This window comes from Macaca thibetana, chromosome 5 (assembly GCF_024542745.1).
Source record: "Macaca thibetana thibetana isolate TM-01 chromosome 5, ASM2454274v1, whole genome shotgun sequence".
Lineage (NCBI taxonomy): Eukaryota > Metazoa > Chordata > Mammalia > Primates > Cercopithecidae > Macaca > Macaca thibetana.
In genome coordinates, this window is record NC_065582.1 from 115,373,047 (window position 1) to 115,517,225 (window position 144,179).

The window sequence follows — 144,179 nt, forward strand, 5'->3', positions numbered from 1 at the left end:
CAGACAGCTCCAGGCACCATCACAGGTGCTGACTGCTGTTGGACCAAGCATACCACAAGGGGATTCTACTGCAGGTGCCAGCATCTGGACAAGAGGAACATGGTGGCACCCGAAACCTTGAAGATGCCAGCAACTGCAGAGCCCCAAAGGGTGGGGGTGGGAGGTGTGTTACAGCTGTCTCCTTCCCACCACCCACAGTGCAGCAAATATGTCAGGGACTGTTTCAGCCCCTTTGTGTTACAGTTCATTCAGTCCTTTAGCCCCACTTGTGGGCTGGCCTGGCCCTACCGTTGCTTCCTGTCATGTGCAGCAGCCGCCTAACTCTGTTTGAGGGCATGAGGGCTATCGCGTTAAAGCTCTGGCTTGGGGAATCTCAAGGTCTGGGCCCCCAAAAGGGCCATGGCTCTTCCTTTCCATAGTTCAGTGAATGGAAGCATGTCACTGTTCACAGCTAGGCAAACCAGCCAGAAATGTATTACAGTCCTTTTCATGCTCATGGTTGGGTGGGTCTTGAGTTCTTGTCCTGCATCCAGGAAAAATGATGTTACATGGACACCTGGAGGATAAGCAAGATGAAGAAGAGTTTTATTAGGTGGCAGAACAGCTATCAGTGGAGAGGAGACACAAAGTGGGTAGGTCCTAGCTGCCGACAGATAGTCCCAACCTGTGTCTGAGTCCAGCTGAGTCTAAGGTTTTTATGAGCTCAGAATGGAGGAAGTGCAAACTGATTGGTCTATGGGAGGGCCCAGAAAAAGCACTTCCCAACTGACCAAAAGGAATCAAGGAAGTTCCCATTCTAGTGGTGGACTGCACCCAGAACTGGCAGCCCTGCCCCCAGGCTTCAGACCATCCTTGACTTGAAAGTTGGCCCTTACCAGGTGCCTGCCTCTTCCCACCTAGGAATCTGTCTGCCTCCTACCACCATAATATGGATGAGTTTTAAGAGTACTGTGAGTATTGGGGTATTGTGAGTATTAAGAGTAGTATTAAGAGTATTATTTATGGCCAGGTGCGGTGGCTTACACCTGTAATCCTAGTACCTTGGGAGGCCAAAGACGGCAGATCACAAGGTCAGGAGTTTAAGAACAGCTTGGCTAACATAATGAAACCCTGTCTCTACTAAAAATAAAAAAAAAAAAAAATAGCCTGGCATGGTGGCACACACCTGTAGTCCCAGCTACTTGGCAGGCTGAGGCAGGAGAATCACTTGAACCCGGGAGATGGACGTTGCAGTGAGCTGAGATTGCACCACTGCACTCCAACCTGGGTGACAGAGTGAGACTCTGTCTCAAAAACAAAAAAGGGTATTATTTATATTACTACTATTTCTGTAATTACTGTATTACTAATACAGTATTCTATTATTACAGATAACACCTTCATTGGTGACTTTGCATTAAGTATATGTGGTTGTATTTGTGTGCGTGTGTGAGTGTATTGGCAGAATGTATTACCACAGTTAGTTTCTAGAAAAGAGATCAGTGTTTCAAAGGATAAATGTATATATAGTTTTAAAAAATATGCTAGATCTCATTTTACAGTATATATTTTCTGCCCTCTTGATAATAGCATATTAGTTTACTTCTCATAGAGTGGTTTACTTCTGTCCTGTAGAGGAAGAAAATTAAGATTCATTCATACCCAATTAAAAGTGAACAAAGGATCTGAATAGATATTTCACCGAAGAAGATAAAGAAATGTCAAATAAACATATGGATATATATTGAACATTATTAATCTTTATCAAAATTTGAATTAAAAACACAAAAACGTTTGACTTCATCCATATTAAAATGTTTAAAAAGTTACTATCAAGTGCCCGTGAGAATGAAGAACAATGTGAATTATCATAAAATGGAACAACAACTTTGGAAAATAGTTTTACACTTTTTCACAGAGATAAACATCCATCTACCACAGACTCATAGATTTTACACCTATGTAATTAAATAATTACACATATTTAATACCACAGCTATTAGATGAAAAATTAATAGCTTTACAAAGAAGTGTACACAAATATCAAGCAACTTTATTCATAACAGCCTAACTGATCATTAATTAATAAAACATTTTTTTAAAATGTGATTTGCTGGGAGTAAGAGAGAGGTTATCTGTAAAAGGATATAATGAAAAGATCATTGGATGTGATGGAACTGTAAGAAACTGTGGTGGTAGCTACACAATTCAATGTATTCTTTATGACCCATAGAAAAGTACGTCACAAAAAACCTGGATTTTACTCAATGTACATGTCTAAAAATATCAGCTGTGTATAAGGGAAGAGAAGGAATGCAGATTGTTACAAATGAATCTGTGTTTCAAGTAAAAAGGAAGAGAAACATAAGAGCTGACCTACATTACTTTGTAAAAATGCATTTTAATTGAATATTGTAGAATTACAGACAAAAATAATTTTTCATATACATTGCAACCTAGTTTATTGTCAATTTGTTTTTACAGAGCATAAGTTAGAAATTAACTCATCATATTATAGAGTTGAATAAATAATAAATCCTACATTATAGATAATGAAAGCCAGATTTCTCACTGTTGAAGAATGAAGGTGAGTTATAAAGAAAAGAGATAACTAGAATGAAAAGTATGATGTTGGAAGATAGTTGCAGAAATCAATATCAAAATTCCCCAGTATAAAAAAGCCAGACTCCTTGGATAACTTGTTGAGTGATGGACTGAAACAGGGGAATTAAAAGATGAACTTGGGGTATCTTTAGTGCCCGAAAGTAACAGAGAGCACACAATAAAAATAAAAAATAAATAAAGGGAGCATATCAAAGGGCACATAATCCACCTGAACATGCCCCCAACAGCCAAAATTAGAACAACTTGAACCAATTAAATAAATATAATATTGGATTACAACCCCCACAAAAAATAAATAACCCTTGGTCCATATGTTTACACATGAGTGAATACATAGGTTAAAGGAGAAAATGCCAACTTTTTCTTACAGAAAAACAGTTAATACATATAGAAGAATTAAGGGAAATGGAATTTCACCACTAAGTTAAAATAATAATTTTCACAAGCAAAATTCTTCTACGATCCTAAGATTACTGGGAAAAAGTTTAAACAGAAATAGGAAATTTACATATATCAAAGACTTCTCTTCCCCCAAATATTTGATATTTACAAATGACAAAGTGATAATTTTGTCTTGTGTAATACAGGCAGACTCACATTAGCCAGGTGATAAAGGTGAACATAACCAGGCATGTTGAGGTAATGTGCCACTCAGTATAATGCACTGAGAAGGGCACATCATCTAAGTGATATCCTTCCTCATAAGGAATAACTTAGTCCAGTCATAAGAAAACATTAGACAAATCCAAATAAAAAGCATTCTATAAAATAACTCAACAGTACTCTTTAAAATTGTCAAAGTTGTAAAGGACAAGAAGATATTGGGGAATTGTCACAGATTGGAAGAAAATTAAACTCAGTGGGAACTCTGGGAAGAGAGTGAGAGAGAAAAGCATTAGTGTAAAAACTTGGAAATTCAAATACCTTTTGAAAACTTGTTAAAAATATCAGAGTAAGGTTAATTTCTTAGGTTTAATGCATATGCTACAGTTATGTAAGATGCTGATTTAAAGAAAACCATGTTATGTGCAAGTTCTGTGCTTTTACTGTTTTGAGCAGCTTTATTGAGATACAATTCATATGCCATACAATTCACTGATTTAAAGTATTAATTCAATGTATTGTAGTATGTCTGCAAGTTCTGAAAATGATAGCACAATCTGATTTGACATAATTTCGTGCTCTCTAAAAGGAAACTTACATCTGTTATATTCCCACCCCTCAAAATTCCCTATTCCTATCTTTAAGCCACCACTTATTAACTTTGTGTTTCTAAAAATCTACCTGTTCTGGACATTTCATATAAATGAAATGGAATCATACAATATGTGGTGTTTTGTGACTAGCTTCTTTCACTTAGTGTAATTTTTTCAAAGTTTATGTATTATTATTTAGCTATTCTAGTGGGTGTGAAGATTACCCACCATAATTTGTATTTAGGTTTTTTAATTGACTAATATTGCTCAGAATTCTTTCAAGGGTTGTTGATCATTTGTTTACCTTCTTTGGATGAATGGCTGTTCATATAATTTGTCAATGTTTTTCTTATTTTTATTACTGAATCATGAGTATTTTATATTCTGAATACAAGTCCCGTATCAAATACAGGATTTGCAAATATTCTCTCCCATTCTGTTGGTTGCTTTTTCACTTTTGTGATGGTATTGTTTACAGCACAAAATTTGTTATTATTATATCAACTAATTCATTTTACATATTTCATTCTCTCTTTTGTCTCTTGTGCTTCTGGTGTCTTATTTAAGAATTCAGTGTCTAACTCAAGGTCACAAAAAATTATTGTAACTTTTCTTCTAAGAGTGTTATAATTTAATTAATCTCTTATATTTGGATCTGTGATATAGTTTGAGTAATGTGTATGTATTGTGTAAGGTAAAAGTCAAACTATTCCTTTGCATGTATCTGTTTGCCTCAGCACCATATGTTAAAAAGACGATTTTTTTCCTATTGAATTGTCTTGACATGCTTATTGACAATCAATTAACCATAAATGTAAGCGCTTAATTCTGAACTCCGAATTATGTCTTATTGATCTGTATATCTATTCTTATGTCAGTACTACATTGTCTTGAATATTTAGTTTTATACTAGGGTTTGAAATGAGGAGCTGTGATTTCTCCAATTTTATATCTCTTTTTTAAGATTCTTTGGCTATTCTGAGTCCCCTGCATTTCCACATACATTTAGTATGCAATTGTCAATTTCTGCAAAAAGCCATCTGGAATATTGATAGAAATGTCTTGAATCTGTAGATCAATCTGGAGAGTACTGCTATCTTAACAATAGTAAGTTAGAGTTATGTTGTCATTTAGTGTGAGATGGAAATAATTTCTACAAAAGTAAGCCATGGAGCTGTATTCTTTTAAACATTTTTTTTTTCTCTGGATATTCTCTAAACCTACACTGTCTTACCTGGTAGTTACTAACCATGTAACCATATGACTAGCTCTAAGTGTGGCTGGAACAGTGGCAAAATTGAATTTGCAATTTTATTTATTTTAATTAATTTAAACTTAAGTTTTTATATCTATTTTATCCAGTAATTTGAAAATATTTAAGTGTGTTTGAAATAACCTGGATATGTGAATCTACTTTATCAAGTGGAACTATAATAGCTAATTACTGTCAAATGGTGATATAATAACTAATAATAGTCATTTTAATAATATTTAACTTAATCTTAGGTATTAACTGTACTAAATGTGTTGTTTGACTATCATACCTATCACACTTTATTATATTTATACTTTATAAACTCAATTATTAAATGCTAGTGATTTTTAATATGTGTCAACTTCCAGAAATGAACATGACTGTTTCATACTTCCACCTCATGTCTGTTACTTTTCCCTTCCAGGAGAGCTGTCTGAGGCTTGTCTTTCTTTTTTTTTCTTCTTTCTTTTTGAGACGGAGTCTCACTCTGTCACCCAGGCTGGAGTGCAGTGGCACCATTTTGGCTCACTGCAACTTCTGCCTCCTGTGTTCAAGCAATTCTCCTGCTTCAGCCTCCTGAGTAGATGGGATTACAGGCGCATGATGTCACCACCCCTTACTAATTTTTCTATTTTTAGTAGAGATGGGTTTTCACCATGTTGGCCAGGCTGGTCTTGAACTTCTGACCTCGTGATTCGCCAGTGTACACCTGGCAAAGTGCCGAGATTACAGGTGTGAGTCACCACACCCGGCCGCCTGTCTTTCTTTACTTGCCTACAACTCCTGTAGATTCTTGAAGGGCAGGAGCTTGGAACTGAACTGTATGTTTTTTGACAGTTATATTTAGCAAATACTATAAAAGTGACATTTATATATAAAGATAAATTCATGAATCAGTAAATATTCTGTGTTTCATAATTGAAATACTAGTTTTTCACCAATATGTGACTCTAATATGCTGGAAAAGAGCTTTTCTTAAATATCAGGCACATTTCTAAGAAGTGGATACAATATTATTTCCTTCAAGGATAAGTTGTGAAACAATATCAGGAATCTCGTGAACACTAAAATTCATGCTTCTGTATATGTAAACATGTGTCTTTACTTCCTAAGGAAAATACTATCAGCTTAAAATGTCTACAGATTCCCAATTAAAAAGATATTTCCCAAATATACAATATTAAATAAAACCAACTGCTTAGTATCCTCGTGTGATTTTGATTACTGTTAAGAGTAATTCAATGAATAAAAAGTGTTGTATTTAACAAAGAAGTTTGAGGAAAAGTTTAATAAAGCAAGAGTTAGTTAATCATAGGCATACTTACTGTAAGTGTGCATATGTTTAAAAGCTAGTATAATGTACAGATATTTTTTCAGATTAAACGCAATGCCTTAAAATTCAGTAATGATTAATTGTTATCAAAGTATTCAACAGTTTTTTAAAATATCTCCTGCTTCTAGATTTTTAAACACTACAAAACTATGCAAAACATAAATTGCTTGATAAGGCGTTGTAGAAATAACAATAAGCACATTTTGACAAATTGCAAAAAGTTCTTCAGAAAAACTGTAGTCTTTTGTGTTTTAAAATATCATAGTATTGCTTTTCAAAATAACATTCTTCTTCAGAAATTACTGTATATTTTTCAAATATCTGACTGTTGTTATCTACTAAGAATAAACCTCTTCACTTTAAATGACAAAAGTGAAATGTTATAAGCCCAGTATGGATTCAAAGTCACTGAAGTTACCCACTGTTTCTATATCAATTACACTAGAAAATAATTTTTAATCAATGACATTGGAATACATAAAAAGTACAATAATTTTGGTATAACTGTGAACTTACATAAGATTCATAATTATTTTATCACTTGCTTAAGATAACAATTAATTACCTATAAATATGCAAGCTTCTTCAATTATTGCAGTGAAAATAACATAGAAAAACATATTTCAATCTTCATTAATATGTACTCATACAATTTTGGAAAATATTTTATATCAAAATTAAATTTTTTATAATTATTTTTATATAGCCTGGTTGAAGGATTTTATCTATATTATGGGGTAATGCTCTATGAGCAAATAAATTTAAAGTATAAAATCACAAATAAAATATAATATACATTTTTCCTGAAGAAAAAATATCTATTTTCTTGTGTTCCATGGTCTCTAGTTTCTTGAGGAAAGCAAAAGGGTCTGAAAGAAACTTCTTTATATTAAATGTCTTCATTCACAATTTTAGAGCAAGAAAACAAAGGGAATGAAGAAATAACAAAAAGAGGAAAGGATGAACGGATGGAAAGAGGAAATGAAGAAAATAGGCAAGAGAGGAAGGAATGAAAGGAAGAAGAAGAAAAGAAGGGAGGAAGGAAAGGAAGCAGGAAGGAAGGAAGGAAGGAAGGAAAGAAGGAAGGAAAGAAGGAAGGAAGGGAGGGAGGGAAAGAGAAAGAAAAAGGAAGAAAGGAATGGAGGAAGAAAGAAAGGGAAGGAATGGAGGAAGGAAGGAAGGGAGGAAGGAAGGAAGGGAGGAAGGAAGGAAGGAAGGCAGGAAGGAAAGAAGGAAGGAAGGAAGGAAGACAGGAAAGAAGGAAGGAAGGAAGACAAGAAAGAAGGAAGGAAGAAAGGAAGTCAGGCAGGAAGACAGGAAAGGAGGAAGGAAGGAAGGAGGGAGGGGAAGGAAGGAAGGAGGGAGGGAGGGAGGGAAGGAGGGAAGGAAGGAAGAAAAAGAAAAAAGACCCTTCCCAGTTCTTCACACTTTACAGAGGGGCAAGAGCCCAGCATTTTTTATTTTTTTCCTTTTACTCCCTGATAGGAAATAAAGATATTGTGAGAATAATTCTATTATCTTTTGCTTTTCAAAAATTTCTTTGGAGTATAGAGATTTTTCACTTAAAGTAAATTTAGTTACCTATACATTAAAAACTCTATAGATAGATTTACTTAAAATAATAAAATGTCAATTTTCAAAGAAGATATATACCAAATAAGACTTACACCAATTAAAAATGGAAAAGTTATCCAAATCCCCCTCATCCAAATTTCTCAATAGGATGCTCTAGGATCTTAGAGTTTTAGTGCGAGGTTGATATATTTGGAACGGATAATTTATATCCCGAACTGAAATCTTTATTGCTTCAACTGCTGAGTGCCACTGGTCCACAGTCTTCAGCTTTCAGCATTTCAGTTATTGCTTCAGGTTCAAGAGCTGAGTCACCCAAGGTCGTTCTCCTTCCTTGAAAAGAACATACCACGCAGTCACTAATAAAAAACAAAGTAAGTGGAGTGAACATATTAATATCAAAACAGATTCTTAGGCAATATGTATTACTAAATGTCAAAAGAAAAATTTATAATGCAAAAAGGACTATTCCAATAGAAATTTTAAACTTGTATGACATAGTTTTAATTTATACACACAAAAAAAGCAGAACTAAAATTAAAAGCAAATCCAAGACTTAAAGATTTTGACAGACAACAAGCAAATCCCCCACCACCAAAAAAAAATGGTATGTATATAAAGAGTGCAGTAACCATATCAACTAAATTATCCTGACATTTCATAATCCTATACCTTAAAAATGCAAAATTATCCAAAAAAGCGCTATTTACTATAGTCAGTCATATGTTAGCCATAAAACAAGTTTAAATAAACAATAAATAGCCAGATTATGTTTGAAATAAACTAAATGTTAACAACATAAATATAATTTTTGAATCCACAAATATTTAAATATTAATATTGTTGTAAATCATTCAGGAAGAAAAATAAAAATAATAATAGCAATTAGAAAAGCAAACATTGAAATGAATAAAAATTAAAGTATGACCTAAAAATCTAGCAGAATGAAACTAAAGTAGTGCTTACATAAAATGCATTTTTTTTTTTTTTTTTTTAGGTGGAGTCTCCCTCTGTCGCCAAGGCTGGAGTGCAGTGGAGTTGTCTCGGCTCACTGCAACCTCCACCTCCCGAGTTTACACCATTCTCCTGCCTCAGCCTCCCAAGTAGCTGGGACTACAGGTGCCCGCCACCTGGCCCGGCTAGTATTTTGTATTTTTAGTGGAGAAGGGGTTTCACCATGTTAGCCAGGATGGTCTCGATCTCCTGACCTTGTGATCCACCTGCCTTGGCCTCCCAAAGTGCTGGGATTACAGGCATGAGCCACCGCGCCCAGCTCCAAAAAATGCATATTTTTAATGAATACATTAGAGAAATAAAAATTTTTAACATATAAAAATCAAATACCTAAACTTTTCAAAAATCTTCAACATATAGCCAGTGGAAGCCAAAGAAAGTAGAAAACAGGAAAAAATGAAAATAAGAACTGAAAATAGTAAAATAGAAAGCAAGTTTAGGTCAACAAAATAAAATTTTAGTTGTTTTTAGAAGAATAAATAAAACTAACAAACGCTAACACTGATCAAGAAAATAAGGGAAAACCCCCATAAATACTTGTATAAAAATGGACTTTAGTAACAAACTAAAAAGTAACAAATAAACTCATTATATAATCATAAAGGGTTGCATATATCAAGAGGATATAACATTTTAAATATATATACATCCAACACTGGAGCAACCAACTATATACAGCAAATCTTAATAGGCCTGAAGAGCGAGATAGACTGCAATACAATAAGAGGAGATTTAAATACTCCACTTTCAACAATAGGCAAATTATCTAGACAGATAATTAATAAGACATTGGACTTGAACTACACTTCAGTACAAATGGACTTGGCAGACATTTACAAAGCATTTAATCAAACAGCAGCATAATGCACATTCTTAAGTGCACAGGAAACATTCTTTAGGATAAATTATATATTAGACCACAAAACAAATCTCAACAAATATAAGAAGGTTGAAATCATATAAAATATCTTTTTTAATCACAATGGAATAAATCTGAACATCAATAGCAGGAAGAATTTTGGAAAAATCACAAATGTTTTAAAGTAATGTGCTGCTGAGCAGCTAATAAGTCGAATAAAAAATTAAAAGGAAGATTGAAAAATATCTGGAGATAAATGAAAATAAAAACACAGCATGTCAAAACTTAAGGGATATAGCAAAAGTAGCTCTAAGAGCTAGGTTTATAGCAATAAATGCCTATATAAAAAAAATTCCAATAACCTAACACTACACTCCAAGAAACTAGAAAAAGAACAAACCAAATTGAATTTCAGCAGAAGGAAAGAAATAATAATAAAAAAAGGATAAACAGAATTAAATAGAATAAATACTAGAAAGGCAATATAACAGATCAAAAGAAAAATAGTTCATTGTTTGAAAATATAATCGAAATCAACAAATCTTTAACCAGACTGAAAAAAGAGAGAGAGAAAGAAGATTCAAGTAAAATAGGAAATGAAAGAGGAGCTATTGCAATTGATGCTACAGAAGTATAAAGAATCATAAAAGACAACAATGTACACAAACAAATTGGATAACCTGAAAGAAATGGATAAATTTCTAAAAACTTACCTACTAAAATGAAATCATGAAGAAATAGAGAATCTAAACAGACCATTATTAAGGAGATTAAATTAATAATTAAAAATCGCCTATCAAAGAAAAGCCCAGGAACTGATGGCTTCACAGCAGAATTGTAGCAAAGATTTAGAGAACTAATATCAATCATCCTCAAACTCTTCTAAAAAATTGAGGAAGAGAAAATACTTCCAAACAAGTTTTACGATGCAAGAGTTACCAAGATACAAAAGTCAGAAAAGCCCTCTAAAAAAAGAAAATCTGGCCAATATTCCTAATAAACATAGATACAAAAATGCTTAATAAAATACTAGCAAATTAAATTTAACAGCGCACTGAAAATATAATTTACCATGATCAACGGGGATTTAGCCCTGGAATGCAAGAAAGATTCCACATATATAAACCAAAAAATGTGATAAACCACATTAAGAGAATGAAAAACAAAAAACAGATGATCTTCTCAAAAGATGTAGAAAAATACTTTAACAAACTTTAATCTCTTTTCATGAAAAAAACGACTAAACACATTAGGCTTAGGAGAAACGTACCTCAACACAATGAAGGACGTATATTTAAAAACCCACAACTAACATCATACTCAAAGGTGAAAACTTGAAAGCTTTTCCTCTATGATTAGGAACAAAACAAGGTTGCTCACTCTTAACTATTTCCAACACAAAGTCAACACCCAAAAATCAGTAGTGTTACTTTACACTGAGAATAAACTCTCAGAAAAAAATTGAGAAATTAATCCCATTTATAATAGCATTAAAGTACTTAAAAATAAATTTAATCAAGGAGCTGAAAGACTTTTATACTGAAAACTATACAATATTGATAAAAAATGAAGAACATGTAAACAAGTGTAATGATATCCTGTCTTCACATACTGGAAGAATTAATACTGTTAAAACTTCCATAAAACCCAAAGTGACCTACAAAGTCAATGTAACCACTACAAAAATCCCAATGTAATTTTTCAAAAAATAGAAAATATGCTCCTAAAATTCATATAGATCCACAAAACACCCTGAAGAGCCAAAGAAATAATGAACAAAAAGAATAAAGCTGAAGGCATCACACTATCTGATTTCAAAATCTATTACAAATCTATAGTGAAAGAAACAGCATGATGCTGGCATAAAAATAAGACACATTAACCAGCAACCGAACATTAACCAATGGAATGCTTATCTCAAAGCATGTGCAAAAATCTACTCAAAATGCATTAAGAATTAGCATAGGACCTCAAAATATAAAATTACTACAAGAAAACACAGGGGAAAGCTCTTTGAATAGCCAAATAAATAATGAACAGAAAGAATAAAGCTGAAGGCGTCCACACTACCTGATTTCAAAATCTATTACAAAGCGATAGTAAAAGAAACAACATGATGCTGGCATAAAAATAGGAGGACACATTAACCAATGGAACATTAACCAATGGAACTCTTATCTCAAAGCATATACAAAAATCCACTCACAATGTATTAAGAATTAGTATACGACCTCAGAATATAAAATTACTACAAGAAAACCCAGGGTAAAGCTCCACAACACTGGTCTGGGAAAGTATTTCTTTAATATGATCCTGAAATTATAGAAAACAAAAGCAAAAAAAAACCAAATAGGATTACAGCAAACTAAAAAACCTTTAGCACAGCAAAGGAAACAATAATAGAGTGAAGAGAAAACTCAGGAATTGGGAGACAATATTCGCAAATCATATATATGACCAGGGGCTAATTTCCAAAATACATAATCAACTCAATTCTATAGAAGTAAAACAACCTAATAAAACATAGGCAAAGATATTCAACAGACTTTTCTCAAAAGAAGACATGCAAATGTGCAACAGATACCTGAAAAGATGTTCAAAACCAGTAATCATTAGGAAAATGTAAATTAAAACATTTAAATTAATTTATATTAAAACAATATCACCTCACACATGTTAGAATTGCTTTTATTTTAAAAAATGATAAATGTTGGCAAAGATGCGGAGAAAGGGGATCCCTTGTACACCGTTGATGAGAATGCTAATTAGTACATCAATTATGGAAAATAGTATAAACGTTTCTCAAACAATTAAAAATAGAGCTACCATATGATCTAGGAATCCCACTTTGGGATATAGAGTCAAAGGATTTGATATCAGTATGTTAAAATGATAGCTGCACTTCCATGTACATTGCAGAACTATTTACAATAGCCAAGATGTGGCATCAACCTATCAACATACACACACACACACACACACGTGCGCGCTCGCACACACACACACATACACACACACACTGAGCTATACAATTCAGCTTTGAAAGAAAACGAAATTCTGTCATTTGCAACATGGATGAACTTGGAGGACATTATATAACATGAAATAAGCCAGGCAAAGAAACAGATACTGCATGATCTTACTTATATGGGGAATCTAAAACAGTTGAACTCATAAAAGTGGAGACTAGAATTGTGGTTACCCGAGACTGAGGGAGAAGGGTGAATGGGAAAGTGAGAGATTTAGATCAAGGGGTAAGAAATTTCAGCTAGACAGGAAGATTAAGTTTTAGTGATTTATTGCACAGAATATTGACTATAATTAATAATAATCCACAGTATACCTCAAAATTGCTGAAAGATTAAGTTTTAAATGTTCTCATCACAAAGATAGATTAAGTATGGGAGGTGCTGGATATGTTAATCTGATTGATATAATTATTCAGTGATATAAACATACACAGAACATAGCATTCTATCCCATAAATCTATAAAATTATTTTTTCAATTAAAAATAAAAATAAGAAAGAAATATCTTTATCCTGGTAGTTTTACTAGTACATTTTATCCAATATTAAACAAAAAATCAAATCTGTCAAACACTAGAAAATAGTATCTGACTCATTTTACGAGGTCAGCGTAAGCACAGCACCACTGGACCAAGTCATAAGAAGGGAATAATAGATACAAAAATTCTAAACAAACATGTACAAAGTAAATCTAGAAATTTAAATAAATTAGTAACATTGTGGGTTTTATTTTGACAATGCAAGTTTGCATTAATGTTTGAAAATCACTTAATGTAATTTTGTTCATTAACATTTAAATAAGGTAAACTATATGATTATCTTAATTGATACCGCAAGAAAACATTTGATAACATCCAATACCCTTTTCTCATAAAAAATAAAATGTTCAGTTAATTAGAAATAGAGGAGAGAATCTGAAATTTCTTAAAGCGTATCTTAGAAAATCTTTCAGTTAATATCATATTTAATATATTCGGAAGTAGAAAAGATTATAATATTAGCACTTTTTTTTTTTTTTTTGAGACGTAGTCTCGCTCTGTCGCCCAGGCTGGAGCGCAGTGGCCGGATCTCAGCTCACTGCAAGCTCCGCCTCCCGGGTTTACGCCATTCTCCTGCCTCAGCCTCCCGAGTAGCTGGGACTACAGACGCCGGCCACTTCGCCCGGCTAGTTTTTTGTATTTTTGGTAGAGACGGGGTTTCACCGTGTTAGCCAGGATGGTCTCGATTTCCTGACCTCATGATCCGCCTGTCTCGGCCTCCCAAAGTGAATATTAGCACTTTTAAGTGTTTTACTTGATGTCCTAGACAAGTAAAATGCATACACAAGGATAAACAGAGAGACCACTGAAACATAATACATAGTCTGGAAACAGACTCACAGTTCTATGGGTCACATGATTAATTTTAAAAAGTATTTTTATCTCAATGGGAAAATTTTGATTTTTTTTAAAATAATGAAGCTAGTTCAAATAATTATCTAATGGAAAAAGAATGAATCATAAGCTCCATGCTAAAACCTCAAATTCGATCAAAAAGCTTCATAGCCCAACATTCAAAAGATAATAAATTCCTAGAAGAAAAAAGAAAATATTAGGATATAAATTATGTTTTCAATTAACTATAAAAATTGAATTATTGAATGAAATTGTTTTACAAAAAAACAGTAAGAATGATAAATCAAGATATACACTGAAAACACATATTTGCCAAATATATTAATATACAGATGTATGTATTTGTCATATATATATGTATGTAGATATATTTATGTGTATATATTTTCTGTCTACATCAACAAATGAATTCTATTCAGAATACGTAAAGAGTATCTATTGATCGATAAGACAGAAAAAATTGGAAAAAATCTCAAATCACTTCAGAGTAACATTTTTACAAATAGCCAATAAGCCTACAAAAGGTGTTCAACATTGAGTTATTATAGTGTGTAAATAAAACCACAATAAGGTACCAATCATTGAATTTAATCACTGAAATTAATAAAATATGCAAAAATAATATCGTTAGATATATCAAAACACTGGTAAAAGTGCAAAGCAATCAGAACTCTCTTATAAATGGGCAATTTTGGAAAAGTGTGTCGTGTTATCCACTAAAGTCAAACCTATCCCTATTCTGTCATTTAGCAATTCTACTCCTAGATATGAATTCCACAAAATGAGTGACTTTCAAGTCACCAACACATATGTTAAAGAATGATCATAGCATCCTTACTTATACTAGTCCTGAACTGGAAAAAACTCAAATGTTCATTTACAATGGAACAGATAAATTAATTGTCGCATATTTATTGGAAGAATATATTGCAATGAAAACTAAAAACTACACAAAACATTGGTAGACTTTATATGCCTAATATTGGGCAAATGAAACAAAATGCAAAAGGGGCATGTGACACGTAATTCTATTTATATAGATTTTAAGAACAGGGAATATTTACCTATGGTGATAGAAGTCAGTGCTGTGGTTACTTCCGGGAGTGCTGGACAACAAGGATACGACTAATGAAATCCCTTTGGGTGGCTATCCATATTCTATATATTGACCAAATGACAGCTTTATTCTTAATATTTGTGCAACATAGAGTGTTATATCTCAATATAACCTCATAAAATTTAATTATTGATGCTAAATGGAAATTGGGTTATAGAGAAACAAAACTCGGAAACTCTAGCAGCAATCTAGCTAACAGATGATAGTAGCTTTTACTGAAGAATCAATAGAAATGGAGCAACAAATGGTGATGCAGAGGATACTTTTGAGAATTGTCAGGGCCTGTTCTTGGGAATAGCTTTTGACAGCAGGTGAAATAAAATGCTCCTTTAATTGGGAAGGATAAGGAAAGAGTGGAGTCAATAGACATTCTTACACAGAACCGTAAACATTAAATAGCAAGTCCTTAAATTCTCTGTAAGTAGTTATTTTCCAGAATGAGCACTTGCCATGAAATAGAACAAAAGGAAAAAGGACAAAACAATTTCTAATTCTAAGTTTTACAACATATGGATTCTGATATATTCTGCTACTTAACTTATATTCATTCACAATGTAATTAAATTTCTTGTTTGCCTAGTTATGTGTTTAGTATGTTTCTATCTGTTGTGATAAATTATCAAACACTCTGCACAGCCGGCCAATTTTCTTTTAAAAGAAAACCTTGGAAAACCAACTTACTTTTACTTTCTTTGTACATGTAGTGCAAAATCTGAATTCACGCAGTTGTGTATTAGGTGCAGACAGTGTGCCTCATTGATCTTGACATACAATAGATACATTTTAGAAATGGGCTGTGGAGAACGATAATTTTTGCTCATTGCTATTTACATATTTTATAATTAGAATGTCTATCTTGTTCAGAACAAGTATTTTTCAAACACTTTTTCATAATGTGTGTAAACCCTGATGAATTTAAATATTTTGTTTTTTTTCAATTTATATGTTTCTCATCTCTTAATATTTTGCTTTAGAATGACCATATTATGAGCTATGAAGTTTACAATTACTTTTTCTGCTGATAATTAAAGGTAGCTCGATATACTTTTCTCAGCAGAATATTATTATATGTATAAAAATATTTTCATAATTCTTCCAAAATACAGTGTACCACTCTTTAATATATATTCCATTTTTTTGTAGCCTATTGTCAAAACATCATTAATCAGTTATTTTTCTCATTGAAAATACCTTTAATTATTTCGGCATTCAGTTTAGTTTTCTACTATAGGTATCATTCAACAAAAATGATTATTTAAACACTACTGAGACTTTTCATTTTACAGTAAAAGAATCAATCAAGCAGGCATGGTTCCTTACACCTGTAATCCCAGCAGTTTGGGAGGTCAAGGTGGGCAGATCACCTGAGGTCAGAAGTTCAAGGCCAGCCTGGACAACATGGTGAAACCCAATCTCTACTAAAATTACAAAAATTAGCCAGTCATAGTGGCGCCCAACTGTAATCCCAGCTACCCGCTGGGCTGAGGCAAGAGAACTGCCTCAACACTGGAGGTGGAGACCACAGGGAGTCAAGGTCATGCCACTGCACTCCAGCCTGGATGACAGAGTGACACTCCATCTAAAAAAAAAAAAAAAAAAGAATTAATCAATCATTTTTTTTGACAGTTCCTTGATTCTAGATTCCAAAGTATTCATTATATTGTGGCTATAAATGCCTGTCATAATTTAGTAATGTAAAGTTGATCTAGAAATCCAATATTCTTATGAAATTATTAGAACTTAGTGTCTCCATTTTATTAGTGAAATATATGAAAGAAATCTATGAAATTGTATCCATCATTTTGACTCTTAAAAAAATTGCAAGTCTTTCATTCTCACTAAATGATCTGAAAGTCTCATGGTTTTTTCAATGGTTTTACTTTATTGATCAGTCCTGACATATTTTCCTTCTTATGTCTAATGTTAAGTCAAAATAGGACTATAGACACACAAATTCTCTATGCCTTCTTCATTTCTGAGTTTTAATAATTATATTACATAAAATTTGTGAGGTTATTGATTGTCTAAACTACTGAAATAGCCTTTTAAATGCCCTCACTATATTAACAATTTTCTACTCAGTCGTTTTCACATTAGGTCCAAAATGATCTTTTAGAAATGATTATGTCATTTTTCTCCTAGAAGTCTTTTAATGTCTTTCTGCGTCTTTAAGATAAAAACACCAGAGTACTTAACAAGGGCTCTCAATAAGATTAGCCTGAGTAGTATAATCTTCCACATCTCAGCATGTGCCTGTCACTCCAGCCCCATTCCAGTTCACTCCATGCCTCTCTCTGTGGAACACTCTATGTTCCATTAATAATGTAATAAGAACAATATTTGAACTTTTTAAATGTCAACACTTATTCCAAATCTTAGGCTTTCCAAGTGCTGTCTCCAGTACCTGAAACGGTGTCCATCTCCCTCAATTTTTTCATGTAATTAGTTTCTAATTTGCCTTCATATTTTAAAACATTTGTGTCATTCACAATTCATTCCATATGCTGCAATTTAAGGCAAGATGCCGATTAATGTATTTGTAGTACTTTGTGAGCTTCCTCATTGCATTTATTGTTATTTAGATTTCTCTCATTATGGATTATTTAATTAATATCTATCATTCTTGTAAACTGCAAACTTCATGAGAGGACTTTTGTTTTATGCTTTTTATTTTATCTTATACAACTAGCATAGTATCTCCAATATTTTAAGTCTTTAGTTAGTACATTTTAAATAAATTGAATTACCATGTCATCTAAATATTGATTTCCCTATTTTTAATAATATAGTTACAGCATGATATCAAACATAAGAAAAAGTACCTATTATTAAACTAAAAAATATATATAATGAATCATAATATAAAATTTATCCATACCAATTTTGTTTGGAGATACTTAATAAGATAACAGAAATATATAAAAATGACAATTCACATTTTTAACTAATCCAATATAAGACCAGAATATATAGCATATAGAACAATGCCTCCAGCAAGCACTCAATAAATAAATTTAAAATGGCACTAAATTATACTTCCTTTACTGTTGATTTTTTAAAAGATATAGTTATGATTCAAAATAGGGAATGTTATGTTTAAAAAGTATTTTATTAGGTCATTAATACTACAGACCTGTTGATAGTTTGGGGCATGCTTTTTATTTCCCTAAAGCACTCCTTAACAAAGTGGTCCTTTTTTGGAAATGCAGGTAATGTTTTCTCTGCTCCAATGCTGTAGCACTGAATCCTGCAGTGCTTCAGATCTATCTGTTCATTGATGAATGAGGATCACAGAGGTTACAGGGAATATACAGCTTATCAGAGGAGAGAAAAGTTGAATGTTTTTCCACAACCTCAGCTCTTCAGACAAAACACTGCATGTAAGGTGAACACCAAGGGTGCATGCTGTGTGCAAACAGAAAGTGTAGTATCAAAAGCAAACAGTATATAAAACTAGGAGTTAGGAAATAATGAATAATCTAACAGTAGCACTATATATAAATGCTAGAAAGCATGTTATTCATATTTCTATTTTTATTCTATCTAAAATAAGTTCCATATATTATCACACTTTATGAATATGACCATTGGGTTACTGTCCTGAATATAAATGGCACCAGTTTTAGGGTAACTTCTAATCATTACGATGGAGTTGTAATGTGTATCTCTGATATCTGTTTGATGTTGGAGTAGACATTTACAATTTGTACTTATTTTCTTATTCATCTAAGAAATACAAACTGAGTAGTGACTGTGTGTCAAGTTTCATTCTAGGAACTGGAGATATAATAATAAGCAGAAGAGATAAACTTCCCATTTTCTTGATATTGGTGTTCCACTGGACAAGAAAGGCAACTAAGAAAAACTACAAAAGGTAGGTATATTGACAAACTTAGCTATGTAAATGAGGCAGGAACATGTACTGTTAATGAAATAAAACAAAGCCAAAGAAAAACTATAGTGAGGGGCTGGAAAATGACAAGGAGTCTGCTTAATGTTGTTTTCTCAGAAGAAATAATATTAGAACAAAGACCACGATTGAATAAGGGAAATAGTCATGTAGCTATCCCAGTGAAAATGACTTTGGCAAAAAGAAAAACCTTTAACGTTCTCCACTCCCAAGCAATATGCTTGTGTGTTCAAGGCAAAGAAGCCAGTTTGAAAGCTGGAGGAAGATCCTAGGAGGTGACTTTGGATATGTAGGCAGAAACCAGATTATATGCGACACACGAAGCCTGCTAAGAATGAGAAGGTTGTCATAAATCAGATTTACATTTAAAATGTTCATTTTGGCTAATTTTGGATAATAGTCTGTAGTGATAACTGTTTTAGCAGGTGTTGGGGTCCCCATGTTTCCTAAACAAAGGAATGAACACACAAGACAACACAAGACAAGACAAACATGGCGGCCACCTCGAATGGTGCGCTCTGCTTTATTTTATACAGTCGTTTGTGGAATGTTGCCAAGTCATAAGACACATTGTTGTTTTTCTGACCTTTCCCTGACTTTCTGGATTTTCAAGATATTTACACATAAACAAGCCCCCAGGGTCTGCTGTTTGCAGCTGGCTCCTTTTTCCTCCCTGTTTACAGGGAAGGAACGCCCTGCTTCGTTTGCAAGAGCAGGACTTATCGGAACGTCTCGTTTGCGAGCACGTAGTCCTCTACAAGCAGGACATAGTTGGAATGATCAAGGTGAGAGATGATGATGGGAGAGTATCAGATTTAGGATAGATTTTGAAGATAATAATGGAGATCAGGATATTTTGCCCCAGAATATACTTCCTTGGCATATTTTGATATGGGAATTTAGAGGGGCTGCAGACCACAAGAACAGCTCTGAAAAGCTTTCATTTGTAAGGAACATATGCATCTGTGGAGAAAATTTACATTAGTAAGGTAAATAGCAGATACAATAGGCTTTGTCTGAGTTTCCCACATCTGCCTTATGTGGATCTGGGAAAGATTAACTCACAGCAAACAAAGACTGAAAGTCTGACACTTTTAAAGGTATGACAAAGAAAGTTTTACTACCGGCTACCATCTTTTTTTTTTTTTTTCCCCCCTCAGGGCATCTTGAAGATTACCTGGGAGATTTTATCCACATAACAAGGCAGCATTTTCTCACCCCTCCTTTCTTCATCTCCCCTGTCCCTAGCCTGTCTTCATCTTCCACACCTCTCTTCTCTTCTGTACAATATAAACCCTTCAATCATCTGACTTTCCTTTGAATTTCATATTTATGGGACTATCATGTTCATGTACACATTAATAAATTTATATATCTTTTTTTCCACTTAATTTGTCTTTTTGCAATTCATTTCAACAGACTTACACTCAACCTTCAGAGAAAATGTTTTAACTTTCCTACGACAGGCACAACAGACTTTTCTGATTAGCTATACAGAGTGAAAGAAAAGGTTATTCAATGTTAATTTCAAAGATTTTAGCTCAATAAAATGGGAATTTTTATGATAATTTTTGTCTAAAAATACTTGAGAAATTATTTATAAAAATTCACACAAACATATATACATATATAATAAAAACACATATTAAAAGCAACACACCTCACATTATTTTTTTACCTAAATCATATCTTGTCTTTCTTGAAACCTGATAATTGTTTCTTACAGATATAGTTCTAGATTCTTCTGTAGAAACCAATAAGTATTGTTAAATCAAGTTTAGCCTAAAGCTGTGGACTCACATATTTTACATTTGGCCTAAAGTTTTCTCTGTACATCATGAACTATATCCTAAATGGAGTTCTATACAGACTATAGTCTATTCTTGGGCCAATCACCAAGGTTTGGGCAATCAAAGGTGGCCAACTGTTCAAACCTTGTTCAAATAAGGCATACACTAAGCTATAACCAATCCAGCTGTTTCTGTGCCTCATTGCCACTTTCTGTTTGACACTTTCATTTTTCTGTCCATAAATCTTCCACCATGTGACTGAACTGAAGTCTCTGAGACAACTCTAGCTCAATATTAATGAATGTATGAATTATTATTTGCTCAACTAAACTCATTTAAATTTAATTTGTCGCTTTTTTTTAAAAAAGATGACATTAGAAATGAGATCTGAAGTAGAGCTTCCAGCGACCCCCAGGAGCGCTGAGGGAACAAGTCAGGTACCTCCTGGACCCACGGTGCCCATTGCTCTCTAGGAGCAGCTAGGGACTGTGATAAGTTCTCCCTAGGATTCTGAAGCTCCACAGATTTGGGTTTTGAGCTCTCTGAACATTTCTTATCCAAATTGGGTTTGGAAGTCATGACCAAAACTGGAATAGGTACAGGATTGGATTGGATCTGATAATTTACTGACTTGGAAAAAATTAGAGACCTATTACATCTGACTAGGTCAGAAAGAACCAGTAATAAATAGAATATTGCAAAGGATGTAAAATTTGGTTTTCGGGAATTTGCAAGAATTTTTGTATTCTACCCCCTTTGTTTTATTTTTCTTGCAGACTTAGGTATAGAAAACAAATCATTGGCTAAATTGATCAAGGGAACTTAAGAGCTAAAGCCAACATTGAAGTAAAATGGGATCCTTAATTTGTGAAGAACTGAGCTCCTTCTGGCTTATACATGCCTAAATATTAGGCCCTGGAAGCACCAAAGACATACAGAAATTGCAACATCTTACTAAAGATTAGAGTTAGAGTAGAACATTCTAAATTAACAACACTGAAGAAGCTTCTAAAAATATTTCAATATTTTTATTTGCAGACTATGTAAGGCAGGTAAAAAGCTTAAGTGACTAACTGATTAAAAGAAAATTAAATCTGCTAACCTTTTGGCTTAGTTACTATCCCACCCAAAAAGTAGAAAGCTATCTTAGATAAGGTGTTTATAAAAGATAGGCTCTCAGGTAAAAGAACTTTGCTTGTTTTTCAGATCTATCCATGCTGAGTCTTGGCATACAACGCTTTCTTGCCCATTCCTTAATGGGCTCCACCCATTACCCTGAATTTAGCAATTTTAGCCTAGAAACAGTAGCTAAGTTAAAAAGAACACTCTTGAACTAAAATGCACCTTTCTGAAATTAAATTGTCTATATAGACCATCTTTTGTAAAAAAAAAAAGGATCACATGTAAAGGGAATCTCCATTTTTAAGGATATCCACCTATGTATATTAGAAATGCTTATTGTTCTTTTAAATTTACATAATAAATCATATTTCTTGTTTAAGGTGCTTCTCTGGCCATCTTGTCTTAAGTAAACTGTTATTTCAGCAGTTTTTTTCCCCCTTGGTTTGAGTAAATGATGATAGAATAAGGATATAGTATTTAGATCAAGTATTTTAGTTCTGTGCTCATGAAATATATATATTTTTTGTTCTATCTAAGAGTTGTTCCTTTAGGAAATGCAAATTGCCTAGTTAACAATTGCTTAGGGCAATGAAACCGGTAATTGGAAGATTGGTAGACTGAAGGGAAAAGAGAAACTATTTAAAAGGCAGCAGATGAAAATCCTTTATGGGAGCTGTCAGATCTGCTTCTATATGTTTGTTTGTCTATATGTGTGTATGTGATATTTGGTAAATGAAGCTAGATTAGAAATTGTTTCAAATAGAAATGGTTTCAAAATTATCAGTTAAATATAATTAGACATATGCTTGATTTGACTGAGATTATATCTTTTGTTTAGAGTATCCGGATTCAAGGTTCTAGATCGGTGACCATGATGAGGTCTGGAGACATGTTCTTAGTGCCTAAACCAAAGACTACCGGCCAGAATCAAGCTCAAGATGGCCTCTTCTTCCTCCACCTTCTCTGTTTTGCCTCCTGGCTATTTTGGGAGCAGTTGGGTCCTCCAGGTAGAGTCTTCAAAGCTCTGTCTTCTGCCCTCATTAACTGAGAAAGATCCTGAGCTTCACAGTCCTCCTGGGTGCTGCGTGACTATTTGTGACCTAGGATTACTGGGAAAAGATATTAAGAAAGCTATGTGTGTCATGGTTTCAAAATTATTTTCAGCAATTCAAAATCTTAGAGTCATGTTATGTTAAATAAAGTAATAAATAATCATGAAATGCCTAAGTCATCTCTATGTTAAGATACTAAAATATTAATTATTAAACATGAGTTTAAGTCTATATATCTCGACATGTTATTTTTATATGGTATAGAAAAGCTAAATATATTTAGATCTGTTAACAAATAATTTAAAAGACTACTTTTCTAAAAATTATAACATGGTTTTGTCTACAAATACTGACATACACACTTCAAAAGTAACTTTCTAGACTTTTCACTAGAAATGAGGGTTAATAAGAGTTGAAAACTACTGAAGTTGAGAGAAGCAATTCTGTATACGGGGTGTATAAAATTGCTAACCTGAGCAGAACAAAAATTAATTGAATACTAAGAAGATACTTTTCCAGATTTTCATGCTAAATCAGCCAATATTGAAATTTTTCAGATTTACAATTTAAATGAACTCTATGGTCTATGTCAAACTACCTATCATAACCCATCAGCTATCAATGCTATGCCTCTAAATTGGAGAAACAACAGGTATTCAAGAGGACATTAATCTAACATTAAGCAGGGATTCATGGAGAACCAGGAACTTCCTGAGTCCTTAACGCATTTGCTATTAAAAGTTATCCAAATTAAGTATGTATATTTTCTTATGGTGCTTCTAAATTGCTAAAATAGTTTATGGCTAATGTTTGCTTTGTCAAACCCATATTCCTGTGAAGACAATAAGAACTTCAGGTAAATTCCACTAGCTGATGGGCCATTTAAACATTTATAGAGGGATTTCATTCAATTATCATTTTAAATGAATGTTTTCTGGTTTTATAAAAGCTTCGCCATGCGAGAGGACTGATATTATTAAAGTAGTTCATTAGGCCATAGTGTATTTTCACCAGGTAAAGAAAGCTTTTCATTATTTACTTACTGAGGACAATCAGCTGCTTCACAGTCCAGAACTGGAAGATTGGATCTTCCAAGAACATCAGAGAAAGTCTGCCTTGCCTTCCACACTGCAACAACAAAACTTCAAGTTTGAACTTTGGGTTCATAATCTCACAAATAAGAAGGGTCCCTCTATACTCTTGGAACTGTACAACCATAAGGAAACTTAAGATAAAGCTAGCCGGGGAACTTTATCCCCAAAACGAGATGGCATCCTTGATGTGGGCAGCATTTTTATCCAAAATCACAGATCAAAACTTTTCTACTATAAGGAGACTCTTTTCTTTGATTTTTTTACCTTGTTTATGCCTCTATGAACAATAGAAGTGAAAAAGTCATCTGCTGTGTGCACTCATGGAATATACTTTTATTTTTAAAAGGTTTTGAAGCCAGCCTTCTACATGGATGAGGATGCCTGATAGATGGAAGATGATAGATGCCTTGATAGATGGAAGATAAAGGCCCAACATAGGTGAGAAATTTTAATGGTATATGTGTTGCCTCATAATCAGTCAGAAACAGAACATTGGTTCACTCCTCTTAACATACATTATGGGTTAAAAAGAATATTGCCAGAAGATCTAAACTCTTCTAGAAGGAAATCATGTGTTAGGTCCTTTTTCTCATTGTTTGGAGTACGTAAAGCAATAATTAGAAATTTATCCCTCATAATAGACTGTGTTGCAGATTCTACTATAAAGACTATTGTTACACAAAAGACTTTAAATTTCTTGTGGAAGTTAGGTGAAATAATATAATTGCTCTACATTACTTACTGACTAAACAGAGAAGTATCTGTGCAGCAGCTGGTACTTGCTGCCCATGGAGAAATACATCACATCAGGTATTATAGATATTCAGTTGTAGGAATTAACAAAGAGACTTCTTTAAGTGAGTAGACTGTCATCTAGTTCGTTCTTTGATCTATTTTATTTTAGTTGGTTTGGTTTGTGGGGACATGGCTAAGCAGCATACTCCAAACTCTTGGTATTATCTTCCTGATATTCTTTTAAAAGTTTTAAATGTTGGCATGCAGCCATCTACAGAATTGTCCAATGGTCTCTGGTCTCTTTTCAACTGGAATGGGAAGAGGTGAAAGAAATGTATGACCATGAGGACGCTGTAACCTATGAATGGCGTGCTGAGGTTGGAAACCCAAAATAATGGTAACTGAGAATGGCGCTAAAGCCCTAAGCTTTGGTCATGCTTTCACCTAAGTGAGAGCCTGGCCAAAACGGGGAAATTTTTAAACAAAGTTATGAGAGGTCATTGTTTTTGGACTGAACTCATGCACTAGGCCCCGACAAACCAGACCAAACTAAATTTAAGTCACGTGTGCTGAATGTGACATAATCAAACTAAGACATTAAGGAAACACATAGATCCTAGACCAGACCAGATTTGTTTTTTCTCCTGTAAGCAGGACATTCCTGCATAAGGAAGTACTCTTTGCTCTAACCCCTATGAAAAGAAACAATAACAATAACCTGAAGTAATTGTTCCCACATTACAAAAAAAAATTGTTCTGCTACTTCCCAATGGATTTCAAGACCAAACGAGTGCATTTACGATGGTGATAGTGACATCAATGACTAAAGTTTTGGTCCATCTCTCAAAATTGAGAGGATGACCAAACTGGGGGAATTGTTAAATCAAGTTTAGCCTAAAGCTGCCTCCTCACATATTGTAACGTTAGCCTAAAGGTTTTTCTTTACATAGTGAAATAAAATCTGAACAGACTTCTATATAGACTGTAGTCTACTTTTGTGCCAATCACCAAGTTTTGGCCAATCAAAGGTGTCCAACTTTTCAAACCATGGTCACATAAGGCAAACAGCAAGCACACCAAGCTATAACCAATCTGGCTGTTTGTGTACCTCACTTCCATTTTCTGTATAGCATTTTCCTTTTTTTTTTTGTTCATAAATCTTCTTTGAGCATCTGTTCATGTGCTTTGCCTACTTTTCTTTTTTTTTTTTTTTTTTTTTTTTTTTTTTTTTTTTTTTTTGAGACGGAGTCTTGCTCTGTCGCCCAGGCTGGAGTGCAGTGGCCGGATCTCGGCTCACTGCAAGCTCCGCCTCCTGGGTTTACACCATTCTCCTGCCTCAGCCTCCCGAGTAGCTGGGACTACAGGCGCCCGCCACCTCGCCCGGCTAGTTTTTTGTATTTTTTTAGTAGAGACGGGGTTTCACCGTGTTAGCCAGGATGGTCTCGATCTCCTGACCTCGTGATCCGCCCGTCTCGGCCTCCCAAAGTGCTGGGATTACAGGCTTGAGCCACCGCGCCCGGCCTGCCTACTTTTCAATGGAGTTTTTTTTTTTCTTGTGCATTTGTTTAAGTTCCTTATAGATGCTGAATATTAGACCTTTGTAAGCTGTGTAGTTTGCAAAATTTTTCTCCGATTCTGTAGGTTTTCTGTTTCCTCTGTTGATTATTTTACTATGCAGAAGCTCTTTAGTTTAGATCCCACTGCATTTAATAAAATTCAATATCCCTTCTTGGTAAAAACTTCAAAAAATAGAGGATAGAAGGAACATACCTCAATACAACAAAAGCCATATACGATAGACCCACAGTGGAAAATAACTGAAAACCTTTCCTCTGAAATCCAAAACAAGACAAGAATCCAAAACACTTTTACCACTACTATTTAACTTAGTACTAGAAGTTCTAGTTAGAGCAATTAGAAAAGATAAGCAAATAAAAGGAATCCAAATTGGAAATGAATAAATAAAATCATCCTTGCTTGCAGATGATATAATATTACATTTGGAAAACCTAAAATCTCCACCAAAAAACTAATAGAATTGATAAATTCAGTAAGGTTGCAGGATACAAATCTACATACAAAAATTAGTAACAATTTTATATGTCAGCAGGGAGCAATCTGAAAAAGAACTCAAGGAAGTAATCCCATTTTAAATAGCTACAAGTGAAATGAAATATCTGGGAATATACTTAACCAATAAAGTGAAAGATTTCTGTGAAATATATAAACAATGAAAACTATAAAATATGGAATCAAGAAATTGAAGAGGACACAAGAAAATAAGATATATTTTATATTTATTTATTGGAAGAATCTATATTGTTAAAATGTCCATAGCCATCTGCAGACTCAATGCCATTTCTATCAAAATGCCAATGATATTTTTTCACAGAAATAGAAAAAAACAATTTTAAAATTTGTATGGAACCACCAAAGACCCTGAATAGCCAAAGCTATCCTAAACAAAAGGAACAAAACTGGAGGAATCTTATTACTTAACTTCAAATTATTCTACAGAGCTATAGTAGCCAAAACAGCATGCCGCTGGCATAAAAACAGACACATAGAACAGTAGCAGCATAGAAAATTCAAAAGTAAATCCATATGTCTATAGTAGACTCGTTTTTGACTAAGGTGCCTAGCACTTACACTGGGGAAAGGACAGTCTATAAATTGTACTGTTCAGTAAATTGCACTGGGAAAACTGAATATTCATATGTGGAATAATGAAACTAGATTATATTCCTCATCATAAACAAAGATCATACCAAATAGAATAAAAAATTAAATGTAAAACCTCTAACTATATAACTACTATAGGAAATTATTTGGGAAACTCTGTAGAACATTGATCTGAGTAAATATTTCTTGAGTAATACACCATAAGCACAGGCAACTAAGGCAAAAAATGGACAGATGGGATCACATCAATCTAAATGGCTTCTGCACAGCAAAGGAAATGACCAACAAAGTGAAGAGACAACACACAGAATGAGAGAAGTATTTGCAAACTATCCATCTGACAATGGATTGACAACCAGCATATATAAAACTCTCAAGTCAGTAGGAAAAACATCTAATGATCCAAATAAAAATGGGCAAAAGATCTGAATAGAAATTTCTGAAAAGAAGACATACAAATGGCAATCAAGTATATGAAAAGGTGTTCAGCATAATTTATCATCAATGAAATTCAAGTCAAAAATACAATGACATGTCATCTCACTCCAATTAAAATGGCTTATATCCAAAAGACAGGCAATGACAAATTCTGGTGACAATGTGAATAAAAAGGAACCTATGTACACTGTTAGTGGGCATATAAATTAATACAATCACTATGGAGAACTGTTTCCAAACAGTTCTCAAAAACCTCAAAATAGAGTTACCATATGATCTAGCAATCCTATTGATACATTCAAGGTTGCAGTGAGATATGATCATACCTCTTGCACTATAACCTGGGAGACAGAGCAACACTCTGTCTCTAAATAAATAAAATAATAAAAATGATACATATATACCCAAAAGAAAGGTAATCAGTATTTCAGATAGATGTCTGCACTCCCATGTTTATTGCAGCACAATGCACATAGCTAAGATTTGAAAGCAACCTAAGTGTCCATCACAGATTAATGGATAAAGAAAATGTGGTACATATGCATGATGAACTACTGTTCAGCCATAAAAAGGAATGAAATCTAGTCATTTGCAACAGCATGGAAAAAACTGGTTATCATTATGTTAAGTAAAATGTGTCAGGCACAGAAAGACAAGCTTCACATGTTCTCACTCATTTGTGGGAACTAAAAATTAAAGCAATTGAACTCATCAAGATAGAGAGGTGTCTGCCATAAAATCTTTATCTAATGTTGCGCCTGCCACAGAGTAAATGTTTAATAAATATCTGTGAATTAATGGATAGGTACATTCATTAATTAAACAATAGTATGAGACATCATATTTACGTCAGTAATGAGGTGAGTTTTTGTTCATTTTTATATCTCTTAAGGGACAGAGAACTCACATCTAAAACTAGTATTCTAAAACCCAAACTCCAATATATTTTATTCTAAATATGATGCTTCATCATCCCTAATCTCATAGATATGGCAAGATATTGTCAAAGGTGACCATATAATTTAGTTAAAGGTAATAACAGCAGCAATTTTTCAGTCTCACCATGTGTCAGTTATTCAAATTGCCTTGCATGGATAACTAATTTGAAAATGATGTCAAGTTCAATCTAACTGTTACACTGAATTAAAGGTAGAAAGGATCATATGGAACACTTGTTCATCTAACCAGGGTAGTCAACATAGAAATTCATAAAATATGGTAAGTTTTGAATAACAGATGGTAGTGTTTATGAAAAAGATACCCTCCCAAAGCAAAATAAAATAATTTTCTCTTCTGATTATCTTAAAAGAGCCCATCTACAAAACCCATAATCAAAGCATTTGGATAGTCAGTAATTGACAGAACATAGTAGAGGAATTGGTCAAATTAGAAGCGTTGACTCTAGCATTTGACTCTAGCTGGTTTTCTAGGAGCAAGCACTCAGAGATAAAAGTCACCCTTCAGCCCAGAGGAGTAGCAGGACTCAAAACAGGAGGAGACACAACAAGCCCATTCTATGAGGTAATGCAGAAATAGAAAACTTCAAGCAAAAAAAAAAACAAAACACCTTTGTACATACTAGCAGACAATTAACAATTTTAAAAATTAAGAAGCAGACAAGAAATGAAAGACATTTGTTATGAAATTTACAAATACCCAATGTAAATAACTAAAAGTCCACACAAATTGGCACCCAATAGAAGAAATCTCCACGTCTACAGACCTGGAAATACGACTAGGTGAATATATAAAAGAATTTTCAGCTTTAATGATAATCAGCTATCAATGAGAAAGTAAAAGAGACTTATACACCATTTTAAGCACGTTGAATGAGAAAATATTTAAATAAGCAGTATAACTCAATGTTACAATGTTCATGGTGATCAATGGTTTTCATAGCCTCAGTATTATTACAATCTTTCAGAAAAGTGCCATGGCAAGAAGATATCAAGAATTGTGAGATTCTGCCCAGTAATTATACAAATGAAAATGTAGTTTATGTAAGTAATTCTAGAAATGGATGATAATTTACATTCAATGATTTAATTTGAATCCAATTAAGCTGTCAGATTTTTGTGTTTCAAGCTTCCAGAAATTTACATATTTAAAATCTAGATAGATAGATAGATAGATAGATAGATAGATAGATAGATAGATAGAGGAGAGAGAGAGAGAGAGAAGAAATGAGGAGGTAGATCACAGAAATTCAACACCAACACTGAAAGTTAGCATCTTAATATCAAAGTTTTAAACAATCTAAATGAAAGTGATTTTCAACCTAGAAGCCCCAATTAAGCCAGAGTATCAATCAAGTATGAAGGTAAATAAAGGAATTTTAAAGATATTCTAAATCTAAACATACTTGCTCCCAGACACACATTTGCAAAATGAAAGTACAAAAGAGAAATAATCAAAATAATTTTTCCCTAGAATGTAGTGAAAAGAGTTCTAGAAATGTGGCTTTACAACATGATTAAAGTACATTCCAGATTGGATCAGAGATACGGATGCTCTAAAAGGGAGCTAAATATAGAACAGATCTTTTGCCCTCCTGTGTTTTACTGTATCGAGAACTGTTTTAGAAACCATTGGAAAATTGTATACTAAATTATTGAGTGCATAGAAAGTTAAAAGGAAATATATAAAGCAATATTATCTTCAGAGAAATTAAAGTTGTATAATAAAATTAATTTAATAATATCTCTATAATGGGTTGAATATTGTCCCTTAAAAATGTATGTCCACTCAGAAACTCAGAAAATGTATTTGGAAATAAACTCTTTGCAGATGTAATTAAGGATTAAGATGAGATCACACTGGACCAGACTGAGCCCTAATTCCAATGGAAATGTCTTTATAGGAGACAAAGGGACGCACAGAGAGGCACAGAGAAGTGTGTGATGTGAAGATGAAGGCAGAAATTGGAGAGTTATATCTACAAGCCAAGTAATGCCAAGGATTGCCGGCAGTCTCTAGAAGTTGGTTGAGTCATGGAGTCATTCTTCCTCAAAGCCTCCAGAAGAAAGCAACCCTACTGACATCTTGAACTCAGAATACTGACTCCCTGAACAGAGACAGAGTACATTTTCTGTAGTTTTCAGCCAACAAATGCATGGTAGTTTATTATGGCAGACCTGGGAGACAAATACACATCCTTATTTATTCCATTTGTAAATATCACTTATAACTATGATGTAATCACTGACATTATTTTGTTACAAGAGATACTGGAAAATGTGGGTGACTGACGCCTGTGTGCATATATGCAGAGACTGATAAAAGTGCTCAGTCTTTTCAAATGTGGTTGGCAGAAGCTGGCTAGATCTTCAAGAATTCACTCTCTGGGAAATAGCTAAACTACAGTTGTATAGTATTTTTATACCTATAAGTGGGTCATTTGATTATTTCTGTATATTGGAGCATGGCCTGGGGTGATAGATAACATATGTCAACCTTGTCCCTGCAAATACTACAAGCTTTAAGGCCCTTTCTCTCACTTCCCTTCCCTCATTAGCAAGCCTTTATAGACAATCTAGCAACAGATTATAAGCTTTTGCTTAAGATCATATCACAGTAGAGAACCAACCTTGAGACCTATTCAACTAGGATTTTATGACTGGATTATGCACAAGTATGATTATGTGTGTCTGCAGGTGATATGCTGCAAGATTTTGGATATTATGGGTTAAAGAGTACATTTTTGTTTATTTTTGGTGGTGATGAATATATATCAAGCAACGGTCAACAAGAAGAGATGTGAGTTCTCCAACCTATATCATTTTACAAAGAGGTGTGCTAGAACTGAAGATGCCTCTCAGAAATAGAATGGTTTGGAAACCTGAATGATGTTTGGTAAGTGAAGGGTCTTTGCCTGTTCCCTCACTTTTTTCATTTTGTTTGTTTGTTTGTTTGTTTTTGCTCTAGCTTCTTTTTGAAAAAGTATAGGAGCACAGCAGTCATTTAGGGGTACAAATAGACCATGTGAACCCAAGCTGTCTGGGTTAGCATACCAGCTGCTATTGGGAGTTGACAGCTGTTATCCAGCTGCTTCGTTTTTGGAAGACTTGGAGGTCTGTGGATTTTGCAGCTTGTTCTACCATGGAAAATTAGCCAGTGTTCCCATAAGAAGTTGAATACAAGAAGAGTAGAGCCTCAAATCCCAGTTGGTTCTTTGTCTAACCAATCAACACTGAGCTCCAAGGATCATTTTTGGAAAATCCTGCTTAGCACAACACGGCAAATAATCTTTAAAATATTGTTAAGATAGCGAGATTTTGAGATTGCTCATAACAAGTTGTATTTTCTTGAATAAAATTAGAAGTATTTAGATGATTTATCAAGATGAAAGATCAAAAGGGAGCAGTGTCATTATGTTGTTTAAACTTACACTTAAAAAGAAAACAAGGAAGAAAGGCAGTAAAAAGATTTGGGACAGGTTAATTCAGTAGAATGGGACAAAAGTGCAGGCAGGTGAGACTGTGGATTGCTGTTTTTACATAATAGGTCTTACACAATTATTTGATCTTGAAAACCTTTTTTAACTTTTGCTTTAATATTAAGCATTGCATATTAATGGTAATAAAATGTATTTATCACATTTTTTATAAAATGTAAAACTTGCACTCAACCTTCTAAGCACAGAATGACAACTTCTGAATATCCAAATAATGGAATATTACACAACTAAAAATGATAATAATGTCCAATTTATATAATAATAGGAAAAGTAATCAAATTATAAAGTAAAATTATGAATTAGTATATGGAGAGCTTTACCAATTTTATAAAAATATGGACTTTATTAATAGAATATATCCTGTGAAATTATACCAAAATGTGATTTGAGGTCTTAGATTTATAATCTGATTATAAATTTTTTCTCTTTATAAATTTATTTTGTAACTTTAAAAAGGGCTGCAATACTATAACCTATTTATATGTGTGTGTGTATGTGTGTGTGATGTAAAAAAACAGGGCTAATCTAAATCTTCTTCATAGAAGATTATTGGGTCAAAGTTTTAATGTATAGTTATTAATGTTATTGAAACTATATATTTATATATATCCCCAAACATTTTTTAAAACTTTATTTGAAAGTATTTTCCTTAATGTCTAATTTTCCTATATGTATTCCTTCATAATTCCCCATTTGTCTGCAATTCACAGAATAATCTTCTTTATTTTATATTCCTAACATGTTCCTTGGTGTTGATAAGACATCAATCCTGAATATTCTCTCCTTTTAATTCCATACATTCTCCTTAGCCACTTCCAAGAAATCAGTATATATCTACATGTTGATAATTCTCCAATATATATAAAAGCACAGAGTTATTTCCAACTGATTTATCCACAGACATATCAAACTCAACACTTAACCTCCCTCGAAGTTATTTCACCCCCTCAATATTCCCTTTAAGTGAAAGGCACCATTATTCATACAGTTTCCCAAGCCAGAAAGATATCTATTGTATTCAAGCTTTCCGTGTCTGAAACAGTTTGCTGAGGATGTCCTAACAAAGTAGCATGAACTGGGTGGCATAAACAAAAGTATTTATTGTCTCACAGCTCTAGAGACTGGAAGTCCAGAACGAAAGTAACAACAGATTTAGTTCCTTCTAGGAACTGTGAAGAAGAATCTTTTCAGTGTCTCTTTCTGTTTCTGGTGGTTTGCTGGCAATCTTTGGCACTACTTGGCTTGTAGAAGCATCACCCCTTATCTATGATGTCACATGGTGTTCCCCCTATGTGCAGATATCTTTGTCCAAATATTCTCTTTTTATGAGGACAGCAATTATACTGCATTAAGGCCCATGGTAATAACTTTGCCTTAACTAACTATATCTGCAATATCCCTGTAGCCAAACCAGGTTACATCCTGAGGTGTTGGTGGTTGGGATTTCAACATGTGAACTTTAGGGGACTGCAATTAAATCCATAACAGTCTACTTCATTATTTTACCCAATTTATATCCAATTATTCACCAAGTCCTCCAAATACTTTGAATTCACTTACTTCTCTTCATCTCCAATGGCCCTACCTTAATTCAGAGGACTGTTGTCTAAATTATAATGGCACCCTAACTCATCTCTCTTCCTCTTTTAACTCTAGGCCATTATAAAAATAAAGTGGTACTTCAAATTTACTTCAAATTGTCTTCATGATGGATTTCAAAGTGCTTGCTGTAATTTTAAAGACTCTCCTACTTCCAAGCTCTTTAGATAAATTCCAACACCCAAACCCTATGTTCCAAATATGTGGAACTTATTTGTATTCATCACATGTACTATGTTATGCTGTCTCTCTACCCTGAAATGTGTTATTTCTTTTCCTGTATATATTTATTTTCCTGTCACTTTTTACCTATGTAATGCTGACTTATTTTTCAGCTCTCAATTTAGATGTCACTTTCAGAAAGTTTCTCAAGCTCTTTATGTTTTGATTAGATGCAACTTTTGGGAGTTGCCCTAGACCCATGAATTTGCTCTGCCTTAGCATGCATCAGAATTTATAGAAATTTAAGTCTTTTTCACTCTTTCAAAAATCAGACTGTAAGTGCAATGAGAGTAAGGGCCTTCTATTATTTTTCCTCGTTGTGTGAAGTTTATAGAGTATTTTCTCTGTAACTACATACAAAACAATCTTATTTTTCCTTAGCTGACCTTCAAACATATTCTCTTGGGAGTTCCTTTCCTCACCTTTGTGGCTGTTTTGGGGGTAGATATGATGATGATGATGATGATGATCTGCTCCAGTCATGATCAAGTGTAAGAATAAGCCCTGTTTTGTAATTATATCCTTAGGGATTAAAATATCTCATCCAAATAAAACCAATATCCAATCAATATTCAAACAAAAAGAAGGCAGAAAAAAGGAATAAATATAAAAACAAAATACCCTTAAATATTGGGAAATTAGAGCAATTTCTTTAAAAAAATCAATAAAATAAGGATTCAGTAAGACACTTGATAAAGAAATAAAGATAATAAGAGATTGCTAAAAAGCCCTAAATAAAAAAAATTACATAAAATACAACAACAATTCCACATATATATGCTCTAAGGGAAATAAGAAAGATCGAATACCTATATGTATGTTGTATACTTAATTATATTTATGGCTGCACAATTTTATATTAATGTATTTAAATACCTGAGTAAAAGTAATTTCTCTCTTGCGTAATATAAAGTATTAAATTTGAGTCAAGATACAATAGGAAAACAGACTGAGAGCCATGGAAAAAATAGAGAATTCTGTTAATATTCAATGAGGACCTTGTGAAAAAATAATCTTGCTCAGAGTGTTTGTGCATTATTTTCAGAATACTCATTCACAGAAAGTCCATGTTTTTCATATTTTCCATATCAGAGATTATACATTTCTATTTTTTATATTTGATATGAAAATGTCATTAATATGGAAAAAGACTCTTCTCACTTTTACTATAGCTGCTTAAGTAATAAAAAGACTGGCAAATTAACTCCAGTAGTATATTAAAATAGTATACTTTTGACCAAGCATCATGCAAATTATGAATGCCTTTATCAATATTATAGATCATATTTTAGAATTAATAAGCAAATTATATACATTTATGTCTATTAATATAAATCATTTAGGCTACAAAAAACAATGTACAATTTTAATAGTCAAAATGACAAAAGGTAACTTATCTTCATAAATGCCAAAATTATTGTTAAATATACAATCAGTTTTTGGTAAGAAATCTTAGTATATAACACAGCTAGTAATATCTCTGATAAAGAATATGTACAGGTATGTTTGCATGTATATATACATATACACATAATACATATTAAATACCATGCATAATAATAAAACTCTAAAAACAACCTAAATATATCCTGTTATAGTTAGATGTAAAACAATGTTGCTTTTTCATTATTTTAGTTTCTCACATGCTAGGAAAACTAAATTTAAAATATAGTGAAACAACTGTCATATTTGAGTATTATTATATTCAGTGAAAATGAATTAAAGTGCTTCTTTCCAAAAGTCTTCATCTATATTTTATAAATGTTTTAAATATTCACCAAACCAATATACTTAGAAATATACTTAGAAATTACATTTTACTTTTGCTTCAGTCTGAATTTCTTTCTTTTTTTTTTTTTTCTATACTTTAAGTTCTAGGGTACATGTGCTCAACGTGCAAGTTTGTTACATATGTATACTTGTGCCATGTTGGTGTGCTGCACCCATCAACTTGTCAGCACCCATCAACTCGTCATTTACATCAGGTATAACTCTCAATGGCATCCTTCCCCCCTCCCCACTCCCCATGATAGGACCCAGTGTGTGATGTTCCCCTTCCAGAGTCCAAGTAATCTCATTCATCAAGTCCCACCTATGAGTGAGAATATGTGGTGTTTGGTATTCTGTTCTTGCAATGGTTTGCAGAGAATGATGGTTTCCAGCTGCATCCATGTCCCTACAAAGGACACAAACTCATCCTTTTTTATGGCTGCATAGTATTCCATGGTGTATATGTACTACATTTTCTTACTCCAGTCTGTCACTGATGGACATTTGGGTTGATTCCAAGTCTTTGCTATTGTGAATAATAGCAATAAACATACATGTGCATGTGTCTTTATAGTGGCATGATTTATAATCCTTTGGGTATATACCCAGTAATGGGATGGCTGGGTCAAATGGTATTTCTAGTTCTAGATCCTTGAGGAATCGCCATACTGTTTTCCATAATGGTTGAAGCAGTTTACAATCCCACCAACAGTGTAAAAGTGTTCCTATTTCTCCACATCCTCTCCAGCACCTGTTGTTTCCTGACTTTTTAATGATTGCCATTCTAACTGGTGTGAGATGGTATCTCATTGTGCTTTTGATTTGCATTTCTCTGATGGCCAGTGATGATGTGCATTTTTTCATGTATCTGTTGGCTGTATGCATGTCTTCTTTTCAGAAATGTCTGTTCATATCCTTTGCTCACTTTTTGATGGGGTTGTTTGTTTTTTTCTTGTAAACTTGTTTGAGTTCTTTGTGGGTTCTGGATATTACCCCTTTTTCAGATGAGTAGATGGCAAAAATTTTCTCCCATTCTGTAGGTTGCCTATTCACTCTGATGTTAGTTTCTTTTGCTGTGCAGAAGCTCTTTAGTTTAATTAGATCCCATTTGTCAATTTTGGCTTTTGTTGCCGTTGCTTTTGGTGTTTTAGACATCAATTACTTGCCCATGCCTATGTCCTGAATGGTATTACCTAGGTTTTCTTCTAGGGTTTTTATGGTATTAGGTCTAACATTTAAGTCTCTAAACCATGTTGAATTAATTTTCATACAAGGAGTAAGGAAAGGATCCAGTTTCAGCTTTCTACTTATGGCTAGCCAATTTTACCAGCACCATTTATTCAATAGGGAATCCTTTCCCCATTTCTTGTTTTTTTCAGGTTGTCAAAGATCAGATGGCTGTAGCTGTATGGTATTATTTCTGAGGGCTCTGTTGTGTTCCATTGGTCTATATCTCTGTTTTGGTACCAGTACCATGCTGTTTTGGTTACTATAGCCTTGTAGTATAATTTGAAGTCAGGTAGCATGATGCCTCTAGCTTTGTTCTTTTGACTTAGGATTGTCTTGGCAATGCAGGCTCTTTTTTGGTTCTATACGAACTTTAAAGCAGTTTTTTCCAATTCTGTGAAGAAAGTCATTGGTAGCTTGATGGAAATGGCATTAAATCTATAAATTACCTTGGGCAGTAAGGCCATTTTCATGATATTGATTCTTCCTATCTATGAGCATGGTATGTTCTTCCATTTGTTTGTGTCCTCTTTTATTTCACTGAGCAGTGGTTTGTAGTTTTCCTTGAAGAGATCCTTTATATCCCTTGTAAGTTGGAATCCTAGGTATTTTATTCTCTTTGAAGCAATTGTGAATGGAAGTTCATTCATGATTTTGCTCTATTTGTCTGTTACGGTTGCATAAGAATGCTTGCGATTTTTGCACATTAATTTTGTATCCTGAGACTTTGCTGAAGTTGCCTAACAGCTTAAGGAGATTTTGGGCTGAGATAATGGGGTTTTCTAAATATACAATCATGTCATCTGCAATCAGGGACAATTTGACTTCTTCTTTTCCTAACTGAGTATCCTTTATTTCTTTCTCTTGCCTGATTGCCCTAGCCAGAACTTCCAACACTATGTTGAATAGGAGTGGTGAGAGAGGGCATCCCTCTCTTGTGCCAGTTTTCAAAGGGAATGCTTCCAGTTTTTGCCCATTCAGTATGATATTGGCTGTGGGTTTGTCATAAATAGCTCTTATTATTTTGAGATACATTCCATCAATAGTGAATTTATTGAGACTTTTTAGCATGAAGGGTCGTTGAATTTTGTCAAAAGCCTTTTCTGCATCTATTGAGATAATCATGTGGTTTTTGTCTTTGGTTCTGTTTATATGCTGGATTATGTTTACTGATTTTCATATGTTGAACCAGCCTTGCATCCCAGGGATGAAGCCCACTTGTTTATGGTGGATAAGCTTTTTGATGTGCTGCTGGATTCGGTTTCCCAGTATTTTATGGAGGATTTTTGCATTGATGTTCATCAGGGATATTGGTCTAAAATTCTCTTTTTTTGTTGTGTCTCTGCCCTACTTTGGTATCAGGATGATGTTGGCCTCCTAAAATGAGTTAGGGAGGATTCCCTCTTTTTCTATTGATTAGAATTCTTTCAGAAGGAATGGTACCAGCTCCTCCTACTACCTCTGGTAGAATTCAGCTGTGAATCCATCTGGTCCTGGACTTTTTTTGGTTGGTAGGCTATTAATTATTGCCTCAATTTCAGAGCCTACTATTGGTCTATTCAGGGATTCAACTTCTTCCTGGTTTAGCCTTGGGAGAGTGTAAGTGTCCAGGAAATTATCCTTTTCTTCTAGGTTTTCTAATTTATTTGCATAGAGGTGTTTATAGTATTCTCTGATAGTAGTTTGTATTTCTGTGGGGTCGATGGTGATATCCCCTTTATCATTTTTTATTGCATCTCTTTGATTCTTCTCTCTTTTCTTCTTTAGTCTCGCTAGCAGTCTATCAATTTTGTTGATCTTTTCAAAAAACCAGCTTCTGGATTCATTGATTTTTTGGAGGGTTTTTTGTTTGTCTATCTCCTTCAGTTCTGCTCTAATCTTAGTTATTTCTTGCCTTCTGCTAGCTTTTGAATGTGTTTGCTCTTACTTCTCTAGTTCTTTTAATTGTGATGTTAGAGTGTCAATTTTAGATCTTTCCTGCTTTCTCTTGTGGGCATTTAGTGCTATAAATTTCCCTCTACACACTGCTTTAAATGTGTCCCAGAGATTCTGGTATGTGGTATCTTTGTTCTCATTGGTTTCAAAGAACATCTTTATTTCTGCCTTCATTTCATTATGTACCCAGTAGTCATTCAGGAGCATGTTGTTCAGTTTCCATGTAGTTGAGCAGTTTTGATTGAGTTTCTTAGTCCTGAGTTCTTGTTTGATTGCACTGTGGTCTGAGAGACAGTTTGTTATAATTCCTGTTCTTTTACATTTGCTGAGGAGTGCTTTATTTCCAACTATGTGGTCAATTTTGGAATAAGTGCTATGTGGTGCTGAGAAGAATGTGTATTCTGTTGATTTGGGGTGGAGAGTTCTGTAGATGTCTATTAGGTCCGCTTGGTGCAGAGTTGAGTTCAATTCCTGGCTATCTTTGTTAACTTTTTGTCTCATTGATCTGACTAATGTTGATAGGGAGTGTTGAAGTCTCCCGTTATTATTGCATGGGAGTCTAAGTCTCTTTGTATGTCTCTAAGGACTTGCTTTATGAATCTGTGTCCTCCTGTATTGAGTGCATATATATTTAGGATAGTTAGCTCTTCCTGTTGATTGATCCCTTTACCATTATGTAATGTTCTTCTTTGTCTCTTTTGATCTTTGATGGTTTAAAGTCTGTTTTATCAGAGACTAGGATTGCAACCACTGCTTTTTTTCTTTTTCTTTTTTTTGATATGGAGTCTTACTCTGTTTCCCAGGCTGGAGACCAGTGGCCAAATCTCAGCTCACTGCAAGCTCCGCCTCCCGAGTTCACACCGTTCTCCTGCCTCAGCTTCCCGAATAGCTGGGAGTACAGTCACCTGCCACCTCGCCCGGCTAGTTTTTTGTATTTTTTAGTAGAGACGGGGTTTCACCGTGTTAGTCAGGATGGTCTCAATCTCCTGACCTCGTGATCCACCCATCTCAGCCTTCCAAAGTGCTGGGATTACAGGCTTGAGCCACCGTGCCCGGCCAACTCCTACTTTTTTTTGTTTTCCATTTGCTTGGTGGATCTTCCTCCATCCCTTTATTTTGAGCCTATGTGTGTCTCTGCATGTGAGATGGGTCTCCTGAATACAGCAAACTGATGGGTCTTGACTCTTTATCCAAATTGCCAGTCTGTGTCTTTTAATTGGACCATTTATGCCATTTACATTTAAGGTTAATATTGTTATGTGTGAACTCGATCCTGTCATTGTGATATTAGCTGGTTATTTTGCTCATTAGTTGATGCAGTTTCTTCCTAGCATTAATGGTCTTTACATTTTGGCATGTTTTTGCAATGGCTGGTACTGGTTGTTCCTCTCCATGTTTAATGCTTCCTTCAGGATCTCTTGTAGGGCAGGCCTGGTGGTGACAAAATCTCTAAGCATTTGCTTGTCTGTAAAGGATTTTATTTTTCCTTCACTTATGAAACTTAGTTTGGCTGGATATGAAATTCTGGGTTGAAAATTCTTTTCTTTAAGAATGTTGAATATTGGCTCCCACTCTCTTCTGGCTTGTAGAGTTTCTGCTGAGCGATCTGCTGTTAGTCTGATGGTCTTCCCTTTGTGGGTAACCCGACCTTTCTTTCTGGCTGCCCTTAACAGTTTTTCCTTCATTTCAACTTTGGTGAATCTGACAATTATGTGTCTTGGAGTTGCTCTTCTCGAGGAGTATCTTTGTGGCGTTCTTTGTATTTCCTGAATTTGAATGTTGACCTGCCTTACTAGGTTGGGGAAGTTCTCCTGGATGATATCCTGAAGAGTGTTTTCCAACTTGGTTCCATTTTCTCCTTCACTTTCAGGTACCCCAATCAGACGTAGATTTGGTCTTTTCACATAATCCGCCTCCCCATATTTCTTGGACTACAGGCGCCGCCACCTCACCCGGCTAGTTTTTTGTTCATTTCTTTTTCCTTTTCTTTCTCTAGACAGGCTTGAGCCACCGCGCCCGGCCAGATTTGGTTCTCACTTCATTTCTTTTTCCTTTTTTTTGATCTTCAATCATTGATACTCTTTCTTCCAGTTGATCAAGTCGGTTACTGAAGCTTGTGCATTTGTCACGTATTTCTCGTGTCATGGTTTTTATCTCTGTCAGTTCATTTATGGTCTTCTCTGCATTGATTATTCTAGTTATCCATTCATCCATTCTTTTTTCAAGATTTTTAGTTTCTTTGCACTGGGTACGTAGTTTCGCCTTTAGCTCTGAGAAGTTTGATGGACCGAAGCCTTCTCCTCTCAACTCGTCAAAGTCATTCTCCGTCCAGCTTTGATCCGTTGCTGGAGATGAGCTGCATTCCTTTGGAGGGGGAGATGCGCTCTGATTTTTTGAATTTCCAGCTTTTCTGCCCTGTTTTTTCCCCATCTTTGTGGTTTTATCTGCCTTTGGTCTTTGGTGCTGGTGAGGTACTGATGGGGTTTTGGTGTGGGTGTCCTTTCTCTTTGTTAGTTTTCCTTCTAACAGTCAGGACCCTCAGCTGTAGGTCTGTTGGAGATTGCTTAAGGTCCACTCCAGACCCTGTTTGCCTGGGTATCAGTAGCAGAGGCTACAGAAGATAGAATATTGCTGAATAGTGAGTGCTGCTGTCTGATTCTTTCTGGAAGCTTCGTCTCAGGGGTGTACCCTGCCGTGTGAGGTGTGAGGTGTCAGTCTGCACCTAGTGGTGGATGTCTCCCAGTTAGGCTACTCAGGGGTCAGGGACCCACTTGAGCAGCCAGTCTGTCCATTCTCAGATCTCAACCTCCGTGCTGGGACATCCACTGCTCTCTTCAAAGCTCTCAGACAGCTGTCAGACTCCACCCGGAGGTGGAATCTACAGAGATAGGCAGGCTTCCTTGAGCTCTGGTGGGCTCCACCCAGTTCGAGCTTCCTGGAGGCTTTGTTTACCTACTTAAGCCTCAGCAATGGCTGGCACCCCTCCCTCAGTCTCAGTGCTGACTTGCAGTTAGATCTCAGACTGCTGTGCTAGCAATGAGGGAGACTCCGTGGGTGTGGGACCCTCTGAGCCAAGTGTGGGATATAATCTCCTGGTGTGCCCTTTGCTAAGACCCTTGGTAAAATGAAGTATTAGGGTGGGAGTTACTCGATTTTCTAGATGTTGTGTGTCTCAGTTTCCCTTGGCTAGGAAAAGGGATTCCCTTCCCCCTTGAGCTTCCCAGGTGAGGCGATGCCTTGCCCTGCTTCAGCTCTTGCTGGTTGGGCTGCACTAGCTCACCAGCACCAATTGTCTGGCACTCCCTAGTGAGATGAACCCAGTACCTCAGTTGAAAATGCAGAAATCACCCATCTTCTGTGTCGCTCATGCTGGGAGCTGGAGGCTGGAGCTGTTCCTATTCGGCCATCTTGCTCCCGACTTCAGTGTGAATTTTTTGAACATAATAACATGTCCATGACATTTTTAATGAAACACATAGTTGTAGATTCATAGATGTTTTCATTATCTAAATTTAGTACATGTTTATTACATAAACTATATTTGCTTATTTTCTAGCAAAGACACAAAATCAATCTAAAAACCCATCAGTGATAGACTGAATAAAGAAAATGTGGCATATATACACCATGGGACACTATGCAGTCATAAAAAAGAATGAGTTCATATCCTTTGTAGGTACACAGATAGAGCTGAAGGCCATTATTCTTAGCAAACTAATGCAGAAACAGAAAACTGAATACCAAATGTTCTTACTTTTATAAGTGGGAGCTAAATGATGAGAACTCATGGACACATAGAGGGAAACAATGCACACTGGGGCATATTAGAGCGTGGGTGGTGGGATGAGGGAAAGGATCAGGAGAAATATCTGATGGGTACTAGGCTTAATTCTAGAGTGATGAAAAATCTGTACATCAAACCCCATAACACAAGTTAACTTATGTAACAAACCTACACATGTACCCGTGAACTTTGAAAGGTTTTAGATAAAACACACACACACACACAAACTAAAATTAATCTATATTTTCTTATTTTCTACCTGAGTGCTAGTGTGCAGCTTAGGAGTACTCAATAAGGAATTGCAATAGTGTAATCACTATTATCATCTTGAGAAGTTGTAAAGAGCTGAAAATTGTGATGTAAATTAAATAATATAATTCCATAAAAACTTGTGCTCATAAAATTGACTTTTTTCATCTTGTAAATAAGGTTGAATAAATTACATACAAATACAGTTATTTTTCAAGATACACATGTCTTTTGTCTCTCGCAGTACTCAAATAAAATAGCTAAAAATTTGGCACAATTTTGATAATTTGATGGGAAACAATTTCTTTGTGATTCTGGGTGAATACCTTTGGAACAAATGGACATGTCATACCATGAAAAAATAAAATGGACTTGTAAGAATAATAGTGAGTTAGTATTTCTGTTTTTGCTTTTGGAGAAATAATAAAACACCAAGATGTGATTTTAAAGGATGCACATCTTTCTATTGTTGATGTCACTACTAGAAATAATGTGCTTAGAACAATCATTGTCTCAGAGCAGGGGAAATTCAGAGTCTGACAGATGTATATGCTGTATTTCTTTGATGTAAGACAGATTTTTATAGCTTCCCTTTCTATTGAAAGAGTTGCTTCAATGTGCATTTGCTCCTGAAAATATAAACAGTAAAATTACAGATTTTTCTTTTTCACTCAAGTAGCTATAAAACCGTACAAAGACAGTAACTTCTCTTAAAAAAAAAAAAAAAAAAAAAAAAAATGCAGTTATTTCTCTCCTAGCCTTGGAAAGCAAATTCAGAAAATGTATATAAAACTTTTCTCTGTTCTATTTAAAGTCTTTTTACTAAAGGCCTCAGTGTAAAGATGGTTTGTTCTTTAATTTTAAGAGTTAACGAACCCTAAAAACTGCAATACTAAGAAATAACGACAAGAATATATAAAATATTTCAGTAGCACTATGTGGGTTTTTTTCTAAAACGTCCTTCATATATTTAAATGTTGAACAAATTTACTTTTTAAATAAAAATTTTAATTACGCAATGCAATGGAGAGTATAGAGACAAAGTTCTCTTTTGCAAATGTACTTTCTCAGATTCAAATATATAACAGTTACCCTTAAAGAATTTTATCACACATACATGCACACACTCCTCATACATGTTTATATTTTCCTTACAAATATGATGGCCTGTCCATCTTTCTACGTTCTGTTCTCTAACCCATGAGGGTGACATAGATTGTAACAGTTACTAGCATTCTGTTACTGGCTATCCGAGAATAGAAAGAGCGTGAGGTGAGTTTTATATTCCCTGCTTCCTCTCTGCTGGGTGGACAATATTTGGCTCCTTCTGTCTGTGAAAATCTCCATGATTTTTGTCATGCTTTCCTCCTTGTATATTGTTCTTTTTAAGGGTTCTGGTGGGAAAAGCTCTTAGTGACCGTGTTACACTCCCCCTTTTTTTTGTCATTTCCCCAAATCTTCCTATATTTTTAAAAATAGTCTTTCAATTATGTTATCCTCAATTACACCATTTTTTAGAGTCATCTGTTCCCTGCAGGGACTCTTACATAAGTAGATTACACACCTACACTTATTTATATTCAATTTTTTTTTTTTTTTCTTTTTCCTCAGATAGAGTCTGGCTCTATCATCCAGGCTGGAGTGCAGTGGTGTGATCTTGGCTCACTACAACCTCCACCTCCTAGGTTCAAGCGATTCTCCGGCATCAGCCTCCCGAGTAGCTGAGACCACAGGTGCCTGCCAGCACACCCATGTTGCGGGAAGTCAGGCACCCGCAATGGAGTGACGGGCTGAAGCCGCGGCAGAAGAACATAAATTGTGAAGATTTCATGGACATTTATTAGTTCCCCAAATTAATACTTTTATAATATCTTACACTTGTCTTTACTGTAATCTCTGGACATAAATTGTGAAGACTTCATGGACACTTATCACTTCCCTAATGAATATCTTTGTGATTTCTTATGCCTGTCTTTACTTTAATCTCTTAATCCCGTCATTTTCTTTGTAAGCTGAGGAGGACGAATGTCGCCTCAGGACCCTGTGAATGTGTCAACTGCACAAATTGTTTGTAGAGCGTGTGTGTTTGAATATGAAATCTGGGCATCTTTAAAAAAACAGGATAATAGCGATGTTCAGGGAACAGGAGCGGTAACTTTGAACTGGTCGCCAGTGAGCCAGACGGAACAGAGCTATATTCTTCCTCTTTCATAAGCAAATAGGAGAAATATTGCTGAATTCTTTTTCTCAGCAAGGAATATCACTGAGAAAGAGAATGAGCCCTGAAGGTTGACCTATAGACGGCCCCTTTTTAAGGCCTCCCGTTTTTTATGGTTGAAGCCGATGGGATGAAATAAGCCCCGGTCTCCTATAGTGCTCCCAGGCTTATCAGGTGGACAAAAATTCCCACCTAATAAATTATGGTCAGACAAGTTACCTACTCTCAAACCCTGTTTCCTGATAAGATGTTATCAATGACAATGAGTGCCTGAAACTTCATTAGCAATTTTAATTTCACCTCATCCGGTGGTTCTGTGATCTCGCCCTGCCTCCATTTGCTTTATGATATTTTATTACCTTGTGAAGTATGTGATCTCTGTGACCCACATCCTATTCATGCACTCCCTCCCCTTTTGAAAATCGCTAATAAAAACTTGCTGGTTTTACGCCTGGGGGAACATCACGGATCCTGCCGACATGTGATGTCTCCCCCGGACCCCCAACTTTAAATTTCTCTGTCTTGTGCTCTTTCCCTTTATTTCTCAATCCAGCTGAGACACTTAGGAAACAGAAAAGAACCCACGTTAAACATCAGGAGCGGGTTCTCCCGATAAGCCCGGCTAGTTTTTGTATTTTTAATAGAGATGGGGTTTCACCATGTTGCCAAGGCTGGTCTTGAACTCCTGACCTCAAAATGATCCACCCACCTTGGCATCCCAAAATACTGGGATTACAGGCGTAAGTCACTGTGCCTGGCCTCTGTCTCTTTCTTTATCTCTGTCTCGGTCTCTATCTTTACTATTTTTCTCAGTCACTTCTATATACAATACATACCTTTGCCGTGTGAATTAGCTCACATGTGATTAGAAAATATGAAAAACATGTCATATAAGCAGAGTTACTGTTTTCCATATGCGCTTTTTCATGGGCAATTGCTGCTAGAATAGCAGAAATTGCATTATATTCTATATAAAATAAAAACAAGCAAGCACACAAACAAAAACCAGTTTGACTGCTGCACTAGTGGTACAGACTGTTGTGCTATATTTAAATAAAATTACAAACATGTGCCTGTCTCCAGAAATCCTACCTCAAAAACATTTATATGAAGACACAACTCTGGATTCATGGGAAATTACAATTTCCTACGTTGCCTACGTTAAAGATGACCCCGCTGTCTTAGGGGTCAACCCTACCAGTCTTGCCTTAGAATCTACCCTGCTTGAGTTAAAGGATGGTAAGCATATTCACTCTACTCTTTTATTTTCAATACCTACAGAGGCAATTTCCCGCTTTCTTGGGTACTCCAATTATCTTCTCAATTACTATTGCTAGGTTTTTCTTTTGTTTTGTTTTTAGGGAAGTATAAGCATTTTTGCATCACTTTTGTTATAAAATTGCATAGTATTTGGGTTGTGTGTGTTTGTGTGTATATGTATATGTATGTATAAATACACGTGTTTGTGTGTGTGTGTGTGTGTGTGTGATTTCCCTTAAGCCCTGAAATTTAATGTATGAGTTTTTGTAATTCAAGACTGTTTAGGAATACATGTAATATATGATATCAGAATGATCACTGTATCTGTTTATGTCTGTACACATCTATGCAAAGATATGCATAGTTTAGTACCCAGTCCATTCCTATTTCTGAAGTTCTTTGTTTCCACACTTCTTACTTACCTCCTACAGACCTTCTACCAACTACCTAAGGTATTTGCTATTGTCCAGAAATGCATATATGTACTCTATGTTCCTTCTGTATGTACTAACACCAGATTCTGTTGTGTGATAGATTACTGTTGTGTCTGTCCCAAATAATGATTTGTGGGTTCACATGACTCAGATTTTGAATGCAACTCTGGTTACATAATCATATCATAGTCCATGATCTAATGCTTAGTTTCCAATATGGTGCAATGGCATTCAGGAGCCGCTTTTTGAGTGACAAATATTTATTTTCTGCAGAAGGTAAGAACTTATTCTAAAACCCAATAGGTATAAGCTTAATCACTCCTCTGAGTATTCTTCAGTGTGTTTTCATCCACTAAGGAAATCTGTAACACCGCTGAATCTACCAGGTCTTATGGCCCAAGAGCAGGGCTATTTATATTATAGCCTAAACCCTCTGAACAGTCATTGGATATAATGACCCACACTGAAATTGATAGCCTTATGAGTCTCCTGGTAAATAGGGCTAGAAGAACAGACTCTGTTGTGGTATGCACTGTGGCCAAAACCTTAATATGCCAACCAATAGTTGCACCACTTTTCTAAAAAATGGTAACTGCAAGGCACAATAATTTGTTCTCTGTCTGAGAAAGGATATCTTAATATGACTCAGACCACTAGACCTCTAAGCATTCCACCAATATTTCAGTCCTTAGAATATTTTTTAGGGGTCATCTTCTACCAAGACGAACTGTGTATTGAACCATGAAGGAGACATCAAAAATTAAGCTACTATAATTATACCACAATGGACTATAATAAAATCAAACTAGAAATAAATGAGAAAAATACATCAGGAAAAGTTCCAGACATCAAGAAATTAAACAACACACTTATAAATATTTCATAGGTCAAAGAGGAAGTCTCAAAGAAATATATATATATAAGTAAATGAAAATAAAAATGCAACACATCAAATTACATGAGGTACAGATAAAGCAGTACTAAGAAAGAAAGGCATGCTTTCATTAGAAAAAAAGAAATATCTCAGGTCAATAATCTAAAATTCCTACCTCAAGAAACCAGCAAAGAGCAATTAAAAATAAAGAAAAATAAAGACAAGAGCAGAAATTGAAGAAATTAAAAGAGAAAGAGTAGACAAATCAGTGATACAAAAAATTAGTTCTTTAAAAAACTGTTAAAATAGACAAATTGCTAGTGAGACTGGCAAAAATCAAAAGATAAGACACAAATCACCAATATCAGGAACAAAAAGATGATATCACTGCAGATCTTGTAGACATTAAGAGGATGATAAAGAGTTCTACAAATAACTTTATTTCCATAAATTGACAATTTGGTAAAAATAAATAAATTCATTGAAAATCAAAAAATACCTCTGGTGGACAGAAAAATACTCCTTCCCCAGTTTATCTTTCTTCTAATACCTGAAGCCTGTCAATATGTTACCTTACATAGTAAAAGGAAATTAGCATATCTGATTAAATTAAGACTCTTTAGATAGGGAATATTACACTGGATTATTTCAGTAGGAACAATGTAATCACAAAGGATTATAAGAAGAAAGTAGGAGAGTGAAATTCAGAAAATATGTGACAACAGAAGCAGAAGTCATAGAAAGAAAGATTTAAATATACTATACTGCTGGCATTGAAGGAAGTGAAAGAGGTCATGAACCTAGGAATTTCGGTGACCTCTAAAAGTTGGAAAAGGCAAAGAAAAGGATTCTTCCCTAGAGTTTCCCAGAGGAATGATGCCTTGCTGATGTCTTGCATTTAGGACTTCTGACATCCAGAACTTTAAATGTAACAAATTTGTGGTATTTTGAAGCCACTAATTTTGAGATAATTTGTTACATTAGCAATAGAGAACTAATATAGTATCAGAACTCAATTTAGATAAAACAGACAATCTAGAAAGAATTATATCACTAAAGAAACTGAATAAATAACTTAAAAGCTCTCAAAAAATAAATCTCCATGCCCAAATGATTTCGCCTGGAAAATTCTAGTAAATATTTAAAAACATTACGCTTTATCTTCCAGAAAATAGATTCTCAATTTATTTTATGAGAATAGTAAGTAATACATTAATATCAAAATCAAGCTTAGTACAAGAAAAGAAAGAAAACTGATCAGGATTTCTCATAAATTTACAGGCAAAATTTTTCAACAAAATATTAGCAAACAGATCCAACCACTTATAAAAAGAGCTATGATCTGTTACCAAGTGGCAAGTATATGAGGTTGATTCAACATTTAAAAGTCAACCAACATATCTGGTGTAAAGAATAAAAAATGATATGATCACATCAAATGAAGCAGAAAAAAATGATAAAATCCAACATCCATTCATGATAAACACTCTCAGAAAACTAGAAACAGAACCTTCCTCAACTTGATAAAAAACATCTATGAAAGTTCCTACAGATAAAAACACATTTAATAAATAAAACTGAATGTTTCAACCTAAAATCACGAATTAGACAAAAATATATATACTCATCATTTCAACAATTCAGATTACTGAGAGTTTTAGACACTACTAATTTTTTAAATGGTTTTCCAGATTCTTATAATCTTTTAAAAATATGTTAATTTTGACTTATCAACCTTTTTCCAGAGGATCATTGATATTCAAATAAAATGTAACTTTGACATTTTCCAAGATAAGTGCAAGAATTTTATTTTATTAAAAATTTGTCAAAAAAAAATTTGTCTAGAAATAAAGATCTCTGCTAGGAGTGAATTGCAGATTTGACATAGAAAAAACATTTAACGAAAAGGAAAGAGGACACAGTGTCTGTCAAAATTGATGCCTGTGAAGATTCTTTCAGATTCTCTCAACAAGGGGAATCTCAAAAAGAGCAATATGACAGTTGACCTAAATATTGTTGATTCTGAAAGATAGATTAAATAAAGCCATATTCTTTCAAAATCTGTTAAATAGGAATGTCTTTATGATAGTATGTAAGGGATTCAAAGCCAAACTTTACTCATCACCTTCGCATGAATTGTTTGCTAGTCTAGTGTACCTTCAAAGTATTAGTCTTCAGGGCCAGCTTGAATTACAGATGTTATGATTTCAGGCCTCTATCTGTTCTCTATAGAATAAAAGCACTCAAGAAAAACAAAATTCAAGACAACAAAAATTTAAGGCAAGTCTAAAGCACAGGAAGACTGTACAAAGAGTCATGCAAAAGCAAGATTTGGACCAACTATGTTTGACTAATCAGATTAATACAGAAATATTTACCAAACATTATACCAACAAATACAAAGTTCTAATAACTTTGTATAAAGACCCAGATCTAATCATTTAACCAGGATGTACCACCAAAGGAAAAGTCAGACCATTTTAACAAAAAGCAATTTTTAAAATATGCTAGTTAGTAATAGTTTCCAGCATAACAAAACAAATTAAATACCATGAACTCTACAAATCAAACCAGAGTTTAGATTATGTCTGAGATGAAGTTACTTGGCAGCAAACTGGAAAGACAAAAGGAATTTGAGTACAGGGTGCTGACAATATGTTTACCTGAGCTTACCATCAAATGTTACCAAGCAAGTTTATTTAATATAATTTTGATGGAATAGCCAAAATTGTCAACGAATGAGAAGGTCTCTCAATACATAAAACCATGAAGATGGATTGAATGCTTACTTCAATACAAGAAAGCTGGTCAGATGTGAATTCATTAAGAAAAATAAACTGTGTCCAAGTGATCTCATTGTTCAATTCCCACCTATGAGTGAGAACACGTGGTATTTGGTCTTCTGTTCTTGCAACAGTTTGCTGAGAATGATGGTTTCCAGCTGCATCCATGTCCCTACAAAGGACACAAACTCATCCTTTTCTATGGCTGCATAGTATTCCATGGTGTATATGTGCCACATTTTCTTAATCCAGTCTGTCACTGATGGACATTTGAGTTGATTTCAAGTCTTTGCTATTGTGAGCAGTGCAGCAATAAACATATGTGTGCATGTGTCTTTATAGCAGCATGACTTATAATCCTTTGGGTATATCCCCGGTAATGGGATGGCTGGGTCAAATGATATTTCTAGTTCTAGATCCTTGAGGAATCGCCACACTCTTTTCCACAATGGTTGAATTAGTTTACAGTCCCACCAACAGTGTAAAAGTGTTCTTATTTCTCCACATCCTCTCCAGCACCTGTTGTTTCCTGATTTTTTAATGATTGCCATTCTAACTTGTGTGAGATGGTATCTCACTGTGGTTTTGATTTGCATTTCTCTGATGGCGAGTGATGATGAGCATTTTTTCATGTGTCTGTTGGCTGTATGAATATCTTTTCAATGGTAACTGTCTCTTGAACCGTTGGCCTTTTCACACCTGAATAATAATAAAACCCACATTGAAAAACAAACAAACAAAAAAGAAAAATAAACTGATCGTGCATAAGGTTTTGGGGAAAACTATTTTGGATTGTGATGGTTATGAATATCACAGTGGTTGAAATCAGTCAAAAACTCATAATTTATGTTGTCAAGAAGAGTATGTTTAATGTTGGTTTAAAGCAAGTGCAGGTTGACATTCAGTCTAGAAAGTGTGTTCCCTGGAGTGTCTGCAGTCTGGCTGGTGTTCAGTGTGAGGCTCTTCTAATTGGCTAGTATGCTTGCAGAAGCAAGTTGTCATTGATCACGCCAGTTTATAACCCATCCTGGCACTTACTTGTTAAAAGCATTTTTAATATTCACTGACTATAAAGCTATAAAGTTATCAATCTTTTCCTGGAAGTGAGGGAAATATTTCTTTTTAATTTTTTAAATCTCAATAGCTATAGTCTTGGAGAAATTGCCTTTGTCTGGAAACTAAGCTACATTTTATTTTTTCACTGCTACAATTGACATTGCTTCTGTCTAATCACGCTTAATATTTTGGTTATGAAAGTTAAGAAACATACTTAATCCCATCCTATCTATTAATATCTCGTTTCAAGAGAACATAGTCTATTAACCACTGACAGAAACCCCCATGTCACATGAGACCACCAGGACTCTACAAATCCTATTTTCTCCAGTACGGGAGCCAAGTTTCATAGCAGTTTCCTCTATAATCAATACTGGTTCAGGGAGGACAAGATTTTCAAGAATGCTTTTGCTCTCCTCATTACCATATTCCTATCATTGTAGTGAAGGGAGTGTGATCTCTGCTCTCCTTAGAAACATAGTCAGCTGGTGAATTTTTTAGTTTTACCACTTAACATGCCAATCTCCCTGAACTTTTTAAATTGTTTATTCTCTGGCAAGGAACTTCCAGAACCTCCATGTAACTTGTATTTTTTCCCTAAGTTCTGAAGAACTATTCTAGTAGCATATCAGAATTGACAGAAGATGAGCTTGCCAGGTTATTAAATACTGATTTTTGAGAGCGTCTTTTAGATTTTTATTTTTATTTTTTGAGAAAGCTCTGGTGTATGGTCTTCTGTCTTATATTCTGACACTTTATCAACTCTTTCCCTTTGAAAGCCCGAGGCCTGTCCTGCTGATTCCAGCTGGTGCATACTAGCAGGGACTTACAACTGTTTTTTTTTTTTTTTTTTTTTTTTTTTTTTTTTTTTGAGATGGAGTCTTGCTCTGTCCCCTGGGCTGGAGTTCAGTGACTGGATCTCAGCTCACTGCAAGCTCCGCCTCTCGGGTTCACACCATTCCCCTGCCTCAGCCTCCCGAGTAGCTGGGACTACAGGCGCGCGCCACCTCGCCCGGCTAGCTTTTTGTATTTTTACTAGAGACAGGGTTTCACCGGATTAGCCAGGATGGTCTAGATCTCCTGACCTCGTGATCCATCCGTCTCGGCCTCCCAAAGTGCTGGGATTACAGGCTTGGGCCACCGCGCCCGGCCAACTTACAGCTCTTGAGTGAATAACTCCTTTCTTCCCATAACATGAACAGTAGCTCCTCATTGAGGCCATGATCTGAATGATTTCTACATTACGAAATTCCTTGAAACTTTCATTAATGCCTAACCCACAAGCATTTAAAATTGTTTTCCCTGTATTTAGAAAAACACATGCAATTTGTTTCTTGGGTACAAATTGTCATTCTCTCTTGCTGAATGAAATTAATTAATTTTGGTGTACAAATTCCCAAAAGACTTATTTGGTTTAATCTTGATCTATTAGTTTGTGAAAGATTTCTTAGACTTTATTACTTTTTCAGACACATTAATGTAGTGGTTAATTTCAAAGCCTCTGTAGTCTGGCTACTCTATATTCCTTCTTAAAAATTCTATGAAAGTTACCTCTGCGTTTTTCACTTTCCATATATAAAATGATAATAGTGCTGATGTGATACAGTTGTTCTGAGCACTAGAGAAGGGAGTTTCTTTTAATGAAGAGCTTATCTATATGAAGATATCTGTATTCACATCTGTATCTAGTGCTTATACATATAAATACAGATGTATATAGAAAATAAATTTATAATATAGATCGTTAAGGATTAATAGAAGTATATGAAAATAAATGTTAGCTTTGTCACTCTAAATGATGTTCTGTATTTGCAGAGCTAAGTTTCTAGGTTGATAAATGCTTGTTGACTTGTTTTGTGGTGAATTATATATTTTATTGATATAAATATAATTTTAATCACATAAATATTTTCAAAACATTGAATTTAACATTATCTGATATTAATATTGTTCAGAGTAGATTTCTTAGCATCTTTCTTGTGTATGTGTCTCCTTATTAAGAAGTTTAATTATTTTGTTAATTATTTAATATTAGAAATCTATATTTAAAGTCCAAAATGTATACAGGTTCTGTCTGTCTTTGCTGCATAAAATAAACTTAAATGTCTTAGTACATTAAGATTACATATACATATATCTTAATATAATATTATTATATGTTGCATGAGATTACTATAACATAAAAGCAATTGGCATTTGAATTAAGCAATCAGACAATTCTCTGGGAAATTAATATAACTAGTAATTTGATGGAGTCATTCATCTATTAGCCAGTCATTTTAAGAAGAAAAGCAATGGATCTGTGTAGAAATGATCCAAATATAATCTATTTGACAGATTTTGCTTTATAAAATATAATTTTAACATCATATTATCTGTAAAACAATTCTAATGCTCTATTATTCCCTCTGTAACTTTAATAAGCTATATATTGTTTTTCTTTCACTAATACAATAGCATTATTATACATAGAAATGAAAATATTTGCCATATTTTCATGTCATTGTGAATTCAATATATCATAAAAATAACTAAAACATTATTTTAACCTCTTTCCCATTTAGAAAAAAAATGCAGCTCACTGCCAGTGCTCATTTAATTTTACATAAATATGCTCTTTGAGACTGAAGCAAATCTATCTGACTTTCAATGTGAAAATAAAATATACAAACTGTTCTTGGAGTTATGTCTAAACAGAAGTAACATCAGAATTGTCTGAATCATCAGAATCTTCTATTTTGGAAAATCAAATTAATCAAATTTATCTTCTGTCAACTACTATTGGAGAGCAATGTTAATACCACATATAGGAATGCTATGTTTTTTAGGATTTAACATTTTCAGAAATTGAGAATTATTATATTTTGTAAATGAAAATACCACTATTAAAAACATAATTCTATAAATAGAATGATGGCTTCTGTTTCCAAAGTTGATATAATAGACCAATGCAAAAATAAGAATAAAAGCGAGATAGTTCATGACAAACTTATCTTGGAGTAAATGCTACAGCTGCAGGTGCTGCCGGTGAGCACTCTCAGGGCAAATGGAAAATGAATTGAAAATAAAAATTTGTATTATGTATCTATTTAGTACAAATGTAAAATTTTGGTTTGCACTTGTACATAAATCAATAAAATGACTGAAGCAGGTCTCAATTATTTTGCCAAGGTTGAGGACATGCCTGGGAAAAAGAAATACAAGCTACAGTAAAATCTATGGACTGTGATTTTTCCAAATAGGGTTTTGGGAACTTCAATACTGAAAGGAAAAAGAGCAGGCAGGAGGGGAAGGGAAAAGGTATGGGGGTAGGCAATAAGGCAAATGGTTACAGTCTGGGGGGCTTTGATTAGCATTCAGAGAATCTGTATTTTACCTGTGAAAAGGAGTAGAAGGGAAAGCAAATTATGCATTCATCTTGTGCTCAGTAAATAATACATTTTCTACAAGATAATGTAAGGATGTGAAATTACAGCTATCTGTTTGGAAACAAAAGTAAGGCAGTTTGGCCATGATTCAGTTCCCAAACTTAACTTTCCCTTTAGTATAGTGAATTTGAGGTTTTAGGATTCTATCTTTTTTTCACACTACAAAATTCAGATATTATTTAAGGCAAGTTTTCTGATTGCATTTAATACCTAATAGGGACAATAGGACATGGAAGCATTTTACAAAACAAGGGCCTGGATACACTAAATGATGTTACTAAATGATGTGACAACTAATAAAGAGTTAGAATTTAAGTCATATCTGTGTCACTGCAGATTGAATGTTATTTCCATGACATTTTATATCATGTTTTGCACCTATATGACCTATATGTATTATGTTACTGAAATGATTGTGAAATAGAGGATGGTCTAATTTGAAACTAATTGTGTGAAAGATAAAACAGCAGACATAATAATAATTATGACAATAGCCCTATGTGTTTATTACATTAATATAAACTCTTTGTGTTACCTTATGAAATAAGTTAACCTATCTTCAATTTTAAATGAATAAATGGGCAAATTCTTATTACACAGAATTTCATTTTTAGCAGACTTAATTTTTTTAGTTTTAAACACAAAGAAAATTTTAGAAGGTAGTACAGAAGTCTCCTATATAAACCACATTCAGTTTTCCTGTTGCTACCACAATATATTACTATGGTGCATTTTTACATGTAATGAACTCACATTGAAGCATTATTATTAATTAAAGTCCATATTTTTCTTCAGATTTCTTTAGCTTTTACCTAATGTCCTTTTCTGTATGAGAATTCCATCCAAAGAAGGAATTACATTTAATTGTCATGTCTAGTTAGGCTCTTCTTGGCTGTGACATTTCTCAAAAGTTGTGTTGGTGTTGTTGCCCTTGGCAATTTTAAGCTTTACTATTTCAGTGTTTTATAGGTTACCTTTATATTGGAATTTTTCTGAAGTTTATCATAATTAATCTGAGGTTATAAGTTTTGGGGAATAAGACCACTGAGGTAAAAAGCCATTTTAACACATCACATCAAGAGCACATATTGTTAATATGATTTATGACTACTGACATTGACTTTAATACCTGGGTAAAGTTGTGCTTTTCAGGTTTTTCAAGGTAAAGTTTGTTTTCATTATAAAGCTTGAGGAAAGTTATTTTTTTTTCCATGTTGCAATCTTTGGAAGAAAATCACTATAGCTCACACTTAAAGAGAGAGCAGTTATATTCCTCCTCATTTATGGATGAGTGAATATACTTTATCTAAATCATTAACATGGAAAATTTGTTTTTTCTCCCCATTTTTTAATTTACTAAACCATTTATTTATATTGGTATTAACTAATGGATATTTGTTTTGTACTTTGGATTATAATAATATAAATCTCTCTTGCTTTCTTCTTCCCTCTTCCTCTCTTCCTTCCCTCACTCCTTCCTTGTTTTTCTTCTTTCTTCTTTCTTTTTTTCTCTTTCACTTTGCTTAAATTTTTCCTTCTTTGGTCACTGGAAACATTTTCAGTTGACTCCAGTGTTCCTTTGACAACCCCTCACAAATTGTTTTTTCATCATTTCCATACTTTCTGGCACTACAACATACTTGAGATTTATTTTGTATAGTTCCAGGCCCAAATATGGCTTCCACAATCCACTGTTCATTTATTGATTGTTCAATTCCAGTGTATATGTACAGCTGTCACAGAATTATTAATTCATCTCCCTGTACTTCTTGGAAAACAACTTTTCCAAGTAGATTACATTGCTCAGCTCCTTTTGCCCTTAGTCTTACAGACTGACCTCATTTCCAAAAGTATTTAGATCAATAACATTTCCTTCCATTCCATTCTCGTAACTGTATGAGAATACAGTTAGATTCTCACATCACAGTGTGTATTCCTTTCTGGGATCCATCAAATTCATATTCATATATATATATATGGAATAAATCTGTATACATCAAGTTTGACCTTTTGTGTTGAAAATTTCAGTGAGTTTTGAAATGTACATAAGGTCATGAATGGCTGTGGGGTTTTGTTAAAGGCTTTGTCTTCATCAACGGACATGGTTATATGATTTCTTTCCTTTAACCTGTTGATGTCATGAATTATATCACTAGATGTTTGAATGTCAAATCTGTCTGATTATCTGGAATCAATACTGTTTGTTCATGGTATACAATTTTTAAATTTATTGTGAGATTGTATTTACTAATATCTTGTTGGAAATTTTTTCATCTATGTTTGTAGAGATATTAGTTTGTACTTTTCCATTCTTGTAGTATCTTTATCTGGTTTTATTTTTTTCGGGCATTGCTGTCAATATAGATTGAACTAGGAAATGTTTCCTCTGCTTCTGTTTTAGAAAAGAGATTTAAACAGCATAAGTATTATTTCTTCCTTAAACACTTGATGAAATTCATCAATGAAATCCTTTGGGCCTAGCTTTTTTTTTTTTTTTTTTTTTTGAGAAAAGCTCATTAATTTAATTATTGAGTCAATCTTAAACAGACGTTGGACTCTTCAGATTATTTTACTTCCGTGAGTTTTAGTAGTTGGTTTCTTTAAAAGAACTGGTTAGTTGTTATCTAAGTTACATAATATAGGCATAGAAATGTTCATAGCATTTTTTATTATCTTTTGATATTTATGAGATCAGTAGTGATAATGGTTATTCATTTGTAATATTTATAATTTTTGTTTTCTCATTTTTTCTTGATTAGCTTGGCCAGAGATTTGTCAATTTTGATCTTTTCAAAGAACCAACTCTTAGATTTTTTTTTTTTTTTAGTCTTTTTCTATTGCTTTACTGCTTTTGTATTAGTCCATTCTCATGCTGCTATGAAGAAATACCTGAGACTGGATAATTTTTAAAGGATAGAGGTTTAATTGACTCACAGTTCTGCATCGTCAGGGTGGCCTCAGGTAACTTACAATCATGGTGGAAGTGACCTCCCCATAGGGCAGCAAGAGAGAGAAAGAGTGCCAGCAGGGGAAATGCTACATGCTTAAAAAAACCATTAGATCTCATGAGAATTCACTCATTATCATGAGAACAGCAGGAAAACCACTTTCATGATTCAAATACCTCCCATCAGATCCCATGTCAAATGGGTATTATAGGAATTACAATGAAAGATGAGATTTAGGTGGGGACACAGACAAATCATATTATTTCATCTCTGGCCCCTTCTAATTCTTATGTCCTTACATTTCAAAACACAATATTGCCTTCCCAACAGTCCCTCAAAGTGTTAACTAATTCCAGCTTTAACCCAAAAGCCCAAGTCCAAGGTCGCATCTGAGATAAGGCAAGACCCTTCCACCTATAAGCCTGTGAAATCAAAAGCAACTTAGTTATTTTCTAGATACAACAGGGGTACAGGCATTTGACAATTACAACTACTCCAACTGGAAGAAATTGGGCAAAACAAAGTGCCCACAGGCCCCATGCAGGTCCGAAATCTAATAGGACAGTCATTAAACCCTAAAGTTCCAAAATGATCTCTGACTACATGTCTCACATCCAGGGCACATGACTGCAAGAGGTGGACTCCCAGGACCTTGGACAGCTCCACCTCCATGGCTTTGCAGGGCACAGCCCCCCACACTGCTGTTTTCACAGCTGTAATTGAGTGTCTGTGGCTTTTCCAGGTGCATGATGCAAGCTGTCAGTGGGTCTACCATTCTGGGGGCTGGAGGATGGTTGCTCTCTTCTTACAGTTCCACTAGGCCATATGCCAGTGGAAAGTCTGTGTGGGGGCTCCAACCCCACATTTCCCTTCTGCACTGGCCTAGCAGAGGTTCTCCATGTGGGCTCCAACACTGCCGCAAACTTCTGCCTGGACATCCAGATATTCCCATACATCCTCTCAAATCTAGGCAGAAGTTCTTAAACCTCAATTCTTCTCTTCTGTGCACCTGCAGGCCCACCACCATGTGGAAACTTCCCAGACTTGTGACTTGTACACTCTGAAGCAGACCTGAACTGTACTTTGGCCCCTTTTAGCCATGGCTGGAGCAGCTGGGATGCAGGGCACCAAGTCCAAGCTGCCCACACCAGGAAGGCCAGGACTTGGTCCAAGAAATATTTTTTTCCTTCTAGGCCTCCAGGCCTGTGATGAGAGGGGCTGCCATGAAGGTCTCTGATAGGACCTAGAAACATTTCCCTATTGTCTTGATGATTAGCATTTGACTCCTTATTACTTATGAAAATTTCTGGAGTAGCTTGAATTTCTCCTCAGAAAATTGGTTTTCTTTTCTGTTACATTGTCAGGCTGCAAATTTTCAAAACTTTTATGCTCTGCCTCTTCTTGAATATTTTACCACTTAGAAATTACTTCTGCTAGATATCCTAAATCATCTCTCTCAAGTTCAATGTTCCACAGATCTCTAGGGCAGGGGCAAAATGCCACCAGTATCTTTGCATAACAAGAGTGACCTTTACTCCAGTTTCCAACAAGTTCCCCATCTCCATCTGAGACCACCTCAGCCTGTACCTCATTGTGCATATCACTATGAGCATTTTGGTCACACCATTCAACAAGTCCCTAGGGAGTTCCAAATACCCCAAATCTTCCTGTCTTCTGTCCCCTCTAAGTATCTAGGAAGTTCCAAACTTTCTAATATTTCTTCCTTGTCTTCTTCTGAGCCTTTTCTCACATCTTTCCCTGTCTTCTTCTGAGCCTTACAGACTGTTCCAGCCTCTACTACCCAGTTCCATAGTTGCTTCCACATTTTCATGTATCCTTATAACAGTGCCTTACTTATAACAGTGCCTCACTCCTAGGTACTAATTTACTGTATTAGTCCATTCTCATGCTGCTATAAATAAATATCTGAGACTGGGTAATTTTTAAAAGCAGAGGTTTAATTGACTCACATTTTTGCATGGCTGGGGAAGCCTCAGGTAACTTACAATCACGGCAGAAAGCACCTCTTCACAGGCCAGCAAGAGAGATAATGAATGCCAGCAGGGAAAATGCCAGACACTTATCAAATCATCAGATTTCATCACAACTCACTTCCTATCAGAAGAAGAGCATGGGAGAAACCACCTCCATGATTCAATTACCTCTCATCAGCTCCCTCCCATGACATGTTGGAATCATGATGAGATTTGGGTGGGGACACACCCAAATTATATTAGCTTTCAATTTTATTGATTTCTGCTCCCACTCCTTTTTTAGTTTCCTGGGCAGAAGCATATTTAATTAATAGTAAATATAACATTCTTTTTTCTAATATATGGATTTAAAACTATTAATTTTCCTTGAAACTTTGATCAGTTGTAGCCTAATTTTCATTTAGTTCAAACAATTTTTAGATTTGTTGATACTTTTTTCATTATGCATTTTCTTTGCAATTTATTATTTATGTTCCAAATACATGAATTCTGTGACTCTTTTCTTATTATTGATTTATACTATAATCCCATTGTGTTCTAAGTGTGTGCTTTGCATAAATTTATTATATTACATTTGATAAGATACATTTTTTCTTCCAGAATATGGTCAATTGGTGAGTGTTATATGTGAGGTTGAGAGGAATTTGTGTTCTTCTCTTTTTGGATAAAGTATTCTATAAATATAAATTAGATTCAGATGATTAATGGTGCTATTCAGTTCAACTGTATTCTTACTGATTTTCTGCCTATTGTATCTGACAATTACTGATAAAGGAGTGCTGAAGCCTTTAATTATACTGGTGAATGTGTCTATTCATGCAATTTTACTATTTTTAAACAGTTTATTTGTTCACGTATTTATGTTTGAGTCAGAGTTTCACTCTATCACCCAGGCTGGACTGCTGTGGCATGATATCAGCTCACTTCAACCTCTGCCTCCTGGGTTCAAGCAATTCTCCTGCCTCAGCCTCCTGAGTAGCTGCTACTACAGGCAGCCATCACAACACTCAGCTAATTTTTGTACTTTTACTAGAGATGGGGTTTCACCATGTTGATCAGGCTGGTCTCAATCTCCTGACCTCAAGTCATCTACCCTCCTTGGCCTCCCAAAATGTTGGGATTAAAAATGTGAGCCTCTACGCCTGAATTTTTTAATGATGTTTGATGCTTTATTGTTAGATGCAATATTTGTTAATCATTAGGTTCTTTTTGAGAATTAATGTCTTTATCTTTACATAGTGTCTCCCTTTATCCCTAGTAATCTTCCTTGGTCTGAACTTTGTTTCTCTCAAATTAATATAAATATTCCAGCTGTGATTTAATGAGTGTTAGCATGGCATGTTTTCATTCATCTCTTTACTTTTACTTTATAAATATGTTTATATTAAAGTGGCTTTCCTATATAAAACATATAGTTTACAGCCAGGCTTGGTGGCTCATGCCTGTAATCCCAGCACTTTGGGAGGCCAAGGCAGGCAGATCATCTAAAGTCAGGAGCCCGAGACCAGCCTGCCCAATATGGTGAAACCCTGTCTCTACTAAAAATACAAAAATTAGTCGGGTATGGTGGTGCATACCTGTAATCTGAGCTACTCAGGAGTCTGAGGCAAGAGAATCAGTTGAACCCAGGAAGCAGAGATTGCAGTGAGCCAAGATTTCACCATTGCACTCCAGCCTGAGTATTGCAGTAAGATTACATCTCAAAAATAAATAAATGAATAATAATTAGAAAAACAGAAAACATATAGTTGACTTATTTTATTATTTTATCCACACAGCCTTTTAATTATGCCATGTAGATAATTAACATTAAAAATAATTGTTGCAATAATTGACTGAGATCTACTTATTTAGAACTATTTACTATTTAATGGACTTGCTCTTTATTTATTTATTTAAATAATTTATTTATTTTCTCCCATCTCCTTCTACTTTTTCTGGTGTTAATTAAGCATTTTATATAATTCAGTTTTTTTTTTTTTTTTTTTTTTTTTGAGACTGAGTTTCACTCTGTCGCCCAGGCTGGAGTGCAGTGGTGCCATCCCGGCTCACTGCAAGCTCCGCCTCCTGGGTTAACGTCATTCTCCTGCCTCAACCTCCTCAGTAGCTGGGACTACAGGCGCCTGCCACCACTCCCGGCTAATTTTTTATATTTTTAGTAGAGATGGGGTTTCACTGTGTTAGCCAAGATGGTCTCGATCTCCTGACCTCACGATTCACCCACCTCAGCCTCCCAAAGTGCTGGGATTACAGGCGTGAGCCACCACGCCTGGCCTATAATTCAGTTTTAACTCCTGTTTTAGCATATGAATTTTACTTCTTAAAATGTTTTTTAATTGCCTTAGAATTTGCAATATGCTTTATAACTCATTTTAGTCTACTTTCAAATCACACTTACTTTACCACTTCACAAGTAGTGTGGTACCTTAGAGTATTTCCAATCCCTCCTACCTGTCTCTTACACCATTTCTGTCATCCTTTTTATTTATCCATGTTTTATAATTGCCTGATACATTACTATTAGTATTACAAGTTCAGCCGAGGTAGAAAGAATTGAATTGAACTACCAAGTATTGGACTAGCCATTACCAAGAAACTAAACTTGAGAAAGTATCTGATATCTGTTTTTATAGACAGAATCTTGCTCTGTCACCCAGGCTAGAGTGCAGTGGCAGGATATAGGCTCACTGCAACGTCTGCCTCCTGTATTCAAGCAACAGTTCTGCCTCAGCCTCCTGAGTAGCTGGGATTACAGTCACCCACCACAGCGCCTGGCTAATTTTTGTATTTTTAGTAGAGACAAGGTTTCAACATATTGACCAGACTGATCTCAAATTTCTGACCTCAGATGATCTGTCCACCTCAGCCTCCCAAAGTGCTGGGATTACAGTCATGAACCACTGTGCCCTGGCCCCGACATCCCATTTTTCATCATGAAATGTTGCTGATAAGGAAGAGCATACAGGTATCATACTACTGCTGTCTTAGATTGTGCTTCCATAACAGAATAGCTGAGAATGAGAAATGCATACACAATAAAAATGTATTTCTCACAGTTTTGGAGGCTGGGAAGTCCAAGGTCAAGCTGCTGGCAGGTTCAGTATCTGGTGAGGACCTGGTCTCAACTTCCAAGATCGTTTCTTGAATGCTACATTCTCCAGACAAGAGGAATGGGAGAAGGCAGAAAGGCAAAAGGGAATGAACTTCCTCTTTTAAGCCCTTTTATAAGGCAGCCTAATTCCATTCATGAGGGAGAAGTCCTCTTGACCCTAAGCACTTCTTAAAGATCTCAACCATTAATACTATCATATAGGCCATAAGTTTCAACACATGAATTTTTATCAATTTACCACTAACCTCTCCAAAAAACATTCACATCCTTCTCACATACAAAACATACTACTTTTATTCTAGTGACATCCAAAAGTCTTAACTCATTGAAATATCAACTTAAAAGTCTAAATTCTTTTTTTTTTTTTTTTTTTTTTTTTTTTTTTGAGACAGAGTGTCGCTCTGTCACCCAGGCTGGAGTGCAGTGGCCAGATCTCAGCTCACTGCAAGCTCCGCCTCCCGGGTTCACGCCATTCTCCTGCCTCAGCCTCCCGAGTAGCTGGGACTACAGGCGCCTGCCACCTCGCCCGGCTAGTTTTTTGTATTTTTTAGTAGAGATGGGGTTTCACCGTGTTAGCCAGGATGGTCTCGATCTCCTGACCTCGTGATCCATCCGTCTCGGCCTCCCAAAGTGCTGGGATTACAGGCTTGAGCCACCGCGCCCGGCCTAAAAGTCTAAATTCAAAGTGTCATCTAAATCAGATATCAGAGAGACTCAAGGCACCATTCATCCAGAGACAAATTTGTTTTCAGCTGTAAGCCTGTGATATCAAACAGGTTACATTTTTCCAAAATACAATGGTGGGACAGGAATAGGATAGACATTTCTATTACAAAAAAAAAAAAAAAAGCAATAAAACTGAAGAAAGGAGTAACAGATTCCAAGTAAGTCCATAACATAACAGACTGAAAAATATTAAATCCTATGTATTGAGGATATTTTTCTTTGACTATGTTTCCCACCTTCCAAACACACTGGGGAAGGGGTTGGGTTCCCAAGACTTCAGGCAGCCCTGCCTCAATGGCTTTGCTGGATATAAGCCCACATTTCAGCACTTACACATTGAAGTTACGTGATTGATTTTTCCAGGCTGTTGCTAGACACTGGAGGCTCTACATTCTGAAGTCTCAGGGGTTTGGCACTGCCTCCACAGTCCACTAAGCATTGCTCTAGTTGGGGCTTCCTGTGGAGGCTCTGTCTTTGTGGCAGATTGCTTCATGGTTCCCAAGGATCTACGAGGCATCCTTTGAAATCTAAGTGGAGGACACCACGCCCCAACAGCTCTCACACTCTGAACACCTACATAGTTAGCACCAAGCGGACACCAACAAGGCCCACCCCTTGCACCCTCTATAGCAGTGGTTCAAGCTACAGCTGGGCACACCTGAGCCACAGCTGGGCTCACAATGTTTAACATTCAGTTGGTACATTTTATATGATTTCACTTTCTACTCTTAGAATATCAATTATACTTCATTTTATATTTTTTAAGGTTGCCCTAAGGTTTGCAATATACACTTACAACAAATCCAAATCTACTTTCAAATAACACTATGCCATTTTATGGGTACTGTAAGTACGTCATAATAACAAAGCAATCCTAATTTCTAGCTCCCATCCCTTGCATCATTGCTGTCACTCATTTCTATTGTATGTAAGAATGCATAAGTGTGTGTGCCTATATGTAAACACAAATTTATACATAGAAATATATTTTGTGTGTATATATACTTGTGTATATATTTATACTTATGGGTATCTATGTGAGTGTATATGTATGTGTGTATATATGTATATGTATGAATTCAGAATAAGAAAAATAAAAGTTTTAATTTGCTTTTTATTCCTTCTTTGATGCTTGTCCTTTCTTTACATAAACTGAAATTTCTGTCCTATTCTGTCTCTTTTCTCTAAAGATTTTTTATCATATTTTCAAGGCAAGTCAACCGGCAACAAATATTCTAAACTTTTGTTTGCCCGAGGAAGCCTTTATTTCTCCTTTACGTTTGAAGAATAATTTCACACACAACAGAATTTCATGCTGGTGTGTTTTTGTCTTTCAACACTTTAAATATTTTATTCTGTCTTTTCTTGCTTGCCTGGTTTCTGTGGTGAAATTGGTTATAATTATCCTTTGTTACCCTATAGGAAAGGTGTTTTTTTCCCCTCTGGCTTCTTTCAGAATTTTTTCTTTGTCTTTGATTTTCTATAATTTCAAATTAATATGCCTAAGTATATATTTTTGGCATTTGTCCTGCTTGACATTTTCTGAGCTTCCTTGATATGTGGTTTGGTGGCTGACATTAAATTGGAAAAATTCTGTCATTATTGTTTCAAATGTTACTTTGTTTCTTTATGTTTTTCTTCTCCTTATGATATTTTCACTCTGTACATTGCAGCTTTCATAGTTGTCCCATAGTTCCAATTTTCAAGTCTTTGTTCTTTTTACTTTTTAGTTTTGGGTGTTTCTATTGCTATATCTCAACCTCAGAGATTCCTCAGCTATGCCCAGTCTACTAATAATCCCACCAGAAGCATTCTTCATTTTTATTCGTTTTCTTAACCTTTAGCATTTTTTTTTTTTTTTTTTTTTTTTTTTTTTTTTTTTGGTTCTTAAGATTTCAACCTTTTTGCCTCCATTACCCATCTGTCCTTGCATGCTGTCTGTTTTATCCATTATAGCCCTTAGCATATTAATCATTGTTGTTTTAAATTCCCAGTCTGATCATTTCAACATTCCTGCCATGTCTGGTTCTGATACCTGCTGTCTCTCTCGCCAAATTGTGTTTTTAGCCTTTTAGTATTTCTTGCATTTTTTTTTTTTTTTTTCCTGCAAGAAATAGCCAGCCATGATGTACTAGGTAAAAGAAGCTGCTGTTAATAGTCTTTTAGTAATGTGGTGGTAAAATGTGACAGAAAGAAAGCATGCTACAGTTCCATAATTAGGTCTCAATTTGTAGTTAGCTTATGCCTCTGGACTGTGAACTCCCCTGGATCTTTTCAATTCCGTCCTCACCACCTCCTTTAGGTGAGACAGGATGGCTAGAGTGGGCTGCTGTTGAGTATTTCTCCTCTCCCATTTGGATGTCTAGAGGTGGCTAGAGTTAAGTGTTTCCCTCCCCTCAGCCCAGTTAGGCTCTGATAAAACAATAGCAGGGTAGGCTATGGTTAAATAGTTTCTCCTGGGGGCAGGTCTTGTTCAGAAAAACAGAGTCTCCTGGATATTTCACAATTGGTCTTCCCTGTCCCCAGACCCTCCCAGAAGCACAAGAGGATTGTTCTCTGATATTTCCCATAAGAAACTGGTCTGATTCCTGGAAGTAAAATTCACAAGACATTGGGAATCTCATATAACTAGGCCCTTTAGCATTTTTAAGTCTCCGACTCATCCACACCAAGCCTCCAGCAATTCATCAGTTATAGCTGATAAATCCAAGAGTTGTTGACATTTCAGTCTGTTCAGCCTTTTACTTTTTAGGATGGAGACTCCAAGCTCCTTTCATGAGGAATAGGAAAGAAGTTGATATAATTTTTGACATTATCTCGTACTTTTTGAACATTCTGTTCTTTATTATGTCTTTTTTTCTTTTTACATTTTAATTTGGGAAATTTACTTTAACATACTTTTGTAATTGTCTGAGGAGTTCTTTCTGCCTGCTACACAAATAGAGACCAAAAATAATTTAATAGACATGAGGCTGGCCATGCCACATGGGAGACAGTTAGTACTCATGTCAATCTCATCCAAGGCCTTAGGTAAGGGTTTTCAAAGACAGTTTGGGGAAAGAGTGGTGGTTGCTAGGCTTGCTGCTGATTGGTTGGAGGTGCAATCATTGGGGTTGAAAATGGTCCTCCTGCCCACTGAATCACTTCTCGGTGGGACCACAGGACCAGTCCATGGGCATAGGCTGCTCCAGGTGGAGCTATTGGGTCCAGGTGGAGCCATGGGTGTCCAGCAAGCAAAAAACCTGAAGAGATAATTTGAAAGGCCAATCTACAATAGTGGTATACCATATCTTCAGGTTCCTCTTTTACTGCCATAATTTTCTCACTGTTATAATTTTCACAAAGGCAGTTTAACCTTCAAGCTCACTGATTCTTTTCTCAGTCAAATCCTATCTATTCATGAGTTCATAAAAGGCATTTTTCCTTTTTGTTACAATGTTTTAAACTTTAGCATTTGCTAGTGGTTCTTGGAGTTTCAGTATCTGTGCTTCCAATACCCACCTGTTTTTACATGTTTTCTTCTTTTAGCGTTACAAATCTTACCATATTGGCTATTTGAAGTGCCTTGTCTGATGATTCCAAATCTGTGTCGTCTTGGAGACTGGTTCTGATGCTTGCTTTGTCTTTTTTCTGGCCTTTCAGCATGACTTTGTAATTTTTTGTTGAAAGCTGGAGAGAAAGTATTGGGTAATAGGCCGAGTGCGGTGGCTCATTCCTGTAATCCCAATTGGGAAGCCAAGGCAGGCAGATCATCTGTGGTCAGGAGTTTGAAGCCAGCCTGACCAACCTGGTGAAACCCGATCTCTATGAAAAATACAAAATTGACCGGGTGAGGTGGCAGACGCCGTAATCCCAGCTACCCAGGAGGCTTAGGCAGGAGAATTGCTTGAACCCGGGAAGTGAAGGTTGCAGTGAGCCAAGATTGCAATGAGCCAAGATCATGCTGTTGCACTCCAGTCTGGGCAACAAGAGTGAACATCTGCCTCAAAAAAAAAAAAAAAAAATTGGGTAACAGAACAGACATAAACGAGCATTAAATGTAAGGATTTTTAAAAATCTGTCTAAGAGTTGAGATATGTTTATTTTTTGTTTTAGCTAAACGCGTATTTGTCCCGTGTGTGGGACCTTCATGTGCATTTCTTAGGTTTTTTTCCTGTCTTAGTGAGACATAGATTATGTAGGACTGGATCTGTGAAATTTATTTTTCCTCTAAGTGAGGTAAATCTTTATTAAAATAGTCTCCCCTGGGGAGTATGATTTTCTTAGGAAGAATTATCTGAGGTTATTTTAAAATAGTTACTTTTATTCACTTTCCTTCAGCAGAGATGCTAGGAGGTTTTTTTTTTTTTTTTTTTTTTTTTTTTTTTTTTTTTGACACTTTATGGTAAGAATCTGATGTTTCTGTAGGTAAAGTGTGGGGTCCCCTAAGACTGCAACACCCAGGAATTTCTCACTCTCTTGCTAGTCTACAATCAGCCTCCAGCAATTAATCACAATTAAAATTCACCTGTTTCTACCGGTTTATGACACCAGTGCCTTTCTGCTCTAATTAATCAGATCCAGGTTGTGATTCCCTGTATCTGCCCATTTCTACAGATTTGGGATGGTTATTTTCCCTCTGAGTTAAATTCTCTGATATGCCTGTGAATAGATTTTCATTTTAAGCTTTTTTCTTCTTATAGGATTGGGGAATGATGACTTCCAAGCTTTTCACAGGTTAAAGACCGGAAGTCTTGTAATTTTTTCTATAATGAAAGTTAAAGGTTTATTTTAAATACAACTCTTTTTATTCCTTTTTCCTGTAATAAATGCTTAGAAGCATATTATAATTTTGATTTCAAATGGTTTACCACTTCTCCTATGATTTAAATAAAAACTTAAGGAAACTATTTTCTTTGCTATTAGAAGGACTTTTTTTTAGCGTTCCAGAAAAAATAAAATAAAATTACATGAAACAGTAACATAATAAGAATGCATGGTTTAAAAATAAAGTTAATTTGTCTGGGAGTGGTGGCTCATGCCTGTAATTCCAGCACTTTGGGAGGTCAAAGTGGGCATATCACGAGGTCAGGAGATGGAGACCATCCTGGTGAGACGTGAAGCTGCCTGGGCTTCTGGGTCAGGTGGCGACTTGGAGACCTTTTCTGTCTAGCTAAAGGAGTGTAAATGCACCAATCAGTACTCTGTGTCTAGCTAAAGGTTTATAAACACACCAATCAGCACTCTGTAAAAATGGACCAATCCATGCTCTGTGTCTAGCTAAAGGTTTGTAAATGCACCAGTCAGCACCCTGTAAAAATGGACCAATCAGCACTCTGTAAAATGAACCAATCAGCAAGATGTGGGTGGGGCCAAATATGGAAATAAAAGCTGGCACCTGAGCCAGCAGAGGCAACCTAATTGGGTCCCCTTCCACATTGTGGAAGTTTTGTTCTTTCATTCTTTGGAATACAACTTGCTGCTGCTTACTCTTTGGGTCTGCACTACCTTTGTGAGCTGTAACAATCACAACGAAGGTCTGAAGCTTCACTCCTGAAGCCAGTGAGACCATGAACCCACAGAGGGGAACAAACAACCCCAGAAGCACCACCTTTAAGAGCTGTAACACTCACTGCTAAGGTCTGTGGTTTCACTCCTGAAGTCAGCGAGACTACAAACCCACTGGGAGGAACGAACAACTCTGATGTGCCACCTTTAAGAGTTGTAACACTCACTGTGAAGGTTTGCAGCTTCACTCCTGAAGTCAGCAAGCCCATGAGCTCACCAGAAGGAAGAAACTCTGGACACATCTGAACATCTGAAGGAACAAACTCTGGACACGCCATCTTTAAGGACTGTAACACTCACCATGAGGGTCTGCATCTTCATTCTTGAAGTCAGTGAGACCAAGAACCCACCAGAAGGAAAAAATTCTGGACATATTTTGGCCACCATGAAGGGATATTGACTATTGCCGAGTGGTGAGCACCATCAGACCCCTTTCACTGTTTTTCCTGAGAATTCGGGGGCTAAATACTGGGCACCTGTTGTCCAGTTAAAAGCGACTGGCATGGCTACTGGACTAAAGACATGGGTTTCAGACTTTCTGGGAAAGGGCTCTCTAACAACCCTTGACTCTTCGGAGTTGGGAGCATTGGTTTGCCTGGAACCAGTTTCCCATTTTCCTGTACTTCTGGGCTGAGCTGAGGGTTGACAGAGAGGAAAGCCATATGGCTCCAGTGACCCAACAAGTTCGTTGACCCTGTAGCCATGAGTGGAACTCTCAAAGTCATGTCACCCAAGTGAGACTTGCCCATCTATCCTATCTATCCTGACCCTTGCCTCCCGGATCCTAATGCCTCTCAGACAAACCTCCTCTTACCTCTCTTCTCTGAGGCTAGACTTACTTCTAAAACCCACTCCCTGTCTCTGGTGCTTTTCCAGTTTCTCCTTTAAGAATGATTTCTAGTATAAACCTCAGGAGTCTGTTACTTTCTCTAGGCACCTGAGCTCACCAATCAGAAATACATAATTTTTGCCCAAAACTCCACTGTAGTGAGGACTATCTGGAATTTTAGGATCCCTCCTCAGACAAGCAGGCCTAACAAAAGCTATTCCTGAAGCTAGGATATGGGGAGCCTCAGAAATGATATCCTTCCTATTCAATTGAGGACAAAAGGCATCACTCTTCCAACTCTGGAGATCACTCCTTTCCCTCAGGGTATGTCCTTCCGCTTCATTTTTGAGGCATAACGTCTTTATAGGACATTGGTAAAGTCCCAATACTAACAGCAGAATGCTTAGGTCTCTAACAGGTTTTTGAGAACACATCAGTAAGGGCCACTAAATCTGATTTTTCTCGGTCATCCTTATGGTCTAGGAGGACAGGCAAGGGTGCAGGTTTTTGAGAATGTGTCAGTAAAGGTCACTAAATCTGACATTCCTTGGTCCTCCTTGTGGTCTGGGAGGAAAACTAGTGTTTCTGCTGCTATGTCAGTGAGTGCAACTATTTCTATCAACAGGGTCCAGGGACTGTTGGGGGTTCTTGGGCAAGAGGGGTTTCTGCTGCTGCATCAGTGAGTGCAACTATTCTGATCAGCAGGGTCCAAGGACTGTTGTAGATTCTTGGGCAGGGGGACAAACAAACAAACCAAAACCACGGGCGGTTTTGTCTTTCATATGGGAAACACTCAGGCATCAACAGGCTCACCCTTGAAATGTATCATACGCCATTGGGACCAATTTGACCTACAAACCCTGAAAAAGAGGTGGCTCATTTTTTTCTGCACTATGGCCTGACCCCAATATTGTCTCTCTGATGGGGAAAAATGCACACCTGAGGGAAGTATAAATTACAATACTACCCTCGGTGATACCCTGCGATGATCTTTTCTCACAAATGACCCCCTACTTGATCAGGAAATGGCCAACTTGGTCAAAGATATAACTTATTTGGCAAAATATCAACAAAACCTTAAAAACCTACCTGAAGGAAGTCACAGAGAAAACGGAACAGAGTTTTCTCAACCAGGAGATCTAGTGTTGGTCAAATCTCTCCCCTCTACCCTGCAGCTTGACCTTTTCTATAAGAGGGAAGGCAAATGGAGTGAAATACCTTATGTCCAAACTTTCTTTTCATTGAAGGAGAATACACAACTATGCAAAGCTTGCAATTTACATCCCACAGGAGGACCTTTCAGCTTACCCCCATATCCTAGCCTTCCTATAGCTCCCCTTTAAGCTAATGGACTAATCAGCACTCTGTAAAATGGACCATTCAACAGGATGTGGACGGAGCCAAATAAGAGAATAAAAGCTGACCACCCCGGTCAGCAGCTGCAACCTGCTAGGGTCCCCATCCATGCTGTAGAAGCTTTGTTCTTTCCCTCTTTGCAATAAATCTTGCTGCTGCTCACTCTCTGGGTCTGCATTACCTTTATGAGCTGTAACACTCACCACAAAGGTCTGCAGCTTCACTCCTGAAGCCAGAGAGATCACAAACCTACTGGGAGGAGCAAACAACTCCAGACCCGCCACCTTTAAGAGCTGTAACACTCACTGCGAAGGTCTGTGGCTTCACTCCTGAAGTCAGCAAGACCACGAACCCACCCAAAAGAAGAAACTCCAGACACATCTGAACATCTGAAGGAACAAACTCTGGACATACCATCTGTAAGAACTGTAACACTTACCATGAGGGTCCACGGCTTCATTCTTGAAGTCAGGGAGACCAAGAACCCACTGGAAGGAATGAATTCGGGACACACTGGCTAATACAGTGAAACCCTGTCTCTACTAAAATAAAAAATTAGCCGGACATGGTGGCAGGCGCCTGTAGTCCCAGCTACTCAGGAGGCTGAGGTAGGAGAATGGAGAAGCAGGGCTTTAATTTAGGAGCCGTATACATGCATATGTGTGTATATATATGCTTGTGTATGTATGTATGTGTGTGTGTGTGTGTATATATATATATTTATTTTTTAATTTTTGAAACGGAATCTTACTGTGACATCCAGGTTGGAGTGCAGTGGTGCAATCTTGGCTCACTGCAAATTCCACCTCCCGGACTCAAGCAATTCCCATGCCTCATCCTCCCGAGCAGCTGGGATTACAGCATGCGGCACCACACCTGGCTAATTTTTGTATTTTTAGTAGAGAAGGGGTCTCGCCATGTTGGCTAGGCTGGTCTCAAATTCCCAGCCTCAAGCGATCCACCTGTCTGGGCCTCCCAGAGTGGTAGGATTACAGGGTGAGCCACTATGCCTGGTCTAATTATGGAGCTCTATTTAGAATGTCAGTTACATGGACCTTTCTAATGCTTTTAAAATGTATTTTAAACACATTTTAAATTATAATTATTTTTTAATAATAAAAATTAATAATAATAATTATTATTAATAATTATTAATAATAGTTTTAATAATAATTATTTTTTATCTGTTATGAATTTTCTATCATACAAGTAAGTGACGGGTGAATATACAGTTTAAAAAATTATGGTAAAATACACACAATATAAAATGCATCATCTAAACCATTTTTAAATGTATAGTTCAATAGTGTTACGTATGCTTACATTGTTCGGTAATCAATACAAAGAACTCTTTTCAACTTACAAAACTGAAACTCCATAACCATTAAACCACAGCTACTCATTCCTCCAGCCCATTACCTGGTAACCACTATTCTACTTTCTGTCTTTATGAATTAACTACTCTATAAATCTCATTTGTAACTTTAAAGCTATATGTACATCATTTACACATTTTCATTCTGTAAATAACTTACATCTTATGTAAGTTGAGCCATACATCATTTGCTTTTCTATGGTTGGCTTATTTCACTCAGTGTAATGTCTTCAAGGTTAATCCGTAACATAGCCTGTGTCTGAATTTTCTTCCTTTTTAATACTAAATAATATTTTGCTGTATGTATATACCACGTTTAAAAAAATCCATTCATATGTTGATAGACATTTAGGTTGTTTCTTTTGGCTATTGTGAATCATGCTGTAATAAACATGAAAGTACAGCTATCTCTTAGGAAGTCCTTTTTTTTTATTCAACATTTCCATACATATTTTTTTTTTTTTTTTGTCCCTCAGCATGAAATTCCTTAGTCAAACCACTTCTGAAAAATGCTGCATTCCATACATTCTCGTCTTAGATTCACTTTGAGTACTTAAAAGATGAATACAATGCTGCATAATTGAATTACTTTTATGGTATTTAAGCAAAAAAGTGCGATAATTTAACTTAAATTTTGAATTTTAATGTCATATATGGCTTATGACATTTTTGTCATATGTAGTATTTTCAATGGAGAAAGAGTTTTGCTATAAGTTTTAGCATTCTAGAAGCAATGAGTAAAGAGCTACCTATGAGGGTAAAGAAAGATTGAAGTTATAATTGGAGGATAGATGCTGTAAAAATTACCCCGTCCTGTTAATAAGTTTTGCCTAGAGAAGTTAAATTTCATTTATAACTTTTAAGTTACATTTACATAATCTACACTTTTTCATTCTGTAAATACATGGAGGAATATCACTTCCTTAGAGATGCCCTTCTTTTCAAACTTACCTTAGAACTCATTCCTTTCTCAGTCTTTTGTTTTTTATATCATACCTCTGAAATTACAAGATATTTATGTGTACTTGCTTATATTATGTTTCTCTCACTGGGAGGAACATTATATAATGGCAAGAATATTTTTCTTATTTAACATTTTATTTTTAGGAGCTAGCAGATTCTTAATTGAAAAAATAAAATTTACTAAATTCTAACATTTTATAAGATCATAAATTTGCATATTAATTTTAGGCATTTTTATTTACTAATTAACTTGAGTTGCTGAATAAAACTTCTGCAACAGAAATGAAAATTTACCATTGTAACTATGATGACATCATACAAGGTAACATATTTAGAATATATCCAAAGGTATTTTTGTAATTTTCTTTTATTTTATGACATATATAACAATGGTATTTTGTGTTGTGTCTCATTGTTTTTCTTACACATAATGTTTGTGTAATTTTCACTTAAAAAACCTTTTAGAGAAAGTTTTTCAATTAATATTTCTAACTTGAGAAAGCAATTGCATATTGGCTTAGTTATTTACAATAAAAGTAGTAAAGTCATAACCATAAACAGTGATTAATATTATATGACAAATCCAGATAAGTTCACTGGTGAATCTACAAAACATTTAAAAAATTATACCAACTTTCTACCGTCTTTTCCAGAAGATAGAAGCAGAAAGAATAGTTCTTTATTCATTCTATGATGCCAGAATTATTCTAATATCAACCTAAAGACTTATTTAAAAAGTAAACTACAGACTAATATCTCCCATGAATACTAATACAAAAATCATCAACAAAATATTAGCAAATCAAAATTCAAATCCAACCATCTATGAAAATGATTAGTACGTCATGACCAAGTGGGATTAATTCTAAGTAGACAAGGCTGGTTCAACATATAGTAATCAATTGATGTATGTTGCTTGCTTGTTTATGTCCTTTTCAGAAATGTCTCTTTATGTCTTTTTTCCATTTTTTAATGGAGTTATTTGTTTTTTGCTTGTTCAACTGTTTAAGTTCCTTACTGATTCTGGATATTAGACCTTCATTGGATATATAGTTTACAAATATTTATCCTATTCTCTAGAGTGTCTGTTTACTCCACTGATAGTTTCTTTTGCTGTGCAGAAGGATTTTAGTTTAATTAGGTTCTACTTTTCAATTTTGGTTTTGTTGTAATTGCCTGTGGGATCTTAGTCATAAATTCTTTCCCAAGGCTGATGTCCAGAATTGTGTTTCCTAGCTTTTCTCCTACGATTCTTATATTTTGAGGATTACATTTAAATCTTTAACCCAACTTGAGTTAATTTTTGTATATGGTAAATCATAGGGGTCCAATTTCATTCTTTTGCATATGGTAAGCCAGCTATTCCAGGACCATTTATTGAATAGCGAGTCCTTTCCCCAACTGCATATTTTTGTCAGCTTTGTTGAATATCAGATGAATGGAGGTTTGTGACTTTATTTCAGGGTCCTGTATTCTGTTCCATTGGTCTATCTGTTTTTGGACCAGGACCATAATGTTTTGGTTACAGTAGCATTATAATTTTCTTTAAGTCTTGTAATGTAATGCCTCCAGTTTTGTTCATTTTGCTTAGGATTATTTTAGTGATTTGGGCTCCTTTTTGGCTCCATATGCATTTTTGAACAGTTTTATTTTAATTCTGTGAAAAATGACATTAGTAGTTTGACAGGAATAGTGTTCAATCTGTATATGCTTTGAGGATTATGACCATTTTAACAACATTGATTCATCCAGTCCATGAGCATGGAATGTTATTCCATTTGTTTGTGTTACCTGTGATTTTTTTCAGCAGTGTTTTACAGTTTTCCTTTAGAGATCTTTCACCTCCTTGATTAGACGTACTTCTAGATATTTTATTTAAGTGGCTATTGTAAATTAAATTGCATTCTTCATTTGGTTTTCAGCTTGAACGTTATTGGTGTAATGAAATGTTACTGATATTTGTACATTGATTTTGTATTCTGAAACTTTACTGAAGTTTTTTATGATATCTAGGAGTCTTTTGGCAAAGCCTTTAGGTTTTCTAGGTATAGGATCACATTTCATGTCAAGAGAGATAGTTTGAATTCTTTTTTTCCTCTTTGAATGTCTTTCATTTCTTTATCTTGTCAAATTGTTCTGGCTAGCATTTCCCATACAAATAACTTAAAATAGAACTACCATTTTACCCAGAAATTTTATTACTGGGTATAGAGCCAAAAGAAAATAATTCTTTCTACCAAAAAACACATGCTCTTGCATGTTCATTGCAGAACTCTTCACAATACCAAAGACATGGAATCAATCTAGGTGCCCCAATATTAAATGGGATAAAACATAATGTTGTATACACACCATAGGATACTATGCAGCTATAAAATAGAATAAAATCATGTTCTCTGAAGCAACGTGGATGCAGTTGGAGGCCATTATCCTAAGTTGATGAACACAGGAATAGAAAATTAAATACATTATGCTCTCATATGTAAGTGGGAGCTAATCTTTGGGTTCTCATAAAAGTGGGAATAATAGAAACATGGGAATACCATATGGGAGAAGGAAGAGAACAGTGACTGAAAAGCTAGTGGATGCTATACTCAATACCTGGATAAAAGAATCTTTTGTACCCCAGACTTCATCTTCACACAATATGCCCAGTTAACAAACCTACACATATACCTCCTAAATGTGACATAAATTTGAAAAAAAAGGGGGGAATTAATTAAGGTGATTCATCACATAGGCAGACTAAAGAAAAACTAAAAGGTAATATCAAGAGATGCAAAAAAAGCATTGATGACATGACTCATTTATCATGAAAAATGAAACCACCAAACAAACGAAGAATGAGGGGAACTGTATCAATTTGATAAATAACATCTCCAAAAACCTTTAACTAACATAATATTTAATGTTGAGAAACTAAGAGGTTTTCCAAAAATATCAAGAACCAGACAATGGCATTAACTCTTACCACTCTTTTTTCAACATCATCCTGAAAGTCTTGGTTAATGAAATAAGACGGGAAAATAATATAAAAAATTTACATGTTGTAAAGGAATAAATAAATCTGTTATTGTCCACAGATGACATGACTGGCTATGCAGAAATTATAAAAGCATCATCAACAATAACAAAAACTACTGGAACTAACAAACGAGTATAGCACAGTTGTAGATATAAGATCAATAAAGAAAAGTCAATGGTTTTCCTATATACCAGCAATAAACAAATGGAATTTAAAATTTAAAACTCAATACTATTTATATTAACACTCCAAAACACTAAATATTTAGGTATAAACCTAACAATAAATACAAATGATCTAAATAATTTGAGAGATATTCAGTGTTTATTAATAGGAAGACTAAATATTGACAAGATGTCATTTTTCCCAATTGGATGTATACATTATATGCAATCCCAATAAGAATATCAGCAAGTTATTTTATGAATATTCACATAATAACTAAAGTTTATCTGGAGAAGCTAATGACCCAAAATAGCCGACCCAGCATTCAGAAAGAATATTGAAGTTTGAGGACTCACACTAACCAGTATCAAGACTCACCATAATGCTATAGCAATTAAAACGGTGTAGTATTGATGATAAAAACAAACAAAAAGATCAATGGAACAGAATAGAAAGCTCAGAAATAGCCTCATACAAATGTTGCCCACTGACCTTTGATTAAAGAGCAAAGGCAATACAATTGCGCAAAGATGGTCCTTTCATCAAAGGGTGCTGAAACACCTGCACATGTGCATGCTATATATATATATATTTAAACTCCATGGGAGTTTAAAACTTATGTCATACAAAAAGTGGACACTGATGTTTAAAGTAGCTTTATTCATAGTGACCAAAACTTGAAAGAATCTGATACATCCTTCCGTAGATGAATCGATAAACTGTGGTACATACAGACAATGGATTATGATTAGTGTTAAAAAGTAATAAGCTATTATGTCACAAAAAGACATGGGTACATTTTAAATGCATGTTACCAAGTGAAAGAAACCCATTTGAAAGTGTACATGCTATGTGCTTTCAATTTTATGGCTTTATAGAAAAGATAAATCTATGGACACAGTAAAAATAATTGGTACTAGTGATTCAAGGGGAAGTAAGGGTGAATAATTAGAACACACTGGATTCTTAGCACAGTGAACCTTTCCTATATGTTATTATAATGAGTGATATACATCATTAAATATTTGTCACAACTCATAGAATGTACATCACCAGAGAACCCTAGTGTAAACTATGGACTTGAGGTGATAATGATGTGTCAGTATATGAATGTGCATTGTAACAAGTGTGTGATTTTGGTGCAACAACTTGATATTGGAAAAGACTGTCTGTAGGGAGGATACAGTAAGTATGTGGAAACCCTAATTTCTGCTCAATTTTGCTGTGAACACAAAAATTGCTCTAAAAACAAAATTATTGAAAAATCTACATTAGAAGTAAGCTTTATTACATTGATTACACAATGCTCTAAAAAACACAAATAATATTTTTATAAATGCAATTTTACTTATACATGAAATTCAAAAGTGTTAAGATTAAAATGTTTTGGTTCCAATAAAAGTTAAATAAACCACTGATTATTAACAGAATAAAGACCTTTGATGATTAAATGTTATTGCAATAAGGTAAAAATTATCTAATCGCAAAACCTAGTCCATTAGAAAGAGTATTATTTTTAAATGATTTTTTGTATATAGTATATCCAAATATTATTACAAACTTAACACTATAATAAAAATTTAAAAGTCCATTGCAACAAAATGGAAAATACCAGCTAAATTTATTTATTTTTAAACATAGTTTTAATAGTTTGACTTTGTCCAGTTACTTGTGTTAATAACCTCGCATTCTTTTAAGTTCTCCGCTTAACTGCTATTGAAATTCCTGGTTATGAATTCAGATAAGATTTTCTCCAATATTAAATCAAATAATTTGAATTTGTAATTACTTATTACTAGAAGGATTTTTTTCTTTCCCATTTTTCTTCACATTATTTATAAAACATAAAAACAAGCTTGTGCACTTGGCCTTAGTAAACAATGCATTTGTTATGGCCAAATAGGAACAGCTCCAGTCTCCAACTCCCAGCACGAGCGACACAGAAGACCGGTGATTTCTGCATTTTCAACTGAGGTAATGGGTTCATCTCACTAGGAGTGCCAGACAATCAGTGCTGGTCAGCTGCTGCAGCCCGACCAGAGAGAGCTGAAGCAGGACGAGGCATCGCCTCATCTGGGAAGCGCAAGGGGAAAGGGAATCCCTTTTCCTAGCCAGGGGAACTGAGACACACAACACCTGGAAAATCAGGTAATTCCCACCCCAATACTGCGCTTTAAGCAAACAGGCACACCAGGAGATTATATCCCATACCTGGCCGGGAGGGTCCCATGCCCACAGAGCCTCCCTCATTGCTAGCACAGCAGTCTGTGATATCGCGGCAAGGCAGCAGCGAGGCTGGGGGAGGGGCACCTGCCATTGCTGAGGCTTAAATAGGTAAACAAAGCCGCTGGGAAGCTCAAACTGGGTGGAGCTCACAGCAGCTCAAGGAAACATGCCTGTCTCTGTGGACTCCACCTCTGGGGACAGGGCGCAGTAAACAACAAAAGCAGCAGAAACCTCTGCAGACGCAAACGACTCTGTCTGACAGCTTTGAAGAGAGCAGTGGATCTCCCAACACAGAGGTTGAGATCTGAGAAGGGACAGACTGCCTGCTCAAGTGGGTCCCTGACGTCTGAGTAGCCTAACTGGGAGACATTCCCCACTAGGGGCAGTCTGACACCCCACATCTCACAGGGTGGAGTACTCCACTGAGAGGAAGCTTCCAAAGCAAGAATCAGACAGGTACACTCGCTGTTCAGAAATATTCTATCTTCTGCAGCCTCTGCTGCTGACACCTAGGCAAACAAGGTCAGGAGTGGACCTCAAGCAATCTCCAACAGACCTACAGCTGAGGGTCCTGACTGTTAGAAGGAAAACTATCAAACAGGAAGGACACCTACACCAAAACCCCATCAGTATGTCACCATCATCATCAAAGACCAGAGGCAGATAAAACCACAAAGATGGGGAAAAAGCAGGGCAGAAAAGTTGGAAATTCAAAAAATAAGATCGCATCTCCCCGGGCAAAGGAGCACAGCTCATCTCCAGCAACTGATCAAAGCTTGATGGAGAATGACTTTGACGAGATGAGAGAAGAAGGCTTCAGTCCATCAAACTTCTCAGAGCTAAAGGAGGAATTACGTACCCAGTGCAAAGAAACTAAAAATGTTGAAAAAAAAGTGGAAGAATTGATGGCTAGAGTAATTAATGCAGGGAAGGTCATAAACAAAATGAAAGAGATGAAAACCATGACACGAGAAATACGTGACAAATGCACAAGCTTCAGTAACCGACTTTATCAACTGGAAGAAAGAGTATCAGCGATTGAGGATCAAATGAACGAAATGAAGCGAGAAGAGAAACCAAAAGAAAAAAGAAGAAAAAGAAATGAACAAAGCCTGCAAGAAGTATGGGATTATGTAAAAAGACCAAATCTACGTCTGATTGGGGTGCCTGAAAGTGAGGGGGAAAATGGAACCAAGTTGGAAAACACTCTTCAGGATATCACCCAGGAGAACTTCCCCAACCTAGTAGGGCAGGCCAACATTCAAATTCAGGAAATACAGAGAACGCCACAAAGATACTCCTCTAGAAGAGCAACTCCAAGACACATAATTGCCAGAATCACCAAAGTTGAAATGAAGGAAAAAATCTTAAGAGCAGCCAGAGAGAAAGGTCGGGTTACCCACAAAGGGAAGCCAATCAGACTAACAGCAGATCTCTTGGCAGAAACTCTACAAGCCAGAAGAGAGTGGGGGCCAATATTCAACATTCTTAAAGAAAAGAATTTTCAACCCAGAATTTCATATCCAGGCAAACTAAGTTTCATAAGTGAAGGAGAAATTAAAATCCTTTACAGATAAGCAAATGCTTAGAGATTTTGTCACCACTAGGCCTGCCTTACAAGAGACCCTGAAGGAAGCACTAAACATGGAAAGGAACAACCGGTACCAGCCATTGCAAAAACATGCCAAAAAGTAAAGTCCATTGATGCTAGGAAGAAACTGCATCAACTAACGAGCAAAATAACCAGTTAATATCATAATGGCAGGATCAAGTTCACACATAACAATATTAACCTTAAATGTAAATGGACTTAATGCTCCAATTAAAAGACACAGACTGGCAAACTGGATAAAGAGTCAAGACCCATCAGTCTGCTGTATTCAGGAGACCCATCTCACACGCAGAGACATACATAGGCTCAAAATAAAGGGATGGAGGAAGATTTACCAAGCAAATGGAGAACAAAAAAAAGCAGGGGTTGCAATACTAGTCTCTGATAAAACAGACTTTAAACCGTCAAAGATCAAAAGAGACAAAGAAGAACATTACATAATGGTAAAAGGATCAATTCAACAGGAAGAGCTAACTATCCTAAATATATATGCACCCAATACAGGAGTACCCAGATTCATAAAGCAAGTCCTTAAAGACTTACAAAGAGACTTAGACTCCCATACAATAATAATGGGAGACTTCAACACTCCATTGTCAACATTAGACAGATCAACGAGACAGAAAGTTAACAAGGATATCCAGGAATTGAACTCATCTCTGCAGCAAGCAGACCTAATAGACACCTATAGAACTCTCCACCCCAAATCAACAGAATATACATTCTTCTCAGCACCACATTGCACTTATTCCAAAATTGACCACATAATTGGAAGTAAAGCACTCCTCAGCAAATGTACAAGAACAGAAATTATAACAAACTGTCTCTCAGAACACAGTGCAATCAAACTAGAACTCAGGACTAAGAAACTCAATCAAAACTGCTCAACTACATGGAAACTGAACAACCTGCTCCTGAATGACTACTGGGTACATAACGAAATGAAGGCAGAAATAAAGATGTTCTTTGAAACCAATGAGAACAAAGATACAACATACCAGAATCTCTGGGACACATTTAAAGCAGTGTGTAGAGGGAAATTTATAGCACTAAATGCCCACAAGAGAAAGCAGGAAAGATCTAAAATTGACACTTTAACATCGCAATTAAAAGAACTAGAGAAGCAAGAGCAAACACATTCGAAAGCTAGCAGAAGGCAAGAAATAACTAAGATCAGAGCAGAAATGAAGGAGATAGAGACACAAAAAACCCTCCAAAAAAATCAATGAATCCAAGAGTTGGTTTTTTGAAAAGATCAACAAAATTGACAGACCACTAGCAAGACTAATAAAGAAGAAAAGAGAGAAGAATCAAATAGATGCAATAAAAAATGATAAAGGGGATATCACCACCGACCCCACAGAAATACAAACTACCATCAGAGAATACTATAAACACCGCTACGCAAATAAACTAGAAAATCTAGAAGAAATGGATAATTTCCTGGACACTTACACTCTTCCAAGACTAAACCAGGAAGAAGTTGAATCCCTGAATAGACCAATAGTAGGCTCTGAAATTGAGGCAATAATTAATAGCCTACCAACCAAAAAAAGTCCAGGACCAGATGGATTCACAGCTGAATTCTACCAGAGGTAGTAGGAGGAGCTGGTACCATTCCTTCTGAAACTATTCCAATCAATAAAAAAAGAGGGAATTCTCCCTAACTCATTTCATGAGGCCAACATCATCCTGATACCAAAGCCTGGCAGAGACACAACAAAAAAAGAGAATTTTAGACCAATATCCCTGATGAACATCGATGCAAAAATCCTCAGTAAAATACTAGCAAACCGGATTCAGCAGCACATCAAAAAGCTTATCCACCATGATCAAGTGGGCTTCATCCCTGGGATGCAAGGCTGGTTCAACATTCGCAAATCAATAAACATAATCCAGCATATAAACAGAACCAAAGACAAGAACCACATGATTATCTCAATAGATGCAGAAAAGGCTTTTGACAAAATTCAACAGCCCTTCATGCTAAAAATGCTCAATAAATTCGGTATTGATGGAATGTTCCTCAAAATCATAAGAGCTATTTATGACAAACCCACAGCCAATATCATACTGAATGGGCAAAAACTGGAAGCATTCCCTTTGAAAACTGGCACAAGACAGGGATGCCCTATCTCACCACTCCTATTCAACATAGTGTTGGAAGTTCTGGCTAGGGCAATCAGGCAAGAGAAAGAAATCAAGGGTATTCAGTTAGGAAAAGAAGTCAAATTGTCCCTGTTTGCAGACGACATGATTGTATATTGATGACATGATTGTATATTTAGAAAACCACATTGTCTCAGCCCAAAATCTCCTTAAGCTGATAAGCAACTTCAGCAAAGTCTCAGGATACAAAATTAATGTGCAAAAATCACAAGCATTCTTATACACCAGTAACAGACAAACAGAGAACCAAATCATAAATGAACTTCCATTCACAATTGCTTCAAAGAGAATAAAATATCTAGGAATCCAAATTACAAGGGATGTAAAGGACCTCTTCAAGGAGAACTACAAACCACTGCTCAGTGAAATAAAAGATGACACAAACAAATGGAAGAACATACCATGCTCATGGATAGGAAGAATCAATATCGTGAAAATGGCCATACTGCCCAAGGTTATTTATAGATTCAATGTCATCCCCATCAAGCTACCAATGAGTTTCTTCACAGAATTGGAAAAAAGTACTTTAAAGTTCATATGGAACCAAAAAAGAGCCCGCATCTCCAAGACAATCCTAAGTCAAAAGAACAAAGCTGGAGGCATCACGCTACCTGACTTCAAACTATACTACAAGGCTACAGTAACCAAAACAGCATGGTACTGGTACCAAAACAGAGATATAGACCAATGGAACACAACAGAGCCCTCAGAAATAATACCACACATCTACAGCCATCTGATCTTTGACAAACCTGAGAGAAACAAGAAATGGGGAAAGGATTCCCTATTTAATAAATGGTACTGAAAAAATTGGCTAGCCATAAGTAGAAAGCTGAAACTGGATCCTTTCCTTACTCCTTACAAGAAAATTAATTCAAGATGGATTAGAGACTTAAATGTTACACCTAATACCATAAAAATCCTAGAGGAAAACCTAGGTAGTACCATTCAGGACATAGGCATGGGCAAAGACTTCATGTCTAAAACACCAAAAGCAACGGCAGCAAAAGCCAAAATTGACAAATGGGATCTCATTAAACTAAAGAGCTTCTGCACAGCAAAAGAAACTACCATCAGAGTGAACAGGCAACCTACAGAATGGGAGAACATTTTTGCAGTCTACTCATCTGACAAAGGGCTAATATCCAGAACCTACAAAGAACTCAAACAAATTTACAAGAAACAAACAAACAACCCCATCAAAAAGTGGGCAAAGGATATGAACAGACATTTCTCAAAAGAAGACATTCATACAGCCAACCGACACATGAAAAAATGCTCATCATCACTGGCCATCAGAGAAATGCAAATCAAAACCACAATGAGATACCATCTCACACCAGTTAGAATGGCAATCATTAAAAAGTCAGAAAACAACAGGTGCTGGAGAGGATGTGGAGAAATAGGAACATTTTACACTGTTGGTGGGATTGTGAACTATTTCAACCATTATGGAAAAAAGTATGGTGATTCCTCAAGGATCTAGAACTAGATGTACCATATGACCCAGCCATCCCATTACTGGGTATATACCCAAAGGATTATAAATCATTCTGCTATAAAGACACATGGACACGGATGTTTATTGCGGCACTATTCCCTATAGCAAAGACTTGGAATCAACCCAAATGTCCATCAGTGACAGAATGGATTAAGAAAATGTGGCACATATACACCATGGAATACTATGCAGCCATAAAAAAGGATGAGTTTTTGTCCTTTGAAGGGACATGGATGCAGCTGGAAACCATCATTCTTAGCAAACTATCACAAGAACAGAAAACCAAACACCGCATGTTCTCACTCATAGGTGGGAACTGAACAATGAGATCACTTGGACTCGGGAAGAGGAACATCACACACCGGGGCCTATCACGGGGAGGGGGGGGGATTGCATTGGGAGTTATACCTGATATAAATGACGAGTTGATGGGTGCTGACGATTTGATGGGTGCAGCACAGCAACATGGTACAAGTATACATATGTAACAAACCTGCACGTTATGCACATGTACCCTAGAACTTAAAGTATAATAATAATAATTTTAAAAAATGCATTTGTTAATATGACTGCTTTTATTTTTTCTGACATAGAAATTTTGAACTTACGTTGGTAAGAAGGAAACCTGAATTTCTATTAAAATAAAAATTTAAAAATTCCATGGAACTCAGATTTTGCTGCTGTTGTTAGTAATTTGTTTAATTCATTACTAGAACAGTACCTAGAACTTACCCATATCTCAGTATCTTTGTTCAAGTAACGACTGAATTTTATTATATTTATCAATAAATTAATTCAATTGTGTATGGTGGCTCACACCTGTAGTCCCAGCCACTTGAGAAGCTGAAATGAAAGAATCACATGAGCTCTGAAGTTCAAATCAAGCCTGGGCAGCATAGCAAGACCACTACCTCTGTTAAAAATAATGTAAAAAAAGTTTGATACCCTTTCAGTCAGAAATTTTGATTTTCTCTAGCAGGTATAATATTGAAAATCTTAAAAGATATAAAATTGAAAAATTGGAATAGTGCTTATTTATACAAAGTATGCAGTCCTTGACTATTGGCTTTAAAAAGCCTAAAACAAGCATTTCATAAAATTTCCCACTTTTGGTTGACACATTGTCATACACTATTTCTTAAAGATATAATAACTTGGAATTATAACTTGGAACTTTAACCAGATCATGACATTCATGATGACATTCACAGAGATGAATGTTTCTCAAACTATCTCAGAACTTGTGTAGAAGATTTTCCTAGTCGCTCCCCCATTTTTTAAGAAATAAATGAGACAGAATTTTGGGATTTCAGGTTAAACATTACTGCAATTTTTAATCCCACTTGAGTTAATGTCATGATTTTTATCCACTTGTAAACCTTGTGCTCTTATACTCTAGACCAGACATGTTTTGTAAAACATTGAAAACAAGCAAACAAAAATGTTAGCTTAAGACTACTCACTGGGCCGGGTGCCGTGGCTCACACTTGTAATACCAGCACCTTGGGAGGCTGAGGTGGGCAGATCACCTGGGGTCAGGAGTTCAAGACCAGCCTAAATATGGTGAAACCCCGTCTCTACTAAAAATTCAAAAAATTAGCTGGGCATGGTGGTATGCACGTGTAGTCCTAGCTACTAAGGAGGCTGAGGCATGAGAATTGCTTGAACTCCAGAGGCAGAGATTGCAGTGAGCCAAGATCGCACCACTGCCCTCCAGCCTGGGAGATAGAGTGAGACTATGTTAAAAAAAAAAAAAAAAAAGTATTACACTGCCTCTGATTCTCTTTCATTATGCAGGGGTAAGTATCTTTTTTATTTATTTATTTTTGGTCTAGAATTTCTATATGTTTCTTAGAAAGAGAAATCTATGTGAGTTAACATGTTGCCAGAAAATGTCAGAGTACTAGGATAGAAAAATATCTAATTCACACAATTAATAGCACAGAAGAGAAATGGAGTGGTCATATTTTAGATGGTATAATTCAGAATTTAGACAATCCATGTATTACTTAAATTCTTTAAAAAAAGTCAAATTATAAAATTACATTAATATCAATATATTAATATCAATTATGAATTAAATATTAATACAAAATAGAACAGATAATTAAAATTGTTTTTAAAAAATAAACAAAAAAGCTAGAAAGAATTATACCAGAAAATTTCAAAACTAATATGCAGATAATCATGTAATTTAATCACAGAACAGAGGTCAGCGATCTTTTTTTATAAAGAGCCATTTAGCAAATATATATGCTTTGTAGGCCATATACATTATCTGTTGGATATAGCTTCTAAATTTTTTCATTTTGTACACCCCTTCAAAATTAAAAAAAAATTATATTTTTACTTGAAGGTCCATACAAAAACGGGCTGAAGACCAAATTTGACTCAGGGCTCTAATTCACTTATCTTTGTTCTTTCTATAAATCAGGAAATATATACAAGTGTTCTGGGATAGAAAGTCATCTGAAAAATGTAATCACATTCAATATCTTAATAATATTCTTCTCTAACTTGACATACTGATTCTAAATTCTAACTTTTATCTGGAAGACAGAATGACGTCAGAATGGCAAAATAAGAGAACCTCACTTATGTTCTATCATAGAAACAGCAACTTAGCAGTGTTCCACAGACAAAAGTATATATGTGGGAGCTTTATAATCAGGGTTGTAAAACTCTGGTGAAGCTCAAGACTGAGGAGGGCCATTTTGAAAAGGCAGGTTATTTCCCAGGCAGTCTTACCAACCGTGGTATTTTGAAGAAAATGAACAAAATTGAAATTCTTTAGTCATACAAACCAGAAAAGAGAGAGAGAGGACTGAAATGAATAGAATTACAAGTGAAAAAAAATAGACATTACAATGACACCACAGAAATACAAAGAATAAATAAGAGACCACTATGAACAACAAATTGGATAAATTACATAAAATAGATAAATTATTAGAAACATAAAAGCTACCAAAACTGAATTATAAAGAAATACAAACTATGAATGGGCTCATAACTAGTAAAAAGATTGAATCAATAACTGAAAATCTCCCTGACAGAAAATTCCAGAAACAGAGGGCTTCACAGTTTAAATAAACTGCCAAGAATTTAAATAATTAATATCAATTTTTCCAAACTCTTCCAAAAAATTGAAAAGAAGGGAACAATTCCAAACTCACTTTATAGGTGAACATTACTATCAGACCAAAAGCCAGAAAACAATACTACAAGAAAAGAAAATTACAGGCCAACATTCTTGATGAATATAGATGCAAAATTCTCAACAAAATACTAGCAAACTGAATCCCGCAACAAATTTTAAGTTTTGTTTATTTTCTCATTTAATTTTTAAATTTTAATTAATTAATTTTAAGATCAGGCTATGTGACTGGCTAATTTTTATATTTTTGGTAGAGATGTGCTTTTGCCACCTTGCCAAGGTTGGTCTCAAACTCCTGGACTCAAGCAATTCACCTGCCTCGGCCTACCAAAGTGCTGGGATAACAAGCATGAACCATCATGCCCAGCTCCCACAGCACTTAAAAAAAAAAAAAAAAAAAAAAAATCATTCATCATAATCAAGTGGGATTTACTCCTGTGATGCAAAGATGGTTCAACATAAACAAGTAAATAAATGTGATACACTACGTTCACAGAACCAAGGATTAAAAAATTCAATGTCATTTCATGATAAAAACTCTCAACAAATTAGGAATAGAAGAAATGTATCTCAACATAATAAAGATCGTATAAAAGATCATATAAAGGCCACAGCCGACATAGTCAATGGTGAAAAGCTGCAAGTGTTCCACTAAGATTAGAAATAAGAGTACCTACTACCACCACTTCTATTCAACATAATACTAGAAGTTCTGTCTTGGGCAATTAAGACATAAAAAAAATAAAATGCACTCATGTCAAAAAATAATAAGTTAAATTGTGTTTTTTTTTTTACAGATTACATGATCTGATATATAGAAAACCCTAAAGACTCCACCCCAAAATTGTTAGAACTGATAAACAAATTCAGTGAAATTACAGGATACAAAATCAACATAAAAATGTCAGCTGCATTCCTATACACTTAAAATGAAATACCTAAATAAAATAAAATTTTCATTTACAACAGCACTAAAAGGAATAACATAATTAAAAATAAATTTATCCAATGGGGTGAAAATATGTAAACTAAAAACTATGAAACATTGATGAAAGAAATTGAGGAAGACACAAATAAATATAAAGATATCATGTGTTCATAAATTAGAAAAACCTTTAGTTTTAAAATGTCCATACTGTACAAAGTTATCTACAGATTCAATGCCATGCCAAATAAAATTCCCATGGGATTTTTAATAGAAATTTTAAAAATAACTATAAAATTTGTATGGAATCACAAAAGATGCCTAATAGGCAAAGTATGATTTTTGTTGTTGTTGTCATGGTTGTTGTTTCACTTATATTTTAGGTACATGTGAAGGTTTGTTTCATAGGTAAACACGTGTCACAAGTGTTTGTTGCACATATCATTTCATCACCCAGGTATTAATCACAGTACTCAATAGTTATATTTTCTGCTACACTCTCTCCTCCCACCCTCCACCTTCAAGTAGACACCAGTGTCTGTTGTCTTCTTCTTTATGTTCATAAATTCTCATTGTTTAGCTCCCACTTATAAGCGGGAACATGTGGTATTTGGTTTTCTGTTCCTATGTTAATTTGCTGAGGCTAATAGCCTCCAGCTCCATCCATGTTTCTGCAAAGGACATGACCTCATTCCTTTTTATGGCTGCGTAATATTCCATGGTGTTTATGTACCACATTTTCTTTATCTTATCAATCATTGATGGGCATTTAGGTTGATTCCATATCTTTGCTATTGTGAATAGTGCTGCAATGAACATTCACAAGCATATGTCTTTATGGTAGAATGAGTTGTATTTCCTTGACTATATACCCAGTAACAGGATTGCTGGGTTGAATGATAGTTCTTCTTTTAGCCCTTGAGGAATTGCCAATGATTGAAGTAGTTTACACTCCTGTCAATGATGTATAAGTGTTCCCTTTTCTGTTCAACCAGGCCACCTTTAATAATAGCCATTCTAACTAGTGTAAGATGATATCTCATTGTGGTTCTGATTTGCATTTATCTAATGATAAGTGATATTGAACTTTATTTCATATGCTTGTTAGCTGCATGTATGTATTCTTTTGAAGAAGTGTCTGATCATATCCTTTGCCCACCTTTTAATGGGGTTGTTTTTCTCTTGTAAACTTGCTTACGTTTCTCATAGACACTATATATTGGACCTTTTTCAGATGCGTAATTTACAAGTATTTTCTCCTATACTGTAGGTTGTCTGTTTACTGTGTGGTAGTTTATTTTGTTATGCAGAGGCTCTTAAGTTTAATTGTATCCCATTTGTCAATTTTTGCTTCTGTTGCAATTGCTTTTGCTGTCTTTGTCACGGAATTTTTGCCCATTCCTACATCCAGAATGGTATTGCCTAGGTTGTCTTCTGGGTTTTTATAGTTTTCAGTTTTATATTTAAGTCTTCAATCCATCTTGAATTGATTTTTGTATATGGTGTAATAAAGGGCCCAAGCTTCAATCTTCTGCACTTGGCTAGTCAGTTATGCCAGCACAATTTATTTTTAGGGAATCTTTTCCTCCTTGCTTGCTTTTGTCATCTGTGTCAAAGATCAGATGGTCATACATGCGTAGCCATATTTCTGGGCTCTCTATTCTGCTCCATTGGTCTATGTACCTGTTTATGTACCAGTACCATGCTATTTTGGTTATTGTAACTTTGTAGTATAAAGTCAGGTAATGAGGTGGTTCCAGCTTTTTTTGTTTTGTTTTGTTTTGTTTTGCTTAGGATTGTGTTAGCTATTTGAGTTCTGCTTTGGTTCCATATGAATTTTAAAATAGTTTTTTTTTTTTTCTATTTCTGTGAACAATGTTATTGTTAGTTTATAGGAATAGCTCCGAATCTGTAAATTGCAATATGGCAGTTTTAATGATATTGATTCTTCCTATCCATGAGCATGGGATGTTTTTCCATTTGTTTTTGTTATCTCTAATTTCTTTGAGAAGTGTTTTGTAATTTTCTTTTTTATTTATTTATTCTTATTATTATACTTTAAGTTCTAGGGTACATGTGCATAACGTGCAGGTTTGTTACTTATGTATACTTGTGCCATGTTGCTGTGCTGCACCCATCAACTCATCAGCACCCATCAACTCGTCATTTATATCAGGTATAACTCCCAATGCAATCCCTCCCCCCTCCCCCCTCCCCGTGATAGGCCCCGGTGTGTGATGTTCCCCTTCCCGAGTCCAAGTGATCTCATTGTTCAGTTCCCACCTATGAGTGAGAACATGCGGTGTTTGGTTTTCTGTTCTTGTGATAGTTTGCTAAGAATGATGGTTTCCAGCTGCATCCATGTCCCTTCAAAGGACACAAACTCATCCTTTTTTATGGCTGCATATTATTCCATGGTGTATATGTGCCACATTTTCTTAATCCATTCTGTCACTGATGGACATTTGGGTTGATTCCAAGTCTTTGCTATTGTGAATAGTGCCGCAATAAGCATACATGTCCATGTGTCTTTATAGTAGCATGATTTATAATCCTTTGGGTATATACCCAGTAATGGGATGGCTGGGTCATATGGTACATCTAGTTCTAGATCCTTGAGGAATCGCCATACTGTTTTCCATAACGGTTGCATTGTAAATATCTTTTACCTCTTTAGTTAGCTGTATTCCTCAGTACTTTATTCTTTTTTTGGCAATTGTGAATGAGATTGCCTTTCAGATTTGACTCTCAGCTTGGCTGTTGTTGGTCTATAGGAATGCTAGTAATTTTTTTTTTTTTTTTACATGTATTTTGTATCCTGCAACTTTGCTGAAGTTTTTTATTAGCTGGAGGAGCTTTTGATACAAGACTACTATGGGGCTTTCTAGATATAGAATAATGTTGTCTGCAAACAGATAGTTTGACTTTCCCTCTTTCTATTTGGATGCCCTTTATTTATTTCTCTTGCCTGTTTGTTCTAGCTAGGGCTTCCAATACTGTGTTGAACAGAAGGGCTGAGAGAAGGCATCTTTGTCTTGTACTGGTTTTCAAGTGGGAAATGTTTCCAGCATTTGCTCATTCATTATAATGTTGGCTGTAGATTTGTCATAGACGGTGCTTATTATTTTGAAGTATGTTTCTGCAACACCTAGTTCATGGATAGTTTTTAACATGAAGGGGTTTTGAATTTTATTGAAAGGCTTTTCTGTGTCTACTGAGAGAATTATGTGGTGTTTGTCTTTAGTTCTGTTTATGTGATTAATCACATTTATTGATTGATATGTGTTGAACCAACCTTGCATCCCAGGGATGAAGCCTACTTCTTCATGGTGGATTAGCTTTTTTATGTGCTGCTGGATTCAGTTTGCAAGTATTTTGTTGAGGATTTTTGCATCCAATTTCATCAAGAAAATTGGTCTGAAGTTTCATTTTTTTTTGTTGTGTCTCTGCCAGGTTTCTGTATTAAGATGATGTTGGCCTCAAAGAATGAGTTAAGAAGGAGTCCTCCCCCCTTAATTTTTTGGGAAAGTTTCTGTAAGAATGGTATCAGCTCTTTGTACATCTGATATAATTTGGCTCTGAATCTCTCAGGTTTTTTTGGTTGGTAGGCTATATATTAATGATTTTATTTTTGAGCTCATTATTTGTCTGTTCAGGGAATCAATTTCTTCCTGGCTCAGTCTTGGAAAGTTGTAGGTGTCAGGAATTTATCTATTTTTTTTTTTTTGGGGGGGGGTATTCTAGTTCATGTGTGTAGAAGTGCTCATAGTAGTTTCTATGGTTGCTTTAATTTTTACGGGGTTAGTAGTTGTATTCCCTTCATTACTTTTAAGCATATTTATTTGAATCTTCTCTTTATTCTTCTGTATTAGCCTAGCTAGTGACCTATTTTATTTTATTTTTTTCAGGAAACCAACTCCTGGATCTAATGATCTTTTGAATGTTTTTGTGTGTGTGTCTTCATTTCCTTCAGTTCAGCTCTGATTTTTGTTATTTCTCAAGCTGGAAGTATGATTTCAAACTGTGTTACAGGTTACAAAAAACACCTAATTTCAAACTGTGTTACAAAGCTCCAATAACCAGTGTGATACTGTCAAAAAAATAGGCACATAGATTAATGAAACAGATTAGAGATCCCATAAATAAACCCTTACCCAAACTATCAACTAATGTTTGACAAAGACACCAAGAATACACAAGGGGGAAAGTACAGTCTCTTCAATAAACAATTTTGGAAAAATATGAATAACATATGAAGAATAATGAAATTGAGTTCTTTCCTACACCATAGAAAAAAAATAACCAAATGGATTAAGGATTTAAGTGGAAGACCTGAAATCATAAACATCCTAGAAGAAAACTTAGGAGTTAAACTTCTTAATATTGGCCTTTGAAAATACGATTTTTCATATGACACCAAAAGCACAGACAACAGAAGCAAAAGTGAACAAGTGATGCCATATCAAACAAAAAAAACTCTGCTCAGCAAAAGAAACAATCAACAAATTAAAAGGGCAACTTATGGGATGAGAAAAAATACTTGCAAATCATATATCTGATAAGAGATTGATATCTAAAATGTATAAGAAATTCATACAAATCTATAGCAAATAAAACCCAAAGCAAAACACATAAGGCAGTTATAAAATGGACATAAACATAAATAGACATTGCTCAAGAGAAGACATACAAATGGTGAACAGACTATGAAAAGGGGCTCCACATCACTAATCATTTTTAAAATGAAAAACAACTCCACAGTATCACCTGAAACCTATTAAAATAGCTCTTATCAAAAAGATAAGAGACAACAAGTGTTGGCAAAGGTGTGGAGAAGAGGGAGTTCTTGTACATTGTTGATGGAAAGGTAAATTGCTATAGACATTATGGAAAACAGTACGGAGCTTTCTCAAAAAATTAACAACAGAACTACAATATTGTCCAGCATTTTACTTCTGGATATATATAACAAAAAGCAAAATTATTATATCAAAAAGACACCTGTATCTTGACAGTCATTAAAGCATTATTCTCAACAGTCAAGATATGGAAACAACCTAAATGCTCATTGCCAGATAAATAGATAAAGAAAGTGTATTATATAATTATATTTAGACATAAATACAATAGAATATTATTCAGCTTTTATAAAAAGAAATCCCGCGATTTGCAACTAGGTGGATAAACCTGGAGGACATTGTGCTAACTGAAATAACTCAGACACAGGAAAGCAAATACTGAACAACATCACTTATATTATATGAAATCTAAAAATGTTTGACTGAAGCAGAGTAGAATAGTGTTTGCCAGAGATTCAGGGGTATGGAAAATGGAAAGATATCAGTCAAAGTGTAATATCTTTCTGTTTTAAGATTTTAAAAATTCTAATGCACAGCATTGTGACTATAGTTAATAATATTGCATTGTATAATTGTAATTTGCTATAAGATTAGTACAGTTTGTCTTCTCACCATAAAAAAATAAATGAAGGTAACTGTGAAATAATGGATGTGTTTAATAATTTGATTGTGGTAACCATTTCATCATGCTGTATACCTTAAAATATAATTTTTGTTTGTAAAATATACTTTAACTTGAAAGAAGTATTTGGTATAAAAATGTATGTAACAACCACCAATATGATGAGATTTGCAAAACAATGGTCATTAAAACATTAAGAAGTATACATAGCAAACAGAGAAACAAAAATTTGAAATAACCAGATGTTGACAAAGAGAAATTTTTTAAAATATGACTGTTAAAGAGTATTCTCTAAGGGTTTCTTGTATTTTTCTCTTGAGAGAGAGGCATTGACAATTTTTTTTCCAGAATTTTTTCAAGGATGTCAGTACTATAGGAAACAGCCTTGGAAAATAGAGATAGTATCATCCAATCAAGTAAATGCCTGGAATGCTTAATGCGCAGTATCATAAAGATAATCTGCAGAAGAAAAACCAGAAAAATTAACTGCTCTATATGGTTTAAATGTATCCCCAAAGTCTATCTGATGAAAACTTAATATGGAATGCAACATTGGGAGGTGGGGCCTAATTCAATGTTTAGGTTATGAGGGCACTGCCCTCATGAATGGATTAATGTTGTTATCACAGAAGTGGGTTAGGTACAAAGCAACTTCTGTTTCTTCTTGCTCTCTTGCTCTCTCTCTCTCTCTCTCTCTCTCGAGCTTTCTTTCTTTATAGCCTATGACCAAGGGATGAGGCAGACAGAAGACCCTCGTTAGATGTGTTCCCCAAGACGTTGAACTTCCAGCCTCCAGAACTGTAAGAAATACTGTTTTAAAACAAGTAGCTAGTTTATGGTGCTCTGTAATACCAATACAAAATAGAATAAAACACTGTGTTCAAAAAGATTCAGATTTCTTAAGCTTGGGATTCCTCTCCTATGATTTAATCCACTATCTATGCAGTTGTCATTTGCCCTCTGGGAATTGAAGTACGGGAAACAGATTTTAAAATGCTGACACTTTGGCTACCATTATTACTGTAATAAACTGTCTTTCTTTTCTGACTCAGGAGTCTTGTGTGTTCTATCAATATCCACTAACCTGTGGCAGGTTTGCTTGATAGCTTGCAAGGAGTGAAAAGTCTCAGAGCCTTCACAGTTCCTGATAATGTTATAATAAACGAATTATATCTATGCCTTGCTATGTAGCTGTTAAACAATGTGGTCAATTAAATATATAAATCTGATATGAAAATATATATATGTTTCATGGTGAAATGAAGACTAAAAAACTATAGAATAATATAATGTTATCCAGTTTATATAAATATATGTATAAATTTGTACTACTGCCATATATGTGCATATATAAATACATATAGTATTTGTGAATGCATAAATAAAAGCTACAAAGTCACAGAAGTTTCTTTTGGAAAATAGATTGATGTTGCCTAGTAATAATGGAGGATACTTTTATTACTTTGTTTTTGGATTGTTTATATATTTAGATTCATCATGAATTTCATTGGCTAATTTTAAAAATAATTAGGAGAGAAAAATTACACTATGTCACTCTTATTAACTGAATTCCTTATTTGGTAAGTCAATTTTTAAAATTTCAGTTCTAAACTGTTTTAAAATATTTGAACTGAATTTATTTCCTATCTAGTAAGAAGAAAGATATAAACAGTTTTCATAATGTCATTTAAAATTTGACTTTTTATTATTTAGTAAATTACATCTTAATATTTTAGAACTGCAGTAGTGTAAATTGAACCAGCTTCTTGATAATATTTTTTCTACTTCATCCCCTGTGTACCAGGGTTTTCTTTTTTTTTTTTTTTTTTTTTTATTATACTTTAAGTTCTAGGGTACATGTGCACAACGTGCAGGTTTGTTACATATGTGTACATGTGCCATGTTGGTTTGCTGCACCCATTAACTCGTCACTTACATTAGGTATTTCTCCTAATGCTATCCCACCCACATCTCCCTATCCCATGACAGGCCCTAGTGTGTGATATTCCCCACCATGTGTCCAAGTATTCTCACTGTTCAATTCCCATCTATGAGGGATAACATGCAGTGTTTGGTGTTTTGTCCTTGTGATAGTTTGCTGAGAATGATGGTTTCCAGCTTCACCCATTTCACTACAAAAGACATGAACTCATCCTTTTTTATGGCTGCATAGTATTCCATGGTGTATATGTGCCACGTTTTCTTAGTCCAGTCTATCATTGATGGATATTTGGGTTCATTCCAAGTCTTTGGTATTGTGAATAGTGCCATAATAAACACACGGGTGCATGTGTCTTTATAGTAGCATACTTGAGGAATAGCCACACTGTCTTCACAATGGCTGAACTAGATTACACTCCCACCAACAGTGTAAAAGCATTCCTATTTCTCCACATCCTCTCCAGCATCTATTGTTTCCTGACTTTTAAATGATTGCTATTCTAACTGGTGTGAGATGGTATCTCATTGTGGTTTTGATTTTCATTCCTCTGATGACCGTTTATGACGAGCATGTTTTCATGCGTCTGTTGGCTGCATAAATGTCTTCTCTTGAAAGTGTTTGTTCGTCTCCTTTGCCCACTTTTTGACGGGGTTGTTTGATTTTTTCCTGTAAATTTGGTTGACTTTGTGGATTCTGGATATTAACCCTTTGTCAGATGGGAAGAGTGCAAAACTTTTCTCCCATTCTGTAGGTTGCTTGTTCACTCTGACAGTATTTTCTTTTTTTCCGTGCAGAAACTCTTTAGTTTAATTAGATCCTATTTGTCTATTTTGACATTTGTTGACATTGGTTTTGGTGTTTTAGTCATGAAGTCTTTGCCCATGCCTATGTCCTGAATGGTATTGCCTAGGTTTTCTTCTAGGGTTTTTATGGTTTTAGGTCTAATATTTAAGTTTTTAATCCATCATGAATTAATTTTTGTATAAGGTGTAAGGAAGGGATCCAATTTCAGCATTCTACACATGACTAGCCAGTTTTCCCAGCACCATTTATCAAATAGGGAATCTTTTCCCCATTTCTTGGTTTTGTCAGGTTTGTCAAAGATCAGATGGTTGTATATGTGTGACCTCTGTTCTGTTCCATTGGTCTATATCCCTGTTTTGGTACCAGTACCATGCTGTTTTGGTTACTGTAGACTTGTAGTATAGTTTGAAGTGAGGTATTATGATTCTTCCAGCTTTGTTCTCTTTGCTTAGGATTGTCTTGGCAATGTGGGCTCTTGTTTGGTTCCATATGAACTTTAAAGTAGATTTTCCATTTCTGTGAAGAAAGTCATTGGTAGCTTGATGGTGATAACATTGAATTCATAAATTACCTTGGGCACTATGGCCATTTTCACGTTATTGATTCTTCCTATCCATGAGCATGGAATGTTCTTCCATTTGTTCGTGTCCTCTTTTATTTGTTGAGCAGTGGTTTGCAGTTCTCTTTGAAGAGGTCCTTCATAACCCTTTTAAGTTGGATTCCTAGGTATGTTATTCTCTTTGAAGCAATTGTGAATGTGAGTTAATTCATAATTTGGCTCTCTGTCTGTTATTGGTGTAAACAAATGCTCGTGATTTTTGCACATTGGTTTCTGTATGCTGAGACTTCACTGAAGTTGCTTATCAGCTTGAGGAGATTATTGGGTGAGATGATGGAGTTTTCTAAATATACAATCAAGTCATCTGCAAACAGGGACAATTTGACTTCCTCTTTTCCTAATTGAATACCCTTTACTTTTTCCTCCTGCCTTATTGCGCTGGCCAGAAGTTCCAACACTATGTTGAATAGGAGTGGTTAGCCAGGGCATCCCTGTCTTGTACCAGTTTTCAAAGGGAATGCTTCCAGTTTTTGCCCATTCAGTATGCTATTGGCTGTGGGTTTGTCATAAGTAGCTCTTCTTATTTTGAGATATGTCCCATGAATACCTAGTTTATTAGGAGTTTTTAGCATGAAGGGCTGTTTAATTTTGTCGAAGACCTTTTCTTTTCTTCATCTATTGAGGTAATCATGTGGTTTTGTACCTTTGGTTCTGTTTATGTGATGGATTATGTTTATTGATTTGCGTATGTTGAACCAGCCTTGCATCCCATGAATGAAGCCAACTTTATCGTGGTGGATAAGTTTTTTGATGTACTGCTGGATTTGGTTTGCCATTATTTTATTGAGGATTTCTGCATTGATGTTCATCAAGGATATTAGTCTAAGATGCTCTTTTTTTGTTGTGTCTCCTCCAGGCTTTCATATCAGGATGATGCTGGCCTCATAAATTGAATTAGGGAGGATTCTCTCTTTTTCTATTGATTGGAATAGTTTCAGGAGGAATGGTACCAGCTCCTTTTTGTTCCTCTGGTAAAATTTGTGAATCCATCTGGTCCTCGACTCTTTTGGTTGGTAAGCTATTAATTATTGCCTCAATTTCAGAGGCTGTTATTGGTCTATTCAGTGATTCAACTTCTTCCTGGTTTAGTCTTCGGAGGGTTTATGTGTCCAGGAATTTATCCATTTCTTCTAGATATTCTAGTTTATTTGCATAGAGGTGTTTATAATATTCTCTGATGGTAATGGTATCGGTGGTGATATCTTTAAAATTTTTTATTGTGTCTATTTGATTCTTCTCTGTTTTCTTCTTTATTACTCTTACTAGTGGTCTATCAATTTTGTTGATCTTTTCAAAAACCAGATCCTGGATTCACTGACGTTTTGAAGGTTTTTTTTGTGTCTCTATCTCCTTCAGTTCTGCTCGGATCTTAGTTATTTCTTGTCTTCTGCTAGCTTTTGAATGTGTTTGCTATTGATTCTCTAGTTATTTTAATTGTGATGTTACAGTGCCGATTTTAGATCTTTCCTGCTTTCTGTTGTGGGCATTTAGTGCTATAAATTTCCCTCTACACACTGCTTTAAATGTGTACCAGAGATTCTGGTATGTTGTGTCTTTGTTCTCATTGTTTTCAAAGAACATCTTTATTTCTGCCTTCATTTCGTTATTTACCCAGTAGTCATTCAGGAGCAGGTTGTTCCATTTCCAAGGAGTTGTGCAGTTTTGAGTGAGTTTCTTAATCCTGAGTTCTGATTTGATTGCACTCTGGTCTGAGAGACAGTTTGTTGTGATTTCTGTTCTTTTACATTTGCTGAGGAGTGCTTTGCTTCCAACTATGTGGTCAATTTTGGGAAAAGTGTGATGTGGTGCTGAAAAGAATGTATATTCTGTTGATTTGGGGTGGACAGTTCTGTAGATGTATATTAGGTCTGTTTGGTGCAGAGCTGAGCTCAAGTCTCAGATATCCTCATTAACCTTCTGTCTCATTGATCTGTCTAATATTGACAGTGGGGTGTTAAAGACTCCCATTATTATTATGTGGGAGTCTAAGTCTCTTTTTAAGTCTCTCAGAACTTGCTTTACGAATCTCGGTGCTCCTGTATTGGGTGCATATATATTTAGGAAAGTTAGCTCTTCTTGTTGAATTGATCCCTTTACCAATTTGTAATGGACTTCTTTGTCTCTTTTGATCTTTGTTGGGTTAAATCTGTTTTATCAGAGACTAGGATTGCAACCTCTGCTTTTTTTTTTCTTTCTTTCTTTCTTTCCATTTGCTTGGTAGATCTTCCTCCATCCCTTTATTTTGAACCAATGTCTGTCTCTGCACGTGAGATGGGTCTCCTGAATACAGTACACTGATAGGTCTTGACTCTTTATCCAATTTGCCAGTCCGTGTCTTTTAATTGTGTCATTTGCCCCTTTTACATTTAAGGTTAATATTGTTATGTGTGAATTTGATCCTGTCATTATAATGTCAGCTGGTTATTTTGCCTGCTAGTTGATGCAGTTTCTTCCTAGTATCAATGGTCTTTATAATTCGGCATGTTTTTGTAGTGGCTGGTACTGGTTGCTCCTTTCCATATTTAGTTCTTCCTTCAGGAGCTCTTGTAAGGCAGGTCTGGTGGTGATAAAATTTTTCAGCATTGGCTTGTCTGTAAAGGATTTTATTTCTCCTTCACTTATGAAACTTAGTTTGGTTGGATATGAAATTCTGGGTTGAAAATTCTTTTCTTTAAGAATGCTGAATATCAGCCCCCACTCTCTTCTGGCTTGTAGGGTTTCTGCTGAGATATCCACTGTTAGTCTGATGAGCTTCTCTTTGTGGGTAACACGACCCTTCTCTCTCTGTCCTTAGAATTTTTTCCTTCATTTCAACCTTGATGAATCTGACTATTATGTGTCTTGGGGTTGCTCTTCTCGAGGAGTATCTTTGTGGTGTTCTCTGTATTTCTTGAACTGGAATGTTGGCTTGCCTTGCTAGGTTAGGGAAGTTCTCCTGGTTAATATCCTTAAATGTTTTCCAGCTTGGTTCCATTCTCCCCATCACTTTCAGGTACACCGATCAAACATAGATTTGGTCTTTTCACATAGTCCCATATTTCTTGGAGGCTTTGTTCTTTTCTTTTTACTCTTGTTTCTCTAAACTTCTCACTTCATTTCATTAATTTGATCTTCAGTCACTGATACCCTTTCTTCCACTTGATCCAATCAGTTACTGAAGCTTCTGCATGTGTCACATAGTTTTTGTGCCGTTGTTTTCAGCTCCATCAGGTCATTAAGGTCTTCTCTACATTGTTTATTCTAGTTAGCCATTGGTCTCATCTTTTTTCAAGGTTTTTAGCTTCCTTGTGATGGGTTCAAACATCCTCCTTTAGCTCAGAGAAGTTTGTTATCGCCGACTTTCTGAAGCCTACTTCTGTCAATTCATCAAAGTCATTCTCTGTCCTGCTTTGTTCCATTGTTGGTGAGGAGCTGCATTCCTGTGGAGGAGAGGGGTGCTCTGGTTTTTAGAATTTTCAGCTTTTCTGCTCTGGTTCCTCCCCGTCTTTGTGGTTTTATTTACATTTGGTTTTTGATGATTGTGAACTACAGATGAGGTTTTTTGTGAATGTCCTTTTTGTTGATGTTGATGGTATTCCTTTCCGTTTGTTAGTTTTCCTTTTAACAGTCAGGACCCTCAGCTGTAGGTCTGTTGGAGTTTGCTGGAGGTTCACTCCAGACCCTGCTTGCCTGGTATCACCAACGGAGGCTGCAGAACAGCAAATATTGCTGCCTGATCCTTCCTCTGGAAGCTTCATCTCAGATGGGCACCTGGCTGTATGAGTGTCAGTCATCCCCTAATGGGAGGTGTCTCCAGGTTAGGCTATATGGGGGTCAGGGACCCACTTGAGGAGGTGGTCTTTCCATTCTCAGAGCTCAAACACCATGCTGGAAGAACCCCTGCTCTCTTCAGAGTTGTCAGACAGGACATTTAAGTCTGCAGACATTTCTTCTGCCTTTTGTTCAGGTATTCCCTGCCCCCAGAGGTGGAGTCTACAGAGGCAGATGGGCCTCGTTAAGCTGTGGTAGACTCGAACCCAGTTTGAGCTTTCCTGGCCACTTTGTTTACCTACTCAAGCCTCAGCAATGGCAGACACCCCTCTCCCAGTCAGGCTTGCTGCCTCACAGTTTAATCTTGGACTAGCAGTGTGCAAGGCTCCGTGGGTGTGGGACCCACTAAGCCAGGCATGGGATATAATCTCCTGGTGTGCTGTTTGCTAAGACCATTTGGAAAAGTACAGTGTTTAGATGGCAGTGTCTCAATTTTCCCAGTACAGTCTATCACAGCTTCCCTTGGCTAGGAGAGGGAAATGCCCTGACCCCTTGCACTTCCCAGGTGAGGTGATGCCCCAACCTGCTTCATCTCACTTTCCATGGGCTGCACCCACTTTCCAACCATTCCCAATGAGATGAACCAGGTCTCTCAGTTGGAAATATAGATATCACCCATCTTCTGTGTTGATCACTCTGGGAGCTACAGACCGGAGTTGTTCCTATTTGGTCATCTTGGAATGGACCAGATTTTGCTAATTTTAAAAGATCAACATAACCTTAACATTATATTTCCTATTAAGTTCATTTTGTTTTGGTATCAGTGTGTATCCAATTTATAATGATTTATTCTGCAAAGGTATACTATTAGTTTACTTAGTATCCTATTCTAGAATGAAAATTTTTCTTGGCTCAGATTCTTATAGAAACAACATTAATTACTGATGTTTTATATAAACATTAATTTCAGTCAAAAAATTTGAAGCACTTTACAAAATAATAATTGGCTGGGAGTTTTAAATATCAGCTTTTTATTTCAGAAGGGATATTTTTAGAATGGCAAATGAGACTGCAACAATCATGTTTACCATGTAGAAGTCAACAGAAAAAACAATTTCATATTTGTAAATAGAACTAACATAAGCATACTTTGGAAGAGTTGTATTTACCTTGGCTTGATTATGGATAACTCTCCTTTGTCTGTTAACCTTATATGTTACTTTCTCCAAGAAAATTTCCGTTTCCCTAATGCTAAAAAGGAAGTCTTTTCTGTGTGATCCCATTGTATTTCATGCTTACTTGTTTATTTTCAATAAGGTAATTTTCACACTGAAGTTTACATTATGACTTTTTCTGTTTTCCCATGTGTTTCTATGTTCTCCACACTTGGCATAATTCATGAGAAATAGAAAATTCATAATATTATCAATCTAGTAGAATGACTAGATTAATTAACTTGTTTTATCAACATCTTTGTTTACAACATATTAAGCTAACGTTGTTATTCTCTACAGAGAAAATGTCTGTAATAGATTTGCCTCATGACTAACTTTTACTGACTCCCACATTTGTCTCAGTGTTGTTCAAGGCTGTATTTAGTAGATAAAAGAGTACTGGTGTATTTAGTGGATATAAATATTTAAGGAGCAAATTTATGGCAAAAAAGGTAGGTCACTTCACAAGAAATGCTTTATATAGTCTATCTTAGGCAATGTTGATACTCAATTTTCCTTCTATCAGTGATAAACAGAACAAGTCACAAGAAACAGTATGGATATATGAAATCTTCTGAATATGGGAATGACTAATAAGTGCTACAAAATGTTTTCTCTGATTTCATTAATTTATGTTGAAGTTAATGTTACTACAGCAATTTATATAAAAGCTTAAGGCACCATACAAAGTTAGTCATATATTTTCTCTGGAATTCTAGCATTCTCACATATCATATTATAAACAGTGCATCATTCAAAACATTACCTGTCAAATAGTTTCAACATAAAAAGTAAAAAGATATCTCATGTGTTTGTGAAAATTAGTGGCTTTTCTTTTCATTTTTGCCAGTTTTTTAAATACAGTTAATTATTATGGTTTTGAGTCTCAAACAACATACTTAAATGTAAGTGATGTAAGTGATATGGTCAATGTAAGTGTTAGACTTTAACTCTCAATGTTTATGCCATGGTACACCCAGATTTTAAGCCACATAGAAAAGCTATTTTAAAGAAAATTATTTGTCTTAAAATATATTGGTAGAAAAGAGAAATCTGTGAAGAAGGCAGACTAGGAAGCAAAAGGTATCTGTCTTCCCACCAGTACAATTGCATTAGCAAAATCTGATGAAAGCATTTTAGAATTCTGAAGTGTATGGAAAGCTTTCAAATTCCAGGGGAAGGCTTGGACAGTAAATTCCAGTTAATTTCAGTAAGTTTCGGCTCTTATTACAGTAGCAGCTACCCATCCTCTAAACCCAGCCTAGTGGCAAGCAACTGTGTGCTTGTTCCCAGAGACATCTGCACACAGACTGCAGACACTAGAGTGGGTAAAAAGGTACCTGAAAAAAACCCTGTCCTCTAAATATTGGAGATCTATTTCCTAATCACTCATTGCTGCTTCTGATCACAGAGATGCAGACAAACAGGCAGGTGGCCATTGTTGATGCACCTCCACTTATTGTTGCAAGCCCTTCCTCCTCTGGTTGAAGTTATTTCCAGGGTATTTAACGGGCTAGTGCCCTTCTCCCTAATTGATTTTTTTTTCTCTTTGGAGCCGCTAATTAAAGACTAAAACGTTCAAAAACAACTGCATATATGGGGAAAACTAGAAAGTGATCTTGAATGCCCGGAGAAAGATGCAGAATGAGAACAGAACTGAAAATATCTTAACACCTCAGGGTGATTCTTTTCACAGAGACAGCCAATAATAGTATAAAAAATAAGAAAAAAAAATTTAAAAATCAGCAAATCCTTGGAAAAGGGGAGAATCTGATATCCTGTGTTACTTCATAAGCTCGAATGTTTGGTTTTCAGCAACAACCAAAAAATCTCAAAACAGAAAAGCGTAGCCTGTGTAGAGGAAAGACATATATGAACACAAACTATAAAGGAAACCTAAGAGGGATTCTGATGTCGGGGGATTCTAAGATGGATGACTAGAAGCTGCTAGCACTTGTCCCCTGACAAAAACAGCAAAAATAACAAATAAACAACTACATTTTGACAAAAATGACTAAAGGAAAGCACCAAAATTTATCAAAGGAGTAATAGAAACCCAGATGAGCACAGAAACTCTAGATAGTCATTGATACAGTTTGGCTACAGCCAAAAAAATCTTACCTTGAATTGTAGCTCCCGTATCTGCCACGTGTTGTCGGAAGCACCTGGTGGAAGATAAGTGAATCATGGGGGCAGTTTCCCCCATGCTGTTTTTGTGATAGTGAATAAGTCACAAGATCTGATTATTTTATAAGGGGAAAAACCTCTCACTTGGGTCTCTTGCCTGCCACCATGTAAGACATGCCTTTTACCTTCCACCATGATTGTGAGGCCTCTGAAGCCATATGAATCTGTGAGTTCATTAAACCTTTTTCCTTTATAAATTACCCAGTGTTGGGTATGTCTTTCTCAGCAGTGTGAAAACAGACTAATACAGACATACAGAAAAGAGAAGATTCTACTTGGCATCTGCCACCCCATACTCTAGCCCTAGACTCGGAGGCAGAAGAAGCTTCTCCTGGTGGAGAAAATGCAAGTGAGAGGAAACCAGCAGCCTCCATTGACACCTTGGACTCCTATAATTTTTATCATTGGGAACCCCTGCCATTCTCACAGGCACTAAGATTAGCTGTGGGAGCTTCCTTGAGTCCACACAGCTCTGTTTCCCCGCAGAAAAAGCCAACACTGTGTCCTACCCACTCTGGCCCCTGTGCTACTGAGTATGTCATGTTGGAACTGAAACTACTAATGGAGTATGTTTTGCTCTGGTACTGAGTGTCCATGGCACCCTTTCCTCCCTGAGGGTAAAGTGTGGCTAAACCACCCCTGCCTGGTAGTATGACATCCCCAAGCCAAGCTGCAGGCAGCTGTTACACCCTTCCTCACGTGACCAAGTGGTGGTGGAGATGCCCCACTTAATCCACTCAGTTATGGATGAAACTTACCCCTTTAGGCCAGAGCTGAAATTACACATTCCCTCCTGAAGAAACAGTGCCTTGAAGGAACTGTGGCATTTACCCCTCCCAGTTTCTACTGTACCCTACCACTATGTACCTTATCTGGATCTGTGCACTCTTTTACATGGAAACTGCCTGTCAGGGTAATTCCATATAGTTATCCCAGTCACTGCTGTGCTTGCCCCTTGGGACCTCAAACAAACGTTACACATTCCCTCCCAGGGAATGGTGCCTTGGTATACCTGCTCCATCGACCCTTTCCAGTCACCACTGAGCCCTGCCCTCATCTCCAGAATGTAAGAAACTATTTGAAAATTATTCATCTGACAAGAGGTGAATATTTGCAGTATACATCCAAAACAACTCAACAGCTTAAAAAAAAAAAACCAACCAACCAAACAAACAAAACAATCTGGTTAGAAAATGACAAAAGAGCTAGAGATCTCTCAAAGAAGACATACAAATGGCCAACAGGTATATGACAAAATGCTCAATATCAGTATTGCAAATGCAAATTAAATCCACAATGAGATATTATTTCACCCCAGAGGCTATTATGAAAAGGATTGAAAAATGCTATCAAGGATGCAGAGAAAAAGGAAATTTTTCTGTTGTACACTGGTCGTACCAATGTAAATTAGTACAGCTATTATGGAAAACAGTATGAAGGGTTTTTAATAACCTGAAAATAGAACTACTCTATGATGTACAATCTCACTAAAGGGTGTAAATACTCCCATGTTTACTGCAGCACTATTTACAATAGCCAAGCTATGAAATCAACCTAAGTGACCATCAGCAAATAAAAGAGTAATGGAAATGTGATGTACATTCACAATGGAGTACTGTTAGGCCATAAAAAGAAATGAAATTTTGTCATTAGTGGCAATATAGATGAGCTCTTAATATATTAAGTAAAATAAGCCAGGTATAGAAAGACAAATATTGCATATTTTCACTCATATGTAGAGGTTTAAAAAGTTGATTTCATTAAAGTACAGAGTAGAATGGTGGTTACTATAGACTAGGAAAGTTGACAGGAGGAGGAGTTAGTAAGAGGTTGGTTAATGAATACAAAACTATAGCTAAATAAGAGAATTAACTTTAAGTGTTCTATAACATCTTATTACATGTAACATGTGTGTCTTTTATTTCTTTATCTTGCCTGATTATTCTGGCTAGGACTTGCAGTCCCATTTTGAATAGTACTGGTGAGAATGGGCAACTTGGTCTTATTCTTGTTCTCAAGACATGTGGTTTTTGCCCATTCAGTATGATATTGGCTTTAGATTTGTCATAGACGGATCTTATGACTTTGAGGTATATCCTTGTGATACATAGTATGTTGAGGATTTTTATCATAGAGGTGTTTTAGTCAGGACTCTCCAAAGGGACAGAATCAAAAGGATATATGTATATATAAGAGGGAGTTTATTAGGGAGATTTGGCTCACATAATTACATGGTAAATTCCCATGATAGACTACCTGCAAGCTGCAGAAAGAGAGAAGCCGGTAGTGACTCAGTTCAAGTCTGAATGCCTCAAAATCAATAGCACAGCCTTCGGTCTGTAGCCAAAGGTCCAAGAGCCCCCAGTAGGCCACGGGTATAAGTCCCAGAGTTCAAAGTCTGAGGAATCTGAAGTCTGATGTCCAATGGTAGGAGAAGCAGCAGCAAATGTCCAACATGAAGACAGAAGGAGCCAGAAGACTCCCCTTTTCTGCCTACTTTGCTCTTGATGCACTGGCAGCCAATTGGATTGTGCTCACTCACATTGAAGGGAGGCTTTCTTTCCGAGTCCACAGACTCAAATGTAAATCTCCTATGGCAACACCCTCACAGACACACCCAGAAACAGTATTTTACCAGTCATCTAGGCATTCCCCAATCCAGTCATATTGATAAATAATATCAACCATCACAGAAGCAATGCTGGATTTTATCAAAAGCCTTTTCTGTGACTTGAGATTATCATATGTTTTTGTGTTCAATTCTGTTTATGTGGTGAAGCACATTTATTGATTTTCATATTTTGAATCAACCTTGCATTGCAGGAATACAACCTACTTGAATTACTTCTTGGATATATTGCTGGATTTGGTTTGCTAGTATTTTGGGGGGGATCCTTACATTGGCCTAAAGTTTTCTTTTTTCATTGTGTCTCTACTAGTTTTTGGTATCAGGATGACGCTGGCTTCACAGAAGGAGTGAGGGAGGAAATCTTCCTCTACTTTTTAAAATGTTTTTTACTGCAGTTGGCACAAGTTATTATTTGTTTTCCTGGTAGAATTTGGTTATAAATCCATCTGGTCCAATTCTTTTTGTGGTTGGTAGGTTTTTAGTTACTTATTCCATTTCAGAACTTATTATTGGTCTGTTCAGGTTTCAGTTTCTTCCTAGGTTCAAATTTGGGAGGGGGTGTGTCTCCAGGAATTTATTCATTTCCTCTGGTTCTCCTAATTTGTGTGCACAGAAGTGTACATAATATTATTTGAGGATATATGGGTTTCTGTGGGATCAGGTGTAATGTAATCTTTGTCATTTCTGATTGTGCATATTTGGATATTCTCTCTTTTTTTCTTTGCTAATCTAGCTTGTGGTCTACAATTTTGTTTGTCCTTTCAAAAAAAAAAAAAAAAACTTTTGGTTTCATTGGCCTTTTGTATGGATTTTTGCATTTCAATTTTATTAAGTTCTGCTTTGATTTTGGTTATTTCTTTTCTTCAAGTAGATTGTAGGTTGGTTAGTTCTTGTTTTTCTAGTTCCTCTAGATGCAATAATAGATTGGATTGTTAACTTGAGATCTTTCTAACTCCTTGATGTAGCTATTAAGTATTATGAAATTTCCTTTTAATGCTGTTTTAGCAGAACCCCAAAGGTTTTGATATGTTGTGTTCGTTTCCATTTATTGAAAATACATTTTTGATTTCTGCCTTAATTTCATTTTACGTAAAAGTCATTTAAGACCAATTTGTTTTATTTCCATGTAACTGTCCTTTTGAGAGATCTTATTGTAACTGATTTATATTTTTACTGCACTGTAGTCTAATAGTGTGCTTCATATAATATTGATTTGTTTGAATTTGTTGAGAGTTGCTTTGTGTTGCAGCATTGTTGAGCTGGGAATATGTTCTATGTGCAGATGAGAAGATTGTATATTTTGGGATTGTGGGGTGGAATATTCTATAGATGTCTATTAAGTCCACTTGATCAAGTGTTGAGTTTATGTCCAGAATTTCTTTGTTAGCTTTCTGCCTTGATGATCTGTTTAACACTGTCAGTCGGGTGCGGAAGTCTTCTATTATTATTGTATAGTTTGCTACATAATTTTGTAGGTCTAAAGGAACTTGCTTTATGAATCTGGCTGTTTCTGTTTTGAGTGTTTATATATTTAAGATAGTTAAATCTTACTGATTGAAACCTTTATTACTATATTATGTTCTTATTTGTCCTTTTTGAGTAATTTTTGGTATTAAGTCTGTTTTATCTGATATAAGCATAGCAACCTTTTTTATTTTTATTTTTATTTTATTTTTATTTATTTATTTTTTTTTACTGTTTGCACAGTAGATCTTTATCCTTTTACTTTGACTTTGAGCCTGGGAGTGTTGTTACATGTGAGATGGGTCTCTTTAAGACAGCAGGCAGTTTGGTCTTGTTTTGTTTTGTTTTGTTTTGATCCCACTTGCCACTTCATGCCTTTTAAGTGGGGCAAATAGGCCATTCAAGATTAATATTAATATGTGAGACTTTGATCCTGTCATCATGTTGATAGCTTTTTTTTTTTTTTTTTTTTTTTTTTTTTTTTTTTTTTTTTTTTTTTACTTTAGTTTGTAATTGCTATTTATTGTCTGTGTGCTATATGCTTATGTATGTTTTTGTGGTGGCAAGTATCCTTCTTTTATTCCCATGTTAGTTATTTCATTCTCTTATGAAGTTTATGAAGCTTAGTTTGATGGAATATGAAATTCTTGGTAGGAATTTCTTTCCTTTAAGCACGCTGAAAATCGGCCCCCAGTCTCTTGTGGCTTTTAATATTTCTACTGAGAGGCCAACTACTAGCTTCATGGGGCTCACTTTGTAAGCAACCTGGCTCTTCTCCCCAGCTCCCTTTATGAGTGTTTTCTTTCATGTTGACTTTGGAGAATCTGATGACAAGGTGTCTTGGTGATGATCATTTTGTATAATAAGTCACAGGAGTTCTCTGAATTTCTTGAATTTGCATATTGGCCTATTTTTTGAGACAAGGAAATTTTTCATAAACTGTATCCTCAAATATATTATGAAAGTTTCTTATTTGCTACCCTTCTTCCTCAGGAATGTCAGTGAGTCACAGGTTTGGTCTCTTTACACAATCTCATACTTTTTGGAGGTTTTACTTTTTTTTTTTTTTTTTTAATACTTTTTACTTTTTTTTTTTTTTTTGGTCTTACTGTATTGATTCAAAGGACTGGTCTTTAAGCACTGACATTCTTCCATCAGTTTGTTATATTCTGTTGTTAATGCTTCCAATTGTATTACAAAATTTCTGTAGTGAATTTTTTAATTCTAGAAATTTGAATATGGTTCTATTATTTTTATTTTTTATTTTTTGATATTTGTAGAGACAGGGTTTCACTATGTTTCCCAGGCTGTTCTCAAACTCCTGGACTTAAGCAATCTTCCTGCCTCAGGCTCCCAAAGTACTAGAATTACAGGTGTAAGCCACCATGTCCAACTTGGTTCTTTCTTAAAATGAATATATTGTCTTTCAACTCTTTGTTTCCCTGGATTTCTTGGATTGGGTTTCAGCTTTCTCCTGGATCTCATTGAGCTCTCTTGCCATCCAGATTCCGAATTCTATCTGTCATGTCTGCCACTTCAATTTGATTAAGTACCACTGTTGGGGAGGTACTGTAATCATTTAAAAGTAAGAAGACACTCTGATTTTTAAAATTTACATAGTTATTGTACTCATCTAAGAAGGCTGGTTTTCCTTTATTATTTAGAATTTAGAATTTTCTGTTGCTCGAGTGGGGCTTTTGGTTTTTATGTTCTTTAATTCCCTTGAAGGTTTGACTATGAGGTGAGTTTTGTATAGTTCAAGGAATCACTTCATTTACCACTTCATTAGGAGCCATTCAAGGCCAGGAATGAATCTTGGCAGTCAGCAATCCAACGCAGGGCTCACAATTTTCTCCATCTTCAGCCTTGGTGTCTGTGTTACCTATCAACTTTCAGTATTTTGTCTCAAAAAGATCTGCTTGAATCATGTTAATTTATTCTAAGTTTTGGTCTCACTCAGTGGATGAGGCTCTTAATGGATATGTTTAATTGGCCATTTTCTCCCAAATCCCCTGTAGTAAGTGTTTAAATCAAGAAGTGTAAGCACTCCAACTTTTTTCAAAAGTTTTAATTCCTTTTTAAGAACGTTTTGGCTCCTTGAAGTCCCCTGAGATTACACATACATTATATGATAAAATTTCCTGTTTAAAGAAAAATGCTGTTGAAATTTTGGTAGACAGTGCATTCAATCCTTAATAAATTTTGGTTAGTATTGTCGTCTTAACAATATTAGCTAATCCAATCTTTCAGCTTTATACTTTACATCACAGAGTCATATTTACCAACTATATTTTATATTAAATGCTATTTTACATTTATGAGATCTCTGGGAAACAGCATTTGCCAAAGCGAAAATAGGTTCACAGGGGTTAAGAGAAAAAAAACAACAACAATGTTGCATAGCAAGAAATGGGGTGGGGCTGGGCGCGGTGGCTCAAGCCTGTAATCCTAGCACTTTGGGAGGCCGAGACGGGCGGATCACGAGGTCAGGAGATCGAGACCATCCTGGCTAACACGGTGAAACTCCGTCTCTACTGAAAAATACAAAAAACTAGCTGGATGAGGTGGTGGGCGCTTGTAGTCCCAGCTACTCGGGAGGCTGAGGCAGGAGAATGGCGTAAACCCGGAAGGCGGAGCTTGCAGTGAGCTGAGATCCGGCCACTGCACTCCAGCCCGGGTGACAGAGCGAGACTCCATCTCAAAAAAAAAAAAAAAGAAAAAGAAAAAGAAATGGGGTGAAGGTTTTGGCTTTATAACTTACCCACTAAAACAAGAACTCCACATATTATATATATCCTATAAAAAGATTTCAAATTCTATCTGAAAATGGACCTCCAGATAATACCCAATCTAATATTCAAAGTGAAGCATCTTGAAATACACTTAGATTTCTTAGTGTGTAGCTTGAGTCTTCACCATTACTGCTTTCTAAACTTTATTTCATATTTATGTGAGGGTGGTCATCTTGTCATGGTTGAAAAGATAGCTTTATAACTTACCAACTAAACAAGACCTCAAGATTAACCTGCAGGTTAATGTATATAGAATTATTATTTCTGCTAATTTTCTCTATCACCTCGACTCCAGATAGACTTATTTATCTCTCAAAATAGGAGGTAGCAGGAAACTCTTTCCCTAAACAGTTTGTGTGATTCATTTCTTACTGTTGCAAGGGGAATTCTGTTTTAAAACCTTGGAGGAAAAGATGGTGGTAAAATGTTACCTACATAGATCTTAGAAAAAAAATTGTCTCTAATTCATTGGTTAAAAATCTATAAGGATATAACCTTTGACAAAATAACTTAAACAATAGAAGGCCAGGATTTAGAATTCAGACATCTCCCTGGTGCTCTTGTATTATTGCCCCAGGCTGACAGAATAGCTGGAAGGCATTTCTGAAGCTTTTGAACAGATAATTACTTATTCTAATATCACAATATTATTGTTTTACACCTAATGGCAGATCTTACTTTTAAGAGCCAATTCTATCTAAAATTACAGAGTACATGTCTGAACTTTTGACGTAGACATTTTAAAACACAGTAAAATAATTATTGCTATAACATTCACAAGACTTGACTCATCTTTAGAATTTTTAAAGGCATACTTTCTTTCTTGTGTAGAAAATCCATTCACATTATTTCACTTCTTTGAATTTTTGTTACTATTAATTACACTAGCATAGTACAGTGATAACTTTTCTGGTAACGTATTGCCAGTTGTGACAAGTAGAGAGTAACTGACATAACTAAATTTATTTCCCAAACTGAATTTGCTTAACTTGTCTTCTCATTATTTGTTGTGTTGCTGGTTGTCACAGTTTGTATGTTGACAGCTATAATTACATTCAAAAGAAAAGAATATCTTAGCAAATGCGTTAAGATTTGGTGGTTACATATATGTCTTTGGTATAAAAAAGAGAGGAAAATATACTATGATTCATTATATATATATATATGTATATATATATTTTTTCCTATTGCTGAAACAATCGAATGGTATTAGTGTATATCTTTCTGGAAGTTAAGACCTATAAAAACAGTGTCAAGAATAGCATTTTACACCATATGTACTTTGTGATAAAATTTAATTTCCTGATTCTGACTCTAGAGAATAATGAAATTACAAATGTTTAGTTATGTCCGGTTAGCATTCTATTTTGCAGCACACTGAAGATAATTTTTAAAATAATATGCAAGCAACGATAATTTTCTCACAGAATTAGTGCAAAAGTATCACAGAGGAAAACTACTCAGATATTTTATAAATATGATTACTTAAGTCAAAAAAGCTAAATGAATTAACTTGGGGTTATGTTGCATGTGCATTTGGTGGTTAGAATACCTCAACACTCTACCAATACTTGGGTATTGGGATTTCTTTTTCTATTTAAGATTTCCTCTAAGTAAAATTCCAGTGAAGTGTATTTTTCCTTTTATTTTCTTTTGTATATTTTTAATTAAGTTTAGCCAAACTTACAAAAATATTTCAATTTCTGCTAGGTCCTATGCTTTTCTCTTAATTTGTCTTTAATTATAAGCATGTTGGTCATAACTCTTTTGATAGGTGAGAAAAGTATTAAATCTTTTTTATATCATTTCAAAATTTTATGTATCATTTCTTGTTGCATTAATTTTGAAAATTCCATTTTTAAAATTATTCCACACAGGTTGTGACTTCCTGGGTTTTCTTCATTATTTTTTATTGGAAAAAAATAATCCTAGTTTATTTCCTTCAGGAAAAAATGTTTTTAAACTGTGGACCTTCTTTAAAAAGAAGATGGAGGCCGGGCGCGGTGGCTCACGCCTGTAATCCCTGCACTTTGGGAGGCCGAGGCGGGCAGATCACGAGGTCAGGAGATCGAGACCATCCTGGCTAACATGGTGAAACCCCGTCTCTACTAAAATACAAAAAATTAGGCGGGCACGGTGGCGGGCGCCTGTAGTCCCAGCTACTCGGGAGGCTGAGGCAGGAGAATGGCGCGAACCCGGGAGGCGGAGCTTGCAGTGAGCCGAGATGGTGCCACTGCACTCCAGCCTGGGCGACAGAGTGAAGACTCTGCCTCAAAAAAAAAAAAAAAAAAAAAAGAAGATGGAACTAAAAAAAAAAATTAAACAAATTAAAAAATTTCTTGCTTTTCAGTATTTTTTTGATAGCTCACATAAGAGATTCTATTAGTTTATTCTAATATAGTTTTTCTCTAAAGAAGGAAAAAATAACTGTGGTTATGCATAGCACATCAACTCTCTTTGGTCACACAAAAGCCTATAAACAAAATTTCCGGAAATGTACTTCTGTCATATCTATCCAAAGCAATTCCAAGGAACAATTCTAATTTAAAGGGAGAATAAGACTTCACCACCAGATAGAAGGAATGACAAAGTCACAATGAAAGAAGCCCATGAAGAATGTGAGGAGTTATTATGACAGTCCTAAATAAGAATTTACCATAGGAAGTATGGCAACAGTGACAATAGGATACAATTTTTGTATATATTTTTTAAAAAACTAAATAGATACTTGCAAAAACAAATGTGGGTTTATACTGCATATATCAGAATAAATTCCAAGTGATTAAAATTAGATTTATCAAAGTAATAAAATATTGATCTTGGGAGAATTCATTTTATAATATCACTGGTAATATTCTAATTAAGCATTAAACCTAGAAACAATAAGATAAATAGATTTCAAAAAAAAATTACAAAAGTGAAAAAAAAATGACATGGCAACAGATGAAATTAAAAAACAACCAAAACCTAAGCAGTCCAACAATTGGAAAATATTTATAAATTACAGAGACAAAGATAAAACTTTCTGAATTTGTAAGTATCTTTTTTCAAGTCATTAAGTAAAATTTCAAAAACTCATAACAAAAATGAGCAAATAATATGAGCAGTGAGTTCACAGAAAAGTCAATGTAAGCAATCCTTAAATAAATGAAACAAATTCTCAGTCTTAGATATAAAAAAATGCAAATAACATCACACTGAAATACTCTCCTAGTGGATTTGTACAGACAAATGTGTGGGAAATCTTTTTAGCATCACTTGTGGGAGTGTAAATTGGCAAAAGCTCTCATGAGGGTGATTTGCCAATATGTACAAAATTATAAATTGGCTAACTCTGTATTTCTGGTAGGATTTTCCTACAGTTATACATGCACATGTACATGCATCCACAGAGCAAATCATGATCCTACTTTAAAAGAACGAGAAATCTCCTAATATTATGATTTATATGTTTTTATCTCCTATGTTATGACATATGGAATTTAATATTTAATATTAAAAGTTATAGAGTATTGCTTGTATATTCATATACTATGTCTGGGAAAATACAGAAATAGCTAATTTCAAAAATACATATGATTTCAAATGTTATATCCAGCAAAAATTACCACTACCACTAAATGTAAAAGAAGAAATAAAGACTTTACAAGATGTTATGGTTAGACTGTGTCCCCACAAAAATCTCGTCTTGAATACCCTCACGTTGTGAGAGGGACCTGGTGGGAGATAATTAAATCATGGTCGCAGGCCTTTAGTGTGCTGCTCTCATGATAGTGAGTAATCAGATCTCTAATGAGATCTGATTACTTTATAAGGTGGAGTTTTCTGGCACAGGCTCTCTGACTGCTGCCATCCATGTAAGAAGTAAGTTGCTCCTCCTTGCCTTCCACCATGATTGTAAGGTTTCCCAACCATGTGGAACTGTAAGTCCATTAAACCCTTTTTTCTATATAAATTACTTAGTCTTAGGTATGTCTTTATTAGCAGGGTAAAAACGAACTAATACACAAGACAAAAAAACCCCAGATATTTTGTCACCATCAGATGTGTCTTACAAGAAACACTGAAGAGAATTCTTCAATCTAAAAGAAAAGGATTTTAGCAAGCAACAAGAAATCATCTGAAGTTTATAAAACTTACAGGTAAAAACACACACAAATACAGAAAACCTTAATACTGTATACTGTGATTTCTAAGCCAATCATACTTTTGGTAGGAACATTAAAAGACAAGCTTATCCAAAATCGTAACAATAACAAATTTTTAGTAGACAATATGAAAATATATATAAATAGAGACAATAAAATCTAGGGGTTTGAGCTGAGTTAATGTGTAGAGTGTTTTGTTTTGATTTTTTTCTTTGACAAAAAACTATAATAGATGAACAATAAAAAGCAAAAAATTAAAACATACTACCAAGGAAAATTATTTTTACACACACACAAAAAAAACAGACCAAAAGAAAGAAAGGAAGAGAGGACCAAGAAAACAATTAACAAGATGGCAGGAGTAAGTCCTTACCTATCAATAATAGTGAATGGAAATGGGCTAAATTATCCAATCAAGAAACAGAGAGTCTAAATTGATAAAATAGGAAGATGAAACGATATGCTCCCTATAAGAAATCATTTAATTTGTCAAGACAAACATAGAAAGTCACTGGTAGCTTGATGAGAATAGCACATGCACATATGTTTGTTGCAGCACTATTTACAATCGCAATGACTTGGAACCAATCAAAATGCCCATCAATGACAGACTGGATAAAGAAAATGTGGCACATATACACCATGGAATACTATGCAGCCACAAAAAAAGAACAAGTTCATGTCATTTGCAGGGACATGGAGGAAACAGAAAGCCATCATTCTGAGCAAACTAACACAGGAAGAGAAAACCAAACACCACATGTTCTCACTCATAATGGGGATTTGAACAATGAGAACATATGGACACAGGGAGGAGAACATCACATCACACACCAGGGCCTGTTGGGGGTGGGAGGCAAGGGGAGGGAGAGTATTAGGACAAATATCTAATGTATTTGGGGCTTAAAACCTAGATGATGGGTTGATAGGTGCAGCAAGACACCATGGCACATGTATACCTATGTAACAAATCTGCACATTCTGCACATGTATTCCAGAATTTAAAGTAAAATAAAAAGAAGACAAACATAGACTGGAAAGAAAAGTATGAAAAAACATACTCAACGCAAGTGGAGAGCAAAAACAGCAAGAGCCAGGCAAGATGGCTCACACTTGTATTCCCAGCACTTTGAGGGGCTGAGGTGGGTGGATCACGAGGTTAACAGATCGAGACCATATTGGCCAACATGGTGAAACCTCGTCTCTACTAAAAATACAAAAATTAGTTGGGCATGGTGGTGTGCACCTGTATTTCCAGCGACTCGGGAGGCTGAGGCAGGAGAATTGCTTGAACTCAGGAGGCGGATGTTGCATTGAGCCAAGATCACACCACTGCTCTCCAGCCTGGTGACAGAGCAAGACGCTGTCTCAAAAAACAAAAAAACAAAAACAGAAACAAAACAAAATCAACAGGAGTATCTATACTTATATCAGAGAAAATATATTTCAAGACAAAAACTAAAAAGAGACAAAGATGGATTTATGAATGATAAAAAACAAAGTACATTGAAATCCTTCTGGAAGGGATTGATCATTCTAAATGCAACGAAGAATATGTGATTCATAGAAAGAGGTCAAAATGTCAGAATAAACAGGTGTTTGGAAGGAGTTGATTCCAACCCTCATGGATAACTTTGAGGGGTTCAAGACTTCAGTGGAGAAAGTCACTACAGGCATGGCAAAAATATTAAATGAACTATAATTAGAAGTTCAGCCTGAAATCGTGACCAATTACTGCAATCTCGTGATAAAACTTGAACAGATGAGGAGTTACACCTTACGAATGAGCAACAAAATTAGTTTCTTGAGATGGAATGTATTTCTACTAAAGATGCCATGAACATTGTTGTAATGACAACAAAGAGCCTAGAGTATTTCAAGAACTTAATTGGTGAACCATTAGAAAGTTTTGAGAAGATTGACTCCAATTTTGAAAGAAGTTCTACTGTGGGTAAAATATTATCAAACAGCATCACAGTTTACAGAGAAATAGTTAATGATAGAAAGAGTTCATGGATGTGGCACATTTTATTGTTGTCTTATTTTATTTACTTTTAATTTTTATGTTTCTAATCATAAATACCTTAGAGTTGTACATATTTATGAAGTACATGTGATACTTTGACCTAGCATACAATGTGTAATGATCAAATCAAGGTGAATGGGATATCCCTCACCTCAAACATTTATCATTTCTTTGTGTTAAGAACATTGCAATTATACTCTTTTAGTTATTTTGAAATATACAATACCTCATTGTTAACTATGGTCGTCCTATAGTGCTACCAAATAATAGATCTTATTCCTCCTATTTAACTGTGTTTTTGTACCCAGTGACCATCTCCTCTTTATCCTCCTCTTCCTACAAACCTTCCCAGCTTCTGGTAATCATCATTCTACTTTCTAACTCCCTGAGCTCTTTATTTAAGTTCTCATACACAAATGAGAACACAATATTTGTCTTTCTGTGCCTAGCATATTTCACTGGACATAATGACCTCTACTTCAATTTATGTTGTTGTAAATGACAGGATTTACTATTTTTATGGCTGTGTAGGGCATTCTGGAAAAGATGAAACTATGGGTACAGTAAAAATATTAGTGGTTGTTAGGGGTTAGCAAAGAGGGAGTGATAAAAAGCAGATAAATGATTTTTAGGATAGTGCAACTATTCTTTATGATGCTACAATAGTCAATGAATTATTGATCAATTAATAGACATTTAGATTGACTCTATATCTTGACTATTATGTATTGTGCTACAATAAATAAGGCAGTGTAGATATTTCTTCAATATACTGATTTTCTTTCTTTTGGGTATATACCTAGCAGTGGAATTGTCAGATTATAGTGCTTCTATTTTTATATTTTTTAGTAAACTCCATACTGTTTTCCATACTAGTTGTACTAATTTACGTTTTCATCAATAGTGTTCCTCTTTCTCTGCATATTTTCCAGCATTTGTTATTATCTGCCTTTTGGATAAAATCCATGTCAACTGTTATTTTAGCTTTAACTTGCATTTCTCTAATGATTAGTGATGTTGAACATTTTTGTATATACTGGTTGCCTATTTTCATGTTTTCTTTTGAGAAATGTCTATTCAGATATTCTGCCAATTTTTAAATCAATTTTTTTTTCTCCTATTGCACTGTGGCATCCCAAAACAATTACAGTAGTAACATCAAAGACCACTGATTACAGATCATCATAATAGATATCACAATAATAAAAAATGTTTGAGATATTTTGAGTCACCAAGATGTGACACAGAGATACAATGTGAGCACACACTGTTGGAAAGAAAAAAAGCTGGCTCAGTGCAGGGTTGTCAAACAATAATTTGTTAAAAATGAAATATCTGCAAAGCACAATAAACCAACGTGCAGGAAAAAAAAAAAGTATGCCTGTGTAGGACATTCTGGAAAAGGTGAAACTATGGGTACAGTAAAAATATTAGTGGTTGTTAGGGGTTAGCAAAGAGGTAGTGATAAAAAGCAGACAACAAATGACTTTTAGGATAGTGCAACTATTCTTTATGATGCTACAATGCCGGATGCTTGTCATCCTATGCTTATTAAAATCCATAGAACTTGCTCAACATTGGGTTGCCACAAACCTACAATTTGTAAAAAATAATATCTATGAAGTACACTAAAGTAAACATAATAAAATGAGGTATACTTGTACAGTTATGTATAGAGATGCCGGTAGACACAAAATATTGAAAAAATATGTATTATGTTTTGACTCTGTTCATGGAGAAAGATAAATTTCCTTCTGGTACTATTTTCATCTGTTTAGTTTATTTCCCATTCTGTCTTATCAAGCCTTCTATCAGGGCTTGTAATGTTATTTCCCTCTATTAGGCCAAAGAGTATATAAAACTTACCTAACGTTTAGTCTCCAATATCTGATTTATTTTCTCATGCTGTAATGACAGTTGTGCATGTTGTCTTATGAGATTTTTTAAATGAATGAATTACATATAATATAATTCATTAGAAAGCAGATCGTGATAATAGCAGAACAGAAGACCTATTCCGCATTACTTTTAACTATAAGTTTTGTATTATTTTGTCTGTGTTTTTTTTTTTTATCAATTAAAAGACACTCACTTTCAAATAATAGGAAACCTAACTCAAGCTGCTCCAAAACTGTATTGGATCATGTGGTAGTAAAGTGGCTGCACTAATTCTGCTTCTTATTTCAATATATACCATGGTTCATTTTCTGAATCTTAACAAAAAGAACAAAGAAGATTGTCAATATTTGTTTGCGAACCACTGTGTGAGACTCACTGGTTTGATTCACATGATTACTATAATCCAATCACTGCCAAGATGGATGGAATTACCTGTACACCAATCAACTACCTCAGGAGCTGAACATGGAGTCAGCTCTAGCTGAACATCTGGGCTAAGTGATGAAGCATACAATTAAATGATATAGGGTTTCTGTAGGGAATAAGAAAGGGAGAAGGCAGACAGGACAGATAAGCAATAATATTTATTCAGACATGGTTTAAAATATTTCTACTCTTTTACTCATCATCTTTTCAAAAAGATTCAACTTTTATTTTTAAATTGAGAGAGTATATGTTCAGGTTTGGAACATTAGTATGTTGAATAATGCTAAGGTTTGGGGTATGACTGATTTCATCATCCACGTAATGAACATAGTTCGAAATAGGTAGTTTCTCAGCTCTTCCCCTCCTTCCCCTCTACTCCCTGTAGTAGTCCCCAGTATCCATGTGTACCCTATGTTTAGCTCCCACTTACAAGTGGAAACATGCAGCATCTGATTTTCTGCTCTTGCATTAATTTCCTCAAAATAATGGCTGCATTCATCGTTGTGCTACAAAGAATATTATTTTGTTGTTTTTATAGCTGTGTAGTATTCTGTGGTGTATATATATCATATTTTTTTGCATCTAATCCTCAATTGATGTACACCTAGGTAGATTCATGTCTTTCCTATTGTGAATAGTGCTGCAATGAACATACAGGTACATGGGTCCTTTTGGTATAACAATTTATTTTCCTTTGAGTATCTACCCAGTAATGGGATTGTTGGGTCAAATGGTAGTTCTAAGTAATTTGAAAAATCTCCAGATTGCTTTGCACAGTGGCTGAATGAATTTACATTTTCACTAACAGTGTATAAGCATTCCCTTTTCTCTGCAGCCTTTCCAGCATCTGTTTTTTCTTTTTCTTTTTCCTTTTTGTCTTTTTAATCATAGCCATTCTGACTAGTGTGAGATGGTATCTCATTGTGGTTTTGATTTGCATTTATCTCATTGTGGTATTAGTGATGTTGAGCATTTTTTAAATTATACTTTAAGATTTAGGGTACATGTGCACAAAGTGAAGGTTTTATACATAGGTATACATGTGCCATGTTGGTTTGCTGCACCCATCAACTCATCATTTACATTAGTTATTTCTCCTAATGCTATCCCTCCCCCAGCCCCCACCCCCTGAAAGGCCGCAGTGTGTGATGTTCCCCACCCTGTGTCTTATTGTTCAATTCCCACCTATGAGGGAGAACATGTGGTGTTTGGTGTTTTGTCCTTGTGATAGTTTGCTGAGAATGATGATTTCCAGCTTCATCCATGTCCCTGAAAAGGACATGAACTCATCCATTTTTACGGCTGCATAGTATTCCATAGTGTATATGTGCAACGTTTTCTTAATCCAGTTTATCCTTAATGGACATTTGGGTTGATTCCAAGTCTTTGCTATTGTGAATAGTGCCGCAATAAATGTACGTGTGCGTGTGGCTTTATAGTAGCATGATTTATAATCTTTTGGGTATATACCCAGTAGTGAGATGGCTGGGTCAAATGGTAATTCTAGTTCTAGATCCTTGAGGAATCTCCACACTGTCTTCCACAACGGTTGAACCGATTTACACTCCCACAAACAGTGTAAAATCATTCCTATTTCTCCATATCCTCTCCAGCATCTGTTGTTTCCTGACTTTTTAATAATTGCCATTCTAACTGGTGTGAGATGGTATCTCATCATGGTTTTGATTTGCATTTCTCTGATGACCAGTGATGATGAGCATTTTTTTCATGTGTCTCTTGGCTGCATAGATGTCTTCTTTTGAGAAGTATCTGTTCATATCCTTGGCCCGCTTTTTGATGAGGTTGTTTGTTTTTTTCTTATAAATTTGTTTGTATTCTTTGTAGATTCTGGATATTAGCCCTTCATCAGATGTGTAGATTACAAAAACTTTCTCCCATTCTGTAGGTTTCCTGTTCACTCTGATGGTAGTTCCTTTTCCTGTGCAGAAGCTCTTTAGTTTAATTAGATCCCATTTGTCTATTTTGGCTTTTGTTGCCATTGCTTTTGGTGTTTTATTTGTGAAGTCCTTGCCCATGCCTATGTCTGGAATGGTATTACCTAGGTTTTCTTCTAGGGTTTTTATGGTTTTAGGTCTAACATTTAAGTCTTTAATTCATCTTGAATTAATGTTTGTATAAGATGTAAGGAAGGGATCCAGTTTCAGCTTTCTACATATGGCTAGCCAGTTTTCCCAGCACCATTTATTAAATAGGGAATTCTCTCCCCATGTCTTGTTTTTGTCAGGTTTGTCAAAGATAAGATGATTGTGGATGTGTGGTATTATTTCTGAGGGCTCTGTTCTGTTCCATTGGTCTGTATATCTGTTTTGCTACAGGGACCTTGATGTTTGGTTACTGTAGCCTTGTAATATAGTTTGAAGTCAGGTAGCAAGATGCCTCCAGCTTTGCTCTTCTTACTTAGGATTGACTTGACAATGTGGGCTGTTTTTTGGTTACACATGAACTTTAAAGTAATTTTTTTCCTATTCTGTGAAGAAAGTCATGGGTAGCTTAATGGAGATGGCATTGAATCTATAAATTACTTGGGGCAGTATGGCCATTTTCACGATATTGATTCTTCTCATCCATAAGCATGGAATATTCTTCCATTTGTTTGTGTCCTCTTTTACTTCATTGAGCAGTGGTTTGTAGTTCTCCTTGAAGAAGTCCTTTACATCCCTTGTAAGGTGGATTCCTAGGTATTTTTTTCTCTTTGAAGCAATTGTGAATGGGAGTTCACTCATGATTTGGCTCTCTGTTTATCTGTTAATGGTGTACAGGAATGCTTGTGATTTTTGCACAATGATTTTGTATCCTGAGACTGCTGATGTTGCTTATCAGCTTCAGAAGAGTTTGGGCTAAGAAGATGGGGCTCTCTGACTATACAATCATGTCATCTGCAAACAGGGACAATTTTACTTCCTTATTTCCTAATTGAATACCTTTTATTTCTTTCTCTTGCCTGATTGCCTTGGCCAGAACTTCCAACACTATGTTGAATAGGAGTGGTGAGAGAGGGCATCCTTGTCTTGTGCTGGTTTTCAAAGGGAATGCTTCCAGCTTTTGCCCATTCAGTATGATACTGGCAGTGGATTTGCCATAAATAGCTCTTATTATTTTGAGATACATTCCATCAATAGCTAGTTTATTGAGAGTTTTTAGCATGAAGGACTGCTGAATTTTATCATTTTTTTCATACATGTGATGACCACTTTATTTCTTCCTTTGAAAAGTGTCTGATCATGTTCTTTTCTTACTATTTAATGAAGTTATTTGTTTTTTCCATGTTGAATTGATTGAGTTCTTTATAGGTTCTGAGTATTAGAACTCTTTAGGATGCATAATTTACTAATATTTTCTCTCTTAGATTGAAATTTCTGTTGATAATTTCTTTTGTTGTGCAGAAGCTCTTTAGATTACATAGGCCACGATTGTCAAATTTTGTTTTTGTTTGATTGCTTCTGAGGACTTAGTCATACTTTTTTTTTTTACCAAGGTTGATTTCCAAAAATCTAGAAATTTTATAGTTTGAGGACTTAAATTTAAATCATTAATCCCCATTGAGTTAGTTTTTATATATGATGAGACATAACTTCATGCTTCTGCATGAGGCTAGCCAGTTATCCCAGGACAATTTATTGAATAAGAAGTCCTTTTCCCATTGTTTATTTCTATTGATTTTTTCAAAGATTAGATGGTTGTAGGTGTATGACTTTATTTCTGGGTTCTCTATTCAGTTCCATTTATCTATGTGTCTGTTTTTGTACCAATACCATAATATTTTGGATAATGTAACCCTATAGTATAGTTTGAAGTTAGGTAATGTGATGTCTCTGTCTTCCTTTTAGACACATGCACTTGTATGTTCATCATAGCGCTATTCTTTTTGCTTAGAACTGCTTTACCTATTCAGGCTCCTTTTCAGTTCCATATGAATTTTAGAACAGCTATATATTTTTCTAATTCTGTGAAAAAAAAATGGTAGTTTGATAGGAATAACATAGAATCTGTTGATTGCTTTGGGCAGTATGGCCATGTTAATGATATTCATTCTTCCAATCCATAAGCATTAATGTATGTCCATTTGTTTGGGTCCACTATGATTTCCTGCAGCAGTGTTTCTTAGCTCTCCTTGTAGAGATCCTTTACCTCTTTGGTTATATGTATTCTTAGGTAATTTATTTTTTTATTACTCATCACTTTGAGTCTGATATTTGTTTTAAATATTTCCAAAGTAAGGGAAAGTTGTGTTATATGAAGTGTATTAATTCATATATTCTCTTTTTACATTTTATGAGGTCCATATTTTATTGTTGATAGTAGCAAATTTCTGCTGAAAACATCTTTTTAAAAGAGTAATCCATCAACTTCTTACACTGTACCAGAAGATGTACATGTTTGGAAGTAGGGACAGAGTCATAGATCTCAATTAAAAAAAAAAAAAGTATACACATGTAAGTAACATTGAGATTAGACACACCCCAATTTCTTCAATGACAATGACACAGACTGTAGAACTGTTTTGTCTATTGTTTTACAAAAAAAATCAATTCATTTAGAGATTTGTTCTATTACTTTCTTTTCTCACTACATGGATTGTGTGAATTAAAAACAAATCAAAATAAATTTTGTTTTACTTTTGGTACTGGACATGTGAAAACGCTGTCATCAACACTTCAAAAGGAGTATTATCTCAAAACTGCTGAAAATAATGAGAAAACTACAGAAATAATAATATAATTTAAATTAAGTATATAACAGCTCATATCAATGCAAATTTATGCACCTAATACTTCAGTATTCTTCATTCTGAGCCCACCACTTAGTTGAGGGCCGACGCTACTCTGAATTCTATTTTGCAGGTATGTAAACAAACATATTTTGATAAATATCCCAGGTTCATAAGGTGGATAGGTAAAAAGATTGAGATTAGAATAGCCTTACTTTAGTTAAACGTACTTTCCAACTAAGAAAAGGATGTTTGTGAGATAACTGATTTTGTTAGAATTAAAAAAAAAAAAAAATGAGTGTCATAAAATGATATAATTAATTGTTTCATTTTATCACTTTAAATTGATTTTTTTTCAAAGATAATTGAAGGAAAAGCATTTTGCTTTATGGGACCTATATAGCCCACTTTTAAGAAGGTAAATGCCAAAATATCGACTAGGTCAATAATTTATCTTCTTCATAAAAGTTGTTTTTCTGGTTATTGATGCAGCAAATATTCATTGGAGATTATAAAAGTTGAGAAAAACACAGGGAAAAGAGTAAAGGCAGAAAAAAGTAACTACAATTAGACAAAATCACCTTTTCTATTTTGGTTTGTTTATTCCTGTGTTATTGAAACATATACATTTAAATTATCTCTTTAAACATGAATCCGTGTTTACAAATATAATAAGTGTATTCCCTTTGTCTTCAAAATTTGTTAAATTACTCATGCCATATCTCTGAAATAGTATATTGAAGGTATTTTAGTTTTTAACTCTATTTGTGACTTTGTATAACTATTTCTCTCAATATCATGATTTATTCTGCCTTTTATTTCTGTAAAATAAATTATTAAATATAGAATAATTTGGTAAAATATTTCACTCTTTTTTTTGAAAATAAATATTGACAAATTTTTCCTTATAACATTCACACCAATTTATACACTTGCCAATTACTTATGAGATGGTTTTATCCCATGTACATATGACAAAGATAAATATTATTATTTAAGATATAAAATTTGTTTCAGAAAAAGTTTATTATTAAAATTAAATACTATATGTAGTGATATATTATCAATTTTTATGACTAATTTATGAACTATATCCTCAGATTACATTCTTATTTCATTGTTGACTATTCTTCAAATTATTAATTACATATTGACCCTGATCTAATGTATCTCTAAGCACTAATCTAACACTGAAGTTATTATGATAGAAAATACAAATATAGAAAGAAAAAAATATATATTTTTTTCTTTTTGATAAATTTGCTAGAGAGGTATTCTGATATCTATTCTTGTGAGGTTCTTTTCTTTAATAAAATGTCCAGAATTGAAGAATCCTGCATCAATGAGATTTCCTTGCAACAGGCATTCTGTACAGTAATTATGTTTTGCAAACTAAATGTTCTTCAATGTGATTTGGAATGTAGAAATCAGAGAAAGACCATATTGTCACTTCTCTTGACTTTCGCTGCTGTTGACTTGTGTTGGTACACAAGGTTGTAAGAAATAAATGTCAATGCACAGTTGCAGAAGCCAATGTTAGTTGTGAAATTCCTAAGTTGCCATTTAGGTGCACAAAAGATGTGTTAAGGCAGATACATCTTCCTCATCCCGAGCATGCTGATCATTAGATTGTTACTATAGTGCTGCGATCTTGAATTTAATAGTTCCAGTCATGTTCTGAACCCCAATGTTTCAGCTCCTTTAAATTTCAGTTCGCTGTAGAGATTTTATCAATTCAATAAATCTTGATGGATGTAATATGTATCAACAGGTCATGTGTCCTCTTATATTTGTGTATTTGTATAATAGCAAAGTTATTGTTGTTTCCTCTTTAATTTTATAATAGATATTTCTTTAAATCCAGCAAAGCACTTTCAAGCATTTTTTTTTTTTTTTTTTTTTTTTTTTTGAGACAAAGTCTCATTCTGTCTCCCATGCTGGAGTTCAGTAACGCAATCTCGGCTCACTGCAACCTCCACCTTCCAGTTTTAGACAATTCTCCTGCCTCAGCCTCCTGATTAGCTGGGACTACAGGTGCCCGCCACCACGCCTGAGTAATTCTTTGTATTTTTAGCAGAGATGGGGTTTCACTGTGTTAGCCAGGATGGTCTCGATCTTCTGACCTCGTGATCCTCCCTTCTCGGCCTCCCAAAGGGCTGGGATTACAGGCATGAGCCACCACACCCAGAATCAAGCAAATTTTTATAATCCATGTTGAGCTAGTTGTGGAATATCATTAGTCATATTTAAGTAGATAAAAGACCAAAAGATTCTCAGCTGCCTTTTCCCTCAAGATTTTACAAAACCCATTCGTAGTATTTTAAGTAAACTATTTCTGAGAACATTATCAAATGGCTCCTCCACAATTTTTGAAGAATTTCATACTAAAAACATTGGCATATTAGCTATTTTTTTTTCTTTTTATTTCAGGCAAATGTTCAGTTACCAATTCTCACCAAGATGTTATATTTTTTATAGAAACTGAAGTAGTACACACACTCACATGTTTCTCTTCTGCTGTTGTCCTCTTCCCATCACAGTGGCATCTTAATCTCTGAAAATCTGAATAAATTCTGTATGAGAATGAGGTCCAGCTCTTTGGCTATAGCTTTGTGGGTTTTGGAGGGTTGTATGCCTTCTCTAATATTAACCCCCGGTTTCCTCAGGTGTGCTTGCTCTGATTTTTCCTTTTCAGTGTGTCAATGAACACTGGCCATATTTCACATCGCTGAAATCAAAATGTTAATTGAAATTTTCCACTCAGATATTCCACAGGTGCTTTGAAATCCACATTTTTCAAATGAAACATGACCTCCACTTCTCATACAATGTCAAGATTCAGCTGTTAATATAAGGTGACATATTTCAAAGATAGTTACTACCTTTCATTATGCTGGGAAGTTGTGTACTATCCTTGATCCTATCTTCTTCTTTATTCTCCACAGTCATAAATTATGGCTTCATTTTGGCTCCTAAATTGTTTCCAAATCTATTTATCTTTTCTCTCTCCAGGGCCACTATTTTAAGTCAAGTCAATATTATTGCATTCTGAATTCACCCTATATTTCAGTCAAGTTTTGCTCACTCTGAATTTATTCTCTATCTTACGTAGAGTGATTGTCTTAGCCTGGCCATATTATGATTGCTAAGAAAAGAGAGAATTAATAATTATTAGATTAAAAAATATCTAAAAAGTTTCTGTCACTTATAATCTGTTTCATAATCCATATTTGCCAGTTATATGTAATGATTTATGGTTGATGTTGCTGTAATGTTTTTTCTTAATGATGGCGTGTAAGCTTCAATTTCTCATTCTTTCTGTTCTTTTCAGTGTTTATCAGTAAAGACAATTTACGAAAACTGAATAATCACATCAGCTAAATATTTTATACATTTGATAGCCACCTGTTTACCACTCTTCACTTTTTTTTAATAGGACATCGGTTTTCCAGAGGAGTTCCCGTTTTGTCTTAATTCTCAGATGGAAACAGAATTTTCAACACTCACTAAAATTTTCTCATATTCTTTATATCCTGAATTCACCTGTTTAAATTAAACATTGACAGAAGCAGAACTTAAAATAGGGGGTTCATTTGTTGGCACGCAGCCATCAAATTGGAAATACATACAACTATTCCTTTCTTTCTCCTTTTGATATGAGTTACTAACGGGGAGTGTTTCACAGTGTTAGAGATGGAACTGAATTTGATGACATTTTATCATCGGGAGATGTTGAAGATCAGTGGCCAGTATTTATCGGAGTTGTCAGAGAGTCAAAGGCTCCTGTCAGAGTAGTCTCCCCTACCTGTTTTGAAGTGAGGCTTTATAGAATGATACACTGATTCTTCACGTTAGGGAAGTTCCACATTTGAGGCAGGAGAAGAGTCTGGAGGCAGGAAACCTAAGGCTGTTTCACGTGGACTTTCTAGGAAAAAACAAAGGAAAACCTTAACTTTCCACACTAAAGTAACAAAAGGACTAGAGGCTACTCCCTTTGATTTTTTCTGCATGGCAGATGGGAAAATTGGTTGGCAGCAACAGATCAGACTGACTGCTAATGGAGTCTTCATTTGTAACTTTGTAACTTCATCCTAGCCTCTGATTGCACTAATCAGATGTTTGCACAGGGGTGTGACCTTTGTAACTTCACTTCATCTCTGGTTGGCGGTTTTCTGCAACCAATCAGACTGATTGTGGGGATACTACTTCCGTTACATGAGGTGAGCATGAAGTGGCCAATAGGAATCCTCTAGGGGGTGTTTTAACCAAAGAAGATTCCATATCTGGGCCCATGAGCCACTGTTCTGGTTCGCTTCCACACTGTGGAGTGTACTTTCTTTTTCAATAAATCCCTGCTTTCGTTCTTTCATTCTTTCTTTGCTTTGCTGGGCCTTTTGTCCAATTCTTTGTTCGAAATGCCAAGAACCTGGACGACATGCAATCACGACCCTCTACCGGTGACACATTGATTACTTCTTTCCTTGAGTTCTGTTCAAAGACATAGATAGACAATGCAAATATAATTTGCTAATTTCTCTGTTTTTTCTTTGGATTATCATTGTTCTTCAAGTTTCTAAAAAAACACAGTTAAATATTTGTCACAATTTGTTGATATTGCCATTTTTATCAGAATGAAAACTGAATGTTGTTTTCTGACCAGCACGCTGTTTGTGGATAATTGGTTAACAGTTAAAATCTTTGCTTAATGAGGGGTTCAGCTCCTGCTTAAAAAGCTATGTGTGAGTTTTCAAGCATGACTACAGGCAATTACAAAGGTTTTACATAACAGGCCTTACTGAGTCTTCATTCCTGGGTTTCTTTATCAAGATCTTGGGCAGCCATCTTCATCAGGTATCATGTAAAATGGACCAATCAGCTCTCTGTAAAATGGAAGAACCAGCAGGATGTGGGTGGGGCCAAATAAGGGAATAAAAGCAGGCCACCTGAGCAAGCAGTGGCAAACGGCTCAGGTCCTCTTCCACACTGTGGAAGTTTTGTTCTTTTGCTCTTCATGATAAATCTTGCTGCTGCTCACTCTTCGGGTCCACGCCACCTTTATGAGCTGTAATACTCAACACGAAGGTCTGCAGCTTCACTCCTGAAGCCAGCGAGACCACGAACCCACCAGAAGGAAGAAACTGCAGACACATCTGAACATCTGAAGGAATAAGCTCCAGACACACCATCATTAAGAACTGTAACACTCACTGCGAGGGTCCGTGGCTTCAATCCTGAAGTCAGTGAGACCCAGAACCCACCAGAAGGAACCAATTCTGGACACATTTTAGCCACCACGAAGGGACCATTGCCTATCACCAAGCGGTGAGACCTCCTGGATGCTGGTGCAGCCTTCTCAGTGTTAATCTCCTGTCCTGGATGACTGTCCTCAAGATCCATTACCATCTGAGGAATCCTGGGACAGTCTATAACCAGGTATTTCTCCCGCCTCCTCAGTTGTAATTGGGAGACTTGGCTCTTTTCACATGCCTTTCTTGTTATGCCTGAAAGTCCCACACCCTTATTAGGGAGGGATATATTAGTCAAATCTGGAGCTATTATCTACATGAATATGGGGAACAAGTTACCCATTTGTTGTCCCCTGCTTGAGGAGGGAATCAACCCTGAAGTTAGGGCATTGGAAGGAACAAACTCAAGCTCCAGCCTTAGCCCTTCCCACAGGACAAAACTTTTCTTTATATATCACAGAGAGAGCAGGAATAGTTCTTGGGGTCCTTACTCAGACTCATAGGAAAACCACAACCAGTGGAATACCTAAGTAAGGAAACTGACGTAGTAGCAAAAGGCTGGCCTCACTGTTTAAGGGTAGTTATGGTGGTGGCTGTCTTGGCGTCAGAGGCTATCAAAATAATACAAGGAAGGTATCTCACTGTCTGGATGGACTACTCATGATGTAAATGGCATACTAGGTGCCAAAGGAAGTTTATGGCTATCAGAAAATGGCCTACTTAGATACCAGGCACTACTGCTTGAGGGACCGGTGCTCCAAATACATATGTGTGTGGCCCTTATCCCTGCTGCTTTTCTCCAAGAGGATGGGGAACTAATCGAGCATGACTGCCAACAGGTTGTAGTCCAGACTTGTGCTGCCCGAGATGATCTCTTAGAAGTCCCCTTAGCTAATCCTGACCTTAACCTATATGCTGATGGAAGTTCATTTGTGAAGAATGGGATATGAAGGGCAGATTATGCATAGTTAGTGATGTAACCATACTTGAAAATAAGCCTCTTCCCTCAGGGACCAGTGCCCAGTTAGCAGCACTAGTGGCACTTATCTGAGCCTTAGAACTCAGCAAGGGAAAAAGAATAAATGTGTATACAGATAGCAAGTATGCTTATCTAATCCTACATGCCCATGCTGCAATATGGAAAGAAAGGGAGTTCCTAACCTCTGGGGCAACCCCCATTAAATACCACAAGGAAATCATGGAGTTATTGCACTTAGTGCAAAAAAACCTAGGAGGTGGTAGTCTTACACTGCCAAAGCCATCAAATAGGGGAAGGAAAGGAGAGAACAGCAGCATAAGTGGTTGGCAGAGGTAGGGAAAGATCAGTAGAAAGGAAAAAGAGTAAGAGACGGAAAGTCAGAGAGAGAGAAAAAGAGAGAGAGGAAGAAACAGAGAGACAAAGAGAAGGAGTCAAAGAGAGACAGGAAGAGACAAAGTCAAAGGAAAGAGAGGAAGAGACAAAGTGGGGGGAGGCCGGGCGCGGTGGCTCAAGCCTGTAATCCCAGCACTTTAGGAGGCCGAGACGGGTGGATCACGAGCTCAGGATATCGAGACCATCCTGGCTAACACGGTGAAACCCCATCTCTACTAAAAAATACACTCCATCCTGGGCGACAGAGTGAGACTCCGCCTCAAAAACAAACAAACAAACAAACAAAAAAAAAACAAAGAGGGAGTCAAAGAGAGAAAGAGAGAGAGACAAATAAGTTAAAGAGAAAGAAAAAGAGATGGAAGTAGTAAAGAATAAACAGTGTACCCTATTCCTTTAAAATCCAGGGTAAATTTAAAACCTATAACTGATAATTGAGGGTCTTCTCCGTGACCCTATAACACTCCAATACCACCTTGTTGTCGGTGTAAATAAGGGCACAGCCTGAAAACACTGAGGCCACTGACAACCCCTAGCCTTCCTATCAAAAATCCTTAACCCAACAACTTTCCTAACAGGGGATCTAAATCTGGAGGTCCGACCAGACATAGCAGGAACTCCCTTCAGGACAGGATGATAGATGGTTCCTCCTGGGCGATTAAGGAAAAAGACACAATGGGTATTCAGTAAGTGATATGGAAACTCATATAGAAGCAGAGTTAGGAAAATTGCCTAATAATTGTTCTGCTCAAAGGTGTGAGCTGTTTGCACTCAGCCAAACCTTAAAGTACTTACAGAGTCAGGAAGGAGCCATCTATACCAATTCTAAGTTAATATGGACTCAACGAGGTCTTATTAATAGCAAAGAAAAATTAAAATCCAAAACTTACAGGATTTTCAACTAAAGTAAAATTTGTGAGAAGTTAACAGTGTAACACACATTATCCTACTAACACACACTCTCAAAGGATTTCTCAGACAGTTTGCAAGAAATAATGAAATCTATCCTTACTCTACAATCCCAAATAGACTCTTTGGCAGCAGTAACTCTCCAAAACCACTGAGGCCTAAACCTCCTCACTGCTGAGAAAGGAGGACACTGCCCCTTCTTAAGGGAAGAGTGTTGTTTTTACACTAACCAGTCAGGGATAGTAGGAGATGCCACCCGGCATTTACAGGAAAGGGCTTCTGAAATCAGACAACACCTTTCAAACTCTTATACCAATCTCTGGGGTTGGGCAACATGGCTTCTCCCCTTTCTAGGTCTTGTGGCAGCCATCTTGCTGTTACTTGCCTTTGGGCCCTGTATTTTTAACCTTCTTGTCAAATTTGTTTCCTCTAGAATCGCAGCCATCAAGCTACAGATGGTCTTACAAATGGAATCCTAAATGAGCTCAACTAACAGCTTCTACTGAGGGCCCCTGGACCAACCTACTGGCACTTCCACTGGCTTAAGGAGCTCCCCTCTGTAGGACACTACAACTGCAGAGCCCCTTATTTGCCCCTATCCAGCAGGAAGTAGCTAGAATGGTCAATCGGCCAAATTCCCAGCAGCAATTGGCATGTCCTGTTTAGAGGGGGGATTGAGAAGTGAAGCTGGCTGGGCTTCTGGGTTGGGTGGAGACTTGGAGAACTTTTCTGTGTAGCTAAAGGATTGTAAATGCACCAATCAGCATGCTGTGTCTAGCCAATCTGGTGGGGACTTGGAGAACTTTTGTGTCTAGCTAAAGGATTGTAAATGCACCAAGGAGCACTCTGTCAAAACGGACCAATCAGGAGGGGAGTGGTTGGAGGTAATTGGATCATAGCGCAGATTTCTCACTTGCTATTCTCATGATAGTGAGTAAGTTCTCATGAGATCTGATTATTAAAAGTGTGTGACACTTTTCCTTTCTCTCTGTCTCTCCTTCTCTGCTATTATAAGACATGCTTGTTTCCTCTTCACCTTCTGCCATTATTGTAATTTTCCTGAGGCCTTCCCAGCCATGCTTTGTGTACTCCCTGTGGAAATGTGAGTCAATTAAACCTTTTTATCTTCACAAATTACCCAGTCTCAGGTAGTTCTTTATAGCAGTGTGAGAATGGTCTAATACACAAAGTGTTTAGGTAATGTTAGTATCTTGATATGCAAATAATTTTAACTTGAGGTCTTGAGTTAATAAACATGTCCAGGTACTTTTTACTACGTTTTCATAATTTCTGAATTTTTATTACAACCCAGCAATATGGTTTATTTTTAGCAATATAATAATTCTTAGTGGCATAATTTTAAGTACTATTTGAAATTTCCTCAAATAAAAAATTCCAGTTATTTAAAAATTTACTTAATCATTTTTCTTTACCTAGCTCTAAATGGACTCAGAGTTATGCATATTTTTTCATAGCATTATTGAAAGCTTCTACTTCTTCTGTATTTTTTTATTCCCAATATTAATTTTATACTTTTGCATTCCTATTCTTACAGTTAATATTTTTCTACTGGTTATTTACGAATGTTATGGGAAGACAGTTATCTTTGAAATTGGAATTGTTGCATAAAAAAGAGAACAGTATATATTTTTCTCAGAATACTCAGACACTCTATCCCTTTCTTTAAGAATATTTGATTATTATATTATATTCAAATTTTCTCATATTTTCTATTTGCCTTCCTAACATTAGCACTAAATTCAAATTTTCTGTTAAATACACAAAGCATGTTCATTTTAATTCATAATATATTTTAATAATAAGCATATCACATGAATTAATGCCTTCTTTTATTAAGTCAGTCATAAAATATTTCTAAATATTCAGTTATAGAACTCATCATCTTAAGACAATTTGACAATATTTTTTTCTTCTGCTTTGAATCTCATATCTATTTCAAGATGTAAATAAATGTTGTATGACACCCAGAAGAGTTTATATTAAGATGTTAAATTAGCAGAAAATTATACCATGCACAATAAAGACCACATAGAATGGTGATATAATGTCACCAACTTTGAAGAAGTCAGAATTTCATTTCTGACTGCAGTTTACTTTTACTATATCCTTAGGCATAGTTGAATATTCTCTTCTTACACCATATTTCCTCAACAAATAATACATAATTCATACAGTAATTGTAAGGATTAAATAACATAGTGTGTAAAGACAACTCAGCTTTATGTGGCAGGTCATAAATATGAAAGCAAAAGAAGTTGCTATCATTTATATTAAATTGATATCTCTGAATGCCTGGGCAAATTTGATTTTTAAAATCCTACTATAACTTAAATATGGTGGAAATAAGTCATTTTACACACACTTGGAAATCTAAAATAAGGAAAAAATAGCTATAACAAAAAATAGAGAAAAGAAACCAGAGTTTTTATACTTGTGCCTTCATATTATACATTTAAAGTTAGTGACATTGGTTTACTTTTGTATGCCTACTGCATAGTACACTGGATAGCTTAAATGGGTATTCATAAATGATTGTAGAATTATAACCTAATGTATTTTTTTTCCAGAATCTATATCCATTTTAATATCTTTCTCCATTTATCATATAACATCAAGCTTCCTATGAATAATCATGTAGTTACTAAGAATTAGTAATGATGCGCTTTTATACTTCATATGCATTATGCACGAGTGCAATATTATTTTAACAAATTATAGTTTTGGGTTTAAAAAAAGTCTTTAAAATCCAGCTGTGGGTTTTCACTAGTATTGAGAAAAAATAAAGATTTCCTTTAACTTTGCAATTTGAAGTCTTAATGAATGGTGATTATTATTCACTGAAATTGCTATATTTTAAAAGACTACCCAAAGATGAACTTGTACATATGCTCCATACTGTTTATTTATTAGAAGTTGGAGTTGGTTGTGATACTTAATCACCAGTATTTCTCTAGTCTTATTTACTAAAAATCTATATTTACTGAATGCATAGTAATATGGTATATTCAAAAAAGTACAAACGAGGAAAATAATTCTCAGAAATTGCGGACTAATCAGTGGGAGGCAAATTTATGCTAAATCATAGCACTGGAATGCAACATTGAAGATAATCTAGTTTACGTCATTATTTGATAACTAGGGGCGGACACTGTTGACCAGAAATACTAACTGACTTATTGCAAATTACACAGCAAGTTAGTAGCAGAGCCTTTCAATTCTCTAGTGTATTTTTTATGATAATTATAGATAATTAATTATTTTGACATATAGCATATGGTATTTGTAAGGATAAACTGGAGATTTAAAAAGACACTTAATCTTCTTAATACCACTGCATTTCTTGCCTATAGATCTAAAGAAACTATCAATTAAATAGAAAATATAATGATACTGTATTTTGAATTCAAAAATTTAATATGTTTTAAAGGTTGCATAATTTAAAATGAAACAAAAACATTCTAACCCATAGGAAGACAAAGAAAGTGAAAGGATCCTAGCAAGTTTCCTGTATACATCACCTTCAGGGTTATGGCCCACCACAGGGGATATTCTCAAGGGTTGAGGTAGGTAGAAATGTAAGTTAAAATAAGGAATAATGGGCAAAGAAACATCCTCCATGGTACATGTATTCTTACTGTGGGACAGTTTAAGCAATATATTTATGTCACTCTGGTCAGCTTTTTTTTTTTTTTAGTCTTAGGCCACATCCATTTCTATTCATTTCTTCATTGTGGCATACATAATTTGTCAAATTATGATGAGATTATAATGCAAATGATTTCTAAAAATTTTTAAAATGACAATATGTTTGCATATTCTCTTTCTCTGTAATGTTTATCTTTTATATTGCTGACTCCTTTTAATTATTTATGGGGTTTTTCTTTTCTTTACTTATCTTTGTGCTATGAGAGAGTTTACAGAACTTAGGAAACTGTAATTTTTTAAATTGTACATTGGTTTTGTTTTCTTCTTGGCTCTTACTGTTCATATGGCTGTTAGTGAAGTACAATTTCTGATACAAAGTTAAAGTGGTATAGAATAAGTATATAGTATATAGAATAAAAAGTATATAAAATAAATATACTTTCTGATATCATTTTTAAATCTTCTTTTGTATTTCATTCATGGCACATCTTCGTATCATTGGATTCCTGTTAGCTACTGCCTACTCTTCTCACTGAAAAAGAAACGTGTATTTATAACAACATTATACAAGCCATCTTCTCCTTTCAGCACCATCTTTACACCACATAACTTCCAGGATTATCTCCTTCCAACCACCAGCGTCACATCCTGCAGGTAAGGTTCCATCCATTGGTCACTTCTGTACCCAATCATAAAATGTCACTACAATAAGGCTAGAAATGCAGTCTTTACTGAGTAATCTAGCTCTGGAACATAACTATGAGCTAGAATAATCCCATGCAATAGAAAGGTTGCACTTTGCCTCCAGGTTAACATCGTTTTCTTTTTCTATTTAAAGACACATACCAAAGGTAAATATTTATACAGATCCCCTTACTCCTAAATGGTCCAGTGGTTTGGTTTGTGGCATCCCTGAATTATAATTAGTGGAAATTGATTAAGATATCTAGAAGTATGTTGATCAATATGAATAGTTGAAGAACTCTTTGACTCATGTTTTTCTTTCAACACTATTTCAGTGGAAGGTAGAAATGAATGATTCTAGTTTTGCAAGCATTCCTTTCTCATGAACCATAAATATCTACTTAATATTCCTTAACAAATTTGGGGACATCAAACTCTATTAGCCTAAAAATTTTCTTAGCTTCAACATGACTTTCATCCATTTATGTACTTTAAAATCATTTATTGAACATCTGCTATGTAATAAATACATACTCTGCTAGGCAATAAGGAAGCAAAAGTAACAGACATGTTTTCTATCACATTCTAATGAAGGAAATAGGCACATAATAAGTAAGCAAAAAAAAAAAAAAAAAAAGAGTAAAAGAGTATTTTGTTTTTATAAATACTTTGGGTGGGGCGCGGTGGCTCATGCCTGTAATTCCAGCACTTTGGGAGGCCAAGGCAGGCAGATCACGAGGTCAGGAGATCAAGACCAGCCTGACCAACATTGTGAAACTCCCTCTCTACTAAAAACACAAAAATCAGCCGAGCATTGACCAGGCATGGTGGCTCACGTCTGCAATTCCAGCATTTTGGTAGGTTGAGGCAGGCAGAACTTGAACTCAAGAGATCAAGACTATCCTGGCTCACATGGGGAAACCCCATCTCTACTAAAAATGCAAAAGAAAATTCAGCCTTGCATGGTGGCGGGCGCCTGTAGTCCCAGTTACTCAGGAAACTGAGGCAGAAGAATGGTGTGAACCAGGGAGGAGGCCCTGCAGTGAGCTGAGATCACGAAATTGCACTCCAGCCTGGGCGACAGAGACTCTCTCTCAAAAAAAAAAAATAAATAAATAAATAAAAAAGATATGAGAGGTTTCCTCTTTGATTTGTTAAGGCAAATAGGCTTTCTTACACTTAGGTTTTGGTTTTCTTTTTCATTGTTGTTGTTACAAGTTCCAGGCTCTACACAGGCAAACTGTCAGTTAAAATTTAGAATCCTGTATTACAGGAAAAATTAAATGAGCTATATTATTTCTTTTTTTCTTTTTTTTCTTTTTTATAGTTTATTTTTTCTTTTTTTTCTTTTAAATTTTTTCTTTTTTTTTTCTAAATTTTTTTTTTTTTTTTCCTTTCTAGTTTTTTCTTTTCTTTTCTTTTCTTCTTTTTTTTGTTTTGAGATGGAGTCTCACTCTGTCACCCAGGCTGGAGTGCACTGGCATGATCTTGGCTCACTGCAACCTCCACTTCCCAAGTTCAAACAATTTACCTGCCTTAACCTCCCAAGTAGCTGTGATAACAGGCATGCACCACCATGCCTAGCTAATTTATTATTTTTGTATTTTTTAATATAGGTGGGGTTTTGCTACGTTGGGCAGGCTGGTCTTGAACTCCTGACCTAAAGTGATCTGCTTTCGTTGGTCTCCCAAAGTACTGGGATTACAGGCATGAGCCACTGTGCCTGGGCCATTATTTCAATTTTTTCTTCTCCACGATAGCAATCCTAATTTACTATTTAAATTTTACTACTTTAATTTAGACTTTCCAGAGATTAAAATCATCAAATTAAAACATGTAGGAAAAATCCAATATCATTACTAAGATACACACACAAAGAGAGAGAGAGAGCATGTGAGAGAGTATATAGTATATTATATATATTTGTATACTTATTCATGTAGATACACTAGTTTGTAAAACTCAATTTGAAGACAATTATTATATTAAAGAAGTAGTATTAAATACATTTCAATGGACCACAAGTATACATTAACCAAAAACTCTGAAAGAAAGTAGTTTTAAAAATTAAAATAAAAATTACTGATTATTTAGCATTGCTCTTACAGAGCATTACTTAACAATGTCACCACTAAAAAATGCTTTGGATTTATGTACTAAAAATTCATTTAAACTGAATAAACTAAATAAACATTTATACTAAATAAATATTAGCATTTATTTAGTAATTATTTAGTTTAAATATTTAGTTTAAATAAATTTTGTTTAAACAATTTTTTACTTATTTGAATGTTTCTTTGAACTAAACATTTAAAGATACTAGGAAATTAAAATGCAATGCATATATAAACAATTTATTAAACAATATGAGAAATAAAATATATAGAAAATAAAACAGATTTAATAAAATAAAAAAAGAATTTTTTTGAAATACTAATAAGATATATACATTTTATTGAATCTTTTAAATAAATGCTTTGAAACATTTATATTCTGATATTTGTTTTAAAAAGTTTGAATTTCAAGTGAATAAGAGTATTAATTACAAAATATATCTTGAAAATGATACTAACTCATACAATATTAGCAAAATAAACTAATAAATTTGAAAACTAAAATTAAGTTGTTACAGAAGATAAATATTAACAAACCAGAATTAAGAGACTTTAAAAGCTTGAAGACCTCAATAACCGAATAAAACATGGATTTGGGATTCAAATATCTGCTTGCCTACCACCTGCTTTAATCCTCTACCTTCAATTCAAATATACAAGCTCAGATCATATATTTTTTTTTACAGATAATCCATTTTCTGCTTCATATATACATATATACACACACACTTATCCATTACAAACCATTGCAGTACAGGGAATACAGGGAAACAATGTCAGTATCTATTTTATTCATTGAATGGGCTTTGAATAATGTAGATACTAAACTTTATGAAATTCAGAACAGTGACACAAGAAAGAAAATCATTAGTCCAAAAAAGTATTAACATTTTGTTAATAATAATAATTTCCAGCATGTTAATAATGATTTATAAACAAAATTGTATGTGAAATCTCATCTAGCATAGTTAAAAACAAACAAAAAGTCAACCTATCTAAAATGTTTTATTGCAATGCTAAGATGGCTTAATGTAAAACAACACTGTTAATATAATTCAGTCCTTGAAACAATTAAGGTGAAAAATGTACAAATACTTAACTTCTTTAAAGTCCTTTCTAAAAATATCTACACATTTTCTGATTATAATACACTTCAGCAACTGGAGGTGGTACTACATTTCCTTAACTTGGTAGTTGTTTTCTACCAGAGTACCACAGAAAGTGTGGATATTATATATATATATATAGCTATTGCCACGATGCCAAATATAGGCCATGGATGTCTGATAAATCCGTACTGCTTGAAATTGTATTTATGCACTAAAATTGTTTAAATAAGAGAATTAAAAGAGTTAATGGCCTGGCCTATGCAGTAGATTAAAAAAAGTAAGTAAAATATTTAGAGAGCAGAGAATAGAATGTTTTGAATTTTCTAAAAATGTTTATGTATTTAGACTACCAAAGATAATTAGTATTATACTTTAAAAGTACTTAGAAAGTGCTCACCCCCCCCACACACACAATAGAATAAACAATTAAAAAAACAACATGATTCATTAAACTATATCCAGTATGATGGTAACATAAAATACACCCCCCCACACACGCATATATAAACTACACAAACGTGCATACACACATAAACATGCATAGAAAAGGAAAGGCTATTAACATCTGCAGCATGGATACCTCTGGAGAAGACTGCCACTGAGAATGGTAATAAGCCAGTTATCTAAAATCATTCTAAAATTAGCTTGTCACGGGGAATAATGTAAGCTTTGAAAGTTGTGCCTACTTCAGTTTTCCTTATTTCCAGTAAATGAAAGAGTAATCCACCCACTTAGCCAGGACAAAACCCAGATGTCATACTTAATTCCTCTACTTATCTCATAATCCATTAAAAAAGCTAAACTAATGCCCATAATTTGTATTATTTTCTCACAAGGCCATTCTCTACTCCAGGACAGTTGTACTCAAAATTTCTTCTTCTTCAAACTTTTCTACACTCATTTCTCTCCTCTTTTAAATTTCATCTCCACAGAATATGCCAGCCAATGAATAAATACTAAGATATTTTTCATTATCTAACAGATGGTAATTTGCATCATCTCAAATTTTTAGAAGGTAACTATTAATAAACTAAAATAATCATATAAAAGAGGGGAAATACTATGCAGGTAATTAGAGAGTCAACCTAAACCTTACATGTGCTTAATTACATGACTTAATAAACCTGAAAATGCAGCATCCATGTAGGTTTTGAAATAGAAATGTATTATTATTATTATTTGATGACGTAGCTTTAGGCAAATTATTTGGCAAGTACCTACAGAAATCAGAAGTACAAACAACTTTATCATAGTGATTTTAAAACTGTCTAAGACAACTATTTGTTCATTATGTTATTTTGTACTGTAGCTATCATGATGTTACCAGCCTGTTGACTTATTAAATAAAAGATACTGTTGGTTGGGAGAATCGCTTGAACCCAGGAGGCGGAGGTTGCAGTGAGCAGAGATCGCACTACCGCACTCCAGCCTGGGCACAGAGCGAGGCTAAGTCTTCAGAACTAACTAACTAGCTGACTAACTAACTAAATTATTTAATTAAATTAAATGAAAAAGTTACTGTTGGTTGAATAAGAGATGGCTTCTGCTGGGAGATGCTGCTAGGATGGACTATAAGAGAGGGGTGATAAATAGTTCCAATAATTTACTCTGATTCCTACTTAGCCACATTAGACATATTAAAGAGTTGATATTGAACATTGTTCTCTTTCCAGTTGATTTTGGAAGACAAGGAAAAGAAACAACTTTTGCCATTCTTTAAGGGCAAACTAACTCCTACCCAAACTTGAAATTTAGTATTTCTACATCGTATTTTGATTACTGCAATAGCTTAAAATATACGTTGTTGCCGTTCTTACAGATTGAAATGGTAATGTCAGCAACTTCATGTTGTTCAATCTAATTTGATGTTTTTTCTTTCAATTTTGCATTTCTGTATGAATAACTTCATATGCAATATTATATATGTTTTAATTATATTAATAATTACCAAGTAAAATTTAGGAAATAATTATCTGACACCCTTTTGAAAGGACAAATTTTATTTTATTTTCAAAGATACTCTCATCTCTGGCAAATTAACAACATATAGGTATATTCAGCATAAACACATTTTTAGAGGCTCTAATTATTAAAGTGAGCATTAATTCTTGACTTCAGATTATTACTACATGTCTTTAAAAAAGACTCATCATATTATTTGTCCAAATAAGTTATGTAATATTTAATGCTATTTTATCATAAAATGAATTTATTTAATAAGTAAAATTCAAATTTATTTAATATATTTATTGCTTATTGGAAACCAAAAAGCATTTTCAAACATGATTAGGACATGGAATATTATCATAATTTCTGGTTTTTACATAGATTTTATATTTTCTCATTTTTGAAATACTAAACTTTATCTGCAAGAGAAGGGAAATCAACATGTTTTCTAAAAGAATATTTTTAAATATCCAAGATCAGTGGATTTATACACGCAGATACTAGTGTAGTGTTATTAAACATTGCAATAATGCAAATAAAAATTTTCATCATTTATATATGATTGACATTGAAAAAATGTTTAAAAATTTTAAATGGATAAAGCCGTTTTAAAGTGAACAGTGAACAAGAAATACATTATAACTTTTTAGTTGTAAAGCAGACAAGGATTTAGTAGTCAGAGTATAGTTATTACTGTCATTAATAAAATAGGCTTAATTGGTGGTATGGCAATTTATGACACACTAAAATTTCTCATGAATTAGAAATGCAATCCTATGAATAATGTAGCCAATATCCAATACTTTCTCACTTATTTTATTCCGACAAAATTTGCTTTTTTAAATTGAAGTTAAAACTCTTATATTGGACTTTATAATAAACAAGAAAATTTGTTGTTAGTGAAGTGCTATTGTAGAAATATATAATGCCTGAATATGAAATATTTTACACGTATTTATGTGTAAAAAATGAATAAAATTGATAAAGTAGGATAATACAGTTTGAATATTTGCCCCTGTTGAAATCTCATGTTGAATTGTAACCCACAATGCTGAAAGTGGGGCCTGGTGGGATTAGGGGGGTGGATACCCCATGACTTAGAACTGCCTTTGTCTAATGAGTTCTTGCAAAATCTGGTCATTTAAGAAGTGTGTGGCACTTTCCTCTGTTCTCCTTCTCTCTTGCTCCTGCTTTTACCATATGACATGTTTGTTTTCTCCTCACCTTCTGCTATGATTGTAAGCTTCCTGAGTCTTCCCAAGAAGCTGAGCAGACGTCAGTACTATGCACCCTGTAAAGCCTGTAGAACCATGAGCCAAATAAATCTCTTTTCTTTATAAATTATTCAGTCTCAGGTATTTCTTTATAGCAATGCAAGAGCAGCCTAATACATAAGACTTTAATGTTTTGCTATATAATAAGTTTCATTTTAGTCTCTAGTATTTATCTTCAGATGATAATCAAGTGTAAAGTCTCTAAGAATTAATTCATTTTCATATAATTTGAATCAATATCTGTATCTATTATATGTTGTCTAGTAACCTAGATTTCACCTTATTTTCCTATATATCTTTTCTATTTTCCACACTAATTTGTTCCTTTGGCTAATCAAAAGAAACTATTTTAAATGTATTTACTGCTGTTTAAAACCACAATGTTGTAGTTCAATATTCTTTCTCATGAAAATGGATGAATTCTGACCCAATATCAGTAGGGGACACTCTAAGTCATTTTCCTAATTTGTTATATTTGACCTCAAACAAAATGAAGAACAAATGGAACACAATTGAAAATTGGACTTTTCTCATATAATCTTATTTGACATCTATGGGTTTAATTTTTATTTTCATAGATGAATCTCTGTTATCTGTAAGAGCCAGACTTAGGTGGTGATGGTGGGAGGAG